The 144179-nt window shown below is 39.4% G+C and overlaps 1 protein-coding gene across 1 annotated transcript; it reads left to right on the top strand.

The window, feature by feature from the left end:
* Positions 1 to 32548: 32548 nt before the first annotated feature.
* Positions 32549 to 85407, top strand: TTLL7 (tubulin tyrosine ligase like 7). The gene is made up of 21 exons (XM_075710528.1): positions 32549 to 32573; positions 32728 to 32856; positions 33732 to 33853; positions 34562 to 34629; positions 39736 to 39894; positions 41033 to 41249; positions 43857 to 44021; positions 44841 to 44999; positions 56426 to 56520; positions 57230 to 57377; positions 57459 to 57532; positions 60877 to 61012; positions 61827 to 61913; positions 65817 to 66012; positions 67069 to 67349; positions 68663 to 68719; positions 70250 to 70384; positions 72148 to 72228; positions 77734 to 77894; positions 81670 to 81843; positions 85287 to 85407. The coding sequence occupies exons 1-21, from the start codon at positions 32549 to 32551 to the stop codon at positions 85405 to 85407; spliced, it is 2790 nt and encodes a 929-aa protein (XP_075566643.1).
* Positions 85408 to 144179: the final 58772 nt, after the last annotated feature.

The following is a 144179-nucleotide window of genomic DNA, read 5'->3' as shown; positions in this document are numbered from 1 at the left end:
GAAATACTAAGAGTTGTGCACACACGAGTAATTGAAGGTGATACATGTCCCGTTCGCTCTCACGGTTATTATTTCTTCTGCACACACCATCTTTTTCTGCAAGTATCCTTTGTTCTTGAGAAAACAGTTATCCGAGGCAGAGCTGTCAGCAACATGCGCGTTGTTCATGGTTCAGACCCCTGGTGCTTGCAGTCAAATTAACACAGGCTTTCGCTTAATGTTCAGCTTCTCCCATCTGCTTTATTTGTGGTGTTATTCCCTGCTTGTGATTTCAAGCTCTGCGTGCTTTTCTGCCTCTTAATATCTTTGTCTTATGCTATTTTGAGCTCTTGGTCGTATCTAAGGTGGCAGAGCACTGTCCAGTCCAACACTTACTCAAGTACCAGTTTCTTGGCAGATTCTGAATTGCCTCATCTGGAGTCTGCTTCTCCCAGGAGTCTATTTCTGTATTAACTTGCTCCCCTTTCTGTTGAAAACCAGTGGCTTTTTAGCATTGGAAGGTTTTTTTTCAATCTACAACTCTTCATTAGATCTTACCCTAAGGCAGGCTAACTCCATACTTTATCGTAACACCTGTAACAGATAAAATGGTCTCCCCAATCTTATAAACTACAAAATACCTTAAAACCTTCAGGTTCAAAGCATATAACTTTCATATGCTTCATTTTTATTTAGAATGCAATACTCCTCATTTTTTTGTAACAACTTCATGAATATCCTCCTTTGCTTGGATTGTTGAAAACTGTAAAATACGCTAAATGCATCAGGACTTGCCATTTTCAGAAGAAAAACCTCCTTCTTGTTGACTTGCTTTTAAATAACACTTAGTGCTTCCAGATGTACATTGAAGCGTTCTTGCCTTCTTTTCCAGTAGTTTCTGGTATTTCCAGAGTTTGAGCTTTTAAATGCTCCAATTTCTGCTCGGTGTCTTTCTTTGATTTCTTTTTATTGCTAGTGCCATGAATGAGGAGTCATTGCAGGCTCAGAGGATTACAGTAGATGTTCTTTAATCATGTGTGTCAGCAGTGCCTTCTCCTCACACTTACAAGCCAGAAAGCTAAACCTCTGAAGGAACATTTACACCAGTAACCTTTCATTATGAGAAATAATAAGCAAAGAAAATGATAGTATTATATTCTTAGATGTGAACCTGTTGGAAATAAAATCCATGCAAGAAACAAACAGTAGAAGCCACTTTGCATCTGAAAGAAAAAAAAAAAAAAAGCAGCCAAGAAACCAACTTAGAAAGTTTATTTAATATTTGTAGATCTATTTTTGGTTTGTGTTTGACTGACAAAGCTAGAAGGAGAAACATCTACGGTGCTAGCCAAGAAGAACACATTAATCCTCAGCAACACAAAGAAGAAGTGGCTATTTCAAGTGGTTGTAATGCAAATGTCAATGTAAAAGCTTTTCCCTCTCAACTCCAGAATCTGAGAAGCCATTGGCAGAATGTGCTTTGGTATTAATAGATGTTCTGTATATTTGATAGATGCATGACTGATCCACCAAGAGAGAGAAATGGAATGTTTTCAAGCATTTTTTTTTATCGCATGAAACAGAGATCTTTGGCTTCTACTTGCATTTAGTCCAAGCCGGATTTTCTTTAAACACAGTTTCACATCTGAAACGTTGAGCTCATTTTCTAATAATAGTTGAAATAAATATAGTGCCTCCAGTGAAACTTTTATGTTTTTTAAATCCATGTTAAAAGATGGTAACCATGTGAAATACAGTTTTTTCACAGGAATGTGAAAGGGCTTTTAAACTGGTATTAGGTATTACCGTTTTAATCATCACATTTACATGAAAGAACCCCATTCATTCAATTTTATGCAAAGGGCAGATCCATTCCCAAGTAATATATTAACCAATAAACGTCTACATATAAAAATTACCCTCAAGCATTTCTCATTTCCAATGCTGTAATTCCTTTCAAATAATTTCTGGTAAAGACAATCAATCAAGGTCTCTAACAGAGGGTGTATAGAAGTCTGACCGTGTTAGGGATAATGTCTGCACTTATTGATGTTATGTCCAGGTGCAACATTTTAACTCAGAGGTGATGGGATTTTTTGTGTAGATTGCTTGAGACAGCTGCTTTTTTGTCCTTTGGTATCTCTCCTCAGAAATATTCTTTTCTGACTACTTTATTTTTATCACAATGAAAATTATCCTCTGATTTAACCATTATTTGATTTTGTTCCCCCTAGTTTTACTTCTTCATATTGCTAAAATTAAAAAAAAAAAAAAAGAGTTCACAAAGCTAATGAAATTCAGCAGCACACTTTGGTGGTGTTTAGCATCCCTTGCTTCACCCAAATAATTGGGACATTAGATCTTAGGGTTGAACATAAAGATGCAGGCATGTCTAAATCAGCTGGAGCCCTACCTGGTCATTACTGAAAAGACAAACCACAGCTGAGATTTCTAATTCCCTGAGCACACACACACAGAGGCAAAGGCCATAAAAGCCTTTGCTGAGGAGAAAAGTATTTTTGTGAAGTTTTGACTGAAATCCTGCTTTCTTCATGCTCAGTCGAAGATTTGCCATCAGTGACATCAGGATGTTATCTGCAATGCTGGGCCTGGGTTGGTTTTCTACTTTTGCAGCTGTTACTTCTCATAAAGAAAATACTTTGCTTACATATTCTCTTTCATTTCTGCCATAACATTCCATCAATTTATTGCAGAGACAAGAGTATAATTAGCCATATCCATTCCCTCAAGGTTAGCATAGGACGATATACTGAATGGGCACAAAAGACGTGTTAGAAATGGTTCTCCTGGGTAAATAATTTATTCCTATAATTTCTTAGGAATGATAAATGCAGGTTACGTTGTTCTCCTTCAGTTAAAAGGACTTTTCCTATGGAGGGCAGGGGAGGGATATTTCCTTTGTAGCCGCTACCTGTTTGAAGGGGCAGCTAAGTGTTTTGTATAATGATCCTTAAACATGCAAATATTAATAATACAATCAATGCCAATATGTCATTTACGCAGTGCTTTTTCATCCGTATGTCTCAGGGTGAGACAGACAGATGAAGTCAGAGGCTTCTGAAGGTTTCAGTGCTGTTGGAGAGCAGCAGTCCCATGGCAGCTGGGATTTCAAGGGAGGACAGAGGAGAAAGGCTGGAGGAGATATGGGGTGAGCAGCAGAACCCCTCGGGGAGGGCAGCTTCACCCTGCTGTGGAGAGGAGAGCATGGTAACTGGAAAAGGAACGAAATAGTGCAGGACAGAAGAGTGTTTGAAAATGGTAAAGGGAGAGGAAAACAAAGCCAGAAGAATTGGAGCACATACATGTGCAGAGAAAGGAAAACCGATAAAGTCATTATGGAAGACAACTTGTAGAACTTGCCTCATTCAACAGGAAAACATGAATATGGTCCTCTAAGATAGAAAATAGTAGAGGAGGTAACCTATTTCATTTGGAGAGAAAAAGTGCTACTTATGACTAGGAGAGCCTGTGATTTTGTTACAATCTTGGCAACGCACATGCGGTCCAGGTTCATCCCTGCCTGTGTGTCTGCTCCATGTGTGGAGCTCTCTGCTCACTCCCTGATGGCTCTGAGTCGAATAATTTGCAGACCTCTGGTCTGGACACCATCTTTTAATATATGTTTGGACAGCTGCATCACAACGGGCTCCTAATTTTGAATGGGGTCTCTGTTTTCTACCATATTTGAAATAATAACTCATAATCACTCAATAACGTCATCACTGTTGCTTCTTGGATATAAAAACCCCATGAGATCATAAGGAAATGTAAATTATGTTAATATTATCTATTATATTCACAAAAATTGCAATCCATAGTCTGAACCAAAACAAAAAATCATCACGTCTATGTAAAGTATAATTGTAGCAGTCTTTTGTTTCTTTGCTACAACAAGTAGCTGTGAAGAATTTGAAGGGTCCTCCTACCCCAGGCTGTGCGTTTCTCCATAAGCCGGGCACGCTGCAAAGTTCCTTTCCTTTTTGTGGTTTTGGAGACTGCAGCACAGAGAGGACAGGCCCCTTTAAATCCCTCTGGTTTATCTGGTTGTTTAGGACAACCCCTGAAAATATCAGTGGAACAACATGTGGTCTTCAAAAAGCTGGGGATCTTGAGGAAAAACTAGGTTGCTTTGGAAGGGACAGATCCTGTGGATCCGTAGCTGTATGAGGAGACAGATGCTTTTGCAGAGACTTATTTTGCGCATTTCTTTTGGAGTGGTTCATGCTTTTATGGTCTGTTTTAATTTGTGATATATGGCAAAAATAAACATGTTTTCTGGCAGCAGATTTTTTTCTTGTTTTCTATATTGCTTTCTGTTGTGACATAAATATTTACTGATTAAATATGTATATATAATGAAAGAAGAATATGAGAAAGAAGACTTTGACTATACAAAAGTGACAACTCTGCTTATAATTTTATTTTGATAGTGTGTTTTTATTGTGCCTTTTGAAGTGATAGCTTTAGAAAGGTGAAAAGCCTATTAGAAAGCTAATTAAAAATACTGGGGAAATTCAGATAAGGGTGAAAATGTTACCTGTTGCAATATGAGTTGCCAATTAGATATGATAAATAGAGGCGTTAAATATTGGCTAGCTGAGAAATATTTCAAAGCTTGTTCTTACTGATACAAAACAGCAGGTTCTTTCTTATACACAATTCTGAAGAATTAAAAACCCAACAATCTGGCAGTTCTGCGTCCCTGATATTTCAAGTTAATGACAAGTTAACTCTGACCTCCATTTATGTCCGTAATATTTAAAATTAAAATCTCAGTTTAGTTCTTGTTATCATTGTAGCTCTGTAACTTGTACTCAGTATTAAAATATCCCTCTTAAACTTTAGCTATGAAAAATCTCATGGCACAATGTCGTATTATTTCATGTATAAAACCTGTGGTTTTGTGATTAAATCATGACAAAAGTCTAAAGGAGTAACTTTATTAGACTAACTGGATCTCACAAATGAATATTAAGTTATTTGGAACTTTTGTCTGAATCCTGTGAATGTCACTCTTCCGTTCATTTTTCTGAGAGAGAAAAAGGAATTTAAAGCAATTCTTGTTTATGTAATCCAAATTCATACCATCTTAAGTTTTATACAGTCTTTCAAATGAGAGCAAAGTAACCAGAATATATAACTGAGTCAAAGCAGGGAAAAATGCAGAACAATTAAATTGAACATGAATTTAAATCTTGCATAACTGTAGATGGAACTTGGAATGGTAAAATCTCGTCCAGTCTTCATGAACCAGCTGATTCCGGTGCACTTTTTATAAAATGCGAACTTGTACTGAGTCATTTCTCTTCTACCAACTTCATTGCAATAGACTTTTAGTCCAACATAGGGGCGGGATGGGACTTGGAGAGAAGCAAACCCATAATCTGCCACTGTCTGCTCTGGGTCGTCAGCTGAAAAACTTTTATTTTTAAACTGAAGCATGGTGCTTTAAAGAAACGAGGGTTATTATCAGGCTATCCTTTCTACATTTGCATCCTACTCATTACCTTGAAGAGGAATAAACCAGCTTTCAAGACATGAGCTATTTTTTGCATTGGAAATCCACATAAACTCAGTGAGATCATTTCATAGCATGCTATTCCACAAGTCCTTGCTCCACACGTTTCAGTTTTATAATCTCTGTTGATAGTTCCTGTTGGTGAATGCTACACAATAAAGACAAAATTTCAATCTCTAAAAATAATAGGACAAGAGCAAATAGACATTATTTGGCCTATAGAAAATATTACCTATGTTTGGGTATTCTTAGTTCTCCTGTGAGTTAGCCCCTATATTGTTTATCTTTTCTAGAACCAGAAGTTCCTGTTGCAAATAGCAAGCAAGATTTGATTGAAAGGGTTGGGTAGATGGAACTCTATTGCTGAACAGGGAAATTACTTCCCCAGTCAGAATTAAATCTCACATACCTATCCAGACAAATATTGTTCATATGAGACATATAGTGAAAAAGTTCCTTGTGAAAGACAACACAAACCAAAAAATCCTACAATCTGTACTACAGAATTTCAAAGGAAAGATACTCATATTCCACATTCCTCTGAATCCTGCTATTATCAGGGTACTGAGGGCACTAATAAGCCTTCATGGCCCTGACCAGCCTCACCTGGAGCCCCCCCACACCTGGGCTCAGGAGCTCTATTTAAGTTCAGCCCCGAGTCCTCAGTTTGTGTTGGAGTTATGCTGATCTCCTGTGTAGTCATAGCCTGGCTCTAGCCCTGGCCCCTGTTGGTTCCCCAGCCCATGGGATGGTTTCCCATTTCTGACAGCCCTGCCTCATCACTATGGGTCTGGCAATTGCTGGACCTTATCCTTGCTTATGGACTGACCTTGGACCTGCCTCATCTCCATGATGCTGCCTTATCGTATGGGCTCTTGGTTGGGTCTGTCTACCATCTCCAGGTCTGCCTGGCTTGGGTACCGTGGGGCTGGTCCCTGTGGCTGTGCGATCTCTCTTGGCTCATATTCTCTTAGCGAGCAGCCCTGCTCTTGCTGCCTCCTGGCACTTTGCACCTTTGTAATATAAATCTGAACTTGTAAAGGCTCATTTAATTTGCAGAAGACTCAGACTGCTGCCCAGATCCAGTGAGTACTTCCGTTCAATGCCTTTCTGTGCTCTGTACTTCTTGCATGCAGCGCTGTCCCATCTAACTGGATACTGATCCTGCATTCCTTATTGCTGTATGGCACAAACTCAGATTTGGTAGGATTTACTACATGTTGTAAAAAAGGCTACTATAATTCTAGACTTAAGTATTCCTATAAATGCTAATGGTTAGACCTTGTCCCTGCTACAACAGCTTCCACTTTCTCTCGGCAGAAATATCTTGCCACTTCTGTCACTCTCATGTCCTCTGCTGCAACATCCCCATTTGAGTGGGTGAGAAGTGGTGTGTGCTGACTCCATGCTGCCCACCTTGCCAGGCTAGCAGGCACTCCAGGAAACTGAATTGCAGTGTAGAAGCACCTGAGCATCTGACTCTATGTATAAGCGAGTCAGCCCTGATGGATCTGAATTCAGTACACGTAGTGAGATGGTTTTGCATTTTGCAGCCTAGTGCATCTTGTAGTACTGGTATTAGGAAGCTTCTTCCACTGTTAATGAAATTTCTCTATCTCGCTGCCCTCGGAGAAGGCAGTATTGATTCTATTGTCACTTCACTACATTGGTTTCTCTCAAACACCTACATAGTAATGAAATGACTATGAATATGGAAATATTTTATCAGTGTATCACAAGGTACAGATACATCTAACATGCCTTAGTAAATAAGGCTGTAAGTATTATTTGTAATTTATATGTGAAAAAATGAAGCATGTATACTAGAAAAAAAAATTTAAGGATTCTATAGTCCTGTCATTGTCATGAAAAAGTGTTTGTCACCATTGCAAAATTAATTTACAGTTGTATAAAAGAAAAATGCTTTCCCCAACAACCCCAAAACTGTTATCTATGCAGCTAGAAACTGCTTTGAGGTACAATGGTAGGCCCAAATAAAAGAGGTTCTTGTATCACCTAGGATTTTTTGAGAAACTTGTGTGTAGAAACAGCGAGGAACTAACATATTTCAGTGTTTTAATGGTACATATTAATGAAATCCAAGCTTCGGATAAATATTCTGCATACAGTTTTAATCTAAGTAAAGATCAACTCTTCAGTAGTCCTTTTCATATGAAAAATATTGTATTTCTGTAGTATGAAGTTCTCTGTAGTTTTAGCTAATGTAAAGACTCGCATCTAAAACTAAGATTTCAGAAACAGATTTGCTAGTTAACTCTACTGTAGGAATACTCTGCAGAACACAAATTCTGAAGATATTGTATGAAAAAAATTGATTTTAAAATATATTTATTAAGAAACATCACAAGGCTGTAAGTTAATGCATCTTAAATGTGTTAAATGTTGTAAGACAGTCTATGACATCTAATCTATTGAGCACACAAATAGAATCTGGGAGGACTTGTGCACTTTGTTCTGCCAGGGACTCCAGAGGTCATGTTCCAAGCAGTGTACAAAGTGTGAAGTAAATTAGATGAATGCTGAAAACAGATTTTTCTCAACCTTGTACATATTTCAGATCATTATCTCCTGTGTGTCTTTTGACAGTGTACTTATCTGATAGGCACAAATTCATGGCTGCCATGGCATTGAACCAACAGCATTGGAATAAATTTGAATCTGTATCCATTTCCTTAATGGAGATGTATAATATTTACCTGATACGAATGTTGTGAGAGTAGTTCTTGGACTGTATTGTTAAGTGAATAAAAGTGTTTTGCTTATGACAAATGTATATTAACCTATCTAAACAAATTCTAATATTATATGCAAAAATTCTTTTTCTCCCAGCCCAAGTTTAAATTAACAAAGCATCAAGAGACCCTAATAATGAAAATAAGTGCAGACTTTTTCTCTGTCAGTTGAATCAACATCTTGAAAACACTGAGAGCTTCTTTAGGTCATGTAGCTTAGATACCAATTACCTTCCTCAAAAATGGTTATGGTGATACTCATAAATATAACACACAATAGTTGTCACATTGTGATACATCAAAATAATGAATTGATCACTTCAGACTTATTTTAATAAACCTGTATGAAACAATTTTCAGTCACACTTGGTAAGGTGTGGAGTGAACAGATGCTGAGAACTTTTATACTATGAAAGAACACATTAACTACATGAGAAACAGCACAACTTCGCTGGGGCAGAAATCTCTCTCATTCCCATTTTTCTTCCTAGCGATTCCTGACCATATTGCTTAAATAGTGGTTTAATTCCTATGTCCAACTGCAAAGGAGGAACTGCTCACACCCTGCTACCTGGGCCTGCAAGCCAGCAATAGCATAGGTAGCCTCAGTAACACTGTATGTATATATTCACAAATTGGAATAAGATCATGAAAATTGTTTTAATTTCGTGGCTGACCACATCAACTTAGCTGACCAGCAGATATAAATTTCCACTTCCCTTCCACTTATGCCTCATTTGATCTTACAGCATTCATACAGTGGATTTTTTTTTTTTTTTTTAACTGGCTTGATGGCTGCTCAACAAAAAGAAATGCCTCTCCAATGTGCTGAAGTTCTGGGACTCCCTTTTTCTTAAACAGAGGCAGACAACAGATGGGAACTTGAAGAGATTATTTGAAAAAGAGCCTCCGAGCTTTGATTACTAAACAGATAAAGATGCTCTGAAGTGATATTTTTCTGTAGTTAAAAATAGAAGTGCTCATGTCTTAAAGCTGTTCAAAACCAAGCCTGAACCAAAGGGGCCCCATTAGGCTTGAGTGTAATTGACTGTGGTCTATGGATACCCTTGGTGTTACGGTATCTGCTTACATCAGTACTGAGTTTCACCCAGAGCGTGTTTGGAGTGATGATGACTATGAAAAGTTATTGTCTATGAAACGCTACCTTGTGTCAGCATCACACTGCTACAGCTTGTAAAGTCACATTGATCTGTATCATAAAAGATGTTTACAGCAGCAATGAACTCAATCAAGCACATGTTTGCTGATATATAGAAAAATAACAAGCCATCTTGCTGGGCATTTGATTTCCAGGAGATAATCCCAGACAGTACTCCGAAGATTAGAGAGCTAGGAGATAAGAAGCTGTGACAGGCTGGCTGGCAGTATCTGCCTGAAACACCATCCCCTATTAGCAGGTGTTGGCGCTGCTGGGAAGTTGTTGCATGGGTTTTGCTAACGCACTGAGCAGATGGCTTATTATAAAAGAAATGGGTGTTGCTCTTTGAAGGAAAAAAAAAAAAATGGTTGGGCTGAGAAGTCTTGTAGCGAGAATCCTGGGGGAAAATAAAGTATAGGGAGGGAACTCGAGCTGAACCTTGTTTCTTCATTAGTAATGTTTTCTAGTCAGTCGCTAGGAAATGGGTGATTTTTGACTGCACAGACTATGGTTGGATGTAGTTTTATAGCAAGTGGGAAAACACACCTGTTTGGAAAAGCATTAATTAACTCCTTTGTAAATATATTCCAAGATGAGTGTCATGCAAATGGAAGAAAACGCACTTGGAATAGCCAAGTTTCATATTATACAGCTACATGCTGGTCCTGTTTCAAAGCTTTTGAACTTCATGATTGTTACTTTTAATGGTTTGAAACTCTGCCTTTTTGGTATTCCCTAGGACTAACAGTTGCATGAAGATACAACCTATTTCAAAAGCAAAGGCAAAATGCAACTTCAAGTTTTTTGGACTGTATCAGACTGTGCATCCTACTGCACCTCCGTAAGCTGATGGTTGAGTGGATGGCAGAAATAGGTTTGCATTTTGTGACTTTGAACAAAACCCATCATTCTTTAGAAATTTAATTATCCTTTTTGTAATTTGAAGAAATTCTATTTACTGACATTGAGATGGATTACATATATGCAGCATTACAGTGCTCATAATTATTCAGGGAGTATGTTACTAATAACAGGAAAGTTGCTCAAATAAATAATCAACCTTTCTCTGAAAGATAGGATTGATCTGATTGCCCCCATCGTTCTTCTACTATAACAATTAAAAGTTGTAAAGGTACCCAGGATCCCTGGATGGAAAAACAGGAAAGAAGTAAGAAAATTCATAGAAATACATAGATTTCTGAGAAAGCATTCCTCCTGATCTCTAGTTTTCTGTTTTGCCTATGTTTGTTTATTTGTGAAATTCATAAGATGATCTTCATGCCATAAAACGTATTTTTATTGCTAGTTCTATTCACAATAATTATCTAGGCACATCTGTTGTCTCAAGTGCAACAATGTTCAGTATTTAAACTAGCTCAACATTAAAAATAAGACTCTATTTAATGCTCTTAATCAGGCATCTGTGTATTTAATACCCTGTTTTGGTTTCTTACTAAATTTTGTTAGCTCTAACATTTCCACATGGAGGTAGCGAGTACCATCTACTTTCAGAGTGATTCAGAATGCAGATCACTTTAAAAAAGGTAAATCTGATCTGCTTCTGGGAAACAACAACTACAAGCTCATTCTGGAAGAGATTAATGCCTCCCACCTCGCAGGAATGGAGATGAGAAAAAGCATTTGTGCTGTCAGGCTCTGGTCTTTGCTGGGAGGCTGCGTCAGAAGTTGTGATTTCCCAGCTGAGACCCGCATCTGTTCGTACCAGCCCTCCTCTGGAAAGGGGAAGCATTCGCTGCACCTTGGAAGGGAGGCTGTTGGAAAAAGCCTCCCAGGAGCAGAGCCGGGCACAGTCGCATTGCCAAACTCCAGGTTTGCCTGCAAAGTATAAAGCAACAGCTGGGTACAGCCTCCCATCATAAAGTTTATTTTGTGATTTGCTGCTCTGCCCACTATATAATGTAATTTGCTCAGCAGAGAGGTGCCCCTCAGACTTTGGGGTGTAGAGACCTGATTTAGGGCACAGAATGTGGACATAGAAAGCAGGCAGGATCTGCTGTAGGCCCGAAGCAAGCTTTGACCCGGAGATAACATGTAATGCATGTAAACCTTGTAAATGGTTTCATCTGCAGCCGGTGGCAGCATTCCAAATGACTAACGGAAAGAAGATCAAACCTTTCCTTATGAGCATCCTGTAACACAGCTTTCTCACAGCTGTGAGAAAAATAAAGAATGCTTACATGGGGACAAGCTTAGAACCCATTGCCTCTGCTTTAGCATGGGATTTCTTTCATTAAAATTTAGTTCTGTTCCTACAAACACTTACCTACACAAACAAGCATGTGAATTTCCAAGAGATGACATGTTTGTGGGCAGAACTTACACCTCTGCTTCTTTTTTTGACAAGCCTAACAAAGGTTTGAGCGGTAAATAAACGATAATTTCTGAGTATCAGTAAAAACCACAACATAAACTGTAATCAAACCCAATGAAAAATACCGCATCTGTAAAAAGTAAGAAATTCTTCACCTTTGCAAGCTACAGATCCATACCACACATGAGAAAACAGTCTGACATCTCTCTAGCGTTCCCTAAAGTTTTTTTTTCATGTGGCTTTCTGTCTTTAACAATCATTCCAGTATTTGCAAGAAGCCCACAATGTGTTCCTATTAAAGTATCAGCTTACCTTGCAAGATGTTAAAGTAGAACAAAAACCATAATGCTGATCAAGTTGCAACTAAATTTTCAACCAACTTGCTTCGCATCATTTAACATTGTCAACTTTCTCTGTTCCAGCTCTTTCTGACCAAGAAAAAGAAAACTTTAAGCCTACTGAATATATTTATTTCTAAATACCTTCAAAAGGTAGTTGTAAAGATTCTCACGGAGGGGCTATTTTAGTCAAGAGATTGTGCAGAAAAGGTTAGAGTGAAGTTGATTTTAAAGGTATGTGGTAGTGAGGAATGTGTGATGTAAGAATTGTAATAGTATGAATAAAGTAAGTTAATGAATTGATAAAACAGAAGAAAACCCAAATGTTAGCAACCAGAGTAAGTCAATAAAAGATTACGGCTAGTTCTACAGCAAACATAAATCATAATGCCATGGCGATTTCCACTGCTTGTGAATCTGGCTCCTGACCTTGATAAGCAAAGAGGATACTACATAATCTATTGAGATAATGGATTAAATGTCAGTTGGGCTTTTCTTTAGTCTTTTCAAAAAAGATGGGGGTTTTCTTTGAAATTTTTTTATTCGGTAACATTCTTTAAAAGCTTTATTTGACAAATGTTTCTCCACGCTTTTAACCTTTAATGCACCTATTTGATTTGGTCCCGGTGCCTTACGCCAGGATGCAAAGTATTTCAGCAGAAGGCTGAAATGGCTCTGTCAGCGCGGCAAGCAGCTCTTAGGCACGCAGGAGGAAAAACGGGTTGCAAGACCAAATGGGAAGGGGAAAAAAGGGTCTGAAAACGTGTGTAAATCAGCACAGACCCCCAGACCGCAGCGGGGGAGGATCTTAGAGGTACTTTCCAATCTTAATGATTCCTAGTTTTTACTTTCGTTATAAATGTTCCAGCCACCAAGCCAGGAAACATGAAATTGCTGCTCTGCCCTTAATTGCTTTAGTGGCGGGCTTGGCAATGTTAGGCTAACGGTTGGGCTGGACGATCTGAAAGGCCTTTGCCGACCCCAAGGGTTCTGTGAAGCGGCTGTCTGTCCGCAAACCACCGCGGGCAGCTGCGGGGGCCGCGCTGCCGCCGTGCCGCAGGCCCGCCCGGGGCGGCTGCCCGCACCTCAGGGCCCTGACGGCTCCCGGCTGCCAGGCCGGGGGGGCCGCCCGACGGGGCCTGCGCCCCGGCCCGCCCGCGGCAGCCCTCCGCAGGGGCCGCCGGGCACTTCCCCGGCAGCCGGGGCCGGCCCCGGGGGCGGCGCGGCCCTGAGGGGCGAAGGGAGGCGGCCGCGCCCGGCCGTGACGGGCAGAGCCCCCACGCCCCAGGGCGGCCGCGGGCCGGCCGTTGCTAGGTCCGCCGCCGGCGTCCTCGGGCAGGCGGACGGCGCGGGCCGCTCCCACCGCCAGCGGGGAGGGGGAGACCGGGGGCTCGGCGGCGCTGGCCCCCGCCCCCGGCGCCGCCTGCCCCGCTCCGCGGCCGCCGCCCGCCGCTCCCCGGGCGCCCTCCCGGCACGTACCTGCGTGGGAGGGCCGCTCCGCCTCGCCCCGCCTGCGCCGGCCGCCGGCGGTGCCCCCTCGCGGGGAATGGTTTCTCCCAGCTCCCCGCCGTAACCTCCCGCTCCTCCTCCCGCGAGTCCCCGGCTCGGCAGGCGCCGGCTCGGATGCTGCCGCCCGGGAGGAGCGGAGCGGAGCGGAGCGGAGCGCTCGGGGGCCGCCCGCCCCCCGCCCGCCAGGTAACGCTGAGGGAGCGGCGGGGCGCTCGCCCTCTCCGCCCCCGCGCTTCGCCTCCCCTCGGCCGGGGACAGGCGGCTGCTCGCCCGCGGGGAGAGGCGGCGGAGCGGCTGCCCGCGGTGATTCAGCATCGCCGGGAAGGGCGGCCCTGCCCCAGCCTGCGGGCTGGCGAGCGCCGGCTGAGCGGGCGGCCGGGGGCCGCGGGTCCCGCCCGGAGCCGTGCCGGAGCGGGGGTCTGCGCCGGCTCGGGGCGATGCCGCGGGGCGGGAGGGCGGGGAAGGGCCGGGAAGGGCCGCGCCAGCCCCGGCGGCTTCTCGGGTGCCCGGCCCGGGGGCGTGCGGGCTGCGGGGAAGCGCTGCCCGCAGAGCCGGCGCCGGGCGGTGCGGTGGGGGGCCCCGGGCGGTGGGGGACCCCCGGCGGAGTCGGCCCCGGGCGGTGCGGGGCCCCCGGGCGGAGCCGGCCCCCGGCCCCGGGCAGAGCCGGCCCCCGCTCCCGCCGCCCTGAGCGTTGGGAGGGGAGGATAACCGCGTGCGTGTCGCAGTCTGAGGAATAAGGAACAAGGAGGTGTTTCAGGATTAAAGACACTAATTCCCCTTCTCCCCCCACCCCCCCCCCCCCCCCGGCAATTTTGCATGCCCACTCCATCATCTGTGCAGGTCGTATCGCCTGCACGGCCGGGCTTTTCGGAGCCGGTTAAGCTTAAAATGCGATCGTCCGGCAGTGGTGCCCGGCGGAGGCTAAAATGTAGAACAAGTTAAATCTCCGGAGACGCAAGTCGAGTGTCTTCCTGTGCTTTCTGCGCTTAGCTGACCGGCCATAATCTGTGGGATCTTTTTGAATTTCTGCTGTTGAAGCCACACGGAATTGTAAGCAAAAGGGAAAAGCAATTGGTGCTGGAATTTGGACGTACTGCTGAACTCTGTGACACTGAGTTAAGGTCTCAACACTGATCGCTTTTGTGCCTTCCTTAGGTATTTGCGGTTGGAGTACCAAAATCAGGTATCACTCCTTCTCAAAAAAACCACTAAACCAACCAAGCAAGCAACCCCCCGCCCCAGTTCAGTATACTTTTCTGCCTAAGTCCTTCATTAATTTAATGTACCAGGGTGTTAGTACCTACCTAATAATACTCGGAGAAATCCTGCCGGTTGTTTTCACAATTGAAAGACTAGAAGCACTTTTCTGTGTGGGAATTGGTTGTCCCCCAAATTCTACAGAGTATCTCAAAATATACAGTGACTTGGCATCGGTAGAAGCTTGTGCCCGTTTTAAGTAGTAGGATGTAGTTTTTAATAGAAATACGATATGTGTCAATACTACTTTGAAGAAAAAAATGACAGAAGCAGTTGTTATGCCAAGGGTTTTCCTACATGTTAAGTATAATGTCTACACTGATATATGGAAGTGTTATTTCTGAACCAGATTCTCTGAAGACAAATGTTACAAAGTTTCAGAAAATGACATGAGCTATTTCATGCAGAATATAGAATTTTTTTCATCAGGAAAGAATGTGTTTTTACCTGTAGGTATTGGCAGTATTATGCAAGAAAGTCTAGAACAATGGTTGTCAATTTTTTATTTTTTTATTTTTTAGAAAAACACCCCCTTTCTCTATTTCTGATGGTTTGGATACATTCCACATACTTCCGAAGGGATCTGCCCACCAATTTGGGAGTGTTAGAAGAAGCCAGGAGATCAAGCCTGTCAGCAGTTATTAGGTAATTATTCCAGTAATCTAGCAATCATTTTAGTAATCTGAGACTCAGGTTTGCAATCAAATGAGGGTTTGTTCCTGTGCTCTTCCAAAGCTGACAGTGTTAAATTGGCAACGTAGATTAAGTTGTGGACGAGTCTGAAGAACCAGGAGATGAATTGGTCAACAAGCAGTCAGACACTAAACCATCTTGCAATCTTTTGTAGAGTTAGGATTTTTTTCCAAGATCTTTATAATACTATATGTTAATGATGAAAGCCATAAATAAATTTTTGAAGGTGAAATGTGGCAGGCTAATGCTGACTGCCGAATGTGCTTGCTCTGAATTGTCAGCATTAAGAAAGACTTAAATATGATTTCTTGATTTGAATCTACATCTGTGGATATTTATTACAAGTTTTAAAAATCTCTGTAGGATACATATGGCAAATGAGTAATTTCTTGAACTTCCGCATTTTCTCATGCTCTGGGGTTTTTTTTTTTCTTTTTTTCTTCCCTATGTTTTAACGTTGTATTAAGGAATATTTTTGAATTTAATACATACTTGCAGATGTCTCATACAAATTGAGAACACATTATTAATTTAAGGATGGAAATCCATAGAAAACCAAGAAAATTGAAATGAAATCTTAACATCTGAACTAGGGAAATTGATAAAATTTCCCAAGCTACCTTGTATCCACTTTTTTAAAGCTTCTGTCTTGTCTTAAAAAATGAGCATGACAACATGTTACAAGATAGTTTTTTGATATGTGAGTCACTAAAGGTTTTTGGTTTTGTGCTGTAAGTTCATCAGTGTAAAGAGAGCTTATTGCAATCGCCAATTCTTATTTCTCATATCTGTAAGTTTCTGCAAACCTTCAGAAAATTTTGAGTGTTATTACTGCCTTGAAGTGTTGTGACTTTTGGGCCAATCCTAAATCATAAAGACACTGAATTGTATCGATAGGCTTTGTATCAGTCCCTGAAGAAAAAGATGAATGCTTGTCAGTCTTCTACCTTTTTGATGAGGTATTTCCATCATCTGGAGTTGACACAGTGACTCTATAATGATCTGAGGGGGGAGGGAATAGTCGTATTTTCCTCAAAGAAGGCTAGAGTCTGTATGAGGATAGTGGGAGGTCATTTTATTCGTGTACAATTTTGACAGATTTGTACAAACTGTCAAAAGTTAAGAAAATCCATTGCAAGTACCACAGCATATGTATTGGGGGATTTTAGCTGGATTTTGGTTTTCCCTTGTGAACTTTAGAATATTTAGCCTCAGATTCACTTTTATTTTCTACACACCTAGGAAATTAATTGGAGCCATTTGACTTCCAGCAGTAGGATTCAAATGGCCCTTATTAAGCATGAGGAAGCTCTTTAGAGCTTCCATTAATGCCCTGCCAGAACGGTACTTTGCGACTACTCCTTTTGCAGACATTACAAGCTTCCTTTAAAGTTTACTGGAACCAATGAGCCTTTTTAACATTAATATTTAAAATACTAATGTATTTTAAATTTAGAATGGAATTCGCTAGTGTCTACTACACTGATGGGTAAGAGAATCATCTGTAGTGGTGAATGGATATGGGAGAAAAAAACACTGTGACATACTGAAGCGGTCAACCTTTGAATCTGTTGGGTACTAGAGCAAATCTTCCTGTTCCACAGTAGCACCCCTCCTGGAGCCAGAAGCTTTTTCAGACCAGGAGGTTCTGTAGGCTCTCGATCTACCGGATACCCTTCTTCCTGGTGGTGGATGCAGGAACCTACAGGTTCTGTAGGGGTTAAAGTCTTAGCTTTTTTGCTTGTTCCCAATGTTCTTCCTCGCCTTCTCTTTTAAATGTTCATACACCTGTGCAAAACAGTTTTAAAATACTACCACATTAATTTATACTCATTTATCGATGTTTTTGCTCTTGCCTTGAATTCCATACACCAGGAAACAAGCTTTAACATAACAGAATAAATTTTGGGGTTTGTGATTTAAAGGACTAAATAAAGCAGGCATAACAGTTCTCGCCTTCAGTGTCAGTTTTAATCTGAATAGGGGTCTCCAAAATGAAGACCAATGTATATAGTTGTAATATTTCTTTTCCCAACATTAAAAATATAAGTTCAAACAGTTTAAAATGTTAAAAATGTAGGTATTCGTTTAAAAAATATCTTTGCTTCAAAGGCAATATCTAAGAATATAATCATATTTTTTTTGATGAGCATTCATCTTTGGGGACACAGAAACAGTACTGCCTTATGGAGAGCCCAAATCAACAACAACAATGAAAGAACTACAAAAGAAAACAACATTCAGATTTAGGACCCACTTCTCACTTTCCTTTGTGTGGAGCAAGTGGCATGCCAATTCCCACTTACGCTTATGTTTGGTTTTGGAAGGATATCAGATTGAAGTCTAATGTGCACCACAGCTCAAATGCGCCTTAGATGGCTGCATTACTGTTAATTGATAGAACAACTGACTGCCTAGAAGGATGGAAGTGCTTTATGCTGCAGTTCAGAAGCCCCTTCTGGCCAGCAGTAGGAACAGAGTACTAACAGTCACTCTTAAGAAAGAAAGGCTCAATCCACTTTTCATATATAATAAATGCTGCAGAAAGAATTGAGTGGGGCGTGGGCTTCACAGTTAGACACAGTGAAGTGTTGACAAGTTTATTTTCATCCTTGCTTAGTAGCAAAATGCTAAATATATTCTTCTTTGGTTACATTAAAGTATGTTTCCTTCCAACTTTGTCCTTGGGTTGACATGTGTTTGTTTTATTTTTAGCGCTTGAAAACCAGCACAGTAGTGTACCTATAGGGTGCAGTGGAAGCATTGGAGTATAGCATGAAAAAATGAAATCAGATGCTTAATACTGAATTCGCGCAGGTGAAGAGGCAAAGATCTCGATACTGTTTATGAAGGCAAAAAAGAGTGGACTGACAGGGCAGAAGACTGTGAAATTTGATGGGGAAATTGCTCTTATTTGTTCCCTCAGAGTGGCCTTTTCTTGGAAGCCTGCGTTTTCTTTGCTTTTGTGAGTGGTTGGCATGTGTTTAGTGCTCATTGAACATTAAATTTCTGTGAATTTGTTTTATCCTTCCAAGCTTATCTCGGTGGGGTGGGGGGTGGGAGAAATGTGCTAAAACACTTTATATGAATTATTGATGGAAGAGATCTGAAAGATGTGCAATTTATTCACCCAGGAAAAAACATCCTTTTTTATTACATTTTATTTCATGTGGCTTTTTAGAGGGATATAATATTATCCTAACTTTTTATCTTTATGACAACCTGAAGTCTTTGAAAGACTATAAATTACTAGTGAGCATTAACAATTAGGCATTAATTTGAATAAAAGATTTTTTGCTTAAAAATGAACAAGAGTGATGTAAGAACATGACTTTGGTACATTTTGTACCATTTTAAAAATGAAAGCATTTTCTGAAAAGAATGCGTCTGAGGATGGAGAGGATGTATTCAGCAAGTAAGATGAAGCATTACTGCATGACAAGACAGGAATCAGTGCTGTTTTGGACTGCTGCAAGATCTTTAGTAGAGTTGGGAATCCTGTAGGATATTGACCCAGAGCAGCATCCACAAGTGAAAAATAAAAGATAAGTGAGGGAACAATACAGAGTTAGATTTGAAATGCTGGACACCAGTTGAGAAATGATGCAGTTAATGACTCCAAGCAGTCGCTTAAAAAAGCCTATATATTACTTTCCTCTATTGCCTCTAGGTATGAAGAGAAGGACGTTGTGGCCTTTCTGCCAAAAGCAACACTCAGGAATACAAACACATATAGGAAGCAAGTCTTTGATATTTTCTGAGAAAATGAAATAAAACTTATGAGAAATGAAAATAAAAAAGGAAGATATATTCCTGTGAGGTGTTTGGGAATGTTGGATGTAAAGAGTCAGCACACCATTTAGTTTCATTGATAAAGAAGAAATACCTCCCTGTCAGTTGTGGGACATGCATGCATAATGCTGTTCCAGCTGTTTGGGGATAATGGATTAATGGTCCAGTTGGGGCTGATTCTCTGCAACAGCTGGATGTGAGAAAATTGGAGCCAAGACAGTATGAGGAGCCACAGGGAAAAGTTGTCTGTGGGAAGGGGCTTCAGGAGAGATGTCCAGATTCCACTACCAATTCTGTGCTTCCACAGGAAATTGTGTCTCAGTTGGTTGCACTGAGTTTCCTTCTATAATTTTCCACTGTTTCAAAGTCCTTGAATTCATCTCTTCTTCAGTTTTCGAAGATGTACAAGTCCAATCATGGCCCAAGTAGAGGCCTTAATCCTTGGTGGGTTGGTTTTTTGTTTGTTTGTTTGGTCAGTTTTTGTTTATTTTACGTAGATTGAGCTTTTCATGCTGAGCAACTTGGATGGGATTCATCTCACCAATGTTTATACATCTACAATCCAGACACCTGCAGGTGCCTGCACTGGCTATATGTAGGCTGTCTGGGCAGGCAGTCCAGAGAAACCAGCTCAAAATCTACATTGTAGGGGTCTACATTTATACAGATGAATCCACTGTTGTGCCTTTATATTTGAGGAACAAATGTGCTTGCAATGTCATCTGTGGGATTTCATCATAGTGTTTTTCCCTACTGATTTGTGTGAAAGGGAGGACCAGACTTCTTATGAACTGGGGAAAATGGCAACAAACTGTGGCAGAGCTATTGAATTCTTAGAGCTTTATTTCTTTGTACTCATGGTGCAAATAGGCACATTTATTTGATTTTCTATTTCACTTGAATGGGCAAGCAAGAGAGACATTCTTTGTGGTTCGGAGAGAACGTCTACTTTCACAATTTGTAAACTAAGGGGAGAGGAAGCAAGAGGAAATGTCATTTATGTGTATTGTAGCCTTTGCGCATTCTCCTCCTAGCTTCATTCTATCTGTATGTGATTCCTGAAGCATTGCAGCTGGTAGGACTACAGCCACTTTATGTGAATATATCCTTCTCCATCTTGCTAGAATCTGGCTCTCCACCATACTTTGTCTTTGTAGGACAGGTGTGACAGTAGCGCTGCAGTCGGTCTTGTCTGGCACATGCAATGGGCCTGATTGCTGTAAAACTGATACAAAAGAATGGAGTGCAGTTGATTTTTCCAGAGTTTTCTCTTTTTTTTGTGTGTGTGTGAGGAGGAATAACAGATTCAAACAAAAGAATTTTCCAAACCTTTTATTGTCAGGTGGCCAGGGTGGTCCACAGTCCACCCTTATTAAAATGTACTGAGCTGTCAGATCAGACCGATCTTTTCTTAATGAAAAAGAAAAATAATATGACAAAGTATCCTGTAAAATGATGTCAGAAAACAATTTCTTATTGGTATAAACTGACATGGTAAAAGAAAACAACCAAATTTAAGAAATGTGAATAGTTTCAGAGTACTACAGAAAGAATTATCACAGGAAAGGAAGCAACATTTCTCTTTCCAGCACTTCGCTTAAGATTTTATTTGGTTTAAAAATTGCTCTGTGAGGTTGTAATCCTGGCCTCACGGAAGCCAAATAGGTTTGATTTCAAAACCCGAATCTCATTGGTCCAAGGCTGAAAGAGAATGATAACCATTTTTCTTACAGCAATTTATGAACTATTCATCTTCTTTAGCTTACTTCTCTGCTACTATTTTATGTTATTGTGGGCTTGACCTCTTACTTCTACATTTGGAGAAATCAGTGTTCTGTTTACAGAGCCTCATGTCTCTGGTATAACTCCTTCCCAGTCACTGAGTCATTTTCTGTTTTTAGATTTTACTTCTCTTTAGCTTATTGTTACGACTAAATCCTACTGACTTTCTTCCCACAGCTCTTGTCACGCTCTAAGTGGGAAATAGTGCATTCTTTTCTTATAACGTATCATGCCTTTCTCTTTTCACCCAAAACACGGGGAGAAAATACCTAGAAAGGGTTAAGAAAGAGATCTAAAAAGTGCTAGGGATAGGCTAAATGGGAAGGAGCTGCTGTTGCAGCATGTCTTTCCCTGGTGTACCAGTGCTGCCTGAAACTGTATCAGCTGTTAATTATTCATAGAAAAATCTGTTTCCAGAGGGCTGACTCTTCAGATAGTTTCAGCAATGCAACACTAACGGTAAGTGATTTCATTTTGCTACTTCTACTGCAGAATTATTTTAAATCTGTTTCCATATCAGTGGGAGGTCCTGGTATGACTGTTTGTTCTGCAGTATGTAATCTTGTTGGTTAAATCTATGATAAATAAACATTTTGCACTCTTATCACTAGTTTGTATGCAGAAGAATTTGGTATATCATCCTGCCACATGCTGCTGCTGAGTGTTGTTTTTTGTGGTTTTTTTTTTTTTTTTTTTTTTGCTATTGCTCTTTATTGCAGACTATGTTAATTGAAATACATTACCTTCAGTTTGAATGCTTATGCATTCTGTCCGCCACATGTATTTTGGAGTGAGTTCTTTTTCCAGGATTCTTCTGCCTTTTTGCTGTTTTTATGTTCTTTCTCATCCATCCTTGAGCTTGCAGTTTATCTTTCCTTATAGGAAAGAGAACTAGATTCAGGAGCATCTTCTGAAATCTTGATCCATTAGCTAGACAAAATATGCTTCAGGAGAACAGCATGAAGCTTTTCCTGTGGTGATATATCTATATATCACCTGCACAGTAATCCCTGTTTCTGACCCTGTGCATCCTACATGAGTTATGAAATATGAAGCACTGCTTCTACACGGCCAAGCAGTTCTGAAAGTGATACGTGAAGCTTATAATCGTTGAGAAAGAGAGAAATTCAGAGGCAACTCAGTTGTTTTTAGCTGTAATCTTTACTGAGCTGAAGGTTTGATTTAAATGGACTGTAGTTTTGACGTGGGTGAGATGTGGGTTGGTCTTGTTACCAAATGAGCCTGTGCCTTAATTATGTTCCTGAATGGTGCCACTGGCAGGGCAGTTCTGGAACTGAAACACTATGATATAATTCCACAAAAGTCAATAGAAATGTCTATATTTACTTCACTGGGCTACAGAAAAGATCCTGTTACATATGGCTTGATCTCATTTACACTATAGACTTGAGACAAATTTTGTACTTAATGTACATTTCTTCCGAATGATTTCCTGGAGCAATCAAAGGAGCATAAAAAATTGGGAAGAAGTTTCATATTTGTGAAATAATATTCAGACTCCTGGATCAATAATGAACTATGAATCCCAGCTTATTCTCAGTTTCTTTCTGTTTGGATTATCAATGGTTGTCTTCATTCTTGTTTGTACTAACACTTTGCATTAAACATTTACTGAAAGGTTTATTCTTCTGGTTAATAGGTGTGTTGTAACTTTTTCGTACCTTTGTATTTATAAATGCATTTGGCTCAGTTTGGTGCATTTCTTTTTTCCTTATCTGTGGTCATCAGGTAAATGTAATACTCCCTGGCTACAAAAAAAATATGAAGTGTGTGATATGCCTGAGAGTCAGAAGCACGAAACATTAAACATTATAATTTTCAGGCTAAGATAATATGATGATTAAAAAAAGAGTGTGTGGATCAGTTCTCAGTCATGTTTTATTTTGGGTGCTGGTGGTGTGTGTTGCTATAATGTAATAAGAAATTCATGTATTTGTTTCTTTTGAATATATGAAAACCAGTTAACTTTGCAGCCAGCATGTATTTGACTGTGTAAGTTTGTGCCTTTCTGCTTCATTAAGAATGCACCTTTAAAAAATATAAGGTTAAAGCAGTGAAAAATCAAATTGAGCCCTGCTAAATGAATTGAATATCCCAGTGCTGTAGCCTCTGGCTGAGGACTTTTATTTCAGTACATTTCTCAAGTGTAGCTCTTAACCAAACCCACAATGAGTTTAAAAAAAAAAAAAAAAAAAAAAAGAAGCAAACACACACTCCAGAGCCAATTGCTTTTAAGTGTTGCTTTTTGGGAGCTGACCGAGATGGATGAGGACAGGGCTAACTGTGATATTGTTCCAAACTTGGAACTGTGCTGCTGCTGTGATTAAAGTCATGAAGGCAAATAGGCATGCTTAGGGCAGTTATCTCCTCAGATTTTGGAGTTATTTTAAACTGCATTAAAAGCTATGATGGGGTTGTCAGTATGGTCTCTGTACCTCAGAGGCAATGTGTGATTACTCAATAGATAAACTGTTCAGTACCACAGGGTTGCATCAGTAATGCTGTACTCGTCATTCAGAAGGTACATTATTCTCATCCTCTGAGTACAAGCATATCCCGGAAAATTACTTTTTGGTAGGCTATTCTCATGCTTTGTTCTTTTAAACAAATATTAAAGCTAGTGTGTGTGAAGTCTGATGCACTTCATTTTTCTTTCTTGTTTTGCGCATTCAAAGTATTCAATTTAGGGTCAATATTTAAGGCATGCTATTCTTCTAGGCTTTCTGACTACATGCTGTATTTCTCTACAGATGAGTAGTATATACACAAAAATATTCCTATAGTAGGATACTGGAGTCTCATCTCATTACTGATGAGGATAGTGACTCTATTTAGATCCCCTACAATGGATAAAAATAGCATGACGCGGAGGGTTTGGACCCAATCCAGCCTTGTAAAGGAATTTTTATAAATTGGGTCAATTCCAGTTAGAGACGTTTCTGAGGACTCGCATCCTTTTGAAACTGCTGATTTTCTCCTGTTGTCATTTGCAAAAATATTTTCAAATCAGTGGTACCCCATTGAGCCCCAAATACTAAGCTGTGGGGAGGAAAGTATATTTTTGTCGAAATGTTTTGTAGCTGCTGGAGTTTCTGGCTGGCTTTATCAGCTGTTTGTAAAATATTACTAGCACTGAGTGTTGGTTGCAGTAGTCTTAGTGATACTGTAGGCCAACCGTGAGTATTTCTGGCTGTCATTTATTCTTTACAGAGTAGAAGTATATGGCACAGTCATTAAAATATTAAAGGTTTACCAATTCTCATTACAAGCATGCGAGTATTCCCAGCGGAGCTGAGCAATGGAAGTGTCAGTATAATATGATAAACAATTTGGTGATCATGTATGACCAACTTTCTTGTACTTTCATGGTCAAGAAGACTTTGAATAGATGTTTGTTGTGAGTGCACTTGGTAGCTTATTCAGGGCCTGATTTTTGTTTAATGTTTTCACATCAGGTGCTGAAACTGCAGGCTGGCGTCTGCCAATTTATATTTCGGGCTGCTGTGGGAGCGTCATCCTTCTTGCTAAACTAGAAAACATTGTTATGTGGCAGCACGTGAGTTAGGATGATGTAATCCTCAATCAGTTGTCATGGGTCATGTGTGATGACTGCAGTCTGCATCTAGAGATGCTGAATTAGATCTGTGGATGGTAGGCCTATAAAATATGAGATGTAGTAGGGCATACTTCATGTGGGGCTAAGGTGTGGCTCTTGCAATTCACAGACAGCTGTAGAAATGATTTTAACTGTATTTCTGCTCTTGTATCCCTGAACTTGAGGCTCTTTTCACACCAAGCCAATGCCACCAACTTGAAGCAAGGGAGGGAGAATTTGATGTGAGGGGGAACCTTCTAAAGATATCTTTTTTCTTTTTTTTTTTTTCCCCCAAGATCCTTAGTAAATCTTCCCCCAAGGGCTATTTGCAACATAAGGAATGACTGCAAATATATCAGCTTCATTAAATGATTCGTGCTTTTTCTGTTCTACTAAGACAACTATGCTGATGTATGTAAAATGTTAAATTGTCCTATCTTGTAGATCCCTAAGATCTCTAGCTCATGCTAGAGAAATAAATCTTTTGAGAAGTGAATGATAGAAAAAGAAAGGAGTAGTTTAATTCCCGCAGTGATTAGCGTGTGGTGTACACAATTTAAAACACCGTGATACGTGTTGGTGTATGTTGACATGCTGTAATGAAGAGCATGGATGGTGCATTGCAAAGTCAAAAGCAGAGCAGAGATGTTACCGCAGGTCCCACAACTCAGTTCCTCTCCCAACTCTCTCGTTTACCCTTTCCCCTACCAAAACCACACTGTTAATGCCAGACTTCAATATTGCTGTTACACAAAATCATCACTGCACATAATCATCTCTCTTTCTCTCATTAGCGGCCACGGCTGTCTCACCACAAAGCACTGGCCCTTGCTGCGCGGCAGTCTGGCAGTCGGCACGGCTTCCTGCACTCACGGTGCTCAAGACAAATCGAGCAAGGGTCCTTCAGCTGTTTGTTTTAAAGGGAACGCTTCATTTGAGGTGACAGGGGCCCAGCCCTCCTATGGGTGGTAGGTCTCGTGCCACTCCAGCTGTCCCTTGCAGAACGGATGTGGCCAATGCACTCTAACGTAGTGTATGTTTCTAGGCTGAGAATGCCTAGATCACTCCAACGCCGTTTTAAATGAAGGTGGAATGATTGTTGGTGTTGCTGAGCTAGGTAGTTACAATAAATAGAGATGGGTTCCCATTCAGCAGTGTTCAGTGGAACTTAGTGTGATCAAGGCCTAGGAATCCTTTCTCTTCTGGAGTTAGTGAAATGCTGTCCTGCTGACAGATTTATGGTGTTATCAACACTTACTGAAGTGCTGAACGGTGCTACGAGACCTATGCGTAGTCTAAGCTTTTTGCTGACAGAGAGCAGAACATTAAAGCTGATATTTTTTTAGCAGTGAGTGATGTAGAGATATATTTTCTGAAATTAAGATTTTGCTGTATAAAAACATGGTTGCACTTTGGGTTGTTTGGGCTATTTTGTCAATATTTTTCCTTGCAATTATGAAATGCTAAATGATGTTTATTAAAAGTTCCCTGCATTTTATTTATGAATTACTGACTTGTAAGTCATACAGGTTCTTTTCACTTGCCTTGCCAGTTAATATATTTCCTATGTTTACTGAACAAGGAAAAGGTGCAAGTATTGTCCTTTTTATTGTAGTCTTCTAATTCTGTCTCGCTTTCTTTGACGGCCCTCTCTTTCAATATTCAGAACATAACTATGAAACTCTATACTACTCAATTTGCTAACAGTCTGAAGTATGTTATCACATTAGAAAGGGCTTTTGAAGGGTGAGAATGAGCCAACAGATAGTCGCATTGTGTGCTCTGCTATGAAAGACACTTTGGAGGTCATTTTTTAAAGAGAAAATCGATCTTCAGCTTTGAAAGCTTTGACATTGATTTAAATTTGGCCAAGGATTTGAAGTTTCCTTTTGGAAAATGGGTGAACCGCAAAAAGAAGCAATATTGCTTCAAGATGACACTGAAAAGAAAAAAACTGTTTCTGTGCCCTATTCTGATCTCTGTATATTGTGAGTAGGAAGTGATTAATTCCTGTGAAACACTTATGCTGTGACACTTCCACCGCCTTAACAGCTTCTAATACATTTCCTGTTTTCTGAATCAGAGATATATACTTACCATTTCATAGACCTCTTGTGATAATAAATAATGAAAAACCCCAACCCAAAGCTGTGAAGTGCAAAGTCGGGAAAGACCAAAAGAAGATCTCCCATGAGCTGAGACTGCAAAGTTCCCAAGGTTCTGTGCCAACGCACGTGACTGAGCCTCGGAGCTGGGAAGGGTTGTCTTCTGACCAGACCCCAGCCATTTCAGATAACACACTTTTTACGTTCTCCAGCAAAAGATACACGTTCACAGCTGTGATGCAGGCTCTGTTTTGCATTGTGTTTTGAAGGTAGGCTGGAAGGGTCAGGATAGTTTATGCTTTCATTATTACTAAATAGGTGTTGTCAAATTATGCTTATTATGTAGGCTGTGTTGCAGAAGGCTAAGGCTGATTTTAGGGCCTTTACTGATCGGGGTCTCTAATGGGAGACAGCAGGTTAAACTCACACTAAAGGAACTGTAACGCACAGATTCAGAGGTAGAGTGCTGTTACCATAGCTTGGTTTGGTCGTTTTGGTAGTTTGTTTGGTAGTTCAGAGAAATTTTGGAAGTTTTAGAAACGCTGTCCATTTGGATAAACTACTTCAGAGGATTGTTCTACAGAACTGCATGATTCAAAAAAGTTTTAAGTTGTGTAAATCGTGCTGTTTGTATTCTTGTGTAGCTTGTAGCTGTCCATTTAGCAAATCAAACACCTGAGAACTCTGTACATTCACTTTATCTGAAAGAACTGCTGAATAAACATCTCATCTCATTTGATGGTGAGAGTGAAGGCTGTTGAAATTAATAGATTTCCTTTGACTTCAGAATATTTTGAACCAAACCCTAATGTGTATGCATTTTCAAGCCAGCTGACAGATAGCCTTTTAAAAACAAGCTTATCACTTTGATATTTTGAGCCTCAAAATGAGGATTGCTTTTTGCATCTAGAATTCCTCTGTAGGAGTGAGAACTTGCCACCAAATTGATTTTTTATCATGTTACAATGAAACTGCTCAGCTGTGCTTGGTTGTAGCAGGAACACTTCAACATACGTTTTGTCAAGATACATTAAAAAAAAATAGTGAAAGGGCATGACGCTTTTAATTCTGCAGTTTAATTACTGCAAATTGTTATTACCTTGCTGTTTGAGGGCGGTAGTGAAGAAGGCGTTTTTCTCTATTTTAATTTCTGTTAATGTCTCAACCTCATTTTGAATCTGCATTTTATGGCTTAATTCCAGATCATCAGTAGACCATAGTTTTGTATAACTGTAATAAATAGCTGACCCCTCACTGTGGTGCATCCAGAGTTTCACACCCTAAGATCTAAGGGAGCAAACACCTTAATTATTTAGGTCAGACTGAAGAAAACAGAACTCAGATGTTTGCTAGGTCAGTGTTCTGAAGACTATTTTCACTTCTTTTTCACGTTTCTGTGAAATTTTTGTTATTTTAATTTTCTGGCTAATTGGGGAGTGGGGATTGCAGTGCTGTGATGTTGTCCTTCCACCCCTATGGTCATCAGCCAAGTTCTGTAAAGATATCTTCGGTGCGTCTCCGTTTCGGAGTGAAAGCTCCTTATGTCAGGAGCTTTGTGGATTTCTTCCCAGCTACCGTGCATTTCCAGACACTTTTGACAGCACTGGGTAAATTGCATTAATGGGCTCAGAGGAAAGGAGTCTGCTAGTTTTAAAATCTATTCTAAAATATTCCACCGTTGGTGAGTGTTTACTTGTCTGTACCCAAAGAATGCAGGAAATTAAAATAAAACTGACAATCTAGTTTTGTAGCATTTCACTGAGGTAAATATGAAGACACTTAAGAAATGTTAGTTGTCTTTGAGAGGTCTTGTCGTATGTGCCGTGGCTTAAGCTCTGAAGTCACGTTTTCAGTTGATATATGTAAAGTGAAGCACATGCATAGCCTATGGAGCTTTTCAAACCGGTCAGCAGTAGTGTCACAATAGCTAGAAGGAAGGAGGAGGTTCACATTAAAACCAGTGCATTGAGTGATACAGTGTTGTCTCTGCTTTGGGACATGGAGTATTTTGGTAGTAAATGAATCCACCATTCTTAACGCTTAAATCTATTAGATTAAATCTATTTTAAATGTGCATATGCAATCTAGTCTCTTTTTGTTAGGGTACACAGTAGTGGTTTCATAGTTACTGATATGATCCAAGTTAGCTTGAAGAATCTCATTGACTTGAGTGTTCCTTGGAATAGATTTTTGAGTTGCAGCACTTATTAAGTTTGAATTTGACTCCCCCTTCTCTATTTTGATCTGATTAATTCAACCTTTTTCTGGGATGCTTACTCTTTGGGAAAAAGAAGGGTCTGATGGCATGCAATTCCTATTTAGATATTAAAAATAACCTTTTCAGCTCCACACTGCATCAGGATGTAAAGTGAAGGATCATGAAAGGCAGAGGTCACTTGTGAGCAGTATAGAGGAAATAACTTAGGAAATAAGAAAGGGATTTGTTCAAAAATACTTTTACATAATCTAGGCCAGAAGAATATTTTTTAGGCAATTTACTAACTTCTTATGATACATTTAATTTGTGTAACAGAAAAAAAATACTCTTAATTTTTTTCTTTTCTACAACATATTACACCTTTTTATCACAGAAACATGGATAATTCCATTAACTATGAAACCACTTCTTCCTACTGTCCCCTGCTCCTCACCCAGGCACCCTCAAGCCTTGCTCAGACTGTTCCCTTTGGGGGACTCAAGCATCTGCTTTGGTTCCTGGCTGTGTGCAGCACTTTTCTCTCCAGTAAGGGCACCCTACCTCTGCTGTCCCTGGAGGAAAAAAGCTCTTTTTTTTTTTTTCCTTCCCCTTTTTCTTCCATCTCTTTCTAGGACAGGATTGTGTGCAGTGTATCTCTCTTGCTGGCTCGCTCACACTTTTGCCAGGCAACAGTAAAGATAACATCTCATCTTTCTTTTCCCCCTAGAACATTTTATTCAAAGTGCTTGTTTGTATAAGAACATGCTAACCTGATAAAGATGCATTCATTTCTTCTTCACAAGTCTTTCTCCATGTATAGGTTAACCATTTTTGTCTAGCCACCCTTGAATCAGTATGAGTGAGCAACAAACCTTCAATTTGTGTGTATCACGATTTCAGGAGGGAAATGGTACGTACAGCAGGAACTGCGATCCTTTTCTGAGTGTGAATTCAGAGGTTCCTGATAGCTGACTTATCAAGGTTAAGCAAGCTCTGTCAGTCCCAGTTTGGAAATAGAATACTTTCTTCCATGTGATTAAAAGCAATCTCTTCAAAAGGTCTTTCAGGTAGGTTACTGGAGACATATGCCTCTACGCTGCTGTAGCTGAATGCAGGTTATAGGTTATGCTTATTTTATAAGTCAAAACTTGTCACAGTTATAAGAACTGACCTGGAATTTGATGCGTTCGTAACCCGACGATGCTGCTGCCGTGGCTGCTGCATGGCCCGGTGGGCCCTGCAATAAGCTTTGCCCTGCAAACTGGCGATTCCGTCGGGGCGGCAGAGGCTGCCTGCAAGGCGGTCTGCGCTGCGGGTCTTTTCCCTTCAGCGTGCCTGGGACAGCTGGGCTCTGACTGGGACGAGGGCTGGGCGGTAATAACAAATCAAGAGATGTGAGCTAGAAAAAGGTGCCCGGGGAGGACCTGGGTCAGAGAATGAAGCACCTCTGGGATGATTTCTGCTGTACGGAAGTCGTAAAGAGGAGAGATGTGTGGGAGCTCGTGGCTGCCAGGGCCTGTGAAGTTGCAGCGTTGCAGCTTGGTGCTCTGTCCGTGCACGCCCCTCTCCTTCCAGCTCCCTGGGCTCAGCGACAGCCCTTCATCCGCTGCTCTCGGAGAGGTATTCCTGCCTCTCCCACGCGACCCGTTCCCCCAGGTAGAGAACTGCTTATCTAAGGGGTAGTCTGAGGAACAGTTGCACTTTACTTGGGAGAATTGCAGCTTCCTCAGTAGCCTGGTCCTGTCCCCCTGTACTCGGCGCTGGTGAGGCCGCACCTGGAATACTGTGTCCAGTTTTGGGCCCCTCAATACAAGAAAGACATTGAGGTGCTGGAGCGTGTCCAGAGACGGGCAACAAGGCTGGTGAAGGGTCTGGAGAACAAGTCTTATGAGGAGCGGCTGAGGGAACTGGGGTTGTTTAGCCTGGAGAAGAGGAGGCTGAGGGGAGACCTTATCACTCTCTACAACTACCTGAAAGGAGGTTGTAGTGAGGTGGGTGTTGGGCTCTTCTCCCAAGTAGCTAGCGATAGGACGAGAGGAAATGGGCTCAAGGTGCGCCAGGGGAGGTTTAGGCTGGAAATTAGGAAAAATTTCTTTACGGAAAGGGTGGTCAAGCATTGGAACAGGCTGCCCAGAGAGGTGGTGGAGTCCCCATCCCTGGAAGTGTTCAAAAGACGGGTAGATGTGGCACTTCGGGATATGGTTTAGTCTAGTCTACCCTTGATTGGTTTAGGTGGGCTTGGTAGTGTCGGTTAATGGTTGGACTGGATGATCTTAAAGGTCTTTTCCAACCTAGACGATTCTATGATTCTATGATTCTAGGTTTTCTTGCTGCAGAATTGGAATTTCTCGTGGTACTGCGCTGGGGACATACAAAGCACGGAGGTGTAAGCAGGAGCAAGTCTGCTGCTCCTGTGGCTTAGCCTACAGCTCACAGCTGGAGCTCTGGGTGATGCGTTCCCCCAGATGGTGTACCTCTCATCTGTCGCTTGACATGGTGGGAGGAGAAGCTGAGGCTGTCCAATTTCCTTGGACACTTTCCTTTGGGAAGGAGATGGTTCCAGTAGGAACAAAGGACCGGACCTCATTCTATGTAAAATATTTTGGAAAACTACTTATGTGCTTAAGCTGGACCTAAAAAACTTTTTAATATGTGGGATTTTCACGTGTCGTAGTGTATTCATAGAGAAAAAAAATTGAAATTTTGCATCAATGTAGACATGAAAAATAGCATTTTATGGAAATAATTACTCATTTTAGAAACTGACAATTTAGATATTTGCCAACCCAGAGTGTCTTTGAAATTATGTCCATTGTGTCATGAAGTGGTCATGAAACTGCAGCCATGTGTTATTATTGGACAATTGCTTTAAAAGATGTTGAAAAATGAAAAAGTGGAAAAAGATTATTAAGGTGATTTCAGTTATTTCCCATTTGGTACCTGAAAACACATAATACAGTGTGTCTGATTTAAAATCTTTAATTAAAATATGGTTTAAAATTGCTATAAATTCAGAGAGCTTTGTGGAGATAGAAGTTTGTAGTATTGATTGAATTCAGTGTTACCTATTTTCATGTCCAAGATCTCCCATACACAAATGAAAACAAAAAAATGAGGTAGTATAATCTCATTTTGAAAATTAATACTGCAAAATTATTTTTCCCAGAAACAAAACAGTTGAATCGTAATGAACAAAGTTTGGTATTTACAATAACTGGATCAATCTTTTAAAATAAGCATTACTTTTGACTTGTTATTAAAAGCATTTCCATATTTAGTTTTGTGCTGTTTATATTTTTTCAGGATTTCTCTATAACAGAGTTTTTCTTACCTTTTTTTTAACACAGGTATCTATCCATTCCAGAAGTAATATTTGCTGCAACCAGAGACTGAAATGGTATGACTGGAGCTTTAAATATTTGGCTTTAACAGCTCCATCATTTTCTGAGAACTTGGAACGGAATTTGGGCTCTGCTTCTGCACTATCCTAGGTTATAATGCCATCCTTGCCTAATGAGGGAGGTATGTTAGTCTTGAATTTTTAATATAGCCTATTAATTATTCAGTATGCTTGTACCGCTAAGTTGTAATGAAGTAAATGTTTGTATTTTTCGTTCATTTGTATACGTTATTTGAGATATAAAGATGATGATAGTTACGACATTATTTTTCAAAGATAACCATGGAACTGCTCCTCTGACTTTGAGTTCGGAGCTACCCTACCAAAGCACAATTAAAAGAAAAGTCAGAAAGAAGAAGAATGGAGTCATCACTGCAAATGTCGCTGGCACAAAATATGAAATTGGTAGGAAGCTACATATTTTGTTTTCATCTTAAGAGCCATTGGTGCGAGTGAGTTACTAACTAATGGGGTGAATTAATGGACTTTGTATCAATTTTGTAAGAAAACTTTGGGTTTTCTTTTTTTGTAGCATTGAGTTGATAGCTTTGAATGCTGTGCATCTATTACTCAGGGAAGGGCCTTTCAATGCAAAAAAATAAATAATCAAGAAAGCTGTGGAAAAAACCTCTAATTATGAATTACATATGTGTTTGGAAGTTTACTTAAAGCCTTGAAAGATGAACAGTGTAAATTTAATGTTAAATACTCTAATTACTATATAGAGGTTTCTCAGTCTACTCATGTATTGTATTTTGATGCTTGGGACTACTTCAGAAAAATTTTTCCGCCTAGAACCTGAGTTATGCTTGGCACATAATCAGTCTTTTCTCTTTTTTTATGTTAAAATAATGTATGCATTTGCTTTTGTAACTACTGTACCTTGACTAAAGAGGCATTCTTGTCCACTGTCTGCAGTGACGCTTATAGTCATCACTGTTTTAAAATTAACATATGTGATAGCCAAGATTAAGTCTAAAAGCCGTGCAAGTGGACTTCTACTAGATGATTGTGGAATGCCCTGAAGCTCTTTACAGTTCCCATCAGTGGTTGTGTTCTGATTCCAGCCGCGGTACGAGGTGCTGTAACGTTATAATGACAGGTTTGCAATAGACTGATGGAAATATTGCAAGATAAATAATAGTTTGCATGCTAACATTGTTCTCAGACAAAGGGTTGAATATTGGAAGTGTTTGAAATCTTAACTGTTTTTTTAAATTTTGAAAATGAATCTATTTTAGAGATTCAAAATATTCCTTAAGTATGTGATTTCTCTGTAGTACGTGTAGTAATACGAGAAATGGGATTTGTGAAAACACGTGATGAAGATGAAACAGCTAATCTTATATGGAGTGATTCTGCTGTGCAACAAGAAAAGATTGCTGAGCTTCGGAACTATCAGGTAGAGTGGTAGTTAGGATTTCTGACATGGTTCGGTAAAGCGCTTCACTCTGAAGCATTCAGTAATGTGTCACTTCTGGTAAGTTACATCCATATGAAGAGAAAAAAAAAAAAAAAACACCCCCAAAATGCCACCAACCAGATTGCAATAAGGCTATACCACTACATATTTTAAAATCCTATTTTCTTTTCCAGTGTTATTTGTTCATACCACTTGGAATCTGGTGTTTAAATATTTGGGGCTGTTCTTTTATGCTTTTGTCTGACAGTTGGGTGTTGTGAATGATCAGAGTTTGAAAGAAGATGCAAAACATCATTTATAAGTTGCTCATAAGCTTTTAAAGCAGTAAGTTAACAAGCAGAGCACTCTCCACACTTTCTGTGAATAAAGAATTCCTTTTTTTACCATTACTTTGTGATAGCATTCTTTGTTCCTAGATAGCTTTATGAATAAGAGCATGATAGTCTCCTTTCATGTCTGAAATGAAATCAGTGGGCATACTCATGTTTGTGGAGGAGAATACAGCTTACAGTAGCTTTAGTATTGCTAAGGATACGTAGTATAATGTAAGATATTATCTTAAATAATTTATATGCAACACTAATTACGTTTGCCTGAGCATGCAGTTGAATGTTCTAAATAATTGTATTAGGTATGCCAGGAAAACCAAAAAGTACCAAGTAACTTTCTTTATTTCTCTTTCCTCAGAGAATCAACCACTTCCCAGGAATGGGAGAGATCTGCAGAAAGGATTTTCTGGCAAGAAACATGACTAAGTAATCTTTCTTTTAATATTGAGAAGTTTTTCAGCCATAGTATTTAATGTATTTCAGTACTGAACTATTGCTCATAAGGTTTGTTTATTTTTACGAAGAGGCTATGAGAAGACCAATAATAATTTCCAAAATTCCTTAATAAGTTTGGCTTTGTTCCTGGATCTGTAGCATCGGAGTGGGCTACTGTTTCTCTCCAGTTGACTTCAGTGGAAAATGATGTGGGTTCAGTTCTCTGTATATGCATTGCAAAATGTAGGAGAGCCTTAATTTATTGTATAATACACTTAATACGTAATACACCCAGCACATATTCTGTAATGTTGGAAAAGAAAAAATAACTAGTATGTGTATGGATATTATTTATTTAAATAATTAATAACTATATTTGTGTGTGTATCAAATCTAAAAAATGTGAAGCATCTTACTGTTTATATAAGAAATAAGTCAGAGAGGTGCATTTGTCTAATTATAAATTCTCCTCACTTTAGTGGAATAACTGGGTTCTGAGGAATTATCCTAGCTGAGAATCTGTGAGTAAGACCTGTAAGAAAACAATGCTAAATAATGATTCAACAGCCTGGTAATAAGGAAAAGTTTAGGGATAAATGTGCATGAATATTTTGATTCTTGTAATCTAAATTAGTTTAAAGAGCAATTTATTGATAGAGTTAATATTTTGGCCCCCAATGTTACCTACGCTGCATTTTCTGTTAGCAGAACAGAATTTGTTTTCATGTATTAATGTAATTAATGTGCTATCTCCTCTCTCTGTCTGTCTCTATTTCCTTTTCTGTTTTGTAACTACAACACATAGCGTGTAGAATGTATGCAACTACTATAATGCAAATATTACGTGCATTGCTATGGTGTCTACCTGTCCTGTGCGTGTGCCAGAACTCCTTTGTGTCAATGCATGCTACTCAAGCCCTTTTCACTGCCCCTTCCAGGCTTAAACTCTAAGTAAAAACATAGCGATAGCACACAGAGGCAAACAGCTATTTGGAGAGGTCCTGGAAACAGTGGAACAACATTGGTGAGCTCGGTAGGCAGTGGTATCCCTGTGTATTGCTACAGTTCTGTGATTTAAAAAAAATGTGCAAAATGGACAAAAGGCTCTTGTTATCACGCACACATTGTTTCCAAATACAGCCTGATTATACCTCTCTCAACCTACTGAATTTTGAGTTTGAAACACAGTTTAAAGGTACTCAATGCACAGATTGCACACGTTCTAGATAAGATGGGAATAATTTCTCTGCTACAATAACTCTGGGTCAAACATATCTATGTTGTGACTTCACTTAGTATCAGTAGGTGTAGCAGGGTTTTAATCAGTGTGTTTTTTGCAGTGCTAGCCTCACAATTCAATACATAATATTCATAATTTATAAAAGTCAAAATGATATCCCTTGAGACTGCTTCTGAAACAGACATATGTATGGAAAATCACAAGTCAGTTGTGATACATGGTTGGGCAGGCTCTTGGCTGTAGAGTGGAGGGCTTTGTTCCATACAGCTGCTGTTCTGATTTACAATTTATTTGAACAGGATGGTGCAGAAACACTAATTCCATCCTCTTGCTTTTCTGCTGCATGCAGTCTTTTCTATTCCTGATACTGACTTGTACAGAATAGCTGTGGGTTTTGTACCATTGAGAGTTCATGAAAAAACTGCTGAGAACTGGTGGAGAGTAGGGTCTTTGTTTTCTTTTACCTTTGTTATTATACTGATCTCACCCTTCCATTTTATGCAAGCTGTTGGGAACGGAGCGAAAGAACAGACCTACCGTACTCTGAGAGGCAAATGCCATTCAGGAAGTATTGCACTTCAGGAATTCCCCTTACAGCCAATATCTAGGCACCCTGGATCACAGGACAATGTGGTTTTCACATGCAGAAGTGTGGAAGGGAGCGGTGTAATATGTAGCATGTGTAATATGAAAGAAGACAGCGCAGCACAGAAAGTGTAGGGATGCAGAGTAACGGAACAGATAGAAGTGGGAATGTAATTGAGAACAAAAGGAGGCATGAGAATCATTTTCAAGGGGAATAATCAGAACACAGAAAAGAAAAAACATAGAGGCGCCATTGTAGGGCCAACTAGATCTTAATTTCTGTAAACGGTCTCTTAGATGAGATCTCCTCATGTGAAGGATAAGTGTGGTTACAGAATGAATACACTAAGTGGGGGAGAAGGTGTACGGGATGAATGGGAAGGGGAACAGACCCATGTATGAGATGGTCTTTTTTGCAACACCTTTGTTGTTTACAGTTAAAAGGTTTGTGAACTGATCGTGGACCAAGAATCGTTCTCATCCGTATGTACCCACTAACCTCCTTTCATACCTGAAAAGTCAGAGGATCTTGAAACCTAGGCAGCGGAACCTGCGGTATTAGACTGACAAGTCACGTCTTTAGTTACCTACCTTTGGTTCAGTGCTGATTCTTTTGCACGGAAAGCACTCTGAGAAACAAGAGCACAGTCTGACCACATCCATGAGCTAAAATAGCACTCAGAAGAACAATAACTTGCTGTTTAATTCTCAGGCCTCCTGGTAAGGACTGCAAGGCTAAAGAATAGAGCAGCACAGCTGAAGTGGTTACCCACAGTCGTGGGGAGCAGATGTGCTGGAAAATAGGGCTATTGTAATGGAATAGGTCTTGATTCCGCAAAGTACTTGATGATGTTCCTAGGCCATTTCTGAATAGGGCCAAGCGGGAAAGAACAGAGCTGAATTCTTTTGTTGAAAGTTTTAGTGAGCACCAGAATTTGTAAACAATGGTCAAGTATTCTGCTTCCTATTATTAAGTGTTTGTAGTCTACCCAGTTATGCATAAGGTAGAGGAAAGGCATATAGAACTGATGTACTTGCAGTCACAAAATATTATTATATGTAGAATACCGTGAAGCTGTATTCATTGAGTAGGGAGTATGTGTATTGAAACTAGTGAGTAAGTTAAATGGCAAGTCTCTATCATGTAACACTTCAGGATGCATGTGATACATAATTTGGAGAGGGATAGAAACTAACACAGGAATTGCTTTTTGCGTAAGAATAGGATAATTTCTGCATAGATAAGCTATTCAGTTAGCAAGGTGAAAACATTTGTAAATATGTAGCAGATGGAGAGTAGTTTAAAAATATGCATGAATCATGAACTGTAGTATCTATTTATGGTTTTGAAAACTTTTTTTGTGAATATTTGGCGGCTTTCATCAAACCAGATTTGTAAAAATAATAGGTACAATGAAGCTGCAGAATCGCTGAACCCCGTGCAGTACTTCAGGACTACTATAGCTATTGTGGTTTCTGCTGAGTGTTTGTTGGGTAGTTGGCTAAACAATTTGGTAACAGTGTATCTATTATACCAGTAGGGCTTGGCTACAGTCCTAGCCTTACAGATGTGGCTGGCAGCTCTGGTTTTTTCCATTAGTATTTGAGCCACTTAAAGAAAAAGTGGCTTACGCTGCATCAGGAGTATTATGTAGGCTCACAGTAGAAATGAAAAATTGAAATGATATTGTCTCTTCTACATTTAAGTTATCCTGATACTGTTAGTTTCCATTACAAAAGTAGAAGTATGCCTAAATCTGTAATTAATTAAAAAGTATTAAAAGTCATCATAGGGCCATTTTTTTAAAAATCAAAGTTGGGGAACTTTCTATGCCAGTTAATTTCCTTTTAAACAACCAGTCACTTTCTGTTGGTCTGATATTTGTGTCTTAGATGTGTCCACCCTGTGTTACAGACTAGTTTTGAGTTACCCGAACTAATTTCATGTAAGGTTATGTATGAAGTTTCAGGTATTCTGAGTACCTGAAACAAGCTAGCTGCACCAGTATTTAACTCAGCAAAGACTAAATTTATTCTGCTGGGAACAACGGTGTACTAGTCTGTGTAGTACCACCAAGTCCACATTGCTCCTGTAAGTTGGCTGTTAACCAGCATTAAAGCTACTTTGTTTAAAGCTAACCCATATGTATCTAGCCCGCACTGCCAGCCTGGTGTGGGTGTATCCTTCCTGTCTGCCAGATGCAGAGCTTTGGGTCATGGAAACTTCTACTAACTGAATTCTCTATGACTTTTCTGTTTGTCTTTTCTGCATTCAGACAACAGAGCTATAAAATGAGATATGCTCACTGCTTCAGCTGCCACAGCTATTAAAGCAGGGAGATCCGGACCTTGCTGCATCCTTTAACCAGATTCAATTTCAGAGATTGTTCCCTACGATGTCTTAGCCTTATTTTTGTTTTTGTTCTTCTATTCCCCCTCCTTGTCTTGTTTTGCATTTCTTTGCTTCCTTTTGACTAAATAAGGTGCTCAGGGAATCTCAATCACAATACGCTGGTACCAAACACAAATCCAAGCTTCTGTGTTTTGCCCTATATTGGAGGTGCATGAGCAGTTGCTTGGCCTGTGTCAATGTATATTTACTATAATTCCTTACTTTTGAAATTCCTTCAAAAGACTAGAAAGAAATAAAAACCTCTTCTTAAATTGCTTCCATTTTAATTTTAAATTCAGTCCTCTTTATTAATATTTTTTGCACCCATGAAGAAACTCCAGATATCCCAGGTCCTCTTTTTGGGTGTGTTGATCCTCATACATCCCCATACATAGCAATATGAAACTTGCCAAATATCCCCACCCCTCCCAAGGAAAAAAAATTAAAAAAAAAGAAAGAGAAATGCAGGAATCCAGGAGTCTATTAGGTAGGAAAAGAACTATAATCACATGGTCTGTTGTAAGTTTAATATTTCTAAGAAGAGAAGTAGCATTAAATCATCTGAGTAACTGAACAAAAACTATAACAGGAGTGAGATGGATGCCAAGAAATGAGATGGATGCCACTAACATAATAAGCAAACATGACATGATAGCAAGCAAAAATGCACAAGATAGTCTGTTTTTGTTGTTCTTAAAGTATGCATCTGACTATGCTATAGAGCTCTAACTGTTCTTAAACAATTGCAGAGGTTTGCTTTCGTATTGCAGCAATTTGCTAAAAAAATTTCCTTGTCAAATTATTGTAAATGCTTTTTAATTCTGAGGATTGATACATCAAAGTAGTTAAAAGATTTTAACTCAGTTACACTTTTTTGCAGAATGATCAAGAGTCAGCCTCAGGAGTATAGTTTTATTCCTCGAACATGGATCTTCCCTGCAGAATACACACAGTTTCAGAACTATGTAAAAGAACTGAAAAAGAAACGTAGACAGAAAACTTTCATAGTCAAACCAGCTAATGGTGCAATGGGACATGGGTAAGTTGCGTATTAACTTCAGCCTTCTTACCCATTAAGGGTGAAATCCAGTGCTACTTACAACATTAACAGAAGCTGTGTATTAGTAAGAAATTTGTAGTTAAAGTTCTATGATCAGTATAAGACAGTTCATGTATTGGACAAGCAGAAACAGCTAAAATATAAAGCTAAATGGAAGTGGTATTTTAATGTTGTTCTGAATATTGATATTTCAATTTTAGCTTTTACTGGTTTTAATATTAGTTTGGATTATACAGTATAGTAAACCTCTTAGTTATTAAAAATATATCAGAATTACTGTACAAGTAAAGATCCCAAACTTTTCTATTTCCTTATTTTTCAGTCCTCTTGATAAGGGCAAAGATAAGCTGAAGGGAAAGGTAGCAGCACATTTCAGAGAAATGCCTGGAAAGTACTTCAGCATATTAGGTGTATGCAGCATTGGAACACCAAAATGTATCATAAATAATAGAGGGTAAGGTTGAGGCAACAAAGCTATGGGAATTCAGGGTTAATAGTGATACACTGAAAAATATTAGCTGTTACAGTTATTTAAAAGTCTGTGTAGTTAGGGACTGCCAGTTTATAGTCTGTATATAAACCATTTTTCATTCTGATCTGGGGAAACTGGCCTACAGAAATACTGAGCTTAATCTATGCCATCCTTAGTTGTACTGATCTGTGTCCAACATCATCACTGAGTCAGGTTAGCACTGAAAGTTCTTTGCAACCTGTATCTCGGGCAGAAGTTGTGAGAAAGAAAGACTGGAAGCCTGTTCTTCTTGCTGCTTGGAGAGGAATAATCACAAAAGCTGGAGACTGGTTGTTCTGCCAAAGAATTTCTAAGTATAGAGGGAACCCATTATTACAAATTGTTGAATTAAAGGAAACAGAAAGTTATTTTGAAATGGCTCATTGCCTTTTTTCATCCAGTGAAGCACCATAAAGGACAGGAAACCAAAAGCCATGTAAGTGAATGGCACTTTTTCTCTACCCTACAAATCAGATATGTAAGTCTCTTTCTCCAGGTAGACTTCAGCCTGACTACCTGGCTGGGTGACCATGAAAATCTATTTCGAAGAGTAATGTCAAAGTTCCATGTTTTTAAAATAACTTTTTTTTTTTTTTTTTTTACCAGGATCTCTTTAATAAGAAATGGAGAAAAGTTACAAGCTCAGGATCACTTGATTGTTCAGGAATATCTTGACAAACCATTTCTTATGGAAGGCTACAAGTTTGATTTACGCGTGTATATTCTAGTAACCTCCTGTGATCCATTAAAAGTATTTTTATATCATGATGGACTGGTGAGAATGGGCACGGAAAAGTATCATCCCCCCAGTGACTCAAATTTGGTAAGCTGGCGTTCATTCCGATTTATTGCTTATGCATGTAGAATTTTACCTGTGTAGTGTTTGGAGGAGGTAAAATAAAATAAATTCTGGCATGAGATTTAATTTGGTATTCATCTGGCTGAATTTTTGTACTGTCATTGAAGAGAAAAAACTAGAGTGAAAGAGATTTAACTCATGCTTTTCTATCAAAATCACAAGTATAGCCATATTATTGCTTACGTATAAAAATTTTATACAACTTGCATGTGCGTATGCTAAAGAGTTTAAATAATTCCTAAAAGAAAGCAAAAGATGCCAATTATTGGCATTCACCCCAGGAAGAATGAAGTGAAGAAAGTCACTTCAAGAACAGTTGCATTGCTTTTACATTTATCTGAGACTGAGTTTGGGGTGGGGTGGAGGGGAGGATCTCTTGCTAGATCATTGTTTAACGTCCCTGAAGTTTAGAGCTTCTGCTGAGGATCCTGCAATGTTTCAGCCATTGTGTTGGGAACCTATGCAGAAAACAGAAAACCAGCGATATAAAGACCAGTGCATGAGAGTGGTCACTGCAGTCCCTGAACGTGCGGGGATCTGCTGCTGGTGCTGTTTGTCAGTGACTGCTTCGGCAGGGGAGGGAGTATGCACTTGACAGCTTTAGGATGAAACAGCAGGGCTGCCTATAAACTTGCAGAGAACCAAGAAATGGTAAGGGACATGCAAAAGTTTTTGGACACTTCAATCGTCCTGTTTGCTGCATTTTAATCCTCCTGTTCCTCTCCTGTTGAGAGGTGTAACCCCTCTCTTCTGGCACAGACCAAAATGCAGATGTCTGTTAAGAAAGATTTGAAGCATTCGGAGGCAGCAATAGATTTGAATTTCTTATACCTCACTCTCTACTCCGTTGCCACTGCATCTTTCCTTTTCCATACCGTATACTTTTAGAGCTGCTTCAGTGTCATGATGCCATAGACAACACATGGAGAGCCTTTTTCCCTACTTATTGTTGCTTAAAATTGTGACTGTGTCTTAGTGCTCCTTTGAAGAATGCAGGTATAATTTGGAGCCCAGTGCAAATGGTATATTTGGAAGAGTTCCAATATGATATTTGGAATAGTTTGCTTTTGATATTTCTTATTGCAACTAATCTCAGCATTAGCAGCACTGAAATATGCTCTGAGCGGATAAACGGAACAGGCAGTTGTTTCTGTGTTCTCACAACTGTTCATGTTGTAGTTTGTCTATAGGATGAAATAACCTGGCTTATCACTAATGACATTGTTCTTTGGATGACATTGTTGCACAGTGACATGGTTCCAGATAACTTCAGACTAACGAGTAGTTCAGATGTTTAACAAATCTAACAAATTCTAAAAACACTTCAATTTTTTTTTGTAGTCTGAAAAATAATTGCTTTTGTCTGAAATAATTTGAATTTAATGGAAAGATGACATTTATAACTACTCAAAACCAATAGGTTTCAGAATGATTCTCAAAGCAGTAACTGGAAGCCATGGGAGAAATTCATTACTTGTCGTGCTAATACAATATATTGTTAACTAGCCTGCAGTTAAGTTGATTTGGTTTTGTTAATTTCCAAACAAATTTGTAAATTTATTAATTTGTTTTTTTAAACATAAGTAAGTGCAGTAAGATAAATGACAACAGAAGCCTTGTGTTATCTGTTGGCTATCTTATCAAAAAGGAATTGGAACAGAAGACCTGTGGTCAGCTTAGAATATCAACTACACTCGGGTAAGGAATCAAACATGGCAGAGAACTGTCACTGTGTTGAGGACAGTCATCGTGGTAGTGTAGGTGGCAAGCTGAATTAGTATCTGTACTGGGAGATAATGTAAACATGTAAATCATGATTTCTAAATTGGCCTCAGAAAGTTAATATCATGTTTTTAAATGCACCTGATAACATGAATCTGTTGTTGGTGACATTTTGCTCCATAAAGGAGCTGTAGCAGTCACTCATTTATGTCGTGTATCTTGAAATTTACCTCCCTCTGATGTATGGCTACCAGCCAGTCAAAAATGAGCAAATTTGGCAGATATCAACATGGCATATGAGTTTATATGTAAAAGATATTTTAAAGTATCACTATCATGAGAACATTTCTCATAAATAAACTACAGTGAAAACTGAAATGTGGGATTGTCTCTGAAACAGATGCCAGAGTGTTTTTTAGCACTTTTAGAGTAGCACTTCAGAATACCATCATTATTGTTTGCTTCTTGTGGAATGTAATCATTCTGTAAGTTATGGTAATTGCTCTTCACTTTTTTAGGTAGTTGTTTACATACAGACCTGTAAAAATGGCAGATATATTGCCTAACCAGATGTTGAGTGGTAGATCGGTTGATTGCAACTGGCTTAAATATGAGCACAGGTTTTGTTATAAGGAGGCTAGAACATTCAGTAGATGAAATCTCCAAGAATCAGAAACACTAAATCTGCACATCGTGTTATTTGCAAATATGAACTGTTTTGACTATGTCATTATTGATTTAACATACTTCTTTTTTTCCTCTAAGTATTTTGAATTAACCATTCTAGAGTTGTATTTAAGGGGTTTTTTTTTAATGTCTTTTCTCTTTTTTTTTTTTTTTTTTTTTTAGAGTCAATTGTATATGCATCTGACTAACTACTCTGTCAATAAACATAATGAACACTTTGAACGGGACGAAACAGAAGACAAAGGAAGCAAACGCTCCATAAAATGGTTTACTGAGTTTCTAGAAACAAATAATCTTGATGTCTCCAAATTCTGGAGTGATATTTCAGTAAGATAAAACTAATATGCTTTTCTTTATTTTGTGTATGTATATTCTTATAAAATTAATTGTTTCTGCCATCGCTTTACTGGAATCCAGAATGATTTTTGAAAGTTTATTAATCTGAATTCTCAGCAATGCATGCCACAAAGGACATACTATAGATGATGATTATGGTTTTTAAAAGGTTAAATTCAGTTTGATTATAAATTTAATGTTAAACTTTTTCTGAGGGACAAAAGCCCTTTCAAACAGTTATTCACATAAGTAATATGATACAAAGGAACCATCCCATTTAAATTCTTGGAGAGTTTTCTGGAGTGTAAAGTGAGTTTTATGTGTGAATGTTTACAAAACTGTAGTCAGTGTTGCATATATCGGTGGCCCAGAACCTGCGCCATTGAAGCCAGCAGTTATGTTACAGGTGTCTTTAGGTGAGGAATAGGCCTACGATTGTTAGAGCTTAGGCATCATCTGTATGTATGTTTCTGAGAATACTTATTGAAAATTCTGTTGCAAAATGAAATGGGTGAAGATTGGCTATACTATACTTTGTTCCCAATATACCTTTAGCATTTGTTATTACATATCTAAAAGTACATAGGTACTATGGAAAGTATAACAATATACACCAGAGCTATATTAAAAAAAAGTATCTGTTACTCCATAGGAATAGTTTATTTATTAAAGACCATTTATTTGGTATTTAAAATCTGTTTTTAGTAGGTACTTTGATGAAATTTAGAAGGTTAAAGTATGAAACACGTTAGTTCAATATATACTGGTGTCTTCTCTCCTGATGAATTTTTCTGAAAAAAATCCCTACAGGAGTTAGTAGTGAAGACTCTGATAGTTGCAGAGCCACATGTTCTTCATGCTTATCGCATGTGCAGGCCAGGGCAAGCACCAGGAAGTGACAGTGTCTGCTTTGAAGTCCTGGGATTTGATATTCTGCTGGACAGAAAACTAAAACCGTGGCTCCTAGAGGTAAACCTCTTTAAACAAATGTAAAGTACGTTTTTAAGAGTAAAGTTAACTAAGCCCCAGCTGAATCCGTGTCTGTGTAAGAACACTTCCAAAGAAAATCTGTGCATTGCAGGAGGTACTGCTGTTGAGTACATAGATGGTGCTTTTCTGCAGCATCCATATGGAAGCACTGCCTTGCAGTGATCTTTGGAGACTTGGATAAAGGTAATTGTCTTCCTGGAGGAATGTTGCATATCAGATGTTTTTGAAAGTTTTAATGAGAAATGCAATGTTAATCCAGTTGTTACTGTAGCTGAAGGATCTTGTTTAGAGTGATTGGGTGCTGCATAGATTTCCTTCATGCGTATGGCTCTGTGTCTGGCTCTGGCAACTTTGGTGAATGTATGATCTTCTTAATTTTGTTTTTTTTTGGGATATGTGTTCTTTTCCTCTCCTGTGGTTTTTAAAAGCACCCACATAAACAGAGGAAACTAATTCAGTATACATGAAATGCTGTCAAACAGTTGACGTGAATGGACTGGAAGAAATGTTTCTCCTCTGACATGTTACTGGTACAGTTAAGCTTAAGTGGTGCTTGAACACATTTTCAACCAAGAATGTTTGAGTTTTGTCTATTGTGTCTCTTTAGTTACAATATTAATAAGATATGCATAGAGCTCACCTGTCTTTTTTCAGAGTGTCTCACATCATTGTGTTAACTGGTTGGGAGGTTGTACAGCTGGAGGAAAAAGGCAAAATGTATTAAAAATCTGTCTATTGACAATAAATCATGAATATGATTTGGCTACTGATGAGCAAAATGTACACAATTACTTTACTGAATTATAACCTTGTTCTCAGGCCATTAATACTGTCAACAGTTTTGTCGTGCTTGTTTCCTTTAGGGGTTCAGTATAATTTTAATTAGAAAAATACAAATGCCTTCACTGTTGCCATGCAGACGTAGGCATATTTGCTGGCTTTGACATGCTAGCCAAAAGCCAAAGTACATGACACGAACTGGTCTGTACTGCATTGACATCTTCTCTTTTTGTTGAGCAAAGCCTACTAACCCTTTGATTTAGCTCTACACTTCCAGATTATCTCCTATAGGCTGCCTGTAGCTTGCGTATAAGTGTATGTAGTTTCAGTAGAGACTGAAGTTGGTCTGTATATGCATTTCATCCAGCCTTGTAGCAAATGGTGACAGACCTACGAGAGATGGTGAATCAACCTGTGTAGTAAATCTGCTCTGAAGGACTCCCTTCTATCTCCATGGATGTTTACAGGCAGTATGGAGATTTTAGGGGGTTTGATTCACTGTTTATGATAATGGGTCTTGGAGGAGAATCATACTATCCCAGACACCTTGTTTGTGAGGGAGGGATCTTGTAAAGTAGTAAATGCTGCTCTGGTATTTTAGGTTGCTGGAGAATACTTCAGGACTTGGAGTTGTGTAGCTGGTTATTATTTTTTTAAATACAGAAGTGTAATTATTTCCTTTTCTGCTTTTGGTGATGCAGGTATCCTTCAACTTATTTTGCCAGACATTGAACTAAATGAACAGAAATTTCAAACTTTGAAACTTAGTAATTTAGTTTCTGTACTCATCGACTGAATTTTACTGTGCTTGTTCATGGTTTTTGCAGCACTCTCAGACCAAACACACAATATGTATATGTATACACACTGTATGTATACTATATGTAGTGTAGTAAAGATCAAATATGCAGTGTATATATATATACACACACTATACGTATGTACTCTGTGTGTGTATGTGTATATGTATGTCTATATATAATTATTTTTTTTTCCTAAACCAGTTCTGGCTTCTTCCCTAGCTTTCCACTTTTATCTCTTTCCACCATTTCCCGCTTGCCAAACCCCCCTTAGGGGAGTGAATCATTCTTTCTAACAGTGGTAACAAGTACTAATCGCAAGGCTCTGAATGTTCCCGGTGTTATGGGAAAATTGCCAAAATAGGATTAGGATGGTAAATCTAGTTTCATATTTCCATAGCTCATGTAGCTTTTCTGTTATAAAGATAGCTTAATAAACTATTATAAGAAATAAATTGTGCAACATTATAATGACTCTGCTTTCCCGAGATGACTTTTGTTTATATTGCCCTGATGCGATGTAGCTCTCCTGCTCTTTGATGCTACTGAACTTCCGGAACCTTCTACCGAAATGAAGGCTGTGGGAAATGCGTGATTGCCATCTTGTGGCACCAAATGTTTCTGGCAAGCATCTGTGCAGTCCTAGCAGCCTCCATCCTTTCTGAGTAGCAACAACTACCGAGATCCCCCTTCGGTTCCCAGAAAATCCGGTTTTACTCTTTTGGACCAAAATTTCCAAGCTAGGTTACTTTATCTACATAGGAGAATCATACAGTTGAAGTTCTTGGATGGACTCCAGCCTCGTTCAACCTCACTGTATCCCGTTGGGGTCACAAAGTTGTGATCTTTGGAGAAAAAGATCACATTTTAAAAACTGCCTCAAGTGCAGGGTACCCAACTTCCCTTGTGATTTACGTGGGTGAGAGAAACTCACCTTATATACAGATCCACAAATTATATACAGATCCGCAAATCTGTTATTTAGTGTAACTGAACTAGCAAAATCTGTTCAAAATTTTGTTATCCGTCCACTTAAAAGGACTTTGGACATCTTAGGCCAAAGTATCAATAATAAAGTGATTAAAGCTCACATAAAGCTTTCTGGTATCTACTCCTTTCTCTTGTGTTATGCTTACCCTGCCTATGCCCCTGGAGATCCAAAGGGCAACAAGGGGCAGGAGAGGTCTACTTCTCCAAAAAAAAGATGGGTAGGTGGTTATAGCAAGTTGCCCGTGTTGTGTTCTTCACCAGGAAGAACACACTTGATGGTGAAGGTTTCTTTCTGGGCTCTTAGCTTCACTTAGGGTTGCTTTTGTTCATTTGCTACCACTTTCCAATTACTGGCTGTTCATTCACTGGCCAGCAATTTTGCATTGTCTCCAAGTTTTACCGTAAGTGGTTTGTTTTACATGTCCTGGATTCTGCTCCGTGTTCTCTTTGTTATCCCTAAACCCACTGTTATCTAGTTCACAAGGTTGGATTCCTGTAGTGAGTGCTACTTGGCCACTGTGATCGGTGTATATCTCAGTGTCTCTGGATTTTCAAGGCCTTCGCTATCATCATTTGCTTGTACTTTTGGGGCCCCTCATACAATCCTGGTTTTGCCAACAATTTTCAAGATGTGCCTTCCTGATAAAATCACTGATGTTATATTAACACAACCTAGTCGTGTATATCCTGGTTCTTGAGTTGTTGAACTCTAAATAATCGTCTCTCAGCTCTCAATAATGGTCTCTCAGCAGACAGGTACATATACAGTGCTTTGGTGACCAGTTACCGTGAACGCCTATTGTGCCAGTAGCACTGGTACGTTACCAAGATTGCTTTACAACACTGCTGTCTTACAGATTAGTCAGCAACTATATTTTGTGTCTGGAAACAAAGGATAGCCACATGAAAAATAAGGGACAGTACTTTCTTTAAAAGGATATTCTAAGGGAAAAGCAATTTTCTTAACACAGTGTTTTTGCCCAAGACTTCTCAAGCTTTCTCACCCATGATCACATTTGACAAAGCAAGACACTTTGTTCCATATAGCCAGTATTTAGCCCCTTACATGAGTAAAATTATGTGCAGATATCAAACAGCTGAATATATGGGGTAGTGGTACTTGCATTTCTTCTACTACTTAGACTACAGCCATGAGGAAATACATTTCAAATGTATCTCATTGCATTGCATTGGCACTTGAATTCTTTCTGTGATACCATTTTTCATAAAGTTGCTGTATAAATGGAATCTTTTTTGTCTGAGATCAAGTTCTGCATCTCAATCAGCAACATGGCTTGTGGAAAATTACCAACCTTCAGCAGAATAAAACAGCTTCAGTCACACCTTATCTCTCTCAAAATGTTGAGCGTGAGTCAACAATGTGTACTTACAGTGATGTTGGCTAACTGGACCTGCAGGTTGATAGCAATGAACTGTTTGGCACCTGTGAGGCCACATCTGGAATATTTTGTCCATTTTATCCCCCAGAGTAAGGGAGAGACATTGACAAACCTGAGTGAGTTCAGCAGAAAGGTGCTTAGGGGGCCGGAGCACATGCTGTGTGAGGAGGAGCTGGGTGAACTGGGTTTGCTTCACCTGGAAAGAGAGGGCTTTGTGGGATCTAACTGCAGACCTGAAGTGGGCTTTGAGAGAAGACAGAGTCAGGCTGTTCTCAGAGATGCACAGTTAAATGGCTGGAAAAATTCAGGAATAGTGCATAGGGGCCTGATGTGGAAAGGTTGCTTGAATGAAGAAAAAGAGAGCAAGAGAAACAAATACCTAGAAAAACTTTCTGTGTGATCTTTTGGGATTTCTGTTACTGTTTTGAAATAGGGAAATATAGCTCTTGATGCTCTGATAAATGCACATAGATGACTATGCAAAGCAAATGGGCTGCAAATTACTTGTCAAGGGGAAAAAGCTTAAACTTTTCTTCATACAAAGAACTTCAGGTGAGATTCTCATCGGAAAAGTAACTGAACTGGCATTGTGGGCACCCAGATTTGTTATGCCCCAGTAGTTTCCACAGAGATATAAGACCATTTGGGTTTTACTGTGAGGCTGGCCATTGTTCCTTTATAATTTAGAACTGTGAAAAAAAAAAATACTCTGCCAGCTGCATATTGTGTCAGCTTTCCACAGAGCACATGAATTGTATTCAAATGGTGGATGGAGAACATTTTGAGTAATTTTGTCAGGTACAGACAATCCCCTGCAATATTCAGATTGCTCTTAACGTTCACAAAAATTAAGGGGATTTAAAAGCATTCTGTTTGAAGGGAAGTGTGCACCTTACATGATCAGGCACAGCTCTGGACTGACATTTCAAGAGTATGTGTATTTATTATACAAATATCTACTGGGGAAAACACGATGTTTTCTTTTCTCTGAACAGAACAGAAACTCAAAGTATTCTGTTTTCTGGCATGTTTCAAAATACATAACAATGTTGTAAATCAAGTTTCAGCTTATTTAAAATAAGTAGAGAACCCGAGGGTTAACGTTGTTTCTTATTGAATCACAGTCCGGCAATCTCTGATGTCAGGGTGAGCAGCCTGCACTGTTACTCTGTTGAGAAGAAGGGCTCACTTCTCACTTCAGTGTCTCGCTTAAGTTATATGAAGTCCAAATAAGAATAGTATGAAAAGTAATACTACAATAGTTACATTATTGTGTAAAGTAGAATTGTTAACATTATGTCCAGAAATGAGTAGTTAATAACTTTAACAAAGGAATTCTGAGCTTTGTGAATATAGATTTTAAGCGTGGGAAATTCCCATTCTTCTACTCCTAAGAGTCTGTAAAAACGTAATGAAACCTGAAAATACATCTGTATGAAAGCATCAGATTTTTCAAATATTCATTGATTTAACTAACATTTTCTTAAAACCTCTGTTGCAGCTTATTGTAAGTTTGAAAAGGAACAGTTTATTTTCTTTGTAGGTTTGCAACAGAGAGCACCTGTTTTGCTCATATTCTTCAGTAAAAACTGTATGTGTTCCACAAAGTGTATCAGTCAGTGAGGCCGTGTTAACAGAGGAGCAGCGCGTAGGCATTAACGATCAGTTAGGTGAGCATAGAGCACCATTAATGCTGCCCTCCCATGGTCTTCAGCAAGGTCAGCATTTCAATTATGTGATGAGTGTATATATGCATTTGTATAAAAGAAAAGCTGTAAAAGCTCAGTTACCCCTTAACCCAAGAGTTTAGCAATATTTAGAACCTCTCCAGTTACTGTTAGGAAGAGCAACTGATGAGACTACTCATCTAGCTCTTTGGTTCTTTCCTTTCCTTCTTTTTAATGTTATTTATTTATAACAAAGACGACTTCCTTCCAGTATTTTTTGTGCCCAAGCAGCCTCTCTCTGTTGCCTTGGAGAGCCACTTTGGAGGCTCTTTCTCCTGCTGTCTGTTGGCTTTTTCCTCTCTCTGATGCTTGTACATGGCTTCTCTTTGCTCTCAAATGGTAGCAGTAAATCCACCAAGCACACATGGCTTTAACTGGCTCAGTATTTGCCTTCAGTAGTACCTCCTACTCTTCCCACTTTTCCAGTGAATAAAGAGTGAAAAAGACTGCAGTTTGATTTAACATATAATTTGGTGTTACTGTGGGCAGTTGCCCAAAGAGCTGGTCTAGCAACTTGCCTCTATGTGGTGGTCCTGTCTATTGGATGAGATGTTTCTGGTTGCTGTTTGGATGAACGTCTCATTTACCATTGCAAGCAAACCATAATTTTACACTAAATACGCCTGCAGAACTTCCTTACACAGGGACTTCACAACGCTTGGGCTGGCGCAGGGAAGGGGAAGTGACAGGAAGGCAGGACTAAGAGAGAGGCGGCACCAGTCCTTTCTGGCAGCCTGCAGTCACACTGGACTGGGTTAAACGTGAAGCTGCACCTGTATGAGGCAGCTCTGTGGTGCTTAAACCGATCAACGTACTGGCTGCAAGATCTCTGCCTTCCTCCTGGCCTTGTTGAAGGTGTGCTCCCTGCCCCCTTCCCTGTGGTGGCACCAGTGCTTGCAAGATTCCTTCCTGAGATGATCAAGGACCAATGAAGAATAATTTTTGATAAGGTTAGTCTTCATGTGGATCATTGGGATCACCTTCCTCACTCTCTGTGAACCCCAGTGCCAAGACAATGAAGTAGTATGCAGAGTATGGCAGCTTGGATTTGTATTAGTTTGAACTGCCATGGAAAAACAGCCTTCTGCTTAAGCTAAGAAAAAGGGGGTTAGCACTCTCACGATTTGTGAAGTTCAGAAATGAGTGATTAGAATGAACTGCATGATTGTCTCTAATCAAAGATCTGCTCAATGATAGCCACTAACAGCATTCTGTGTAATAGGATTTTTATGGCTTATAAATTTCTTTTGCTTTTGAATTCTGTTGTTAGCGATCTCAATCACTTTAATAAAGAATGAGATCCCTTCCAAAACATTCATGCTGTCCTACAGATTGAACAGAGATTAAATCCCTGTTACTGAAAGGATGTAATATTTTATTAAATTGATTTTAGGTTTATAAAGTCATTCATGTAATCTCTCTTTATATTTGAAAGGTCTTTTCAATAGGTGTGTATGACAGATAGTGGAAAATTTCTCTTCCTACTCCATACCAATAGTCTGCAGCAGTGGGAGGTGAGAATATGCTTCTTGACTGTTTTGGTCAGGAGGTGAAATGCCAGGCTGAAATTTATCCCACATCTTGGTGAAGAAGAAAATGGTCTATCTTATGCATTTACAGAGTTTAATTTTTGAAAAATTGGAATCCTTTGCAAATGTAACTGTGGATGGGAGCCTTCACAGGAGGTGCTTCAACTTATGCTGCTTTATTTAAGCATTACAGAGATGAGGTCCTCATAATTACAAGTATGTAATTATGAAATACACTGAGCTACACAACTGCTGTGCTTACAAGCAGTTTGATTAATTGTATGTGCTATATTCAATGCAATTTTAATTGTGAAACCAACATTGAAGATTTCAATTGGAGGAACTAAAAACTTATGCGGACAATTCAGTTCTATAGCTATTGAAAAGTCATAGAAAGTAAAGAAGCTAAATTATCATCACCAGTAAAGCAGATGTTTGTGAGATAAAACTGTGATACTGTAAAAATAATAGATGTGAGAAATGTTATGTCCAGGCGTCTATATAGAGGAATACTGTATTTTTTTTATTAAGCAGGTTTTCTTTTCTGTGCATTCCTGTATACAACAGATTAGAACATTTGAAGTTTTGAAGAAAGTTCATCCAAAGAAACCTAATGCATGATACTGCCATAGCTCCAGAATTAGTGTTATAAAATCCATCATGAGTAGATTCAACCAGATAGCTGCTAGTTTAAGAGTGGTGCTGATCATGGAAAGTATTCAGCTAGATCAAACATGTAGGTATTTTATTCCTTTGGGTGAGATCCCAGGTAGTCTATAATATGAAGACACTGTTAAGGAGAAAGGCATTAGTTAGCTCTGAGAACAAGTGAGTGGAGCCTTGAAAAGGTATTGTGTGGTGAGACTGTAAAATGTTATGGTAGCCAGTTTAGTTGTGCTCTTTGCAGGGAGCATATTATCTGTATGCTCTGGAGATTAGATTATCTGCTGCTTGGGTTTTTTCCTAGCACTAAAGAGGGTTTTTCTGCTCTAAAAATGTTATTTGTGGATTAAACCCTTTGTTTTGTGACTTAATTATGATTTTTTGCAGATTTATGTCAAGAGTATGGGTGGTTTTACACATCAGAGGCTTATGCAGTGGGTTCAGGTTATGAAATTTTGGGTAGCAATGCTGGATGAAGATATTCCCCATTTTTATACCTCTCATAACTCCATCTATGCTTAGTGGTAAGCAAACTTTTTAGCTGACATTTAAGGTCAGCTGTCAAGACCGCCTCTTGAATTTTCTGTTGTGAGAAGGGAGGTGCATGGAACAGATGAAGAGGATTAAAGAGAAAAGTCTTGTTAGGGAAGCATCCCTGCACGTCGTCATACTGAATCAAGAGGTAGTTAAAGTATACACATAGACAGATAGTATGGGAACAGCTAATGAACTTTAAATTCACACCTGCTTTCTATGTATTAACTTTCTGATGTACCCAGTTGCTCAGATTTTATTTGCACTGGGCCTGCATCTACTGCTACCAGAAACATTGCACCAAGCCAAGTTTGCAATAGCTAACCAGAACCGGATCACTGTTTTCACTGCCCCTCTGGTTACTCTTCAGGATTGAGGTCACAGTAGGATTGGGATCTCAAACATTACTCATGAGTGCCTTGTCAAAAAAATTGAGGATGCAGATGATACAGCAGTGCTCCAGTTTTAACTATGAATGCTGTAGCTTTTCAGCCTCTTAAAATGACTACATTAAAGTGTCAGAAACCTTAGAGTGGAATGATTGTGTAATGTCTCATAACAGCATTTTGCTTCGTAATAGCATTTCAAATGCCTTCTTACATCTTTCCTACCCCCGCTTTAATTTTCTGCTTAATAAACACAGTCAGTATGGTTTTGTTTGTTCAGAAGTGCCAGATGTAGATTTTTGGCAAAATTCACCCTGTAAGGGAGAAACTGTTATTTAAATTATTTTACACTTTTCATAGTGTTAATTCTCACTGGTGCTTGTGTAACTAATGCATACTTATACTAGGAAGTACCTAAACCAGATATAAATACAAGTGTGCACTTTTGTATGCTCTCAAGTTGGATGCTTAAATGCCGTGTAAACATGTGTCTGTGCATCTCTAGGAATTCAGTATTGGACCAACGTAGTATTTTACATGTTCCAAATAAGTCCTTGTATCTAACTAACTACAGTCTCACTGGATTTAAGGATTCCGTGCACATAAAAAATTAGAAATTAATTTGTTGAAAGTTTTAATAAATAGATTTCTGTCTGTTCGCCTATTTGTAATGCATGCAAAAACATTATTTCAAAGTAGAATATTGTTAGTTGCTACATGTTCATATGTAGCATGTAAAAAAATTCAATACATGGTACAGACTATAATTTTGTTCAATAGCTAACATTTCTCCTGAATAAGGAGTTGGGGCTTGATTTTATGTCTCTGTTTTCAGGCAAGTGAGCTTTTAGCGTACTTAGGTATTTGCTGGACTGAAGCCTAAGGCTCCATATTAGGTCTTCATGCATAGGTTTTTGAACATATATAAATCCTTCCTGGATTAGACAATATGATATCTCAAAATCAGAAGATCTCCAATTTATTTCAGTTATTAGCTGTATTTAATCAATACAGCTCTAGTTAAAGTGTTTTCTTTAAACTTCATGTTAAAAATGCGATGCAGTGTCTCTGTGGTCTTGTCAACTGCCGGTATTCTCTAATGAAACGTTGGAGAACTGGGTTTTAATCCTTGCTTGCTTAGCTGAAAGTGGAATATTCACATTTAAAAAAAAAAAAAGTCAATAAATGTTTGTACTATCACAGCATAGAAAAAAAAATTAGCCTTTGTGATGTGATAGGGGATGAACAGGTCAGTCTAAGGAGGTTGGTCAATTAAATATTTGGATGAAAGTCTTCCAAAAAAGAGTATGTGTACACTTTTTCGCTATTTCTGCTGAATCTTTGTGATTTTTTCTTTCAACATCAGATCTCATTGCTCACTTTGCCAGCCTGTCTGCAAAACCAGCAAACAAGCTGATTCTCAAAGCCAAGCGGCACCCTTTGGCTATAAGCATAAGTGATGGGGCAGCCGAGACACAGCAACAGGACAGTTGGTGGCTCACCAGCTAGAATCGTTCTTTGTCCCACAACTGTAGAGGCTCTGTGATGCCCTAATGTACCAAAGGTGTGAAAACAATTTTAAGGAACAGCTTTTGCCCTCTGCTTTGGACATACTAACAGTCTGTGTATCCCGCTTCTTATTTGCATGGGGCACAAGGTATTCGTTTGCACTTCTGAAGCTGTTTAGTCCCTTCTGTAACCAGCGCTGCTCGTTCACTATCAAGGTGGGGCTCCTGCCTCTCAGCACCCACTGCTCACGTATAAATTTTTATACCAGCCTGGAAGGTGTTCCCAGAAATGTTGATGCAGCTACTTTGTTATCCCTCCTCAAAGCTTCCCAAAGGCCGATGTTCTTCTGCAGGGGCTCCAAAGCTTGGCAGTGGTTATATGGTGGTTGGTTGAGACTCCTGGCTGTTGACCGTGTGATTTGGTCTCACTGATTCCCAGTTCCATTTCCCTCTATATTTATGGTAACATTTCTAATCTCTTATCTTGTACTTAGCTTACAAGCTTTTTGTAACTGAGACTGTTAATTATTTTATGTTTTCACACTATGTATTGATTTAATAACTTAGATCTGTAGGTGTTGCTGTAAAGTGTATCTGAATAGTTATTTAAATATACTTGAGAAGACCTTGAATTAGAGCCTCTTTATGTCCTTAGGTAGTTGTTACTTTCTAGAGAAGTATTCAAAGTTGCTTTCAGATGGGGAGCTAGGAAAGAGTTTAACTCTTCCTGTGCTGGACTATCATAGCACATAGTTTCTTAAAACGTGTTTAACGGCACTTTGCATGGTAAATTTTCTGGTTGCAGCAATCAAGAATAGATTAGACTGGATTTACAGTGCCAGTACTTGAATGGTGTCATTGGAAGTGTCTGGATAACTTAGTGGCTGAAAGGTACATCTCCTGGCTCCCAGTATCTGTGATACTCAGTGCTCTATTTTTTTAAAAATACAAATGGAAGTGAGCTTCTCCATATGGATTCTCTTAATCTCTGCTATATGTGAAAGAATGGTTTCTCCAAAGCCTGTTACAATAGATGTGTTCCCAGTGAAGGTGAACATTCCTGAGTCTTCTGTATCTCGTTTTTTCAGATTAATCGTGCCCCAAGCTTTGGAACTGATCAAAAAATAGACTATGATGTAAAAAAAGGTGTTCTGCTAAATGCATTAAAGCTTCTCAACATACGGTAAACTTGTCCTCTTTTCTTCAGTCTAGCTCTCTTTCTGTTGCTTTGTTTTGGGTTTTTTTTTGTGTTTTTTGTTGTTGTTGGTTTTTTTTTAAATTTAAACTGGACTAGGAGAAAATGAAGACCTTATTTTTCCACCTTCATATTTCCAAAATGTAAATGTTTCCCTTCCTGTCAGTTTTGCTATTGAAATTAACCCAAATTTAATTTTTCTTCTTGCTCATGTGCTTGCAAAAAATGAGTGGTAATAGTAACTTTAGTACTTTTTTTTCTTTTTTTTTTTTTTTTTTTTAAAATGATTTCTCAAACAGGTCTCAAAGTGGGGATATGAGTGCAGTTATGGGCATGTGGCCACACAGGAAATTTGCTTTGGCCATAGTTTCACATACAGTCAAAAGCCATACCCCTCTATAGGAAAACTTTGTAGTTGGGATATGTTGGAGAAAATCTACACTTCAGGAAAATAGATACAACCATGTTTATACATTAAATTATAGTACAGAGTCATTACAGTACACCCTGAAGTGTGAAAATATTGTAGCCATAAAAAATAATATTTTAAAAAATTCTTAATGAGTGTTTCAATTCTAATTTTATATCATAAACCGCACATGACTGTCTGAAAAACACAGATGGCATGCTTGAGATGAAAGTGCATCTCATATCAGCTGCATTAGATTGACATATCTTAATATCATCTGTGTTTCAGGACAAGTGATAAAAGGAGAAATTTAGCTCAGCAGAAGGCTGAGGCTCAAAAAAGACTGTATGGTCATGGTTCAATGAAAAAACTGTTGCCAGGTTCCTCAGACTGGGAGAAGCAGCGCCACACACTGGAAAGGAGAAAAGAAGAACTGGTAGGAAGGAAAAAATGTGCTGTTTCTTGCCCATGGCTTATGCTTTCTTTGTTTTAATTGTCTTATTTTCTTGATTTGTAGAAGGAAAGACTTGCACAAGTACGTAAACAGATTTCCAAAGAGGAGCATGAAAACAGACACATGGGGAACTACAGGTAACAATTTTTGACTTTACTAGTAGGAAGTATTAAATGCATTCTTTAGGAATAATGGAAACAAGTATTTGTGGTAGAGGACAATTTTCTGCCAAAAACGTGTAGGCTTTTATAGAAAATATATACTTGTACACCACGTAGTAATTTTTTTTTTTCAGATAGTTCTTTTTTGGATTCCAAATTTCTGCATTCACTTAGGAATTTATATGACATGAATCACTCTAGTTGTTTGTGCAAGACGTTTGCTTGAAAGACATGATTGTTCACATTCAGTGTACCAAGAACCATGACTGTCATTATGGACCTGTTCTATAATCACATATGATGATTCTTATCTCGGCGGGGGAGGGAGGGGCAATATAGGGGTGTGAGTATTGCCCTATAAAAAAATCAAATCTCAGTATTCCCCTACAAAAAAAAAGCAAATCTCAATGTTATCTATGAGGCTTGCCATAAGTTCAGAAACTTTATTGGTGCTTCCATCATTTTTGATAGAATGGCATTTGAAATACTGTATTTGTGTTTCTGCACTTTGATTTTGGATCTTAGTAGGCTTAAACGTAAGTATCTTCAGGTTCCTTGGTAAAATATGTTCAAAAGAAAGTTTTAACTTGTTGGTTACAATAGGCATTGGCCAGAAAACAAGATTTTTGTTTTATGATGTTTTTATTATTATTATTTCTTGATATTTGCTTCAATAAGAAGTGAAAACAAGGCCTGTGAATATTTGGCAAAAGAGAGTGCAGTACGGCTAGGAAGAGGTCAAAATCATAAAGAGAATGGGAGATATAAAGAGAATGTCCCTTTATGACATTGATCCAGGATGTAGGAGGTCTGGGTTCCCATCTTTTATTCTGTACTAGTCAGAATGCCTTTACTGCTGCTCTTCATGTCTGCTTTTCTGAGCAGATGTTCTATAAGTCCCAGTAAAGTTCTCATTTAAACAGATAGATGTTTCTGTGAAATTTTCATTTTTGACAAATTAACATTTTGCTTACCAAGAGTCTTTCTTTGTAACATTCCCAGCTTTAATTACATCCTTTCTTGACATATGTGGAGCTGAACTAGTACATCAACAAAACCCAACAGTGAAGCAGTTATCTTCATGCTACTTAGACTGTAAGAAAGAGAAACATCATGATGCTGCAATACCTTTTGCTTTTTTGATAACTTTAAAGTCTAACTGTTTAACTGATCACACTGTAGGTTGCTTATTCAGTTCTTGACTGAAAATGAGTCAAATGTTCTCTTTATTTAGCTTTTTGGTTAATGTAAATCAATAAAAATAAAAAAAAAATTTTTCCTCAGGAAAAAGTGAAGTGTCATTTCATGAGGAATGTGCACATGTAAAAGGGCAGAACAGCTGTGTGTTTTCTTATTACCATGTGTTTGCAAAAAGGCTGAAGAGTCAGCAGAGCCTGAGAAGTAAAGGAATCTTGGCTAGAGATGCAGAGGAATTTTGTCTGAGCATTATGCAGTATTTTCCCCTTGTGATGTTCTCTTGCAGAGCAGGACTAGCTTCTGTCACGCATTGCCACAGAATCATGGAAATTTGGTGTGCTAGTAGTGCTGCATGGATTAATATTGCTTTCTGCATAAAAACCCAGAGAAACCTCAATCAACCTCAGCAGGCTTTGATTTAATCCGTGTATGTCCTCCTTGTTGCGACCTTCCAGTACTTAAAGGGGGCCTACAGGAAAGATGGGGAGAATCTTTTTAGCAAGGCCTGTTGTGACAGGACAAGGAGCAATGGATTTAAACTAAAGAAGAATAGATTTAGACTAGACATTAGAAAGAATTTTTTTACACTGAGGGTGGTCAAGCACTGGCACAGGTTGCCCAGAGAGGCGGTGGAGGCCCCATCCCTGGCAACATCCCAGGCCAGGCTGGACGGGGCTCTGAGCACCCTGGGCTGGTTAAAGCTGTCCCTGCTCGCTGCAGGGGCTGGGCTGGATGGCCTCTAAAGGTCCCTTCCAACCCAAAGCATTCTATGATTCTATGTCAGTTCAGCCGTTGGCTTAGTCAAGTGTCTGTCTGCAAGCACAACCAGCCCGCTGATTCCAGTAGGAGTCCTGGGGTGGTCAAAGTAGGAGCCATGCTTTCAAGTGTTTGTGAATTCATGAGGAACTGGAAGGGGTGTATATGACTTTGAAGTGGCCTTTAGCTGCAGTGTATTTCTACATGTATTAAAATGAATATCCTTTCTTTAAAGTATTGTTCTATGGCACTTTTTCAGTGGTAGAATCAACACCGTTAAAAAGTGCTGACTGCAACTAGATTAGAGCTCCTACAGGTATTTTATGCAAACTGGAACCATCTTCAGTCTGCTGTAGAACTGCTCTGAGTCTAACAGGGTCATAACCATCCTTTTTTCATTGCAACAAAGTCATCATGAAAGATACCTTTTCAAGGAGGAAAAGACTGAAAAGGAAGAAGGAGAAAGAACCTTGTAAAAAGTTCACAAAAGATCCACAAAAACAGAGAAGTCGCATAATGCCAGTTACTATATAAATGGTACCTATGCTTTGCACAGTGCAAGCAGAATTAACTTATGGATTATTCTTTACAATACGTTAGAAATTAATCTTCCACCTTCATCATTTCTGGCTGTGTTTCAGGCATTCATGATAAATGGATTGGAGTGGTTTTCTTCAAAGCCCATTGTTGCTTGATGAGCATGAATAAATCACCAAGTCCTGCTTCTCATATTGTCATAATCTCCTTACCTGTGATTTTAGAGAATAATGGCACAGCTGCTGTAACGGAAAATCAGAGTCACCCTGTACCTTTGTGTACCAGAAAATTTTTTTTCTTATAGTATCTATTTCTTCCTGTTCATTATTTTGGAGGATTTAGCATTCAAGTGCAGTACATATTCAATCTTTAATTTACATCATGCCCATTAACTCAAAGAATTGTTCAGATTTTCACTGTTTTTTGTCCTTTTATTGCTAATACAAATTATTTTGTGGCTCTGAATTTTACGTGCAATATTTTGTTAATATTTCATGAATCATTCATACCTGCATGCATCACTCACACCCACTGAAGTTTCAGAGTACTGCAAAAATGAGTTTTGGTATATCTCTGGAATGACCTGCATGGTATTTCTTTTGACTGGCTAATTGCTGGTTTAAACATGAATGTGTTCACTGAGCTAAAATTAGATTTAGAGAGCGACGTTCAGAGTATACGTTTTATGATATGATATTATATAATTATTATAGGTGGGATGCATATGCATTATAGAAGAGACTGTGAATTAGCTGCGTTACTTTTGTTCCTAGTGTGATAAGTAGCTCAGCTTCTATCTTAAACTCAACTTTTTTTTTTCCCTATTTTAGGCGAATTTACCCTCCTGATGATAAGACGTTACTTGAAAAGTATGAGAGCTTGTTGGCCGCTGCTTTCCAGACGTTTCTTGCTGGGAGAGCAGCTTCACTTCAGCGGGAAATGAATAACCCTTTAAAAAGAATGAAGGTACTGAAGCACAAGAAGTATTGGCTTTAGGAGTTACTTCGCTTCGAATTCATGACCTTGTGGATTAGTTTCACGATAATCATGTGTGATGGCTAATAAATAGCATTTGATAATGTTTCCATCATTTTATTATTATTCTTTGTGCAGCTTGTGGGCCAGATCCTTGAATCTGGATGAACTGCAGTGGACCCAGGGTGGAGACAGGCTAGATGGCTTTAAGCTACTTTACCATTTCCCTGATCCTCAGCCTTACCCCTGGCCAAACCAGAGGTTGGCAGAAACTGCTTTTGAGCTGGTAATTGCCTCCTTCTTCCTCCAGTAATGTCCCCAGCCTATTCATCCACTTGTATGGACTGGAATGACAGATAGCATAAAACCAGCTCCACTACTTTAAGGCATCCAAAAACTCTGCCTGATTGCTTACTTACGTAGTCAGAGATAAACAGTGGGAAAATGGCTACATTTAAAATAATGAACAAACGTGATTTAATTTGAAATCTGAGAAATAATTTCCCATCTTTGTAGTTGGCATCATCCCGCGGTTTTACAGGAATCCTTGTTCAACCCTTTCTTCAGACTTTTATCTTTAATAAATGTTAAGACTTGATTTTAACTTTCAATTTCATGTTGATTGCAAGCAGAGATGCATGCATCAGAAGAAATACTTCTATATCCTCCTGAGGAGGGATTCATAGTCTTGTTTCAGGAATTAGTAATCAAAGTAATTTCAAATTCCTACCAGTTGGTGCTTGAACTTTGGAAGGATAGGATATGTCCTGCTTTGAATTAATTGTAGCAAAAATCCCATTTCTAGGAGGAGGATATTTTGGATCTTCTGGAGCAATGTGAAATAGATGATGAAAAACTAATGGGAAAATGCACCAGGCAGCGAGGACCTAAGGTATTTGACTTTTAGATACCCATTCTTTATTTCACTCTGTAGAGAAGTAATCTGAGAATCTTAGTGAGGAATTTAATTAGCTGATTCTGGTGGAAGTTTTCTTCCCCAGACTGCCATTAGCTTGGTTTTTTTTTTTTTTTAAGTATGAAGAGAAGCATAACTACCATTTGTCCAACTAAATCCCATTAAAATTTTAACTGGATATGAGATCCTTCTTTTCTTCTCTAAACTATTTTGAGGAATTGTCGTGCATGGCAACAACTGTTGTACAAGAGATTGCTTGATTTCAGTGTGTGAAATGATTTTTATATCTATAGGCTATCTCAAAAGAATGCTTTCATCTTTAATCGATTAGTGCCACTAAGGAATTTTGAGATCATGGGATAAGAGGCACTATGAAAGCTTAAAGGATTAATTATGATTATGATGTATCTGTAGCTTGCTTACTTGCGACAAGAGTTGTACAGTGTATCTTGGAGCCTGTTTCATATCCAAAATCTGCTTTTAAAGTGAATGTATATTATTTTTAGCTTAATGCTTTCTGGTTGTGTGCGTAGTTCATGCAAGTCTTTGCCTTAAACACACTGCATATCTCTGTAAGCCAGTAAAGATAAATAGTTTGGGCTTGGCTAAAATAAATACGTTTCTTATATTGTGCAAACATTTTAGGTCAAATCTGCTTAGAAGTGTCTACAGTTATGTTCCTGAGCTCTGATGGATTTGTGGATGGATGCATGTAAATTTTTTTTAGTGTTTTACGTTTCTGAGAACATGGTGTACGAATCTGGGAATTTCTGTACAAAATGAATACTGACAATTGTCCTGAGCTTGCAGGGGTACTTCATATATGTGCAAGAACCCAAAGAGCTACATCTTATTACAGGCGTGCATACTGGAAAGAGGATCTGCATACCCAATCTGGTATTAAGACAGATTTGCAGGAGCCTCATTACTTTTTTTTTTTTTGTGAGCTAGTGCTTTAACAGTGGTGGATTAATTTAAAGAAGAGAAAAAAAAAATCCAGTCCACCCTGGCAACATGCTCAACCCACATTCTTCAGGGATTCTTTTTCTTGAGGTTTTGTTTTCAGTTCTTTAACATAGGGTCACTTAATTCAAGTTCAACATCTCAGTCACACTTTTCCTTTCTCCAGAAGCCCTCAGAGAGCATCTATCTGGTTCACTGTATGCACACAGACTTGATCTATACCACCTCTACACTGGCTGCATGCAAGCCATTCCCCAGCTGGAGGCCATAAACATTTACTAGGGTACTGAGCCCAAATTGAGAAACCTCTCTTGATTAGTTTTAAGATGAAGTCTGATCAAGTTATGAGAAAGACTATATGAAATGGTCTTCTTTTATAGCAGACAAATGGATTTCGTAGCTTACAAGCTGCTCTACCAGTACAATATTGTTTGCACTTACAGGAGAAAGAAAAAATTGCCTATGACCAAAATTCCCACTTTTTTTTTTCCCCCCATAAAATCAATGGCATCAAAAGGGAAGGCTGTAAACATCATCTTCCTGTAATCATAAAATCCTACAAATAAAGATCCATTAGCGTATGAAAAAAGTAATATATGCAAGATCTGATAGACAAAACAGACCTGAAGGAACAGTACTATTCATGTCATGTTACCCAACATGAAAGGTTCTTTCAGAAGGTCATAAAGTCCTGTCCTCCCTTCAAAGTCCATGGCTGGCCTGCTGGCAGAAGCTGCTGTTAGGAAGTCAGATGGTCTGCCTTGGGCGTACTCCCTTCCTTGGAAAAAGGAACAATCAGGGCTCAGGAAACTATACAGAACGGCTGGGATTGTTAGGAGAGAGATGTTTTTCTCCTCATCCTCCTCCATATATAAAAACATACATACACAGATATACGTAAACATATATATGTCTCTGAGGGGTAGAGGGGGGGGTGTGTATAAATAAGCTTTGCATGTAACAACCATTCCGCATTTGCTAGGAGTTTCAGTCTTATTTTTATTTGAACGTGATCAGGAGCTCAGAGCGGAAAACAAGTCAAGAACTTCCCAGAATGAAGGCATTTTTGCCTGCAATTAAAATATTTCTGAATTCTACTTAGATTGAGAAATACATTCGGGAACTGTCTGCTTCATTTGTAGCCTCTAGAGGGCACCTTATCCTTACAGACTGTAGGGTTCACTCGTGTTTATTACATTACACCTGTTTGTGCAGGAAAAAGAGCTAAGGAAATAAAATAACCGATATTTTATAGGAAATGAGCAATTACTTTTATTTTTATTCTTCTGATATAAAATCAGATGAGTTTAATCAAAGAAAAATGAGGTTAGCGTAAGGGGAAAATCAAGGTGATTAGAATTGCTAAGCAATCAAATATCTCTTATTTTAAGAGGTCAGTTTAAACCTAGATCTCGCTATTACTTGTCATCATTGATTTTTGTAATTTCTTTGACCTTTCTTTTTATTCTTCTTCGTTATTTGATGCGAAGTCTCGCTCAGGATGTTCTTATTGTTTAGTGTAGAATGTGTGAGGAACATGCATATGGTAAGTGGGAATGACATTTACCTTAAAGCCTCTGTGAGTTTTGATTGAAAATGTTTATTATACTGTGTGTAACTCATCAGGAATGCCTGATCAATGTATCTCCATGATGCACAGCATTTCATGAGTAGGACAGCTATTTTTGAGAAAGCAGTAAGTGTTGAGGCACCTTAATTAGTCCTTTTGGCAGGCAGATAGATATCAAAATATTCCTTGTGTAATCTGAACAATTGCCAGGGCTCTCCTCAATGGAATATGCTTCTTCAACTCTTCCTTATCTGGTCTAACAGCTTGGGCTTGCATAAACATACTGTCGCTTTTTAGTTAGTGGCAGAAATCTCTTTCCTTCCTTGGCTGGAATAGAAGTTTAGGTAGAATATGTTTAGTTATAAAGTGTATCTTGCAGGAACAGTATCTCTGGGGCTTTGTTCTGTTGCCCTTCACAATAAATCTTAGTGTATTGCATTATGCTAAGATAATAGGGCAATTTAAATTCATCCTGAGAGTTCTTCTATTTCACTCTGCCCCAAAATATGTTCAGAAATTATGATATTAATTTTTTTTAAATCTGAGTTTTAATTGCAGTCCATTAGATGACTAGGAAGATGAGGCCATCACCATAGCTTCTTATAGCTGAGAGTTACTGGAAAGAAAGAAAATGTGTAGGGAAAAAAAGTGACCACATGAGCCTTCTTAGGATAATAGATATAATGGAGGATATTGCATTTTTCTTGTCTGCCTGATGGTATGTGGAAGAAGAAAAATTTTCATTTGTGTGCTTGCATCAGTTTCTCTGTCTCCTACTTTTTGCTTTTTGTCTTGCAGTATCCTTGGTAATAGCACAAGATTAATTACCATATGGGACACCAAATACACCTAGTATAGCTTGCTATATTCTTCTAGTTTCTGCTTTCTGCAGGATGTGGATTAATCACTTTCTCTTTCAGAAGTGTACCAGCCAAAGTTCCCTGATGTATTTCTTTACTTCACATTGATCATTCTTAAGCTATAGCTTCAGTTATTGCAAATATCAGTGAAGGATTGAAACTGATTGTAAATAGTATTCTGTGTCACTTGATTTATGATTTCAAACTATAATTCAATATGTCTGCTAGTGTAAATCATACTTGAAATAAAATGATTTTTTTTCCCCTTACTATGTTATGCTGCTCTTCATGTGAGAAGGATTAGGATTACTGTGTAGTGAATTTAATGAAATATTTAAGCATTTATTTTGAAATTAAGGACAAACTTCCAGTCTAATTTGGGAGGGTTTAAATATGAACAAATGAACCTGCCTGAATCAGGGATGTAGTGTGATAGCGAAGTGTTCTTTTGGGATTATGAAGAAATTTTTTTTTTTTTTGCTTTAGCCTTTGTGTTCAATGCCAGAAAGTACACAGCCCTTAAGAAAACTTAAGAACTACAATAGTGATAGTAGCTGCGATAGCGGTAGCAGTGTGTCAGAATCGGGAGAAGAAACTGAAAAGGAAGATCACAATGAAAAAAAAGAGAAAAAAGTTTCATATGATCTTGAAGAAAACAAATACAAATCTTTGGAACGATCAGGTAAGTTAAATGATCACTTTTCCAAGTAAGTCTGGCATTCACGATGAATTATATAAAATGCTTCAGTGTCTTAGAATGTATCAACTTTTGTAACTCAGGGTTAAACACTGGTTGGCTTGTTTCATCATCTTTAAAATCTTTTCTAAAGCAATGAAAACTAATTTAAAAAAAAGGCAAAAATAAATATTCTTTTGCCAAGAATGCTAAAGAGAAAAATACACCTGGGCTACACTTGGAAATGGTGTGAATGTTCCTCTTTGCTCTTAGATTTTTTTTTTTTTTTTTGAGCAGATTGTTATTTTTTTTCCCTGTAAAAGGTAGTCTTATTAACCTTGAATTTGCTGGAATATAGAAAGGATAAAGAGATGTATCTGGAGACGTACAGAAGGTAATATATTCCAGATGAGATCCCTGCACAGGTTTTTTTTGTGATTGTTTTCTTGCTTGCTGCTGCAGAGCATTAGTGTGAGTGTGTTCTGTTAAACATGGTAGATATAGCATGTTATTTTTTGTTTTAGTGGTGTATTGTCTCAAAGAATTTCATCATGTAATTGCACACACATAACGCTGCTTCTAAAATTTTATTTTTCATAGCAGCATCCTTTATTTAGCAGAAGACTGAATTAAAAAACTGTACAGCTATGCAGCAGCAGATGAGGGAACCAGATCTACAAATATGGGCTCCATCAACCAAATTTTCTCTCCTGCTTCCGTATTCTTACAGTCAGGAGGCCACGCATAGTAGCCACATACTTTTTGACCTATAGGGCTTATGCACTCTGTCATAAATCTGGGGCATGCTATAGAGGATTGTAGTCTACCTGATTAAAGCTGACTATGAGGAAGAAATAAATGTTTTTTATAGGGTATGTAAATTATGTATTATTAGAGGATCTGATGTGACTGACTGCTACATATATAGTTGTTAGTCAACATACATTATAGTACAACATATGTACACACATGTTGGTCATATATGTTGTTGGTTACAAAGACTGAACAATGGGTGTTAAAGGAATAATAAGTAATTGCATCATTCATTTAATTTGTCTGCAGGTAGAATGAACTGGAAGCCTTCGATTAAAAATATAAAATCTCCATCACATTCATCCCCCACATCATCCACAGGTCCAATAAGGCGTTCTGTAAGCTGCCCTCGTTCAATATCAATACTGACTATGCAGTCACAAGCAGCTGAGCAACGACCCTTTTCAGCCAAAGCATCTCTGCAAATCCAGCGTGCATCTTCAGTGAATAGGTCTCATTCTTTGAATCGCAGCCCATCTTCGGCCAGAGTCTCTCAGACACCCAGCTTGGGAACTATGCACTCTTCAGGGGTGAGTTACCACAGGAGCTGCATTCAGAATGTGTTCCATTTCTCTAAAACTCAATAAATACATTACTAATTTTTAAAATGTCAGAAAACTAGGTACTATAGTCAGTGCTATTTTGACAGAAACTCAGGAATATAAGATCTCTAGACCTGCATATGACTTAACAGTGAGCGCTAGCTGTGATGTTTCAGTGTTTCTGGTGCAGCAATACAGATGTCACGTTTTGTGAGAATGGAAATTCTAGAGTTTTTGTGACTGGGAAACCTGCTCTCCTAAATAGTTTTTTAAAGATGGAAAGAATTTTTACCTCTCCTAAAAAGTTTCTGTGATTTGTTTGGGGACTGCAGGTTCTGAAACAAGGATGTACCTACCTACAAAATCTTTACAGTAACAAAAATACATCAATATTTCAAAACCAGTGTATACTCCAACGGTAAATGTATTGTACCAGAATAAAACATTAGTAAGACTTTCTATAGGTGTCCATTGTAGAAGAAGGTGTAATTAATTTTCAACCTACTGTACTTAATTTGCATATAGTATACCACTGCAGTAGAGCTCTACTTCCAAAGTGAACGATTTAAAATTTATAGATAGTTCTTGTTGTCTTTAGGATTTGGCACTGCAATAACTGTCTCAGAAGCCGTCTTTGTTTTTAAAGTGAAGATAAAACTTACTTCATTTTGAAGCCTGTCCCTGAGACAGAAAAGCATTTAGACTCAGGTGGTCTAACTGGATAATTAATAGAATAAATAGATCAGATTAAATACTTCTAGCTATTTAGGATTTCTGTGGTTAGTTGTAATTTCACAATATGATTCTGAACCATACACTTTTTCCTTTTGTGACCAGACTGTCATCCTCTTTGGTACCTCCTTCACAACCCAGGCATTTCTTCTGTGTTTGCGTGGTGGACCACATATCCACTTATCCCTAGGCAGCGTTGGCTGGGATCGGTCCCCAGCCTCGTTCCGTATTGTACTGGGTGTTGGTGCCAGTGCATTTCCATTCATGCTTTGATGCCTGACCTGTATATTTCATCACCCAAATGATTAATCTGGAAATGGGGCAAAACAAATTGGCACTTTTAACCCATATTTGGAGCCTTTCTCTATTGTGGTGAGCTTTGATTGTGAGAAATGCTTTTGTAATGCTAATTAACTTGCTTCATAGTATTTACTATCTCTAATCATAATTTTTATCCAGTAGAACACTCATTGTCTGTTTTGCCTGTGAGGCTTTGTCTAAATGATGAAAAAGGATCCTGTGCTGACATCTTGTGAAGTACTCCTTAACATGGTTTTCCATCTTTAAAGTCAGCTAATAGAATTGGAAAGACATTTAGATTGTGTCTTCACCACAATGTGTTAAAGGTATTTTTTATCACATTAGCTATCTCAAGTTTAAAAAGTACCCTTTTATCATCAAGATGTACTCTGAGAGTTTAATGAGACAGGGCTAATATAGATTTTTCCGTTCACATTAACTCCATATCAAATACAAATTACAGAAAGATTAAAAACATTCTCTTACCATCTGACATTAAAAATGGGCTACTCACTTAAATTAACATTAGTAAGAAACCATACTCCCTCTTTCATTGTGAAAGCTCCACCACAGAAATGATCTTGATATGCAGAACAATTATGTTGGGTGATAGAGCTTAGGTCATGCTTCTTAAAATAATGTGAATAAAATTACTTACAGAATGGAACTACTCAGAATTTAGGACTGTATTGTGAATGGAACTCTGTTCATAATTATTTTTGCAACTAAGAATAATATACTATATATTACTGCTAGAGTAAAATTAAAATTGATAAATTCTAACTCACTAAGAAGAAACCATTTATGCGTGATAAAGTATTAGTTTATCTATCCTTTGGGCAAGAAAAGAGCAGTATATTGCCATTTTTGGAGGCTGCTGAGATCCAAATATACTAAAGGTATGGAAACTAAGTTTAGAATGAGCCATTTACAGTTGGGAATTACAGGCACATTATTATAGTGGTTATAAACAAAAGTGGATTTGGAAATATTTGCTATCTTATTTCAGCCACATTATTATATATCATATAGAAAAATATTGTTATGCTTGAAAATATTTGTCACTTACTTAAGCAAAAATATCCTTAAGTAAGCATTGTAGTTCTTACAAAATACAAAGATTTATAAATGCCTACAAATTTTGCATTTCACTCTTGAAAAGACATAAAATCAAGCCCAGTTAATATTGCAAATGCAAAAGTAAAGAAAGAGAATCAGAAATAATTCTAACTAGTGTCTAAGATTCAAAGAAAACCCCAACCCCCTCCAGAGATGGTCTTATGCAGACGCTGTAGGGGTTCAAGTTGGTGTTGGTATAAAAAGCACTGATATTTTAAGTAGAATGCTGGGCAATCGAAGACACTGTCAGAACCCCCACTGACCAGAGTAGGAGCAAAGTGTTCTTACTTTTTAGTGCTTCCTGAATTCTTGGCACAATGACGTATAATTGGCAGTTTCTGTTCAATTGTTGCAGTGAAGAACTGAAAGGAAGTTTTTATGACTAGTAATTTCTTTTCATTACGGTGAATTTAAATTCAAAGCCTGTTATCTAAATTTCAAATTTATATTTTAAATGGTGGGCATCATAAATATCAAATATGTATTTGTTTATTCTGTTTTAAACTTACATTTGAACTGTTTTTCTTGAATTTCTTGACAACTGTAAGTAATGGTGATGCATTAGTGTACAAGGCGTATGTGTGTATATCAGTTATGTATTAGGTATTATGTCTATCCACTTCAATAATAAATTTTATGTCACCCTATTTAGAATTTATTTTTGTCATGGAAACATCTTTCTTATGTGATCTAATGACACGCCTGAAGTTTTTCCTCTGCTTCATATTGGTTTTTAGAGTGAGTCCTTGCTGCAACAGAAAACAAAAGAGCAAGAAGTTGCTTTGACAAAAGAGACTCTTCTCATTATCAATGACATGAGAATGAAGTTCCCGGGTAAAACAGATGAAGAATCAGAATTAATTATAGAAGATGTAAGTATCTATAAATAAGAAAGAAGAATTACAGGCTAGACACTGTTTAGGCCACTAAAATGAAGAAAAGTAGAAAGCTCAATTTATGATTCATGAGCTCCTGTGGCCTTAAAACTTCCATAACTCAGGACAATTCAAAAGATTTCAAAAGCTTGGAGCTTTGCATACTTTCTGACCTTAAAAGAGCAGCGATGAAAACATTCCTATGTCTTTATAAAATATATGAGAGACAATCAGGAAGGTTAGGAAAATTCAGTTTTTCATTGTGGAGAAAGTTCAAACTTTTAAGTAAGCTAAAAAGAATGTTACAATTCATTAACAGTTTATATTTCATCTGATATTGTTAGTACAGATCCTGACATGTTTAACTTGCTCTTGAATAGGCATACTAGAGAACTCCGAATGGTATGCTGCAAGGCAAACTGGAAGTTTGCTCGTCATAAAGAACACCAGTCTCACTCTTTTTGGCTTGTCTAGTTTGCCAGCTTACCCTTTCTTATACATCCAACATTGTCCTGAGCCTCATCATGTGGTATCAAAGACTTGTGAAACAATGCCCGATCTAAAGGGCAATTAAAAAGCAACACCTAACATTCAGATATATAAGCAGAAAATACATGGTATCTAAATCCCTTTTAAATATCTAGTGGAAAGAAACTAACATCAGCTTGGAAAAGAAAAAAAAAAAAAAAGGTAGAAGTTCAGTCTAGTAGAGATATGGAGGGATCTAGTAGTTTAAATTAACACCTGTATTCTGAGGTAGTAAGCACAGTCCACAGTGTGTTAAAATTCATCTAATTCATTATCCGGTCGGAAATGTCCTTTGCTCTGTGAGCTTTCAAAATGTTGATTGCACCTCTAGTAATCTGTGCAACAACATCACAGTGGAAAGGAATTCTCCTATAATGATGTCTGATTTGGGTGATTCTGGAAGATAGCATTCATAACTAGCATATTTAGTTTCTCATCTTAGAATCAGAAATAAAATGCTTCATGGAATTTTCTCCTTCAGACATGTGGGAGTGTGTGTGCACTTACGTACGTATGGGAGTGTGTGTGTATGCACTCCATCTAGTGGTGCTTTCTCATAGAACGTTAGGGTGGTTATAAATGCACTTTCTTATTGAAGAATTCTTTTATAAATTTGGCCTTAAGCGGTTTCTGATGGGAAACAATATTTCATCATGGGAGGAAACAAGTAGTGGTATATTAGTTGGCAGCAAGGCAGACCTTGTCATAGGTCTGGAATAGAATAGAAAGATAAAATACCAAAACAAAAATAAAAATGTATGTTCACAGTTCAAGCTATTTTGGTAGCACTTAGACATCATAAAAGGAGAGTATTGCAGTTCATATATGATCATCTACAGAAAGGATGTTTTCAAGGTATGTCTAATGTCCTATATGCAGCAAAAACCCCTTGCTATTTAAATAGATTAACAGTTATGCATTGTTGAACTTATTGCTGTGTTCAAGGAATCCAAGCTGAGTCAGTCAAGACAAGTTTCTACCTGCTTTGTAGTGTATGACTGTCAGAATCAGGTGGAAGAGAGGGTGGGATTAAACTGAAAGATTGCACACGTCTTTGCAAACGTTCCCCGACACAAATTTGCAAATATTTTTCTGTTTCTTTTAGAGAAAAGTTCTTTTCACAGAGCTCTTTTAGATGCTCACACTTTTTAGCATTAGGAATGCTCATGAATGAAATGCCACATTTCAGTTGGTTTTATGTGTCTGTCTTTTGTGTTTTGCGATGACTACAGATTATGGATAATTGGAAGTATCATAAAACAAAAGTGGCATCCTATTGGTTAGTAAAACTGGATTCTGTAAAGCAACGAAAGGTAAGTGACGTATTTCATTTTCTGAAGATCATCTGAAGTAGATGCATAGCAGTATTTCTGCTGGTGTTTAGCAGTAGCTGGGAGTGTCTTGAGATGCTAAAATACTGGCTATTAATACTAACATATGTATGAATTAATTCCATTGCAAGAAATTATGTTGCTCCGTATTTAGACAAGCATAATCATCCTGTAATAATTTCAAAAACAATTTATTAAAAAATTAGTCTGCTGAAAGAAGAACAAACAAATAAATTAGTGCTTGCATACCTAATTTTTAGCAAACATTCTTACAAGTGTATCGATTCAGCAGATTTGATTGATAAGGGATAAACCAGTCAGCAGTTTCAGACCAGGCATATTAAAACTCCATTAGAGTTAGCGATATTGCATTGAGCCTTTGACCCACAGTATTACAACAGATCGTGCTGAATAAAAAATAGACCTGCCAAGCAAAGATTACTGACACTGTTATAATGTTCAACTAACTGGTTTAGTCTTGCAAAAGACTAATTATATTTGTTTATCATTCTCTCTTCACTCATCTGCTATCTAGGAGCTACTGTTGTGCATAGCATCTAAAGAGTTTTTAATCTGTTTAAAACCTGAGATACGGTAGCATGTCAGTCAAATCTGTATGTCACATGTCAGTCAAAATCATCTTCCCAGTGTAGTATTTATTTTCCTTAATGTAGCAGAAATTATATCTATTATTAATACTTTGGTGCCCCTAAAGCAGTATTTTTGGTCTTTCTCTGCCTCAGTCACTGGCACATTATGTGCATTAGCATATTAGTTCCAGGCATTTAATCTCTGTGTGTCTCAGTTTCGCAATCTATTTTTATAGACCATAAGAGAAAGTAACTTAATCAAAATGCTGCATACATGATAAATATTATAATTCGAAAAGGTTGGTAGATTGTTATAGAAGAATGGAAGAACGATTTCAGATCCTCATCTCAAATTACTTTTTATAAAATCAGCAGTATGATCCTCAGTCTTTCAAATTATATTTTATCGAATATTGCATTAAATGCTTGTATTTTCATACTGGACAGAGGAAACATGTCCATTTAATGTGACTTCATATGATAGAAATATATTTAACTATTCAAGTTAAGTTCAGATATTAAATGGAATATGTGTCCACACCGCTTTCTAAAACTAAATTAATCGTGACAAACTGAAGGAGAACTTGGAAATGTGGGAGGCTATAACTTAATCAAAATTCTTCTCAACCCATGTCAAATGGCAGCACAGATCTGTAATTTAGCAGAGTTATTTATCGTGCCATTGACAGGAATCAGTAGAGCAACCAGCTTCATTGGCTGAAATTGTGTTATTTTTGTTTGATACCTACAGCTGTTCTGCTGAATAGTCCTTTGCTTAAAATGATCTCTCACTTCTTTTTGATCACAGGAAAGAGTGCTGTAATCCCAATATGCATGCACGTAGATGTTTCCTATTGTGGGCATATGGCAGTTGCAGCCTTTTGCCCAAAACCAGAGAGAGTCTTAGTGGGGGGTTGTAGAAAATGGCGATACGGAGGAGAAGCTGCTGGGAGGGATGGAGGGAGGGAGGGATAGATACTTACACACATAGGTAACAGGGCCCAGAATTCACACTGCTGCTGCAACGGAGATCTCATTTTGCCAGCAGGAGTCTTTAGGATAGTTGGAACTGGTGGGGGATGTGTTGCTAGAGTTACTTTCTTTAACCTGTGATGCCACAAGTGTGGAAAGAAGTCACTGGGTTGGGCCCATCGTTGCAACTGAGACACAGGGCTTTCACACAAGACTGGTTAAAGTGTCTTTTTCAACCCTTCCCCACAGGTCATTCCTCAAAACTATGGGAAGGAATTGCCACAGGGAGAGGGATAAATCTGCTGTTTGAGGGGCTGAGGCTGTTTGCTACACATTCTTCAATTGCCCTTCCTAAGCTTCTTTTGGCCATCTGGCTTAACTTACCTGTGTCTGTCTGGGGTTTGGGGTGGTTTTGGGGTTTTTTTTTTTTTTTTACTTTCTTTTCAATCTAGTCAGAATTTTCTCCGTTAAGCGTTATTTCAGAAAGCCTACAATAAAGGGTGGTTCTGTCCTTTATTTGACTGACAGTCATGTAAAACCGAGGGCAGATGTACAAAGTCAGGATGATACAGGTTGATATGCCAGGTCATTATTAGCAAAAACTGCACAACCAGAAATGTGGATTTCTTTGCTCTTCTTGTGAAGACATCTTTTACAACTCAGGAGACACTTAATTCCTGAAGCACTAGTGGGCCCTTCATCTTTGCTTTCACTGGAAATTATTTCCTTTTTTTTTTTTTTAAAACTGCTTTTAACCTCAATCCCTTCAAGCAATCAGATAGTTATTCTTAGAAGGGTAGTTTATAAAAATGGATTAACTTTGACAATGACATTGCAGCCGAGGACTGCCAAATGTGTAAGCTTTCGCTGATTTGAAAGAAGTATGTTTTATATTCCAATGAGGTGGGTAAAGAAGTGAGCTCGAGGTGGAGAATATTTATGCAAGTAAGGAATCTGTCTCAAAGGTATCTTCTGCAGCTTTGTGAAATACAAACCAGAAACTCAGTCCCCTTCACTATACTTACTGGGAAGTTCTAAAACATGAGAGGAAAATACCTGGGCAATGTACTAGATTTCACAATATTAATCTCTGACAGGTATATTTTCTTAAGAATTATTCAATATGATGTAGAAAAATGAAACTCCTGCTCATATTCTTGGTGTCTAATATTCCAGCATTACAGCAGAGGTACAGGAGGCATTTAGAGGCAAGTTGAGAGTAAACTGATGAAATCGATACATGCTAAAATGAAATTTAGTCTCCCAAGACTTCTAGGAAAAAGAGACTTTTCTATGGAAGGAGTTGTGACTGCTTTGCATTACATCACTTTACCTAATTTCTTTAAAAGTGTTTTGATGGTTACCAGAGGGTCTGTACATCTTGTTTTGAATACGCTCTTTCATAACATCTTGTTCTGTTACACCTAGATAATTGGTTATGTTAAAGTAAATGATGTAAATTAAAGTAAACAGAAAGATGAAGGCAAACTAGGGAAATTAACTTAGAAAAATGGGGATGCAGGTTTCATGAAGTTCCAGCTCTTGTGCAATGCTTTGTCTCTTTTCTTAAATGGATGATTGAGGCCATGTTTGCAAATTAAGAACAATTAACTGGAACATTTTCCCCTCTGGTGTATTGGCCATATCAACACAGTAAAAACAGCAAGAAAGTTTTTTTTCCAGCGTACCTGGCAGTCTGCAGCTTGCTCTAAGATGGCAAGGTTCAGTCCTTAGCTTTCTTCAACTCCAGGTGCCAAAGTAAAAGCAAATGCTGCACAATTGGCATCATAGTTCTTAGTACACGTCTTTTGGACTGGTGAGAAAAACTGTATGGGGTGGAATTGTTCTGTGTTACCCAGGGAGATAAATTGCTATTAGTCAGTGTAACATTGCAAAGAAATGTATGGTCAATCCTGTATGTAATTTAGGGACTGAATTGGTTCAAATGGATGGATACAATCACAGCTACTGGCCGTCTGTGTGGGAAAGCCTTAGGTGAGACTCAAGGAAAAGGCTGCTTGAGAGGCATGAAGAGAGTAGGCTAACGCTGCTGAGGGAATGTCTGAAAATCTGGACCCATTCCACAAGTGCGGGGCAGTCCAGAACCTGCGTTTAGCTCCTGTAGTCAGTGAACAACATCACCATCCTTAGGTTCTAATTTACTCTTTCTATCTCAATTTTTGGGAGGAAGAGACCACAGGTGTGGTTTTCGTGTGTTAGGCACCTGCATTCGTAAAGATTCCCAACAGAGAGGACAGCATTGTATTCACGTTGGGTGCATATGTGCATGGAATTAGTGCAAGACCTATGCATGCAGACTAATCCTAGGTCTTCAAAAAAGAGCATAAATAACATGTAAATGACACATTTCATCAAGGTTGTCGTTATTTGCCATCTATAGACTTTCTGCCCATTAAGCATTTCTTTTTACTGCACAGCTCCATTGTGCTATTGCAAGCATTTTATTTATTTGTGCTTTGTTTCCTTTATCATGTCTAATCAGACTATTTACAAACAAGAGTTTGTTATGCAGGACCAAAAAAATCAAAGTTCTACACCATGCTTCCATACTTTACTGTTTTACTAAATCCCCTCCACCTTTTGAGAGTCAGGTGTTTAACCACGTGAATCAGTTTGTCATGCACAGCTGAAAGTTTCCTGGGCAAGTATTGTACCTTCTAAATCTGAGAATTTGCAACATCCTGTACCAAACAGGTGAAAACCTCCATCGGTTCACCACCCACTTGAGTCTGACAGGATTTTTGGAAGATGCTGTTTTGTGAAAGAGACAGTAAGGGTGTCTCCTTTACAGGAAATCACGTTGACTTTTTTGTTAATAGGTTACATGCACCATAGACTTTTTTTTTAGGACAGATTTGACACTGTTCAGAGTGCCAGTGTGGGGACTAAATACTACTTTGGTCACAAAACTGTTCCCTGTTGTACTAATAGTATCTAATCAGACAGAAGCCAAGGCACTCTGGAGCCTGTTTCTCTCCAGTGATTGTGGAGGGAACTTAGAGGCCTGACTTAGGAGAACGTACAGATGTTTAAAAGCAGATGAATCCCACCTTCCATGTCCAAATTCAGTAGGATGTGCAAAGGTGCATCAAAGAGGAGTCTGATGAGTTGGATGCTGAGTTGCATGCGCAACTGCCTCTAAATGTGTGCGCGTGCACTGAGTAGCTAAGACTTACTGGGTAAAACTCTCAGTGCTATACTGAATGCAGTTTAGCGTTTTGTTCACCCATATCTTTACACGCTTGCATTTAAATGTAGTCCGTATATATATATATAAAAAAAATAAATCCATTGCGTTTCTATAAACATTGCTGTTTTACATATGTTGCTGGTTATTTTCTTTCTTACTGATTTCACTACACTGTTTCCTGCATGAAAGGTAAACTAAAATGGTTTGATCTAAGGTAACACTGAGATTCAACAGACATTAAACCAAAAGCAGCTTGTAGCTTTTCAGGACATTTTAGTTCTTTATAAAATAGATGGTATTTTAAAAGGGAGGAGTAAAAGAAGAGATAATCTTCAAGTATATAATATTTGGGTTGTGAATGATGTTGCTTCTAGTCTGTAATTGTGTCCATTTTGTTTCTTTTTAAACTCTTTCTGTCATTTAAACAAGCTAGTATTGAACAGACTGACAAAAGTAGAAATGGGCTTTTGTGTAATAAAAATAAAATATTTTGATTTGGTTTTGCAAAATGTTGTCGACAGAAAAAGCATATCATAGAAGTTTGCTGATGAATGCACAGAAATGAAACATAGACATCTGTGGGAACTTATAGCTATGCAGTCATCTGTGCGTGTTTGTGTGTGTGTGTGCGCGCGCGCAGTGAATCAGCGAACAGTTGGTTTTAGGTTTTGCAATATGCCTTTGCTTTGATTTGCCTGGAATACTCTATCCTAGGTTTTGGATATAGTCAAGACAAGTGTTCGTACAGTTCTACAGCGTGTCTGGAAGGCTCCAGACATTGAAAATTTACATCTGTACCGTCTCTTTAACCGTGTGTTTAGTCGCTTGCTTTGGAGCCATGGTCAAGGTCTATGGAACTGTTTCTGTAATTCAGGGTAAGCCTATTTTTCTTATCCTAGTCTTCTTCATAACTTCACAATTACAATCACCGCTGGCATACTTTGTTTCTCATTTTCGTTCAAGAGAATGCTGTAATACATTGAGCTTGTTTTAAAACCATCTAAAGATACAGTATAATTAGAAATCTAATAATCTAGGCCAACCATTTCAGTAACGGAATCAGACATTTAGAAATTTATTTACAAATATAATAGTGTAAGGAAAAAATCAAATTTTCCAAATATCTGAGCTTTAGGTCAACTCTTTCATTGGGTGGTGCACAATTTTGAGGCCAGACCACTGCAAGTGTCAAATGTGGGCTTACCATCAACAGAAATCATTGCCATATCTATTTGAGCTCAAGATTTACAAGGAAAGAATGCAGTCATTTGTCATATGTTGAGAATACGTGTAATGCACTTGTTAATGGTTTCCCAACAAAATGGATGACAAGAAGAAGAGGGTATGCATCTGAGAGTATGCAAAAGGTCATCGGTTTTTTGGGCTCTTTTACCATTGTCTTCTCCTTGATGGAGGCATGTTGTTGTGCAAGCTGTTAGGAGTCTTCACTTTTTTTTTCACTGAGACAGACCATGGGAACATGCAGATGTCAGCCTTAACATTTGCTAGAGGTGGGTATTGGGAATGCAGCACACTCCAAAAGTTCAAGTAGGGAGAGAAAAGGTTTCTGTGTTTCCAATCTGAAGCTTTTTCTTTTTTTTTAATAATCCTCAGCAGCTGCAGGGTCCCTTCTTCATGCCAACAGAGGTGTGTGAAGTCTTGAGTCCAAGCTCAATTTTTTATTGTCATAAATATAATAAATACCTTCCCTTTCAATAATGCTGTTATTATTTTGAATTTTATTTCTAGTGTGCAAATCTTCTAATATGCATGAAAATGTTCATTTTGGATTTTTTTCCTCTATAAAAAATGGTTTTTGTTTAAAACCTTTGAACAACTCTGCTGCTCACTTGGCTTGGGAGAAGAGTTCAATGAAGAGTAGGATTTCTCATCTAGCAATAATTTCATTCATGTAGAACAGGACTCTGCTGACTCCAAAGTGGAGCAAAATTCTTTGAGAAAGGTCCAATTCCTTGTAAGAGGAGTTGCTGTGTAAAAGATTCTAAAAATACTGTAAAAGTAATATACAACTATCCAGTATGTGTAGGGATCACTCTGCATGTAATATACTTAATACAGAATGCACAGAAGAAAACGGAAAGGCTGTTTGTACCTTCCCACTATGTTGTTTATGCAATTACAAGCATCCTTCTTGCCATGTAATACACAACAGACAACTCATGACAGCACCTCTGTAGCAGAGAGGCCAACTGCTCATCACTCTTCCTTAGAGTTCATTGTGGCATTTTAAAGACCAGATTGGAACAAACATAGCGCATGTGTAGAATTTGGGGAAACATGTTGGGAATGTGCTACTTCGGAAACAACATAAGTATATGAAAATATACTCAGTATAGTACTTTGACTATTCATAAGATAGTTGTCTTGGGAGAAGGACAGAGCTAATGGCCTTAAGGTTTCCTCATGCTGCTTAGATCTCTGCTAGGCATATGCTGTTTTAGCAAAAAGAATGACCAAAGAAACAAAGAATACCTCAGTGAAATAACTGTGATGTAGATGGTTTCATAAAGCTACATTTGTTTTACCGTATAATAAACAATTAAAATTAATAAAGAGAAAACTGGTAGAACCAGTTGACTTCAGATGGTTATAAAAAGAATAACCCATAATTAACAATATTGCACAATCAAGCATAATACTCTTTTTTGGATCTGGTGAGGACTCCATGATTTCTTACTAACGTACGGAGGCTAAAGTTACAGCAGAACAAATTAAGCTTCCTTAGGTAACAGTACTCTGATCCCTGCTGACTGCAGTATAATGGAGTATGAAGTGAGTCTGTGTAGCACATGGAGGAGGTTGCACTGGCACATTTATATGAAAGCTCATTAAACTTCACGTATATATTTCCAAATCTCAATCTTTGTTATTAGGGTAACTGTATACCACTATGTTCATAATCGGCCATAGTTATAGCAGGCCACATATTATTCTTCACTGATAAAATACCTCATAACTGTAGGAAAGTGATCACAGACCTCAAAGCCCAGAACTTAAGGAATTTATCAGGAGAGTTTCTTCCACAAGATTTTGGAGATTTATGGATTGAATTAGAATATAATTATGTGTAGCACTGTGAATCTGTTGAATGAATGTAATACTTAGAACTTCATCTTGGTGCTTTCTACCAACCATCACATGACTTCACGAGGAAAGAATGAAGACAATAGATTCATTTCCATGTGAAAATACATGTGGAAAGTTCCCAGACAGGAAACAATATTGAGAAAAATATATTAAAGAAAATAGTAGCTCTTCAAGTGGTAGAATCATTCTGTTTATGAAATGAAACAATTTTGATGCCTTATAAACAATATTCTTAAACAATTCATTATATGGATAATAATTAACAAGAAATGCTTGCATCACTTGCAAATTATGTGTGCAGTGGAAATTCTGTGAGACTGAACAGTTTCAGCTGGAACATATTATCTACACTGAGGAGCCAGGCTGAAAAATCAGTTAGCAATCCATACAGCTTATCTTTTAGTCATTAATGCTCATAATTCCATCCTAATATGGCGTAATTTAAAAAATCTCACTAGGCAGAAGTAAGCTTGCTCGTTCTTTGATGTTGTTTTAAGGACAAACTTCCTACACCAGGGATGTGAAATCTGCTGCTGATCTCAGTGGACAAGGCTAAATCACCTTGGATGTTATGTTGAAGCCAGATGCAGCAAATTTTCCTCACTCTTTGAAGTGCTTCTTTCATAAACAAACAAAAACCCTCAAGCTTACAAACCATCTGTGCTACTGGATAATGTTTTGACCGAAAAAAAGTCTTCACAGGGACCATGTTGCCTTTAAAACGGATGCAATGGTCTGTAATCCGGTCAGAATTTTGCACAAAGAGAAGTGTTGAGGTGTATGCAAAGAACTACTGTCATCTTCTGTGGTAAAACATACCTGGTTTACATTGGTATGGTAGGGTTTGGGGTTTTTTTTGGAAAGAGAAATGGCTTATTAAGAAAACAAAAGCATGATGGTCTGCATTTCAGAAAGGAATGCTTCTGTAGATACACTTTGCAAGTTGCACTTAATTGTAGATTGACCAGATGGAATAATAAGTAGTATTTGAATGACTGAACTGAGAAAATCTCCTCATATGAATATTTGGATAAGGAAGCAGAGCACATACTAATCTCTTGTAAATTAATTTCATATTTGTTTCTTAGTATCTTGTACTTAAATTAGAAGAAGAATATTATTATATTTAGAAATAATTTATTATTTTCATTAATTCCTTTAATATCACATCACATTTGCATTCAGGTGGTAGCCTGTTAAAAATAGTGGGTTTTGTTATTCCTGTTGTAAGACACATATACAATTATGTGACAGTAAATCTTTATGTGCTAAACCTAAGTAATGGCCCTATAAATGCTTTAGGGAACAAACCAAGTGAAAAACGGCTGTGAACATTTCACATATGAGGATTAACTTCTTAATTTGTGTTTTGGACTCAGCATCTGCCAGCATTTGTGTTAAATAGTATAGACCTTTCCTGTAAACAGGCAAGGTCATGCTTTTTGTCTTGTTCCTCTACTGTTAATTCTGCTATAAAGCAGTAAAGCTCTCGGATTGCAATTTGTGACAGAAAAGCTGAAGTCGTGTCTTTTTCCATAACAGGAACTCGTGGGAAACCATATTCAGTAAAAGCACAGAAGTGGTGACTCCTGAGCAACTCCAGTGTTGCCAACGAATAGTACAGCTTTGTAAACACTGCCTGCTGGTGGTTTACAAATATTCATCGGATTCAAGAGGATCCCCAACTGGGATTAGCCCCCACTGGGATGATACAAGGTATACATTTCATATTCTCTTCCAAAATTAGAAGTATAAAGGATAATATTGGAACACGTTTCAGTCTATGTTGCTACCACTACACTTTAAGCCTAATTCACTGTGTATTTAAAAAAGCAAACCCCAAAAGGCAAAACTCCTAACATCTCCCTGGATCCTGAGTTTGCGTTATTCTAATCTCTCTAGCCCACTCACGGAGTGCTACTAAAAGACGACTAGATATACGCATCTTGTGTGAAACTACGCTTATTGAAGTCTTGGTTGCCTACTGCCCATGTAGCTGCAGCAAAGCCTTTCCATAAAGTGAACTGAAAATTTCCTTTCTTCCCCTTCTCAGATCCCTCAAAGTCACTGATTCCAGATTTGCATTCCTAGAGGTATCCTAACATGTGTGATACTTCTGGCTTCACATTCGCAGTGGGATGCTATAGGGGCACAGCTCCAGCCAAGAGTCAGGTAAGTGCCATCTGATTTACTGTATTGCACAGTTTTGCAAAGTTGATTTCCAAAACCTACAGATTGAAAGTTTTATTATTTCATCTTACAGAGCATAAATATATTTTCAAACCTTGCAAAACAGCATCATATAGTAAAAAAATTATTTGGCACTTACCTGATTCTCCGTGGGCTGGTTTAGTTCTCCAACCAGATACAATAGGGATTATAATATTGTCAGTATAGGGATTACTGAAAATGCTCCAAGTGTGGGAGTCGACGATCTGCAATTTAACAGGCGTAGGTGGAGAATTAAATGTAAGTTTCAAATTACTTAAGTTCCATGCTGTATCTGTAATGGCAATTTGAATTATTATGTATATAAACTTACAAATTCTTTGTTTATATAAAACATCATACAGACATTATTTCATAGAAGGGCTTTATGAGTTAAATATTACATGAAAAGCAAGCTTTTGATATATTATCTGTTAAACTTATTTTATGACTTAATTGCTTACTTGCTATATCTCAGACTAGTTATTTGATACACTGAACCCATTTGTTATTGTCCTGTGGATCTTAAGGCACTCTAACATAATTTAAAACCAACCAGGAACTGAATTTGTTTGGTCACAGCAAAAGCAGAAGTATGTGAGCCACAAAACAAATCATGTTTGATATTAACATCTACTGAGCTATAGCAGGAGTATGGTAAAGTCATGTGGATTAGCTAAGACTAGAAAATCTTCAGCCTTGAAGTTTTTATTGCTTTTACTGTTAATACTACAGAAAATTTTTCATCATGACCAACCACAAACTATTCAACCTGATAGGATTACTCTAATGTACTGCAGCTAACAGGCTTGCATTTGGAAAGCAATGAAGGGGATGGTCCAATAGAACTCGCTCATCTCCAGTTTCTGTGTTTCTTTGGATGCTGAATGGAAGTTGATTCATAGATTTCACAGGCTAGAGGAATCTAAGCCCTCTCTATCCTAACTATCAGCATGTCTTCCGCAATGGGGTGTCATGACAACTCTGATTGATTAAAGTTACAGTTTTTGTATTAATCTCCACAAATGTTACATCTATACCATGGATACAGCAATATGCTAGTTAACCATGATATTCTGAATTTGTGAAATGAAAGAGCCGTATGGAAATAAATACTCTTGCCCATTATGCCCCACAATTGCAAGGTAATGAACTATTTTTCTAGAAATGGGAGAACCACAATACTATTTCACTTTTCATCTAGGTTTCTGTTTTTAAATGATATAAGAGTCTGCACTACTAATAATAGTTTTCTTGACTCTGTAAAATTGTGTGAAGCACAAGAAGAGATCAGAGTGAAATTTAATAAATGTACAAGAAGTCAAGACTTTATGAAATCTAATTTGAAGAACTTTGTTTTTTCTGAGCACAAACCAATTTTTTTGTTTTGTTTGTGTTTATGAAACAAATGTTTGTGAAGCTAAAGCTTTCAAGGATTACAAATAGATACCTCTTTAGCTGGGAAAATTTATTTATACAGGGAGAGAGAAAAAGATAATGAAAGCAGCCACAGAGTTCTTTTCTCACTTTTCAGATTTGTTCTCAGTCCCATCTCCTAACTGTAAATCCACTATATGTCATGAAGAGAATGAATAGGAGTATTAATGTAAATGTGTATTAATGTCATTTTTTTCCTCACAAATAAGTGTAAAGAAAACAATAGGAGAGAAAAAATCTCTTTAAAATAATAGCTAAAATTAAACTGTGTAAAAAGTCAGACTTTTTGATAAATTCACCTGTGTCACAGAATTAAAAAAAAAATGCCATCTACTGTTAGATCCTTACAGCTTGCTAACTAATCTGATCTATTACATGGCATGTTCTCTGGGAAGCATTAGAGTTTTTTACTGTATCGTCAAGCAAAGGCAGGACTCAGTCTGGTGACATAATGAACTGTCAAGCTCACCACCAACCCATACCAAATCAGACTTTAATTTTTTGTGAAATGTTTTAAAAAAATATATCGGTGATAATATTTTTATCGTAATAGCTTTTCTCAAAGCTTAAACAAACCAAATGTGTACACTTTCTTATATAGATCGTCTCCCATTGACAGTGTGATGCTGTTTCTATCTGTGTAATTAGTAGGATCAGTCTTTTAACTTATTCATCATTAATCAATATGATTCACTAGAATGGTGCAACAATTTTTGAGCAATAATTCATACAATGTGTTGTGTCAATTCATCCTAACATTGACATGTTTCATTATGAAACTCTGATATAGTGCGGATGTTATTTTTGCACAGTTACTGTGCTCATCTAATGACTTCTGCAATTAACTATTAGGAAATGATAACATGAAAAGATTTAAGAATGAATATTAGGCGTATGATAAATTGTTGTTTGTAGTATTACATAAAATACAGGCAATATAGTTGCCTGAATTGAAAAGGTAAATAGTCACTGATGTGACTTACTAGGCTGTAGCATCATTTCTTGCTTTACTAGACTAGTGATGATAGCACGTCTATTTTTAGAGAATTAGAGCTGGAAACCAAAGCGGAAAATTTCTGGTTTTTCCCTATTCAGCTTTTTACAACTTAACTTTCTATAAGCTGGTTAACATCAATTGCAGTTTTTACCCAGTTTAAATTGAATAAATAGTACTATAATAATAGAGAATGATGGGCGAAGTATTGATTTTTGGTAGTAGTGTTACGCAGGATGCCATTGTTTTATTTATCTGCTTGCTTTAAACATAAAGGACTGGAAACATGTTTGCTCCTCATACAACATCTTGAAATTTTGCTAAGGGTTTCTCTGACATTAGATCCATTTCCCGAGTTAGCTAGTGCCTAATGCCCTCTATGTTTTAGAAATAGTATTTGTTGTACATAATTTCTTGCATACAAGGATTTTAAGGTATGGCGCATGAACAAATAACTCTTCTGCTCTTGAATGTCACTTTGCCTGTAAATTCTGCTATATTTTTTTCATATCCTTTCTAGGTATTTATTGCCAGGACCTTCACTGTTCATCATGAAATCATCCTTGTCCAACCTTAGCTGCAGTTCCTCTGGAATGCCTCGCCCTAACATTTTGTTCACACACAGATACAGTCACTTGTGAAGCAAAAGGAAAGTTCCTGCTCTTTGTATATAATGGCACTCCATTTTTTTTTCAAATTAAAATTTGTGATGAAGCTAAATATAAGCACTGTTATATATTTACTACCATATTAAGATAACGTTTAGCTGAAAACCTACTGTATAAGCATAGCTCTTCTGGAAACGTAATAAACCTTGTTAAGTTGTTTACACACACATGTGAATGTGTAGATCTTGCTAGGTTTATAAGTAATTCCTTCCTACTAGAAATGTTATTTTTGCTGCAGAATATATGAAATGGAATTGATCTTGAAGATCCTATTACAGTGTTACATTATTTTGTAAGTACGATACTTTGACCTGAATATTATTTATTGTAAAGTATATTATTTATTGTCTCAAATGTAACTGATCCTTTAACAAGGAAGATGATTAAAAAAATGTAGTAGAACAGTAAAACTGCAACAGTCATCGAAAATAATCTGATCATTTCTTGGGCATGTTTAAACTAATCCCCAAAACTCTGTATGCCAAACCTAAAGCATACATCTTATTATTTCTCCTCTGAAATGACAAGATCTCTTTAATGCTGCTGTTTTTCTTAAAGGACATGGTGTAGTATCTTTTAGCCAAAGTGAAGGCATCTAGTACACAAACAGTAAAAATATCACTTTAGGCATTCAGTTTCTAATTGGGTTCTTGTAATAAAACAGAAGCCAATGTTTGTTGCCAGATTTTCATTCACATTACCTGTGTCCTGTGCCTTTAGGTTTCCTTGGGGAGCAAGCAGTCATCTCCAACTCGCACAAGCCTGCATAGTGCATAGATTTTCTGTTTTATGGCACAAGTGGTAAAGCAGACATTTTTAGGAAATACTGCAGCTATAATGTATTATTTCAACCTTAAACTAATTGGTTTGTTGTAGTTTTTAGCATACAATCCAGTACCTACTGTAGAATGTATCCTTGCAATGGACAGTATTTTCTAGATTGCTGACACCTTTAAATGTTGGAAATCTAATTCATTAGAAAGCTCTCATTCAGATTCAGCTTCCTGGGCCTGGCTGAAGGGCACAAAAAGAAAATGAGCCAGAGCAGGAGCCTACCATTAACAGGACTTGTAACCTGAAAACATCATTCAGGTTTTGCTACATACACCCTTTCATCCCGCTCAGCATTGTGCCATATGAGCCTTATTCATTATAGAGATAATTAGTAAAAAAATCAGTTAATCTACATTTAAAAATGAATTAAGTTTTTTAACTGAGTAAGGAACAGAGTAGTTATTATTTACCAAAGACTTGTTTACTTACCAATCATGTAGCCCTGAAACATGTTTGTAAATTATCAATATATTTCAGGTATACTTAAACAAATAATTTGGGGGCTAATTATCCTCAGGAGCAAGTATGTTAGAGGTTTTTTGATATCCAGAGATTTAAGAGAAATTTAAGAGACTTAAGAGATTTGAGACTGAAGTTGTCTGGAAATGATTTTTTTTAAAATTTTAGTCATAGCATATATAAAACTGGGAATTTGGGTGAGATTTTTGATGCCTGTGCTGTAGTGCCTCAGCTCTAGAACTGGAGGATATATGATAATGAGACTGTTTGTAAACGATTCAAAACACCTCTTGAGATTCGCCAGAGATAAGCAGTCTTCTGGTGTGGAAAAGTCTTTTCCATTTTTGTGGTAATACCAGTTTAGTAATATAGTATGTTCACATTAATTGTATATCTCTTTTGGTCCATACAGTGACTACTGATAAAGCATACTATGGTTATCTGTAAGACCTAATAAAAACTGTAAATTCTCTCTTCTTGGGGGAGGTTTCCATTGTATTCTGCTTTTGGCCATAAGGATAAAACCAGCTTCCAGCTTAGCTTGCCAGACTCAAACAGAGCCTTAGGATACTAGGTTCACATGCCCTTTTTTTTCCTTTTTTTCTTCTAACTGCGTTATGATCTCTGTTCTCGGAAGCCAGTGCTGGGACAGGTCAACCTGTATAGAATACTCTGCCAGCAGAACAAGCGCTGCTAACCATACCTGTGCGCTGTGGACAGATTTAGGAAAGAAATACCTTTAGCCTGTACAGAAGTGGATCGGATGGTTGGTTTACGTCTGACGTTACTTAATATATTCATATTTCTCATAACCTTTCCTAAAGTGGTACTGTGTTCCTAATAATGTGTGAATCAATACTTTCAATAAATATAATGCTACGCTTTCCTGCCAGCTCCTCGGAACAAACGCGTATGTGGTCTGCGGGTGAATTATGGGCTGCACCTACAGTCCGACTCCAGATAGTGCCGTAGGTGGAAGCGTTTACTCCTTTCCTTCTGCGAAACAGCAGCGTTTCCTTCGTGATCAGATAAGTGGTCCTAGTAAATGAGCCTTTAAACAGTAATTAGTTCTGGCCTTGGGCTCTCGCAAGCACCGCTGCGGCTGAACCTTCAGCCTGATGACCAGCAGATCTGCTGACCCCTCCACCATCAAACCTTTGCTCGGGAAGCAGCTAATTAATCAAACGTGGAGGTGAGACCAACCTCCTGAATGCCTTTCATGGTACAACAGGATCTCAAGTGTATTTCCAAGTTGTATGAGAGTTGTAATCAGAAGGAAAAGAACAGAGATAATCTTTTTACTGTAGGTTGATCTTTACCCATTTAAGACACGAATAAAAGGAGGTAATGCATTGTGTAATGGCGTATGATAATCTTTGTAACTGAAAAAGAACCCCTCTAATACAGAAATAAGATGCTTGGTAGCTTTAACGTAGGAGCTGTGTGTTTTTAGGCTGACAAAAGCCTGTGGGTGCCTCTTGGAGCATCCCTGGGGACACGGGGCGGGAGCGCCAGTGCAGCTCCTGCCTGGCCCTGGCCCTGCCCCTGGAAGCTGCACCCCTGGAAGCCGCACCCCAAACCCCACCCCAGCAGCAAGAGCCTGTAGGGGCGTGAGGTTGGCTTCCTCCTGACACCCGTGAGAAAAACTGGGGAGTCGTTAGATTCCCTCGCTAAGTTTTGTTAATAATGACTCTCTAGAAACCCACTGACGTCTGGTCAAAAATATTGCCCTTCGCTGGAGATTTGTATTTTCCGTTGCACTGTTATTGCAATTATTTTGTCTGGAGCTGACTGGGAGCGCAGGCGGTGGCGTCCCGCCAGCCTGGCGTCGCCGGGCCCCTCGCTGCTGCCCGGTGCCGGGAGCGGGGCTCGACGGCCGGGCTCGGGCGCTCCCCTGCGCCCCGCGGGGCGGCAGCGCCGGTGAGGCGGGGCTCCGGGGCGCTTCGGTCACGCTGGCGTGGTGGCAACTCCTTACCGCAGCTCCTTGGGTAGCACGAAAGCGCAAGGCGCAGGGCTGCGGGTAACTAATCGCCGTAAAAGATGCCTGTCCCCCACGTCTGCTGCCTTGACGTGAACTCATGTTGACAACGGTGCAGTTATGGCAAGCTCGTGTGTTGAGTAGATGTTCAGGAGGAGCCTGCTCCGGAGTGACCATCGCAACGTGGATGCTGGTTCGCTGCTTCATGCTCCAGTTCTCGTACCGCGCTAGCGCGCGGGCAGGATGGGCAGCTGTAGGGATGGGCTCAGAAACGCCGATTATGAAACCTTACAAAGACTTCACGCTTTATTTGTGGCGTGAAACAGCTGTGAGAGCACGGCCTGATGGCATCTGCTCTTCTAGTCATTCCTGGAGAAGAATCCCTGCTGAAGTCTGCAGGAGCTGTGTTCGCTGGCGCTGTGAAACGGGCTTCCAGGGCTGGCCAGACAGGGTGCGGCTTGCCACAGCGGGATGCTGCAGGTCTAAATCTGTACCTTGCCTGCGTAAATCTGTACCTTGCCCTGTTCTCAACGCGGCCGGACTTGTTCTATGCCTGGGGACATGGAGTTTTCTGCTAAAAGAAAGTGCTTCTCTGGCTCTTGGTGACAAGCTTGGGAGTCCAAATACAAAATCTGAAGAGCAAGGAAAATACTTTTTGGAAAGCACTGTTTTGCTGAAGTAATGTTAAAGGCAACATTACTTAAAATACCTCATCAGGATACCTGTTTGGTAGACCTCAGCCTTGGGTTAATGTCCTGTCTAGAAAGGAATGTCTTGTCCTGGTTAGGGGAAATTCAGTCTCTAGTTGTTGATTGTCTGTACAGGAGAGTAAGCAAATTAATCAGCTTTTAAAATGACATCTGAATGGTTCCGTACCTGGGCTAAGAGTTCTAGAACAAATTCGCTTTTAAATATAAAACCATAAGTTTATACAGTTTTTGACTTTTCCTGTATATTCAAGTGAACAGACTGAATTGCATTGACAGTTATAACATCTAATTTAGGTGTTAGCAAATGTGAGTATTTGCAAGTTAGTTTTGCATGCAGTGTTAAAACAGTTAACTCGAAGCTGTTGCATTTATTCCCATTTTCAGGAGAAAATAATTTGCTGTTAAATGGCATACGTATTGGAAAATCTTTCACTCCACTATTTGCTAAAAACATTTGTAATTTTTTCTATATGTGGTAAAATTCCCATGCATTAGTTGTTGCTCTGCATCCATGTTCTTTGTTCTCTGCCAGCCACCTCTGTGCAGTTCCCTACATTGCTGAAATCGCTTGTTAATGTAGCAGAGTCTTTGTTGGTGTGTAAATACCTGTAGCGCTTCAGGACTCTTAAGGAAGTCGGGGATAATTTTACCATTTACGTATATGGAACAGGAGGAACATGCTTGTGGGGGAGCAGGACGGACACATTTTTGGTGGTTTTTTTTTAATATATCCTCATTTCTTCTTTTAAAACAAAAGGCAACGTTTAGTTAGTAAGGAGAATTGAACTTAGAACTGTCCTCCGTGCACCACAGATGTTATTACTCATACTATAATACAGTTACAATATAAATATATATTATAAATATATATAATATAAACCTGCTGTGTATGGCCTGTAAACGCTCTCTGAACAGGTCTGCCTGCTCTTAGCTCCACAGAGCCGAGTGGAGCCTGCACCCGGCTGAAATGGATGCTGACACGGATGCCCGGAATGGCTCGGTACGCCGTGCCAGCTCAGGTGGCTGCACAGCGGGTGGGCACCCTCTGCGCCTGCTGCTGTCAGGAGGTAGCAGCAGCATCGCCAGGGGTAGAAGAGTGCAGGGAAGTGACCCAGACCTGCCTCTCCTGCTGCCCCCTCGTCGAACCGCGGCTCACGGCTGCTGTCACACGGTTTGCCGAGCGTCGTCAGGCAGCGTGCGCTGCAGCGGGGCTTGGCAGCGTGGGCAGGTCGCTCGCTGCAAAGCGCTGGCTTTGAAGGCTGAGGGTGTGTCCTGGTTTCGGCTGGGATAGAGTTAATTTTCTTCCTTGTAGCAGGCATAGTTCTGTGTTTTGGATTTAGGATGAGAAGAATGCTGATAACACACTGATGTTTTAGTTGTTGCTAAGTACTGCTTATGCCAGTCAAGGACTTTTCAGCTTCTCATGCTCTGCCAGGCGCACAAGAAGCTGGGAGGGGGCACAGCCAGAATAGCTGATCCAAACTGGCCAAAGGGCTATTCCATACCATATGGCGTCATGCTCAGTATAGAAACTGGGGGGGGTTGGCCGAGGAGCAGCGATCGCTGCTTGGGAACTGTCTGGGTATCGGTCGGCGGGTGGTGAGCAATTGCATTGTGCATCACTTGCTTTGTATATTATTATTGTTATTATCATTATTATATTATTATAATTACTATTTTGCTTTACTTCAATTATTAAACTGTTCTTATCTCACCCCAGGAGTGTCTCTCACTCTTACTCCTCCGATTCTCTCCCCCATCCCATCGGGGCAGGGGCAGTGAGTGAGCGGCTGCCTGGTGCTGAGCTGCTGGCTGGGGCTAAACCACGACAGGGTGGCAGTCATGAAGTAGCGTGGAGCCCAAAAAGGCCGTGAGAAGTCAAGACGAGTGGTGAGAAAACGCATTATCCTGGAGTAGGTTTTGCATTAAAGGTTTTCCGTGTGCCCATCTTTGTGGCAATTATTCACTCTGTTACAGCAGAAGAAAAGACTTTTTAATTTAATGCTATGTATGATTTGTAACTGAGTGGCACAGTGTCATCGGACCACCTATGGCATTATACCCACTCAGCTGTTCCTGCCACAATTCCTCCAATCCACTGTCTCTCTAAGCAGCTTCTCAGAAGGACATGGAGGACCCTATTTTCTAAATTGAAGCTTTCCATTTCAAGATAAAAAGTCACGCAATACCTGTATTGCAAACTTCTATGTAGCGCACAGATTTCTTGATCTGACTCAGGTGTCGGAAGCACTCTGGTTGTCATTGCACAAGAGGGATGGGATTAATTTCCTTTGCAAAGAGAAACACAGCTCTGAGTGACACACGAGCGGACTCAGCAATACCCGCGATGGTGCCTGGCGGGAGGACAGCCAGAGATGAGAACTCGGTGCGTGCTGCCAGCAGCGTGCATCTGCGCCCCGAGCAGCGCTCGCACGTGGGCGCCGGCTGAAGCCGCTTCCGCGCAGCTCTGACGTTGCTTGCTCTGCTAGAGACTTGCCGGCCACACGCAGCTGCAGGGCTCCTTAGTACAAGTGTGCGTTCGGTAAAATAACCGATACGCAATATCCCTTACAAAGGTGGTAAATTAGCCAAACTAAACATTGTCAGTGAGAAGTAGGGGAAATTTGTCCTGCGCAGAGATCTGTACTTCCTCTGGTACCTAATGGGTTAGGGGGCATTGTGCAGCATAGACATATTTTTGGATCGTGTGGATAAATAGCAATCTCGGAGATGTGTCAGGCTTGGAAGAGCTGGACTTTTTTCCAGCCCAGCGACCCTTTTCCATTCAGCCCGGCGAGGTGATGGCGGGCGTTCTGCTGAGTAAGGTCATCGGGCGCGCAGCCTCTTCCCTCCCCGTGCAGGGTTTGTGCTGTTCATGGGAGTGAGCGTTTTTCCCACAATCATGTAGGAATCGAGCCATCTGATTTCTTTTATTCTGATTCAGAGAATGAATAAAATAGCTGCATCAAAATGACACAGTACGAGACAAATATGCTATAGGGCGGTTTAAGTTTAGTGACGTTGTTGGTTGCTTTGGCGTTTAATACGCTATGCAGCCAGAAGCTTACTGGCTTGGTGAAAAATAAGTTCCTTTGGCACTTAAAATAATTTCTACCAGCATTGGCAAGCTGGACCCGACAGCATCTTTCCAATCTTTAATTTACTTCATTTGTGGGGTGATTTGCCAGATTAATGGGCACGATTGCCTACAGCTGGGCGTGGGTTATACTCGGGGTGCGCTAACCTTCACCACGTCGCGTGCCAAGCAGAGAGTTTGTGCGTACCTTTGGTTTCGTCTGTAGTGGTTTCAGAGCGTGTGTTCCTCTCCTGTCACCGCATCCTCTGGTTTTGTGTTGAAACAGGGGACGTGAACCAGAGCCAGCTCCCTAACTTCCTTCAGCCGTGGCGTGCCTTTTGACATACCGAGAAGGTAAATGCTTTGCTCCACAGGTGTGCCACCGAGTAGGACAGTACCGGTCACAGCTGGTGGATAACGGGAACACAGGTAGCAAGAGAATTTTTGGGGAAAAGCAGTGTACAGTGCAGTAGTTTTATACTCACCGCCTTACAGGCTGCTGGTACCTTGCTCGCGCGCATCATTAGAGCTGTCAGAGACGTGCGCTGTTTGCTGGGCAGAGGAAGGCGCCGCTAACGCAGACCCTTCTTTCTGAACTGTGAAAGTTTGCAGTTCTTCTTCCCTTCCTTCCCCCCGCCCCCAGCCTGCTCAGGTGGAGGAAACAGTAAGCATTGTATGTCTTAGAACTTCCAAATGTTAACAAATCCGGGCTTGAGGAAAAAGCTTTAATAGCGGTACGATCATCTAACGTGAATCGCTGTTCAAACTACCCCAGTATATGTTCTTAACTGTGTTGGAATACAAATATTTTTATAGAAAATGTGTTTGATTTGCTCAAACACTATCCAAAGAACATACTTTGGAACATCTCTGCATCTTCTTCCAAGTACACAAATACATGTATTATTAGTGATAATAGAAAACCTACTTAGGATTAGAAAGCTGGAGTAATTGGATGCCTGCTCTTACTGGAGAACCACCCATGTTTGGAAGAAGCTTGGCTCTCAGATGAGCTTTTGGAATGATGAGATCTATTTCACAGTAATTTTTTTCTGCTGTACAGACTGCAACAACACAGTGGGGATAGCTTTACTGGCTATTACAGTCAAGTCAAGTAAATAAAATTGGTATACACTTTTCTTTTAGTTGGCTGCTGTATAACCTGTTCTACAATTTAGGAGGACAATTGTATATCTCTTTTTCGTATCAACAATGATAACAACATCCAGTAATGCTAATATGCATATTGTCCTGTCAGCATTTTTGTTATTTAGGAATTTGTATCTCACCTGAGTTGCAGTTTAGCTTGCAGAGTCTCAGCAGGAAGTATACCACTGTACTGTAATTATTTAATCAACAATAAATTGTACTTTACTGTCCTGTGCCGTTGTGCTTTACTCTTTTTAAAGAAAACATCGTGTCTTTCAGAAGCAACTTTGCTTTCATTGCACATCTACTGGTGAGCCATCACTCTTCTTCAATGTAGTGTAGTAATTGGAGTCTAGCAATGCTCGCTGCTTGTGTCCGTACCCTATCAAATTTAATACCAAGTTTTGTTATTCTGTGGGGAGAAATGGTTTCACAGGTTGGTTGTGTTGGTCTTGGACTACTGCGAGTGGAGATTATTCCTAGTTCTGGGAACCGTATGGGGCAATCCGAAGGCGCCTGAGCCATACGACAAAGCACCGAGGTGCCGCGGATTGCGCGCCGCCGTACTGCCTCCGCGGTGCTCTGCCTCGCCTCCGGTCCTCGGCTGCCGCCAGCAACGTCACCAGCTGCCCTGCCCAGGGAAGCCAGCTGCTCCAGCAGCAAAGGCACTGACAGCAGAGCCTGCGTCAGGGAGGGTTTGTCATCCGCAGGAAGTCCCTTCCTCCTATCCCTCTAATGCTAGGCTTCGCTTGTGTTTTGGTTCTGTAATCCTGCATGGGCACGCTTATAAAAAATAATTCTCCCTTCTGAGAAGGGAGGGCTGTCTCAGCCTGCAGGATCCGCTTGTTCAAAACATCAGCGAAATAATCCATTTCCAACCTCGAGCCCTTCAGCACAAAGGACTAAGGTTTTGTGGTGCCATGGCAATAAAGGAATTACTTCGGCACTACTGATGATGATTTTTCTTAACTGTTATTATTGTTACCATTTTCTGCAAAATCGCTGGGGAAGGGAGGGAGATTTTTCCTAACTTAACTTTTTCTTGTTGCCAAGGTCGAGTGAGAGAGCAGTCTAGAAATAATTACCCCAGTCTTTTTGTACTGGTATTTATTGGTTACCAGGAAAAAATTCTTCTGGAAGCTTTAATCCCGTGGACGCTCTTTCTTTTTAATCAAATGGTGCAAATGACCCTACCCCTACTTAACTGAGGAGCAATTCTTACGACAACAGTAGTTTTCTACAAATTAATACCAAGTTAGTAGCTATCTACATATTTTTAAAAACCTTATGTTATCTTAGCAGGTGGAATATAAGGGCCAGCAGCATTCGTGCAATCAGATATTGCCAGACAGTAGTTCGAGAAGCATTCCTCTACAGGAGCTAGGAGACAACCAGGCATGCACCGAGCCCTTCGGGGCTGCTGCCTCTGCCCTCGCAGGTGACGGAGGGCGAAGGCAGCGCTGCTCCGCAGCCGCCCCGCTGGCCCTCCCCGGGGCTGCGGGAGGCCGAGCGCGCCACGCTCGGTCAAGCTGCTGAGCGGCTGGGCCTGGGCAGCAGGAGTGAATGGGTTTAAGCGATCAAAAAAAACCCCAAAAAACCCGTATGCTTTAAATCGAGTTCAGTCAGGCTGCACTGGGTTGCAATATTTCTCGGGCTGAGTAGTTGCTAATATGAGGGCTTCTTTTCGAAGGACAGTGAGTGGCGCTTAGTAAAAAAATACTTTCAGGATCAAGCCTGTAATTGTCACATACAAAAATACAAATCAAATGTGGCATCCTTAAGTTTATTCCTTTTTAAAAGCGGTGTGCTTTTCCTACGTATTTTGAGTTGTGTGGTATCACATGAAAATTACATTTTTAGTGTCTTTTTATAATGCAACATAACATATTAGCGTCACTCAGGAGTCCGAAATGTCACTAACATGTAACTTGTGTGAACTAAGTGTGTCGCAGATAAGCTGGGGATGAACTTGCAAACCTAATTCATGTAATCTTAGCGATATGGGAAACTTGCAGTTGTTTGGAAAAGAAAAAGGCAGATTAACAGAGGTAAAAGCCAAGTATTTTCTAATTACTGCTCTAGTTAAGGCAGAAAACCCCAAACTCTTCTCAGGCTCCCCCCAAAGGAGTTCTCTAGTTTAAACCAGTAATTGCAATTAAGAACATCAAGTAAAAGAATTATATAATGCTGCTCCATTTTGCTATTAAAAGCTTAAACTTTTTCTCCATTAAAATTGAAAGAGGGAAACAAAATCCAAAAAGGATTTAATTAACTAGTAAACTTGAGTGTTTATCAACTGTAAAAATGATTTGATTTCCGTAGCAATAGGTTATAAGTCAACTTGCAGATTTTAAAGATCAAAGTTAAAATAATTACAAAACCAGTGACTGGCTATTTATTTATTTATATTTTTAATTGAATTTTTAAAGCGGAGTATTTCAGGATATTTTTTTCCCTATTTACTATGGGTTATTGGGATTTCGTATTTAACCTTGCATTTATTCTGTAAGCTGTAAATTAAAAGGCTAAATAATCTGTGTGACCCTTAGTAAAACCTCAGCGGTGGAAAGCCGCTCTCAGATATATCAGCTGTGCCGAGGGGCTGTAACCAGCAAATTTCTGCCTTCTGTTCATGTTTGGGCTCAACTGTAACTGCAATTGTTTCAGTCAAGGTGTAGTTCAGATCAGCAGCAGCGTATTAACCGCCCCGAGCTGAGAAGGGTCATGGGTGTAACGGGCTGCGTCCCGCCAGCTGCAGAGAGCTCCAGCCTGAAAGAGCGAACGGAGCCTTAATTTTCCCTCCCCCTTGGTCCCCAGGCCGCGGCAGCTTCTCTCCCGCTCTCGAGAGCTGGCTTGCAGGGTGGCAGAAATGGAAGAGGGGTGGGATGCTGAGCTGTACGGGTGGTCCTTCCAGGGGATCAAGAGACAGTTAATAGTGTTGAGTAGAAAATTGAAAATCGCCTTGCAGTTTGTCGGGGCTGGTTTCCAGAGAGATGCAGCAGTGGCTGATACTCTGCGGAACAAGCGATTTTCCAAACTTGGGGTGGGATGCGTAGACGTCACTGTGACTCGTCCCATGTTAGCAAGCATTAGACCTAAACTTGCGTTGCGTTTGAAAGATCAAGCTCTCACATGTTGCAGTGCAGTTTGAAAAACGTCTTTGTGTTGTAGTTGATCTCACAAGTGACAAGCCTGTGTCTGAGGGTAGCAGAAAGCTAAAAATGCTTGTTCTGCAATTAGGCTGTGGGATTCGCGTACTTTTCCTTTAGAGCAGCACTGTCTTCTGCCTGTCTCAAAGTGATTGCGCAACCCCTGTCGAGGCGCAGGCGGGCGGTATTCAAGTGAGGAACCAAGTAGTATGGCTGCATAGCAACTTGCAAGAGCACCCAGTGCAAGCGTACGAGCAGCGAGCGGAGCTACCACGCGCTTCAGCTGTCATCGGCAAGGTTTGCCCTTGCGCTGAGCCCGTGCATCTCCCCCTTGGTTCTTGCCCTGAGGCGCTCTCAAGAGGCAGCGATCTGATACTAGGGTTGAGTGCAATGTTTGCTCTGTGCGTTCTGCTATCCGAGACGTGGTCCTACAGCTGCGTCCTCGTGGACAGAGTTCTGAAACCGCTCGCAGGAGGAGGGGGCCGAGAAGAGCTGCAGCGGACCGTTCCTCGGCGTCCTCCCGCAACTCTTCACATCTCTTCATTTGGGGCCACTTTCAAGTTTCGTGTTAGCTGTGCTTGTTTGATATCTGATTCAAATGTGAATTGTCAGTAATTGATTTTGTTATTTGTATTTAATGCGGGTAATGCTTCAAATAACCAATAGTTAGATCTTTTTTAAAATTGTTCTTTGCACTGTGACAATTTCTCTTTCTCTGCATTCCTAGTGATCATCTTTTGTCTTCTATAATGTTATAACCTCGGTTTTTCGTATCATCAGATTTTCATTGTGGTGCTCTTGATATCAGACCGGTTCCATTATTGCAGCTTATCCGATATACTTTCCCTGAAATACGCTGTTGTTTTGATTTTGTAGTATGTTGCAAAGATACGCATAGTGCAGTTAGTTGAAACAGCTGAATTACTGCTCCAGAGGCGTGGGGCAATTTATGAATTCCTCAGTTTACGTTTTCACCACTCATGACTTTGGCAGAATTGTTTGACTAAAGTATGGCTCCATTAATCTTTCTTCAGTGCTTATACGTAATAATTAGTTTAAAATTTCACTCGTCAGGATAGCTGCATTAAGTACACATCTTCTAGTTACTCCCGGGGCAGCAGCTGTAGTGGGAACAGTAATCAAAAGGCACGGTCACAACAGTTCTCCTGCTATTACTCTGTTCCGTGTACGGATGCAGAATTTAGCTACACAATTTCCCTCCCAGGTTTCTAGGCAAGTTTTAAAGATGCTCAGAAGCTCTCGTCTGATTTAACTCTCTCATCTCCTGCTGTGATTTCCACTGATTTAGAGATTAAGTGGGTACCTCTGGATCATGCAGGACAAATAGCTTTTTGAAAGATAGTAAAAAATGAGATTTTTCTAAATATCGGTAAGTTTTTCAGTAGCTACTTTTTTGTATGATTATGGAAAATCTATGTTTTTCTTTATTTGTTGCTCACAGAAAAAGGGCAAAGCTTTCAAACCGTGGTGGCTAAAATCATATGCCAAAACCATATTAATACATCTCAGTGAAAGAAAAAGGATTTGAAGGTGTTAAGCATTTCATTTTGCACCACTGAAATCCAAGAGAACTGTAAGTGTTCTCCTATGTTAATAAGGAATAATTCTCACCTCTTTTTACATACGTAGGTTTGAATGTTTTATTTTAGGTGCTTATTTTAAGAAGATTGTCCTTTGTTGATGAGGCTTATTCGCAAAAATAACTGGAGAATAAGTATTTGCCCTCCTTTAGTACTTGTAAGCCTATGCGTACCCTAAGGATTAATCTCTTTAATTTAGATTATTTGCCCCGAATGAGAAATAGCCTGAAGGTTACTTGGCCCTGTGTAACTACCACATGGAATTGGTTATAAACATTATTACTGCAGTTCTGTGCAGCCCAGGTGGAAAGGACAGGGATTATTATTAAACATTTTTATAGCACAACAGATGTACATGCAAACCGTCTAACACAGAGGAGACAAAATAGGACAACAGCTGAGGAAAACAAGGATATAGAGGTACCGGTGGTGAGAAGGTGTCAGGTAAGGCAGAACTGAAGCCAGGTGGTTTGCGAGAGCAGGGAGGCCCACCGAGGGCGAGAGGCACGAGGGCGCACGGAGCGGGAAGGGCTGCGCCAGGGCGCCGTGCTCGGTCGCTTCTGCACGAACAGTGCTGGGGTTCCCTCAGTGAGCTGGAGCATGAAGTGAATGCATCGGCTTGTTTCAATTCTCATATCCTGTTTCTTCTGCCGCTGCGCACAAGTAACCGTATGTACGCTGAAATCGTCGGTGAACGCTTTACTGTTTGCTGGGCTTTGCTGTTCCTGCCTTAACCTCAAGAGCAGTAAAGTACGGCTGCCATGGCCGTATGAAAGAGCCAAAGCAACTCATCATAATCGTCTTTCCAAAATTATTCTTCCCTTCCAACATACATGTTTTTGACGAATATTTTTGTGCATGTAGATATGATTTTGACCACTTTGGCAAAGTAGCCGGTAGCATATAAGCCTGCTGAAGGAGCTAGGACAAAAGCAGCTAACATTTTGCATCATTAGCCATTTCATAGCTGAAATAATGATGAAAAAATAATCAGCTTTTTCAAAGTATTTAAAATCAGAAGCTCAGGGCTATTTGTAAGATCACTTTTGGAATTAGAGTTGAATAAATATGTTTTTAAGGGCTGGAATTGTTGCGCAGAGAAATTGGTGTCAGTACTGCACATTCACCAAAAGAGAGCAACATAGGCACGCTGTACGTGCTTTAGGCAAGTGGCCATTTTACACCGTAAGCAGGAACATATTGTCCTCTGGTTTAGAGTCTATATTTTACCTGCCTCTGAATGTGATGGATGTGGTGCAATTATTAGTTAGGTTTACAGCTATTGATGATGTATGTTTTATGGATCATATTTTTGTCTTTCAGATGTTTATGTACAATATGTTTCCTCATTCATTATGATTGCATTTAGGATACATGTTTATACATTTGCCGAAACATTGCTGCTTTTTTTCAAAAAAGTTAGAAACTTTTTTCAACGGCAGACTTCGCATTCGTGAATTTTCTTTGGCTAAAGTCATTAAAATGTACTTAACTTTTTTAGTTTCCTTAAATGCTTTGGCATGATATCAGCCATATTTTGATTGACTTGGGAAAAACGCTTGTAAGCCTAGAAATGTGCATTTTTTTTAGCATTAATGATTATCACCATCCTGAGTGTGTAGAGACTGTTTTATTTTACCTTCATTCTGCTGAATACTCCTTTTAGCCCCAAAGCTAATAAATGCACTCAGTTATTTAAGTAAGCATGTAGAAGTTCCTTGAAGTCTCTTTCCTAAAATATTATGTCCATCTTAAGTTAGTAACTCTGATTTTTTTTTTCAGCAAAACTTAGAATCATAGAACAGCCTAGGTTGGAAGGGACCTTGAAAGATCATCTGGTCCACCCAGTCCACTTGAGATAAGCGATGCTCAAAATAAAAGAACAAGGGATGTGTAATGCACAAGGTTGTTTTCAGACAACAAGTACTTACCTGCAGTGTCCAAAACCTACCTGTCGCGTTTCTCATAACTTGGATTTGGGATTGGTTATTAACAAGTCGGTTGTTTACGTTGTCTATGTATTACTATACCTTGTGGCCCTTAGCTGGCATAAAGGTGTTGGGGGCATGGTCTTGCGACCTCATTTAGAGCAGTGCTAGATCCTGTCCTAGGATCTGTGTGGGCTGAAGCAAGGGTAGCTCTTACTGCAGCAGGCATGGGGAAGGGGGGGGGGGGTGAGCCCCAAACTCTGTCCCGTGCCAGGCTGAAAAGGGCAGTTTTCTCCTCCCTCTTGTACGCAGGAGGGAACAAATGGTTTGACTCCTTTCTCCTTGTTGTATTTCCTGTGTAGTCCAGAGGTTGAAAGAAAACAGATCCAAGTTTGTTGCAGCTATTTTCCTGCTCAGCCAGTAGAAACTAAGCGCTGTACACTTTCCAGTTGTTTCTAATGTCCCAATAATAGACATTTCTTTAGCACAGTAACACTGACTGCACGCAGTAGGCCTGCGTTTGGGAGGATGTGCTGTGAACGGGGGCCCTCGGGCGGTGGCGGTGCCGGAGGTCCCATGTGCAGCTTGTGCCAGTGGCCATGCACGGCTCAACAGCACGGATGCCCTCAGGCGAGTCCCGAACTCTGCAAAGACGCCTGAAAAGACCCTGTAGTCCAAATGGGCTTTGCTAGGACTTGCTTAAGGGGGTCCAACAAAACGTCAGCTGAATGACATCTTCAGGCCCATGGAAGGATGGAGGGGGTCAGGGAGCAGGAAAACAGGAAAAACAAGGATGCTGAAGAATTGCTGTAGCAAAAGCAGCATCGCATCGTGTTTATTAGGAATGTGGGTGATGCATAGTAACAGAAACACGAGCTGTATGTAAAATAGGAGTGAGTTTGAATCGAAATGCGGCCAGAGGCAACACAAACGATAGTGTGTTTTTAATAGTTAGAAACCTCACATGAAAGGCTTGCTGGAGCCAGGAAGTGCTAAGTGCGTGCGCGTCGCTGAAAAGAAAATTATGCTCTTCTACAGCCTGAATTTTTGAATGTCTGTGCCGCTATTTACTTCTATTTAAAAATAAAAAATAGTTAATTTCAGAGTTCAGTATTCTGTGGAAGTTCCCTGCAAAGAACAAAAGGGTAGCTCGGGTAGATGCTTGGTGTGGGAGTGAGAGTCTGTTGGGCTCTGGAGAGCGAAGCAAAGATACAGCAAGATTTGGCTGCGCCTGAGGCTTTGAGCCTCTGTTTGTTTGTTGTGGTGTGTCTGTTGGAACAAGGAGCTCTTCATCTGAGACCTCCGTGCACAGAGAGTGACCCTGTGTGTGCCAGGCAGGCTCTGCCCCTGAAGAGCCACTCTCACATCTCTCTGCCAGCTGCGCATAAGCGTCGGATTGAACCTGTTTTTCACTCCCGCTAGAAGACGTGTCTGCATAAGCTGCCCAAAGTCTAAATGTAGGGATGGCATGTAAATAAGACAAAATGTGTATATATTTGCAGATCTACATGCATGGACACACATGAATTTTGCTTAAAATATTTAGATCCAGAATTCTGGAAGAATAGATTGTTCAATAAAAATATGTTTTTCTGACTGCTAGCCAAGACATCATCCTTTTCCCAAATACTTTCAGACTAAATAAGCATTTGAAAGAAGCGTAGACTAATAACTCTGAGGCTGCTGAAGTGTTTGGGACTTAGGACTCTGGAAGTTTCACATCTGAGATTGAAATAGAGCATTTCTGAAACTCCTGTTTCAAAAGTGTGGGCTCTTGCAAAATAACCTTTGGCTGGTTTTATGCAGAGTGAGGGTACGCTGATTCTGTCCAAATGAGAGGTGTTTAGCACAGTTTAAAAAGCTGAATTCAGAAAGGCTGCTGGAGGACCTTATGGATCACTTAGACTGAACTCGCTTTCCTAATGCTGACTCCCAATATGCGACAAGAGCGTTCCCTCTTTCTGAATTAATGAGATTCATCATGGGTTATACAGCCAGGCTAGGGAACCCAGCTGAGGAAGGAGCATTTGCACTAGAGGCATCTAAATGAGAGACCCTCATGGATTTCCGAATCTGCATTTCTGTACATAGCTCTAGATTAAAAAAGGATAATTCCTAGAAATTATTTTTTGTGAAAAATGTTGAATTGTTAAACTGACCGTTCTTTTGACTCACTATAGTACTTGTCTGTTAATGTACACAATCAATCAGGAATGGTATTTTAACTATTCAGTTGTGTAAACTTATCAGTGTGAATTAAACTCACTTCAGTGTGAATGCCAGTGGTACACACAGAGACAAAATATGACTCAAGGTTTCCAGACAAAGTTTGTACAATTCCTGTGAACAAAAGGTGCTTCTCCTGTACTAACAAGTTATGTGTTGTTCGATATAATCTGTGATGTTGTTATTGAACCATTCTTATTTAGAGCACAGTCTGTAATCTGCATGACTGTTGCTGCTCTGTTCTTTTATTAGTAGAAACTTTCCGCTCGCGGTGCTCTGGTTTGCAGGAACGCAAAGAGTGAAACAGTGAAACTACCAGTCCTAGACAAAAAGTTTTGGGAAGTTTTGGTGAAATGAGTTTGTGTGGCTGAGAACATGCTGCCTTTAGGTTCCCACTCACTGAAAGCAGGGGAAACTTCAAAAATGGAGGGCTACTGTGTAGGTGGGATGACGTTTCTGAAGTGGCAAGCAAATGAGTGTGTCTATGCCGAGAGCTCCATGGGCTCAGGAACTGCCCTAACATGCACTCCAGCTGCACAGGACTTTCTTGCTTTAGACTGCACCCTTTGAGAGTAGCGGGCTAGTGCTCGAGACTGGAGCCCTGTTTCTTCAAACTGTGATAATGGCAAAATAAAAAAACAGTTAGGGTTGATCCCTGAGCATGGAATACTTTTCATGGTCATACTGTGCTCCGGTGAAGGCCAGGTTTGGGAAAAATTGTGTGTGTGCGCGCGTGTGTGTGTATACACATGCAAGTTTATTAAAAAAAAAATAAATCTGCCATCTATTTCCCCATATTTTGCCCATATTTATTAGTGAATAAAAGCTATAGTGCTGTTCTAGATCTCTGCTGATTTTTAGTCTCTCTCTTTCTAGTTTCCATCTATTGACAACTATTTTCTGCTCATCTGTCTATGCAAAGCAGAGCCTAAAATGCTTTGTGCAGCTGGTAGTGGAATTTCTGGCAAAGGTAGATTTCAGCTGCTAAGGCAGAGAAATTATTGGAACGGGAGAAACTTCGAGTTCAGCTCTTGCTGTGTTTGCTTCTGTGATTTGTTTGTGTAACACAGTGCTGCAGCTCTTACCACCTAAACAGCCCTGCATCATCTGGTCCCCTGCTGTAAGGGCGAGATGTCTAAAAGAGCACAGCAGGGGCATGAGAATTGCAGAACTTGAAGATCAGAATTGACCAATACAGAACTTACAATAATTGCTTAAATCTGTAGTAACCAACTGGTGGTGGATGATGGCTTCACACTTCTGCTTCTCCTAATAATTTTAATGAAGCTGCAGCTTTCCAGCCATGTATGATGTGAATTTGGAGACTGGTGGTTGCCCTGCAGTGCCCTCAGCAGCAGGATGCGGGCACTGCTGCCACGCCGCTGACAAGATGTGTTACCGACACAAAGCCTGTGAGCAGTAGGATGATATTAGGTATTTTTCATGAAATTATTTTGGCTTTTGTTTTATACAGAAAAGCCTCCTAAGATCAGCAGTCATTTAAAATGCTTTTAAGCATATAACTGCAATATAACATGAACTACCATTTCATATTTCTTTGCTATTCTTTGCGTGCTGTTGGTGATTCCTGGCTCTGGAAATTATAGCTAAGTTAGGCCAACCTACAAATCCTGATATTTTTGCATAATCTCTGTTGTGAACAGTAAAAGCATGTGTATTCTGCTAATCCATATTCAGATACAAGCCTGCAGCCAGAGCGCTAAATATAACTTGTTTTTAGGCCAGGAAAAATAAGTTATCATTTTTTTCCCATGAAAACACACTTTGAAGCAACTGAAATATTGCCTATTTTGTGTGTTTTTGTTTTTAAAACTATTTTTAAATATTCCACAGCAGGCATTCTACCCACAGAAAACAGCAGGAGAGTTTTCTTACATAATAATCTGACAGATGTGTCATGGTATCTAATCCCTTAAACCTCCAAAGCCCTCTGATAGTGGATGTATTAACAGGCCAGATTGAAAAGCATGCTGCTCTTTTATTGAGTCTTTGCCTTCAGTGCCCATTCCACACTCGATCGCTTTATTTTGCTAAAGCAGAGTACGTGATGACTTGAAGTCAAGAGAAAAAAACCTGTACCTCAGAAAACAGAATTAAAAGTACCATTAAAATAATTAATGCCAAGTGAAAACACCATTTAAAAGCTGCATTTACACCTGGATCTTCTCATTCAAATCTTTTCTCCGTGCTTTCTCTGAGATTCTATCAAGAAGTAAATCAATAATAATTACACACACAAAATGACCGGCAGACTTGCAACTGAACCATCAAGATTTTCACATTCCTTAACTATGCAACCATGTAATCACATTACTGTAACTCTTGTACTCTTTCGTCTCAGGCCTCTCCGTGCCTTCGAGCACCGTGTCTGAGCGCACCGTAGGCCACTCAAAGTCGGGGACTCTGCCTTCTACTTGCCTGGGTAAGCACCTGGCGTTCTTTTTAAAATAACAAAGTCATTAGAATAGTCTTTGCCTCTTAGCTCATTTTAGCCTTTTCTTTTTCAGAGCAGTTATAGCTCTAATAATCCAAATGTCAGAGGGAAAATGAATTCAGAGGATCAGGGTTTCAGTTAATCACGTTAAATAAGTTCCCCTGATAGATACAGCAGCGCACAACCTTATTTCAGCTAGCAGGAATTTTGGATAACTGAGGTTCAGGTAATCAACATCGCAATACACGTGACTACTGCGTCCTTTGCCATAAATTTGTGTTCCACGTAATTTAAAAAAAACGTATCATGTACTGTTACGGGGGAGTTGGATCTGAACTTCTATCCAAACTTAAAGGAAGCAAAGGTTTAGAAAGAAAAGCTGACTGACTTGGGATTTTTGACATTTGCAAAAGTGCGATGTGGTGTTAAATGTGTAGATGAAAAACGGTGCTTTAAAATGCATGAGAACACCTAGAATTTCTTTCAAAAATGTTGTTAATGTTTGTTTTGATAAAATCATAGCTTTCTAGTTTTTATAATCCTTATTACTTTTAGTAAGGCAATTATTTAGGGCTTTTTCTTTGAAATGTGAGCTGACTTGAGATATCTCACCTGATGAGGTTATCAAAGATTTGTGAAATGACACTCTGGGACTGAGAAACTAATCATCTCTTCTTTGATGACGCAAACCAGTCTGTCTTTTTCATGAATGCAGCAGCTAACCTTGGCTTTACACATGGTCAGTTCCTACATTTTCTTTGCAGCTTTAAAAAAAAGCATTTTTCAACAGACTAATCCTGTAATGCAGTGATTTCTTTTTCAGTGAGGATTTCTCAGTGATTTTTAGTTCTGTTCAGGCTAAGGTTCTTTGTATACCAGCTGTATACACATAAAATGTAAGATAAAAACAAAAGAAGACAGACAAGAAATGAAGATTATGCACAAAGACTTCCAGGTTAAAGTGGTTCTGCCAGCCTAGCAAATGTGAAATACAAGGTTAAAAAAAAGGTCTTTGTTATTTAAGTGGCCCGTGTTGCATTACGACAAGAGCTTTTCTTCGTGTAGATTACAGTGCTGTCCCAGGATGGCCTTCGTTCATTGTACATCCCTCCTTACCAGGTCAGGCTTCCTCTGTACTTCCTCTGTTTTTCTTGTGGAGAATTGATAATTTTCAAATTGCCACCTCTCTAGTTTTTATTTTTTAATTTTTAAAATTTTATTACTGTGTGTATATTGAAGGCAGCTTGATGCCTCAAATTAACATTTTAATGCTTGGGCTTAATACTACAGTGTCCTATAGCATGTGTTTTCCTCCTGTACTGATGAGATTGGATAGTGGATTTCAGACCCTCATCCCAACTTTCGCAGACGCTGTTTGGGAATGGAAATCAGCGATACGGTGTAAGAGTTGCAGCCCAGGCAAATCTGAGAGCACCTTGCTTGATGTGACTGTTCAGGGCTATAAAAGATGGGAGAAGAAGAAAAAGTTGTTCTCTTCCTTTCAGGCTGGCTCAAGCAAGGGAGACCTGTTGGTTGGTGTGATGTTGATTTTACTCTCTGTTGAATAATAAGGGTTTTTAGAAGCAGGGGTTTATCTTTTCATGGAACCGTTTCATTCCAGAATTCATGGTTTGTTCTGTACACCTGTCCTTTTGGTACTGTCCTAATCCCTCTGAAATAAAATAGCTCTTACTGGGGAGTAGAGTGGAGAACTGTTGCAAAACCTGTGTTGTATGTTCTTTGGCAGTTACTTTGGTTTTATATTTAACCTAGTTGATGTGCCCTCAAGCCTGATACTTTTTCTTTTTCCATTGCTGGCAACACTCTACTGGTTAAGTTAACCACTTAAGGGAACACTGTAGGCTTCAGCCCTGCAGTACATGACAAGGTGAGGGGTCTGCTCAATTCTGCTCTCTTTCTAAAATCACAGATACACCTTCTACTCATAAAATACGCTAACAGAAAGGAAGAGGCTGCGATTAAAGTGCTTTGGTTTTTGGAGGCTCAGTCTTTCTTCGTGACTTTTGAATGATAACTTGGGCTCAGATTCTCAAATGTACTTGAACAACCATGCAAGCCCTTGGGCATTTGATTTGCCTTTTAAGTGGCAGTGACGTTTTTGAAATCATCCAGCTCTTGCTACCTCCACCAGTTGTGAACACCTTGTAGCCAGCCATTTGTTTGAAGCCTTCACTTGAAGCCGGACGATGGGTGAAGCTGAATCGCAGAGGCACCTTCTGAGCTGCCAGCAGCTGAACGCTGCTCATGCACAAAGCAGCTGAAACCAAGAGCAGAGAAGCTATGGCGTGCTGAGATCTTCTGATCAGAACGCTTGCCCAGAGTGAGAAAAATTCTGGGTTTGTTTTTTTACTTTGGAGTATGAATTTAAATTTGGATAATATCCTAGATACTGAGCTGTAGATAAAGGGTCTTTTCTCATTATGAATATTACTTATATCAAGCAGAGGCATTTCAACAAACCCCTCATACTTACCAGTATTTTGGTGGAGTGGGGTTTGATTCGTGCTTCACCTTGATGGTTTGAATGCTCATTCAAGCTTGTGAGGTATTTAGATTTTTTTGTTTGTTTTAGGAGTAGGGTTTTTTTTTGTATAAAGCAGCAGTGGGCTTTTGCAGGTGGAGAAATGGAGCTTAGCTCTATATTTTAGCAGGCGGTTAACAGGTAACTGTCTGTGGACTGGATCAGTCACTCGGGCACCTGGGCCTGGCCTCCTTCCCCCGTGTCTCACCTCTCGCTGCTGGGAGCTTCCCACCGGCGCCGGTGTTGCACTGAGCACCCGGCGCGTGGTGGGTGGGAGTTGCGCAGCCCAGCACTAGCTGCGCGAGCTGCTCTTGTGGGTCAAGCCCTTCAGTTCTCTGCACCTCTCCGCTCCACTTGTAAAACTGAAGGTAGCAACAGCCTTCGTCATGTCAGCGCTGCGTGGTGAAGATTAGGTCTTTAGATACTGCAGTGTGCTGCTAGGGACCACGCACACGTTTCAGCCGAGTGTGAAATGGCTTCGCTAAGCCAGCTGCAGAGGTGCACTAAACTGGCAAATTTCTACCTAACTTAGTTTTGGTTTAATCTGCTGTTTCTATTTGGATCTTTATTCAAAACCAGCTGGTTTTGCTTGATGAATGCCCAGCTTTTGCAACTGGCCTGCATTTCATGAAACATGATTCTAAAAGACCTTCACTGTTCAACGTCTACTGTCAGATTGTTTCTGTCTAAATACATAGTTGCTTGGGAAAGGTGTTATTAAATGAATAATTATATTTTTCCCTTTGTAATTATCACATGACAATTTCTTACATTCCTCTCTTAATTTTGATGTACATTTTGATGTAGTTTATGTAACACATAATATCTTACCTCCGTGACTGAGTTTCAATTGTGGAAAAAAAATCAAGACTTGATTTTTTAAATTTTTTTTTTCCAGATCCTGGGTCCTGATTTTTTCACTCTGCTAGTCATATTTACATCAAATGTGTTCAGCTTGCAAATAGGAAAAAGAGAGACAGAGTGATTGCAATTGAGTACTGTTTATATTTTTGTGAACCGTTTGCTGTGTTGTTGAAGCTCTACATTTAAAAAAAAACACCAAACAATAAACCAGTTCCCTGATTCTAGAATCCTGTTACAGCACTTCCAGATGTTACCACATGCAATATTTTACAACAAAGCTAAGCCTTGTGTTTCATTACTTTGGATACTGAAGGGGACTTCAAGAAGGAGACATAAACCAAAGATTTCCAGAAGAGAGAAAAGCTGAAGGACATGAGGATGGGCAGGCAGTGCCTTCAGACAATGTATCATCCTGTTCCCCTGCAAATGGGGCAAGAAACACCTTTAGGGAACATTTAGGGAAATTACAGGCAAGAGGTACATAGGCTGCTTCTCTGCCTTAAATCTATATTCTACTGGATATATAACCACTTTTGTTTTAAAGAACCATTGCAGGTTTACTGCATTTATTTATTAGCAAAAAGGTTACAATCACTGAGAAACTGTTGAAATGTGCCATGGCCCATCTGTCCCCAATTAGATTCACTGTTATCTTTCTACATCCAAAATTTAGATGCCTGGAAATCATGCAGTCAGCTGGCTGGTTATAAAATGTTGTGGGAGAGCGTACATACAATTTGTTACATTGAAACTCTGTTTTTTTACAGATGAACTAATTGTTCCAATGGCCAAAAAGGGACACTTGAGACCAGACATTGGAGCAGCTATCTAGAAGAGGAAGAGATATAGTCCTGCTCTAATAAATAGTTATTTAAAAGAGGTATTTTAACCTAACTTGATTTAAAAAAATAAAGAGCGTTCCTAATCTAGAGCTGTGGATTCCTCAAAGTACGTAGAGTTAGGTGGCCTGTTGGTAGGAAGGGTGTGCAGCAGGAAAAGCCTGGCTCCAGGGGAGAAGAAGTGCAACAGCCAGGTGTATCATTCTGAACTGGCAATTTTGCACAATTTCTGTGGGATGTTCTTTGTGTGCCATCACCGGCAGTAAAGATTCATCAGGCCAACTTCTGATATTGCTTGCATCTCTGAAGAGCCCATGGGCTTGTGCAGGTGTAATGGGTTGGAAATTAGTGAAATTAGTCAATAATTCCACTGGCAGTTCAGAGGGAGGAGTAAAACTCACAATCCTGTGCAGTTGGCCAAGGTGATTACCTGCACAGGGCTAGCGGGAGTAAGAGTAGGAAAAAATATCTGTCTGAATAGACAGTTCTGCAAATGAAGCTCTTGGTTAAAACTAGTATTAGCTCAAGACCACTTCTAGTGAAGTATTAATCAGGAAAACTACAGATACTAGGTTCAGTTTTGCTATGTGACTCTTGTTTGTTGCTTAGTTGTCATGTAGATAGCCTGTTGTTCACTGGGAAGGCACAGCGTGACAGCTGTCAGTGATATCTACTTCTGTTAAAAAAGAAAAAACCCATTGCATCTTGTGTCGAATGTGGGACTTGCTTACGATACTGTGGAGGGGCTGTTGGAAGATGCGTTGTGGCTTGAAATCAGAACGGATCAGAAGTATCAGAAACTGGGTAGTATGGAAACTTCCATACTGCGGATGAGTTACAGAGGTTCCTGGCTTTGTGGAGAGGGGGTTTTCTGTTGCTGTTGTTCTGCTTGGTGACTGAGGCATGTTCACAGAGACCACAAACAGCGGGTGCTGCTATTTTAACTGTTGTCGCAGAATCACGGAGAAGTTGGGGTAGGCAGGGACCTCTGGAGATCACCTGGTGCAACCCTCCTGCTCAGCGCAGGGTCAGCTAGAGCAGGTTGTTCAGAGCTGTGTCCTGCTGGGTTTTGAACATCTCCAAGGACGGAGACGCTGCAGTCTTTCTAGGCAATGTGTTCCAGCGTTCAATTGCCCAGACAGGAAAAAAGGGTTGTTCTTATGCTTAAATGAAATTTCTTGTATTTGTTATGGCCAAATCCTGTACAGTCTGGGTAAATAAACCCCATGGTTACAACACTGACAGTCTTTAACAACCTTTCCTCCCTCCCCTACTCTCCCAGCACTCATCCATAGCAATGATTGCAAGTAGTACAGCACAGGGAGATTTAAAGGTAGTATTTTGTTGTGAAAAAGGCCTCACTAAGAAGAACTGGACTTGATTTTAATACCGAAAACCAATATTGATAAGTGTGTACTATTCAAGCCTGACTACTGCTGCAGATCTTTGCTGGCAGTCTCCTGTGCAGGGAAGGTCAGAAAGAACACGGGTTCCTAACCAGGCAGAGCTGAAGCTCGAGAGTGGCATTAATTTAATTACATAAGGATAAAGTGGCTCTAGTCCCCATTTTGGGATGTTTAATGTGAGAGATGTAAATCGCTTCAGCACAGTAACTGTGTTGAAATGAATGGAGCAGACATAGCTTCCAATATTGGATGGTTTCCTGTCCTATCATTAGCAGTCAGAGTTGTTTTCAAATTTCGGGTTACAATGAAGTTGCTTCCAGCATTTGGATGCTCAAATGCTAGTAGTTTCTGAAGGTGGCTATGGTCTCCACATACGTTTTTCCACCGTGGTTCATCTGGCATACAATTGCAGCTGCTGCTTTACAGTTTATTCCAAGAGTTGTCATTTTTTTTTTTCCTTCTGAAGCTCTGTTCTGACAATGTTCCCTCTCTCACAGTTCACATGGAGAAAACTTGTTGCAGGATCAGGGTCTGAATTGGGACCAGTGGTCTGCGCTTATTAACAAAAATGCTTAGGGAGTGCAGATAGGTTAATTGAAGTTAGTTGTGTGTGACCAGGTTGGTTTGTCTTTAATCTCTTATGTTTATATTTTATATGCATGAAGACAATTAATCCTCTTAACTGCTGTAGACTTTGAATGCTTAGTAAATAAGTGGCCTCTTTAATTCATGCTATGGTGTTTGCCTGTTTAAGCCAAAATAAAAGTAAAGAGCTACACTGGGCCTTGAGGGAATGTTCCTCAGTGTAGTGAGAGGTTCTATTATGTAGAAGGCTTAAGAGTCTTCCCAGCTCATTATTTTTATAGTACTGTCTGCTTTGCTCTAAGACAATGCTCTTTTTTTAGCATCAACAATTTTGAGATCAGAGAGCACTTCCTGAGTCAAGGCAAATTGAGCAAGATATTTCAGCACTTGACAATCAAAGATGCACTTCTCATGCATGCAGGTTAACACCGCTTTCTCTTTTTTTTTTTTTTTTATGGAAACCCAAAAAGGTATTCCTCTCAAGTGAAGGGCTTGTTATCTTCGCAGTGTGTACAGTAAAATAATAGTCCAGAGCTTATTTCTTCGCAGCGAATCATGAAGTGCTTTACAGAGTGTATATCTAGGGATTACTCACTGGCCAACCGACCAAAATACTGATATTCTGTACCAATAAATCTGTATAGCTGTTTTAATGAGATGTGAAGAATATCTTCTTCACTTTTAATTGCGTCTTGAATTTTGTTCAGGTAGCATGTTAACGCTTATTCCACTCAATGCCATGTTAGTGACAGTTAACAAACACAGCCTTGTTTATACCAGGTTTCAGATCATACCCATGTTTCTCAAATCACTGCTCAAGTGCTGGTTTACTGTGGCCTGTGTGGTGAATAGATTAGGAGTGATAAGATGGAGGGGAAGAATCCGACATTTAGAAATAATTTTTCATACATGAGGTATGATGGAGAAAGGGGTTGTTTTCTCATTGATAATGAAATCTAAATTCAGACGAGTTTCACAATAAATATTTTGCCAGGCTGCAAATGTGCTCGGTATTATGCCAGCCAGCAGCTGGGCACAGCTGAGAGCCGTTAGTGCCTCAGCTAGGCTTTTTCTGTAGGTGTCACACTCACTCACTGTCTCAGCTTGATGCTGCATAGCTGTGCTCTGAAGTTCTCAGATCAGATCACATTTACTTGTACAGGTACTTGTGTTCATGCGTAATTTGTTATTAAATTCAGTCACATTTAATAATTTGGGGGAACTAATGATCTATTTTAAGTACAGTCTGTATTTTTGAATAACTTTTCTTTGAGGTTCTTAATTTTTTAACGCAACTTTTAAGGTCAGTGGTCCGACTGCGTAAATTATTAAATACTTCTGAATTTTTTATAACTTTCCCCAGCAATGCAGACTGGATTTTCCCTTCTCTTCACAGTTCCTGGATGTGCAGTATGGAGGGTGATACTGTACATCCTTTGTTTTTTGCTTCAGATCATAGCTGTTAATGTGAAATCCAAGCTTTCACTTTACTAATTGTAGTAGGAACATAGAGAATATTTTGCTCCCTCCCAATAGAATTGACCTGCTTCTTTACCCTCTATGAGATTGAACAGCAAGTATCACGTTCATCCCCTGGTTTGGGCTTCCTCTGTAGTGGAGCTGAGGTACAGCTGTGGATCAGTTCTCAAGGCAAGGGCCGGCGCTACCCCAGAACAGCACTGGCGCAGCCAAATTTGACGGTCTGCGTTTTGCCGACTCTGAACCTGAAGATCCTGTCCTAGGACAGACTTCGCCCCTCTGAAAGGGTGGAGCAACGCAATGCTGCTCATTTTAGCAGGGTAACAGTACAGGGAAAAATTTTGCAAGGCAGGAAGAAGTCAACTTGAGATCCATTTGTGAATTAATCCAAAGAAATATGCAGCCATATGGAGATTTTGCTGCTAGCAAGTAGAGAGACACACCTGTAGGGTACCTCTCAGATTGCTTTAGATTTCCGTAGTGATCACATTTATTTTTGTCTTTTGGAGATTCCTGTTTGGAGATCCTTATCTTCTGTAGGTGACCCCGACTGTTTTACTTCAGCATCTATGTGATGCCTCTGGGCTGTGAATTGCCTGGAGAAGTCGTCCCCCTCATCCTGACCCTCCTCTCCAAGAGTCCCATAAAGGCTGTGAACAAGTCACACCGCAGCCCCACGAGTGACATGGAGTGCCACGGAACTGAGCTTCCTGGGCTGGCTGCACAATTTACAGTCTATATTACTTTCCTCTTCATAATTCTTGAGTGGAAGAGATTAGCATCTGTGGGTGCTGGCAGCTTCTTTTTTTTTTTTTTTTTATTTATTGGAGAGCGCAGTGCTGCTTATCGTTCCTTTACCACCTCCACAGAGGGTAAATGGATTTACCTGGTAACAGCATATTGCAATGGACAAACAGGATATTGATTATTTGCGGAGGATCTAAACACACTGCCAGTCACTTGCTGTAGTAATGAAACTTGTAAGTCACAATGAGCTAAAATTTTCCCTGTGCAAAATTTTCAACTGGACTAGTTTATGCTCACAGGAATTGAGAACTATCCCTTCTGGTACTTTAGTGTCTGTTTCCTTGCGTGGATTGGAAATGTTTGTCTTTAAAGCAGTAACTCTGCTAGATAAACTATAGCTTTAGTAACAGTTGTCTAAATTCAGAGGCTCGTTTCACTTTCCCACGAGCACATGTCTGGAACAGTTCAAATAGTTCTCAGTTGGAGACCACCGTTAGAGCATTTGGTGTCTGCTTCCCCCCCAGTGGGTCTATTTTAACATTGTGCCTACATCATCCCGTAGCCAAAAAGTAAAAATGCAGTTGAATAATTGCAAGCATTTAAATTCAAATGTGAATTCAAATCTTTGCAACCATGACATCATTTTTGTTTGGGTCAGCCTTTGGATGCTTGCTGCCCTTATTAATAACATCAGTGCAATGGCTTCCTATCAATGACAGTCACGTCAGCTGCTTACCCAACAGCTGTAAAAGAAGCTATAAAGCAAAAATACCATTCACTAGATTTTTGAAAAACAAAAATTACCCCCTCACCAGGAAAAATTTGCCAGACTCTCTAGACCAAGCACTTTCTTCCCTGACTTGTCTAAATGCAGAAATTTTGGTGATATAAATATTCTATCTTTCCTGTGGCACTCTATGAGTGAAGGAAATGTGACCATTTTTGTTCTGTGATCCATTTTAGCCATCTTAACACCTTGTTTGCTCTTTTCCTGAGGAAAAAAGGGAAGGAAAGAATATCTGTTTCTTTTACTTCAAAGTGCTGGAGGCATCGGGGATTCTCTTCCTCTATCCTTTTAATTCTAGCATTATCGAGGCATTTTGTATACTTAAATTTTTTGAGTTCCATTCTTGCTGTAAGGAATACTTTCAAGTAGTGCCTGGATATACCTTATGATTGCAAAATCACAATTCTGTATGTAAGAAATCTTAGGGAAAGAAACAGAAATTAAGAACGACTTAAAATGCAGAGAATACATACCAAAATAAATGAGTCTGTGCATGGGATGTTGCTCATGCACAAACTCTACAACAGGTACATACCAACAGATGCCACAATCTTCAAAACAGCAATTCAAATACAAAACAGGGACTTCCTTTTCATTTTGCTTGTCTGTTAGCAAGAAGCTTAATTTTATCCTGATGGAATCGGGCAACATGTAACGTTTTCTGATGCTGCTGGGTATGCGTGCAGACTGAAGTGACCACCCATTATGTGTTGTGTAATGCCTAGTCTTCTCAAGCATCTCTGCCTTTTCAGGCTGAGCTACCTTGTGCTGTTGCTGATCCAATGCGAGCTATGAATGTTCAGCATTTCTGGAAATCAGACGCAGATTGTCTCAAGTTGGGTGCCCCAAATCTTCAGAAAATGCTGCTAATTAGGCATTTTGCTGGAGGGTGCTCTCTGAAACCACCATGAGATAGGGTTACTGTGATTGAAGTCCCTTCTACTTTGGCGTCTAATTTCAAAACGAGTGACAATAAACACAGTGCCTGATCAAAAGACATGCAAAGCATGGGGTCCCCTCCTGCTGCATATTTATATGTTGCAATGTGTTATAAATACATTTAACTCAGTAGAAACCATTGTAGTTTATATAAATCAGCTGTTATTGAGGAGCTAGCCAGTTCATTAGTGTGTGTGCTTCTGCATATGTGCCGGGCTGCTGGAGGCAGAGAATTTCTGGAGTGTCAGCCCTGTGCTGGTCCTCTTGAATCTTTTTCCATTCAAAGGTATCAGCAGTTAATTACTGAAAGCTATGCAATAGGTTTTGCAAATAAAATACCCCAATCTTTGTCTGTTAAAAATACCTTTAAATCTGTTACAACAAAAGTAGAGAAATAGATATGAAACATGGGAGACCTGGGGAACACATCTCTACCTTTCAGAAATAGATGGTCCCTCCTTTTAATGTCTTTTTGGACATTTTGTGTCGATGTTGAAGGAGAAAGCTTTGTCTTTGTGGCTTTATCTAAATCAACATGCCTATGTCAGGAGAAAATAGGACCCAGTGATTTGTATGTGTTTTTACCTTGTAGATAAATATTATCACATTGTGAGAGGAGGACTGTGAGGCTTTATTTGCCCTCCTTGGCATTAGGACCACTGCCATGATGTGGAACAGAGAAAGTTCTCCATGGGCTGAGTAAAATATCCGTATATGGCGCCGTTTTATTTGAGCTGTGTAAGAGACAGAATTGTACTGTTGGAACTAGCTATGCATTTTAATTCTCTTGCATCCTTGTATGTCTGTGAGAACAAAATTGGGAAAGTCTAGAACATATAAGCCAACTATATATATATAAAAAATATGATTTCATCTGTCACCTACTATATAGTAATGTGTTATAGTCCAGCAGAAGCACTGACCAAATATGTCTCTAACATTAGCGGGCTTCCTGGAAGGGGGAAAAAAAAGGCAAGAATACATATGTAATTTTCCAAATACAGAAATATCCCTTTTCTTTTGAATGTGTTAGTTTCTCCTATGTATAGCAATTTATTTGTCCAAGACAAACCAATACTTTTTTCTTTTTGTGAAGTTAAATGTTAATGGTGGAAAAATACCTGTCAAAATGGAGAAGTTACCTCTTTGGGGGGACGGTGGTGAGGGGAAGGAGTGCTCTTTCTCACCATCTGTTTTCCCTAGGAGGTGGCCCATGTGGAAAATTTCATGTGTAACTGTGAATTCAACTGCTAATGAGCCACTGGGGGCGGTCCTGGGGTAGGCATAGTAAGTCTTACCAGTCTCCTGCTCGTTGTGCTTTATGGACATTAATGTCTGCAATATTCCATGAGTTGATGAAATGCTGTTATGCAAGTATTAGTCCCTTTTATGTATTGGCAACAGAGCCTAGAAACAAAATTATTTTCTCACGGTCATAGGGAAAATCACTGCTGGAACTTGCCGTAACTCTTAGGGAAACCTGTTTGCCTGTCCTGCATTCACAGATGCATCAAGATGATCCTTCTGAGTGTTTTCTCAGCGTATCTGCGTGGTGTAACACTAGCTTACTGCATGTGCAACACACTGCACCTCTGCAGTAAGCTGCTCTGGCAACCGTCTGGAGAACTCTGAAAAGAAGCAACCACCGAACAAGGCTCTCCAGCACATACTTAACTGCAAGGCCCTTGGGCCTTTGTTTTCGGCGGGACTGTTGTCCTGTTTAAAATAGCTTACAGATCTAAAGCACCTTGTTGAAGCAAGGTATAGTCGTAGGCAAGAAACTCTAAAAATCCAGCTTTAACAAAGCTGCCATAAAGAGGTTTGCACCTCTGCAGAAGTACAGAGCCAGAGGGCAGCTGCTACCTCTGTGCCTCATTATCAAGAGTTGTGTGTTGGCTCGGGAGGTAGCACGGATCTGCTAAACCAGAGAATCTGTAGACATACGTAATTATCAGCTTCCACTGAGCCCTGATTTGGACACCTGGTTCCCTTTCTAGCTGGAGACCTAGCATGTTGATAATAGCTGCTCGTTTTACAGAACAGAAGTGAAGCCTGGAGGAGCAAAAATAGTTCCTAATGGTAATATTTGTGAAAGTCCGGTGGAATGTGGACGAGAGCTGTTGCGATCACAGAAAACATGGTGGGATATTATTTGTGGGAAAATGCGAGCAGCTCACATTTTTTTCTTGTTTACTGACTCAGATAAATTAGATTAATCTGATGAAATGGTTAAATTGGTGCAGCTCAAAGTATTTAAGTTTATGAAAGTGTTTACTCCCTGCTCATTTTGTTTAGTTACACTCACTAGAAGATAACCAGATTGACCTAAACTGCATATATCTAGTAATTTTCAACTGGTTTTGTCCATGGGCCTTGTTTATTTAAAGTCCCTGCTGCACTGTTCTTAATAATTTTATGTATGCCATGATCTCAAAAAAAGATTAGCGGACTCTGTTGGGTATGATAAAGAGAATATTTTTGTTCAGAAGTATGCGATGAGACGCGTTGTGTAGAGAATGTTTTCTCATGTTAGGCAGCTGCCTAGTGGATTAAATTCTGTTGCTGAGCCTTGATCAGATGTTTTCGGTGTCAAGCTGAAGGGTTGGTGGCATCACTGCTCACTGAATAAGTAAATCCTAAAGTGTTTAATGCAACCCTGAAATAGCAGTTGGGGACAGTGATAGTTTAAATGTAGGTAGGATGGGGAAAAGGACCCTGAGCAGGAGGAAGTTTTGACAGCAAAGACTGTGCCAAGGAGCAGTGTGCTTTGTTTATATATTCCCTTTTTGTTATAGATTTCTCATCCTCAGCAGATGAAAGGAAGTTGTGTTTTCTCTCTGTTTTAAACCAAGTGATACTATATGAAGAAACTTCTTACCCACACACTGATTTAATGAATCTGTAATTTTAGGCTTGTCTATTTGGAGAGAAGGGATTTTCCAATGTTTCCTGAGGAGACTTTCTGAAAAGCAATAACTATAATATTAAAAACCTCTAAGTCACCTTTTTCTCCTCACAGGAAATAACACAGCTTTCCTTGCATCTCTAGCAGTATTTAATTATACCCAAATTCTTACAGAATGACAAATGGCAGGCTGTCTCAGTGGTAGAAGATTCGAATTTTTAGATGTGAAATGCGGATTATGTGGGCCCTGGATTATCTGGGCTTTGCCTGTGCATTGGAGCTCTGTCAGATTTTTCCACTCTCCTTTGTACTGTAGAAGACACTAAAAGAAACGCTGCAAAGAGATGTGAAGTTAGCACCGTGTCTATAACCTTTGTTATGTGCTCCTGACCATGACACCTCGGCCTGATTTATTGTCTGACACTGGACAACTCCAGTCCTCCACAGGGGGAGTGTGCTGGGTGGAAAGTGGTGGTAGACACAGTTTTATTTACAGAAAGCTTCCTTATTCTTTCTGTTCTTTTTCCTGCCTTGGTGACTGCATGCTGAACCTTCTTCGTGATGGAAAGATCTTTGTGTCTCGTTGGTCTGGATTTCTTTTTGGACATCCCAAAGTCAAGAGTCCTTTTTGCAAATAGCTGCCAAAGAAAGGAAGATTTGCTGAACAGAGAAGGGTTAGAGGCAGATTATTGCCACAATAGAAAGTTGTTTGCAACTTGGGTCCGCAGTTCTGAGCTTTGCAGGTATTGTCTCAGCATGGCACCAAAAAAATCGCAAGGCATCACCTCTTCGGAGAGTTAATGGTTTGGATCTGACAATGATCTACTTTATCCCTCACAGCAAGCCCTGGAGAGCAGCACTGGAGCTCTAGCTCACGCTTTCTGTGCAGCAACCCACAAGTCCTGGTGGCCCAGAACAGTTGTACCAGAGCTCGCTGTGTCATAGAGGACATCTCGTCACAGGAGTGACCCGTCCTGCATAGCAAGGCAAAATAAACTGTTTGGGGCCATTCTGCAGCAGAGAATGCCCCCTAAATTAGCTCCCTCTGAGAGGTTTGGTTAGTTTGTGCTGAGGGACTGCATGTCTTGGGTGAAGCCTAGACATGCTGCAGGGGCTCAGCATCAGCTTTTAGCTTCTGCCCCTCATTTTCGGCTGAGGAGGGGCGGGAGGCCGGGTAGGGCTCGCAGGGTAGACCTGCTGTCCCGCCGGTTCCTCTTACCCGCCACCTCCTCGCTCGAGCAATGCACCTTCGCAGTGCTGCCGCCAACGAGTGCCCCCCTCCCCACATCGCGACTTTTGCCTGAGAAGAAGCAATTTGAGGTTAACGTGACGGGTGTTTTCCCCTGGAAGTCACCGTCGCCTCGCCCTTGCGGTGCTGGGCCGCGGCGGGGAGCGCTGGTGCCGACAGGGGGCGCTACGAAACCGCGCGAATGTCTCCGGCCTTGGGGTTATTTTTTTTTTTTTCTTTTTTAAACCCCCTTTGCTTATCGGTTTCACTCGGCGAATTCAACCGCTCGGTTTCGAAATGGAAGCATTTCAGCACCGTCTAACCTCCCCTCAGCTGAAACTGGCAGTGCCTCACCGCTGGGCAAGCACCAGGGCCGGCTCGGTGGGTGCCTTTTTTAGTCATCGTTTGGGCGGGGGGAGGGGGGGGGGGCGGGGGAAAAAAAAAAAAATAAAAATCACCACCCCATTAAAGCACTTCTTTTTGTTGTAACTGCTGGTAAATGTGAATGCCTGCACAGATTGGGGCTGACTGAAACTCTAATCATGATCCTGGAAGAATATTTTTGATGGATTTTCAACAGCCCCAGAGTTCCTGTCAGCATCACTGTGTGGCTCTTTAGAGTTCTTTCCTTTAATGGGTCCCCGGACCCATGAAAACATTCAGGTCAGTTTAGTACCTGAGTCTTCCCAAGTAATTAGCAGGTAGAATTACCTTGGTAGCAGTCAGTGTTTTCTGCTGTAATCCGTCCGCAGAAGCTGCAGCAGAGTAATTGCTATCTCTGGCGGCCCTGCAAACATGTCTAATTTAATGCGTCAATAGGGATTTTTCCTCTCTGTTTTTTCATTCCCAGTGCCAGGCTGTGAATTTTCCTTTCAGAAGGCCAGACTCAAAGTGAGATGGATATATCGAAGATGTGGATTTCAAGGCAATGTTTTTCCCAGCAGCTGTAAATGTGTAAAAGCATTCAGAGCTCGTTCTCCTCTCCACATGACTTTTCAACAGGTTAAATAAATGTATGTAGCAGACAGATACTCAACTACGTGATCCACAGTTACTGGAGCAGATAAATGCTAAGCTGACCGTGGTGTCTCCTCGCCAGCCGTGCTGCGTTTCAGTCCTCCTAGCTTCTTTGGGAATGTTCTGGTGTTCTCTGATGCTGAGTCGATGATATCAACTACTGGTGAGACACATGTAGGTTTTTAGTCTCCCCTCAGTAAACACTTGCCAGTAGTGAAGGAACAGATGGGCTCGGATCTGCTCCGAGATCAGATGTGGAGTGAGGGTATTTACAGGATACTCCACAGGCGGGTTTTCCACCAGCAGGTTCTCTGTCGTGGCCGGCTCCCTGCGTGCTTCTGCGGTTGTGTTGAGGAGCAATGCTGGGTCAGAGGGCTGCGGTTTTCTTAACTGCTTCATTTGTCTAAATACCACTTTCTTAAGTGTTACGCTGGGAGGGCTGTGAGTTTTTGTTCTGTATTGAAAAAAACAAGGTCCTATTCTGCATGAGGGAAAGCATATATTCTAATGATAAAAGGAGTCGTTCCCAAAAGGCAGATAGAGAGATACACGCCTTATATATTCTCTACAGAACTAGAAACAGTCCTTTGAGTCTGTTCACATCACGCTGCGAGTCACTGATGTTTGCTATTTAGTTTTCAGTGAAGACCCCTGCATCTCAGTTGTAAAGGAAAAATAAAAATAAAATAAACTCATCGTGAACAAACCCATTGGGCATGTTTCTGAACAGTCCTGGATACACAACACACAATATTCTTAGTTATTAAAGGAGAAGATCCTTGAGAATCATAGTCACGTTTTGGCAGGGATTGTAAGCGTACAGAATAAAAACGATCCTTCCTGAGAGCACGAGCAAGTCCTGATCCTTGGGTGACCTAACTGGCATTGCTGAGCTGGAGGCAGCAGACCCATATTACATTAGCCACTTGATAGTATGATCTTCTCTTCCTTTCTATTTAAAAAAAAAATTATTTTTGAAAGAGTAATTAGCGTAGATTTGAAACGCTACAGGACTGTGGTGTGCGACTCAAGGTCTTGTTGTTTTCCTTTCCTTAATTTGTATTTCCCAACTTTAAAATGGAAACTTTGAAATTTAAAATACTGGTTCCAGTGGCTAGCACTCATGTATGTAAATACTGCAATTATGGTGTAAATGGATATCAAGATTAAATAACTGTGGTACTATAGTGAACATGAGCAAGCATAATTTTATTACTGAATTAAGACTGTAACTTCATACAAAACAAAACTAGACCTTATGTCAATTGAAAGATTCTACTGCTTTAAATAAAACCCAAATTGCTTGTCATCAATAGCTACACCTTTAATATTAGGAAAAAAAAATTGTATTCTGTATTTTGGGGCCTTAGATTTATGCAATATATTAATAATCATATAATCATAGAATTGTTTAGGTTGGAAAAGACCTTTAAGATCATCCAGTCCAACCATTAATCTACACTTCCAAGTCCAATGCTTCAATGTGGGTCTTTTCAGAAGGAAGACCTGTAAGTTTTATAGAGAACTCACTCCAAACTGCCTCTTTATTCAGTAGATTAAACATTGAGGTCCTTCTCTGGTTTAAATGGCAGTCAGAAAATCCACAGGTAATCCCTGTAACTTTTCATATAAATTCAATAACAAAAGAAAGTGTGCTACCAGTATCTCTATGACATAACTAAGCTTCCTTGCATAACTCAAACCATGATGGAGATTTTGACATGCTCAGTGGCAACCTGACAGATGTGTCATAATGTCTAATCCCAAAAGCCCCAAAGCTCTTTGAAAATGGGTGTTTCTGAAAGACCGGACTGGAAAACATGCTGGTTTTTATTAAGCTTTTTCTCTCAGTGCCTGTATTACTTACAGCGTCATCTTGTTGCCAGGCTGACTATACAGATATTCACTAACTAGGCTGGCAGTTCTGCTTTGTTAGCAAAGAGGTAAAATACATATAATTATTTATATTTAAGCTAGATATTTTATATACATTGTGTAAAAATGAAATTGTTTTTGCTTACAGTTTGAAAATATTGAAATTGCAAATTTATGGCTATTTTATCCCACATGGTCCTGTTCTGTACAGATGTACCTCTGCTGTGTCCCAGCCTCAATATTTCCGGTATTTAAAAAAAAAAAAAAAAACAAACCATTAATATGGATTTGTGATAAGTTCAGAAAGTATTCTGGAGCAGTATTTGAAATGCCAGTTGTAGGCAGGAAAATAAACTATGTGCATGAAAGTGATTTTGACAAAAAATGACCCCCAAATTTAAATGCAGACAGCGTCTCTAGTCCTGGGATTTGCCAGCGTATCTGTGGGCCAGACTTGTGGGAGACTGAAAGGAGGTTTCATTGCAGCATCACCATGTCCTATAGATTGTGCTCAGTGGCGTCTCCGTTATTTAGATGACATACACAGTTGGTAAAAAGAGAAAATTGGGCCAGTTTACATTCTGTTACAGAGCAGCTTCCTGGATGACAGAATAATTTCCAATCAAAGTGCCCTGGATTACTCCCTGCTGTGAGCTAATAGGGTGCTAATTAGCATATTTCATTTATTTACTTAACTGGGATAAAAACAATTGGGCACAGGTCCCATTTACAATGGTTTCCTGGGGAAGCTGCAAACTGCTGTAAGTGTAACCGTGCTGCATTAAAAAGATAAAAGCTCACATAAACATAACGTGCAGACAGAACACAAACTGGCATGGCTGTCCGATTGCCTCATACACTGAGAGCGGTTTAGAACATTAAATAAAGCTGTATTTCTGTTTCTTTCAAGTCTTTAAGTGGGCTAAATGAAATTAGGGCAGCATTTTTCCAGTCTTTGCAGGTCCGCTGGTGACAGTCTGAGCAAGTGCTGCGCTGTGGACAGCATCATGCTTTGCCTTGTGCTCTCTCTTGTGTTCACTATTGCCTTAATAGCTCATGACTGTTCACCGTGCTGAAGGCGTTTGCGAGTACTTGATTTCCCATGAAACATGGGTTGGGAATTGTTGTCCTGCAACTTTTTTCCAACTTTCTCTTGTGCATTCCCATGGTAGGGCACACCTGCCCAGCACCTTGTGCCATTCTTGGAGGTCTTTCTAGTTGCAGAAATGTTGAAAGTGCCCATTTAGAATCATAGAATCATAGAATGCTTTTGGGTTGGAAGGGACCTTGAGAGATCATCGAGCCCAACCCCCCTGCAGTAAGCAGGGATTGAACCTGTGAACTCACTCACAGCCTCCCCATGCTCCCAGTTTTCTGCATGTTGTAAAACAGAAAATTTCAAGCACCCAACTTAGTTGCTCATCTGGGGAAATTTTGAATGTATTTTCTATGAGTTTGTAAAGGATGAGGCAGGAATGAAAACTCTTCTTCTGCTTTGTTGAACAAAGGTCTCTTTCCAAACTGTTTGACATTTTAAAACACATCTTTGCATTTTTATATCTTAAGCAAGAGTTTTACTTAGGATGAAATTCCTTATCCATTTTGATTCACAATCTGCTTAGTTATGAAAATCTGGATTTGCCCTAAGGCACTAGAATATCTCTCTGCATCTGGGAGGCAAGTTCATTAAATGAAATGGAGAGATTTTGAGACCAGGAGACGTGGGGTCTGTTTCTGCCCCCTTTACATCTTACTGTGTGACGTTGAGTAATGTGCCTTTCCCTTCTTCAGCTACCTTATCCGTAAACTGGAGACAATAACACTTTATTCTGCCCTTCTTGACATGCTTTAATATTCTCAATTCAAAGATGCTTTTTGGCAAAGATGCGCTAACCCCCAGCTCGCTCCCCCCATCCCAACCCTAGCTCACCATTTCAGTGCACAATAACCTCCTACCTGAGTATTGGTGTCATGAGCTACTTTTTATCATTTGTCTTGTTTCCAAATTCAACCCGTACTAGGGTTATCAGTCTTGTTGCAGTTGTTGTTCTGGTTTGTACGATCTGCCTTCCCTCCTCTCCAGCTAGCCTGGGAGGCCCTGCTCGTTCTTTTCTGTGGGAGAATTTTGCTTTTATTTTTCTGTGACTCAAAAAGCCCCTGAGCTGGAGAAGAGCAATTGTAGAGCATACGTTTCCTGTAGTGTACTGAGTGAAATGCCACTGTGGAAGAATATTGCCCTTCTGCATTTTCTGTGCTTGTAAAACACATTTAGAGCATCCAAGGATAACAGTTTCTAAGCAAATTAGAATAGAGATCTGAGCGCTGGAGGAGACAGTACGTTATTTCAGCCTGGTGAGACCTGTTCCCCAGGAGGTGTGGTTTTTTGTGTTGTTCTTGTTGAAGTTATCATATATCCCATAAAAGCATCCTCTCCACTGTTCAGTACCTGTCCTCTCTTTGGGTATTGAAATACTATTCATCTCTTCTGATGCAGTGATACATCCTGCAGAAATAAATATGGTTCCATTTTGGGGTTCTATGAGTAGACCTAATTGTTATGAGTCACATGCCAAAGGGAATTTAAACATGAAATGAAACAATCTTTGTTTTGTTTCCCCGACCCACCTGAACGTTGTGAAAAAGGGAGTGGAGGCACCCATTGAGGACTAGCCCCCAAATTTGAGCATATTCACTAGCCAATTCCATTGCTACAGTATACTGGCACAAATTCAGGAAAAAGTAAAACTAAGAAAAAATTCCCCAAGACTTGTGAATTCATGACCGCAGGCCCAGAAATGCAACTGTTGATCAGTGTGCAGAAGAAGCTTCTGGCCATGTTTCCAGGGCCATTTGAATTCCATCAGGGGCCAAAAATCTGGATGATAGTTCTGTATAATTTTAGTGTGTACCGTGTTGGAAAGCTCATCATTGGTGAGTGAACCAATTTTTCAGCAATCTTTGTCACAGCAGGCAAGACAGAAATTGATCTGTAATTTGTAATCATTACTTCTTTGCTTGAGATTAATCCTGGATCACCCACGGTGAAAAAAGATGCCTCCTAACCTCGGGAAGGACCATTCTCCATTCAGAAGGCCACTGAGGCTTGCTGTTCACAAAGCACGCTTTGTCTTGACCATCCTTCTTTTTTATGTCAGATGAACTTTTATCTATGTTCTGCTTTTCTCTACAAGACTGAATACTCCAGACATTTTACATAAAGCGATTTTCTCAATTCTTAGTATTGTGAAAGAGATTGGAGGGCGGGGGGAGAGCTTTGGAGTTTTCCTATTGATATATTTTTCAGAAGGGACAAAAAAAAGGTGCTATAATGCATGCAAGTAGATGTGGGCAGTGAATAGAAATAACCTTTATCAACATAGAAAGGCTCTACTTACTACCAGGTAGTTAATATGAAGAATTTGGGCTAAAGGATACTGTGATTCTCAAGATCTGAGTTGGCTTCTGAAAGCAAAGCATTGACAAAGCAACCCAGCTAGGTCGGCACTGAGCTATATATAGTGAAACCTGTGCATTGGAAGGCCTCTGATATTCAAAATGATTTCTTAACTGACCTCTTTAAGGTAGTACCAAGGTTTCTTATACAATGTTGTTCTTTTTTTTTCAGTTAAAAGCCCCTCCATTTGGTCACTGATTCCCCTCCTTCCCCCTCCACACCTGGCTTTCCTTACACTGACTAAAGAGAGCCCTGAGCTAGAGTTTGGTGTTCTGATGTAAAATGCTCTTCAGTTGATAGGGCTTCCAAATATTGAAAATATTGAAGGGCTTCCAAAGAAGAGAGAACAGGAAAAGAAAAAAAAAAAAAAAAAAAAGATAGATATGTGAATAGGTTGCAGGAATGGCTGTGGGATACCAGTGTTGAAAACAATAAATGTGGTCATAGTATTCATCGGGTGATGCATTTCCAGTAAGGACAGGTAGTATTAAAAGCATTCTACATTCTTGATCACCCCTATTCAAGAATGATAAATTCAGTGTAGGATGGGTGAGAGAAGTCTTCTGGAGTGCTTAGGGCATTGGAGAGCCTATTTTATGACAAACACCACAAAGGCAAAAGTTATGGAAGCTGAAGGGCAACGTTCAAATACCAACAAATAGATATGAATGGCCTGCAATTAAATCGGGAATGCAAGGTTTCTTACCATCAGTTACCATCGTCAGTGTATGCACATATCCGTACAGCGGTATAAAACATATGGCAGTATAACCATCAGTGAATAATCTAGGAGGTCCTTTCCAGTATATTTCCTATACTGATGTGTTCCTAAATAGCTGTGTTCATGTAATTTTTCTTGGATTGGGATAAAATGTCAGAATAATGTTTTGAGATCGCAGTTTTCAAAGAACGAGCACATGAATTAAAATACATATGTAACTTAAAACAAGCTTTAGGATTAGGAATCTTTGAATAGCATGTTTTGGTTAACTTTTCTCTTGATCTGTAAACACCAGAGTGACTGAGCCTACTATAAAGAAAGCAGCATGAAACAGTGGAAAAAATGTATGTAAATTACCGGTCATATCTTACTGACTACTCCCTTTATTTATTTGAGAAGTTAGAAGCATCTGTCTTGTACTTCAGATTTAAGATAATTCCAAAAAGGGGGCACTGGCATATTTTGATTTTTCTAATATAGCCATTGAACCCATTAATTTTAACTGAACTGTTGGAGTGTCACTGGAGGGCTGTAGCTTGATTGTAATTTTCATTTATGTTTGTGTTTGGTGGGGAATGTGTATACTTAACTGAACTGAGCTCCCTACAGAAGTTGGGGAAAACTCGGCATCTTTTTTTTACGTGTGTTAGAGATGTTCTTTGTCTAACTGGGATGTCTCTGGTTTGGAGACTTTCCAAGATGACCTTCATTTATCACTTGTGGTATGGTGTTCTGTTCTGGGTTTCTCACAGCCCTTCCTGATAGATCTGTTTTATTTGATTATGCACCAAGACAAGAGAGAGGAGAAATGTTTGGATATTTAGGAGGAAGATCTGTGGCTCTGACAAGAGCCAAACATTGGCCTTCCCTGTGTCCTGCTCCTCGCTCTGAATGAAGGGGTGCCCCTCACGAGGGACAGGGTAGGAGCGTGCTGAGTGGACTAATGCTGGTGGATACTTGGAGCACGGATTGGATGTGTTAGTACCCTCTGTCTCTGCTGCTTCTCTCTTTATGCTCCAGGAACACAACAGGGGTCCAGTAAAAAGGAAAGGAAATTGAGCAAAGAGTGTCTATTTTAGTCCCATTTCTCCAAATACTTCTGAAGTGTGGTGGTTTTGCATGCCAGTCCTTGCTGCCTGCTATGTTACACACCCTGACTTGGGGATGTGTAGTTGAGAGAAGCTGAAAAGCTCCTCCTGGCTCTAGGTAATTTATAATGTGAATAATTATATAGAAAAATTGGGGAAGGGGGGCACTGTGGCAGCAGGATGACTGCCCAGAAGAGACAATTGGACATTCATGAACTAATGAAGTTTGTCTGTTTCTGCTTCCATGCACACAAGGGATGTACTCAGATATATTTACTTAATTAATTTTTTGCTATTGTCTCATTTTCTGTGTTACTTTGTTGCCTGATCAATCTTCTTGTTATTTGAGCTTGCTCTTTTTCTTCTGCTGAAACTGATATGTGCATAAGCTGTAGCGAAGATAGTGGAATATTTGAGATTTCGCATCTGTGACTCATTCTACTGTGAACTGAATATATTATTGTCTTAGCCTCTTTACCCTTTAGAATGGCATTGAGATATATATATATTTTTTCCCTTAAATGAACAAATCCTGCCTCTGGTTAAAGAATGTTTGGGAAAAAAAATCCTGTGGCTTATTTTTTTGTATTTCAAAATTTGGTAATTTCAGTGAATTAGTGGTGGATGTTTTTCTGCATACATGCCCCTAAAAATCAAGTTCAGAACCCCACTTGATCTACTCCATAGCAACTTAATTCCTTTAAATCTCAAAAGAGAAAGAACAACAAAAGAAAAAGCAGTATAGATATAAAATAAATCTGCCAAATTTAAGTTTCAGTTTTGAAAAAGTATCCTCAGTCTGTATAGGTTTGTATTTTGTGTTGTCTGCAGGGCTACATTTCTTTTTCTCCATCAGGTGAGTCCTGTGTTAGCCTTTGTGGACTCGAGAAGAGGCTGTGTGACCTACTGGGGAGGCAGGAACCCCCTTCCCTGTCACTGAGCTTGGGCAAATCCATGTTGCTCTGCTTTCCATTCCTTGCTCTCTCCTGCTAATTCCACGTCGAGGTGTTCAAAACAAAACAGGGATTGTCTCTTACCCTTGGTCTGGAGAGGGCCTCTCCCAGTGCCGTCCTGTTCTCTATCAAAACTCCAGGTTGCTGCTGCTGAACAAACTCTAACTTTTTTGCTTGGCTTGTGGATGTTATTAACTAGGAATGCTTCAGGAATAAAATGTAATGCCAGTGTTGACAGCATGGGAATTGTGTAGTAGGTGCCACTTGTAAACAGTTTGTGCCGGAGACCCATTCACCTTGGTGGATACCAGCTTTTACTTTCGCATTGCTAGTTGGAGTGCTAAATGCTTGCTTGCTTAATGCAAAATGAGGTTTGTGTTTTTCCTTAATGCAGTAAATGACCATGACATACAAAATGCTAGCAGCTGACATTGTCATGACTTTGATACACAGAGACATTTTTATAACTCATACCTTCTATTAATAATGTTTTCCTCATAAGGTGATGATTCTCAGTTGTATACAAGGATGTATAGTAATGGCTGGTTTTTTTTATACTTTATCAGAAGTCTTCATTCATCTATCCTTTTGTAAATATATGAAGCTGTAGAGAGAAAAGCAAAGTCACAAAGAGAATTGTTAACTCAGACTTGATGTGCTTTGCCAAACAAAGGAAAAGTTCAAACTGCATTGTAGATATAGTGCAAATGAATTTCCTTGCAGCCATAGACACTCATCCATGGTCTAATAAAGACCATTCTAATTCTGTCCTTTCTTCAAGACTTTACAGCCCTCTCTGTCTGTCTGGGAATCCTTACCAGAATTGTAGCACACGGGGTAGGAACCTGGATCACCCTGGGAAGTTGCTCAGGATCTCAACGGGGCCCAAAAGCACCGCTGATCACAGGCCATTTTAAATAGCCTGCCAAAACCGTGTACTGGATTAAAGAACAAGGTTTTAAATAAGAACTCAAACGTTCCTCTTTATGTGAACTCTTCTTTTGAAAATCATCAGAAAATGAAGACAGTTACAATATGTTTGAAAGTGCTGGGGGAGGAAGAAAAAAGTGTTCACAAAGACTAATTGAAGCATAGAGATAGGTATCTTTCTGTATGTTTCATTTGTTATTTTTCACCACTTGTTTTATTAACATGCATCTCGAGTTACATGTTGCTTTAATCTCCTTGATTAAGACTTGCTGAAAGGGTCTGTCATTATTTATCGTCTGAGTGCCTCAGGTCCCACTTTTTGTTTTATATTAGCTGTGCCAACTACCTCTGATTTGAAAAGGCAACGCTGTAGTTTTAGTAAAGTTTAGTAGGACTAAGTCTCTTAAAAAAAAAAAAAAAAAAATCGAAACCAAAAAAACCCCAAAGCAACAACAAAAAAAAGACAAAATCAGCTGCACGAGTAAATATTAAGGCAGAAGACACCACTTTCCTACAACTGATATACAGTGAATATACTTTTGAACAGCTTTTCAGAGATGTTTTCCATGTTCTTTTCTTACCGCATGTTTGCTACGAGTATTACTTTGCTGATGAAATGCCTGTTTTTCTCTCCTTTAGTAAATACGTTTCTTCAAAGCTGAGGTACGTTGCCTCCTTAGCTGGAAAGAGTTAACTCAGCTTGCCAGCGCTTTGCTGCTGAGCCACATTTAAGTAGTTCATTGGGGCATTGTGACTGTAAATGAGATATAGCATCCTGACAACTGTTCATGATTTTTTTCATAAATAAATAAAACTGCATCAGAAGACATTCTACTTCTAAGGAATAGACAGTTAAAGATAGTGCCCCTCCCTCCCAAGTCCCTAGAAACAAATTCACAAGAGTTTACTATGATTTCAGCCCAAGAGGGTAAAATATGTTTTTAATGTAGGATTTTTTTCCCTGCCAGTGAGTTCAGGAAGATAATTAACAGGAGAATGAAATAAAGGTCCATTGTAAAGGTACCTAACTTGTCATTACCACATGCATGCTGTTCACAAAACACATGCTACTATTCCTGCTGTACTGTTGTCTTTGCTATTATAAGCTTGATTTTTATTTTTATTTTTTATTTTTTTTCCTAAATTGGCTTTTATATTCAGGAGTATATGTGGAACAATATAATTTAAAGAATATTTCTAACGTACAGTAGAAAAGTATTTGTATGCATGCAAATGCACCCTGGATCCCAAATTTAGCCATTAGATACCATATTTTTATTTTTCTTTGTGTGTGTGCATGAATTGGAGAGAGAGACTCCACTTATGAAAGACTCCAGTTATAATACCTATTGGTTAGGAAACATGAGATCTGCTTGGAGAATTGTAGCTAAAAATGCCATTTAAATACTCTGCTCTGTTAATGCTTCGGGTTAATAAAAACTGCTGTAAGAAAATATTTTAGGATACAGATATTTAGAGCAGTTGGATTACTTTTGACAACAGTGCAAGGAATCCATTCAAAGCTGATTTCCCCCTTTTGTTCACTGAGGACCTGCAGAATCTAAGATAAAAATGGCAGTTGTCCTCCGGGCACCCTGAGGCATGTCATTAAAATTGGAATTTGATCCTCTTTTCATGGTTACTTGGGACAATCAACCACAGCAAACCTGAAAACTCATCAGTTTTCAAAAATGTGACATGCCCTTGACTTTGTCAGTTTGGATTCAGTGTGCAAGACTTGAGTATTTCAAAATCCCTTTAGATGTCACTCTGTCTTCAAGGATACAAACATTGTGCCTTGTACTATATAAAAAATACAGCACTTCTAAGTATTTCTGAGCGCTTACCCTATTTATGACAAGGGATAAACTAAATTATAGTCATCAAAGTAAAATGCTTTATTAATTGAGAATTTTGAACACTGCTAATTGTAGTAAATAGAAGTGTATGGAGTCCAGTGCTTTTTAACTAGTAAAACAATTTCTAATGGAAAATTAGACTGTCTGAAGTAATCTGGAGCTTTCTAAAGCTGGGTGAAACTATCCATTCTACCTGGCTGTGGATTTCTATTTGATAACTGCAATTTTCAAAAATGTCTGGAAAATGGATGCAGCACAGCATCGTGCTGTTTGTTCCTCTGTTCCCGGCCTCTTACTGCTTTGAAGCGCCTTGCCTTCCACCCTTCCAGGCTCCCAGGTTTTAAGAATTTACACACATTTTCATATGTATTTTTATCAATAGCAGAATAATCACTTTTCCGTTCCCTGCAACTGGGCTGCCAGAAAATTGCATTTTGTCTCCGTGGCAGAGAAACCATGAGCTGGCCATTTTGCCATCACTGCAGTTTGCCATCGGGAGCTCAGTGATGCTTGATGTGATGGAAGCCATATGGCCTCCTCTCTCTGCTCTTCCTCTTGCCGCTCCCCTGAAAGCTGCAAGCGGAGAAGGACCAGCTGCTGACACCAAGGACAAACGGGGATTTTGTTCAAGAGAGGAACAATGATGGCGAGAGACCTTCGGCTGTACCTTCGCTTCCCCCCAAGACATTTTCCTTCCAGCTACCTCCTGTCCTTAGGCTTTCTGTAATATGCATATGCTCCTTCCTTCTGGGTTTTTTTTTTTTTTTTTTGTACATCTCATTTTACTTAGTCTGTAAACTAAAGTTCCTAGTTAATATGCAGATTATTTGTAACTGCAAATCAGTTCATTTAATAATTGGCATAAAAGTGTTACACATGGAGCAGCACAAAACTTGGCAGCACTAGGCAGGGGGAGGTTTCAGTGCCTAATCCCCACCAGGCACATGGGTTAAGGTGTTTACTTGTGCCATTTGTGTGGGAAGGAGAAACCTTGCCTGTTCATGTGGAAACTCCTAATTGCTTTCTTCGTTTTGACAGATTTATGGGTTACAGCAAAACATAATTGCAAGTAACATAACAAAGTAACACTCTCATGAGCACCTGTAGTGTTGCTGTTATAAATAGGACAACTAATGTACAGGGTTGATTATTGTAAGAGCACATTCATCTGAAGTTCTCAATTTTTCTCGCTGTGTGGGTTACTCTCTTGGTCTTCTGCTTCAGTTTGCAGGAGAATTCCTTCAGTCTTCAGCCCAGATGGGCAACATCTGTTGCCTCACTTTTTTCATCTGTTGTTCAATGCTGAAATAGTTGATAGGATGTGCTAGAGACAAGTGAGTACCTGGTAACCCGTAACTTCCCCTGCATTTCCACTCTTATGATTTAAATTAATCCCTGGGTTTTTGGAGAATGCTCTGGTTTGTAAAGTTGTCCTCTGCAGAAGGGTGTTGGACTTCATAAGACAGAATAAAATAGAATTGTGCCTCTGGCAGCTGAGGCAGTTACACATCTATATGCTCTACAATAGGCTGGGAAAAGCAGATCCTTGGATCTGCTGTGATGTCCATTTCGCTGGTGTGGCTGTTGAAGGGCTTCAGGTGGATTAATGAAGGAAGGAACCATGACCTAAGGTTGGAAGAGGTCATGGAGGTTGGTGTTTAGGACACCTCTGCTGTCTGCCTACTTCACGTACTGACTTTTGTGACAGTTGACAAATTATCCTATTTCTTTGAGCCTCGGTGTCCTTCTCCATAAATTGAAAATGTTCCTGCGTTTTACAAAAGACATTTCACTAGCAAAATGCTGTAGGAACACAGACTTTTCCAGGCACTGTAAAGCTCCTCAGATTAGTTACTCTGATGACATATAGTGAATATATATTACATCTGTTACATAGGAATATAGCGCATCAAGTAATTGATGAATAGCTAGTTGTATTGAGGAAATAACGAAAAAGAAAGGGAACCCACTCAAGAGAGGGAGCAGTTCTCTGATTTAGAGCTGCGCAGTTCTCTGGCTTCACCGTATGCTGCACTGGGAAAGCTTTGCAAACCTGGCTTTCATCTGGTCTGTTGCCTGCCCCCAAGATGCGGAGTGTTCTGCGCACTCACAGGCAGGTCTCCCACCATCTCGGTTGCTGCAGTAGCCTCAGTTTCTTCATGATCAGCTGAGAGACAGGCAGAAGGGATGTGACATCCTGGTTCAAGCTTTCTTAGGGATGAGGTAGTATTCTTTTTTGAAAAGAACTGGACAATGTCCACACTTGCCTTTATAGAACATTACAGGATTTTTTTCCAGAGTTCTGAGGTCAAGACCGTTGTGTCTACAGAGAATAAGAGTGAAATTTTGATAAGTCTGAGGCTGGGTGTGATGGTCTAATAGAAGGAATAGTAACAGTGTGCCTGATGACGGCACAAGTCAAAAATGACTTTGCTTGTGCCAAATTTTGGTGAGGCACGAGTCAGACCTGTGAACTTCGGTTTTCAAAATCCTTCCAAAACTTCTGCCAGCGGACTGGTGCCTGACAAGTTCCTTGCCTGTCTGTGTTAAATTGGAAAGCCTGTCTACAGGAGGTGTTCATAAGTAATGCAGGTGCAATGACAAAAATTGAAGAAAGATTTACTAGGAATTGGAAGGACGCCTGCAGGTGTGTAAATGCTTCCTGTGGAAGATGACTTCATGTTGGATTGGAGAGTAGCTATGCCAAGATGTCATCTTATGTTGATTTCTCCTTAAAATTTATAATCAAGTGCTGCTTGTTAGATTTTATGAGAGGAGGAATCTTCTTGGGGATTATTTGAGAATGCCTTCTTTTCTTTTTAATTTTTTTTTTTAAGTTGAGCATTATGATTGTGGATAAAATTTGAGAGGAAGGTGAGAGGAATGGAGGTTAATTAAACTTGTATTTTTGTACAAATGCTAGATTTTAATTGCCAAAGGTTATTTACATTTATACATTTGGATATTCCTAAAACAAAATCCATAAACTAATGAAAGTGTCATAAACTATGATCAAAAAATCCGATTTAAATAGAAGAAAACATGTAACTTATAAAGGATTTAAACATTCTACATTTTCTTAAACAGCAGCTGAGCAGTAGCACTGGGGAACCAAAAAGCAAATTGGCTGTCAAAGATGACTGGGGTGGGGTGGAAAGTGTGTGTGGGAAGCTATCGGTAATAATCACCTTTTAAATTAAAGGCTGATTTTTCAACAGAAAATGCACTTCTCTTCCCTGATTGCTTGCCTCATACAATCTTTTTGTTTTTCAAAATGTCACCCCTTGAGTTAATATTAGTATAGAGAATTTCAAATTTCATTAATTGTAAGGAAAATTTCTAGGTTGCAAAGGAATGCTTGAAAAAATGATGCTTAAAAGCGAAAAATGAACCTTGAAAAAAGTTCAAAACGAGACATTTCAAACAAGCTTTAGATACGTTATTTTTAAGTAGAAATTTTTAAAGTCAGCTCATCGTTAATTTTTCATAATTTTTTATTTATTTATAAATCTTTTGTTTACTAGTGCTAGTATTTAACATGTTAATTTTGGAAGGATTCGAATTTGTCACAATTTGTTAAAATTTGTTTTCATTAGATTAAAGTAAATGTGCAATAACTCCATTGACCTTGAATAAGGGGATGGCGAGTAGCCTCCCACTCACTCTATTTGCTCTGCTTGTTCCCCACTTACACTCTTTTACAGGACCAATTTGTCCTTTTTTTCGAACGTGTACATTTTTTCATTCTCATAGCTTTGTGCCATTGTGCTAAATACCTCATAAGAGGTAGAAAAAGTATATGCATGTTAGTATACTGAAAATTATATGTTTTATACAATACATTAAAAATCGAATTACGCTGGTATTGAAAATTGTCTATTGAAAATACAATACAAACTCTGAATAAATTCTGCTGTTGCAAATCATATATTTGGATTGCAGTTGCTGTGAAACTGAGCCCTTACAGATTCTTAAACTTTCCTCAGGATAATTTTAAAGCTTCACTCAGCCTAGGATTTTAGCTTAAATCTGTTAAACAGAAAGGTCTTAAGACTGTCTGTCAGAGTTTTCTGTAGACAGTAACATAAATACTGGGCTTACTCCAATGCTGGCCTCTCTGGAATCTGGGTACCTTGAGCAAGGTGCTTCAGAGCAAGATCTGAATCTAATATTAAAGATAAAATATTGATTGTTTAGATTTCTTGCTGAGAAAACTCATTAGCATTTTAATATCAGTGCTTGTGTGTTTTCATAGGACATTCTTTTAATTTATGTTTGGTCAATATGAAAAAGCTCTTCTTCTGAGCCTCAGAAATGCCTACCCTTAATTTTAAAGAGACATAGTTTTAGTTCTGTGACCTTTATCATAGCAACAGTGAAGAGTAAATCTCATTCAAAGCATTTAAAAACGATCAAACATAACCTGCAGAGTAGGTAGGATGGAGACTTGGCTCTCTTTATAATGCTTCTGATAGCAAAACCTTGCCTTTATCCCTTTGTTGTTAAAGAACGACATAAATGTGTTCTGATACCAGGCTAAATTGGGATTAATGCAAGTGGCCCTGCTCTGAAATCACTGCAAATGACATCCAAACCCGATGCATAAAAACGAGTGCTCCCTTTAAATTTTGGTGGAGCATTTTCTTCACATCCTAATGGCGCAAACATTTGGCTGTTGGAGTGACAGTAGTATGCAGCAAAGACAATGTTGGTAATACATGTTAATACTAGCTACATATGGATTTTTTTTGGTGTTTTTATCATGCTAAGCCTTGCTGTGATACATCTCAACAAATAGCACCGATTAATCATCGCTGGTATGCCTTGGTTTTGGTCCATTTACTTTTCTGACACCAGAAATGTAGACTTGAAGACATTTAATTATGAATATGTACTGAGGGATATTTTATTATTAGAATTGAAAAAGACCTTTTTTTTACAATAGAACATTTGTGAATTCAGAAGTCTTAGATGATGTTTGTTTTATCTACTGTATCCTATTTCCACCTTAGTTAAGGATTTTATGACAGAAGGGAAATAACTCAGTATCTTAGCTAAAAATGGTGTTGTAAGGCACATTATGTGAATGTGACAACTGGGTAATAAGGGGTTTGTAAACTTCGCAAAAATCTCCTCCTAGGTTCTTATCCATCCAGATTTTTTATGTCTTTAAGTACTTCATGATTAGTAAATAATAAATTCAATTTACTGAATAGAAGTTTTGTCACTTAGAAATACTGACTTGGAATATATATTTTTAATTGGCATCAATGGCACATTTCCCAGGGAGCATAACAAAATGGATCATTTAATAGATGCCCAATCTCTCCATCCATCTATCTATCAGCGCAGCACATGATGTTTTGACTTTAATATGGTAATTATCTCAGGCTGACTTCAGAGGAAGAAGCTGCCACCCACACAGCAGTGCTTAATTACTTTAGACTTCGGTTTGCCAAGAGAAAAATTGACTTTTTTTTGCACATTGCATGGAATTGAAATGATTTCATTGTCATTTTATTTGAAATGCAGCCTGACATCACCATGGCATCATGGGAAAGAGAATGCAAAATTTCTCTGAAATTCTTAAAATAGGCTGAAAGCTGCCTTATATTTTAATGGTTTTCTATGAAGCCTGTGTTCACATTCCTTGCATGTTAATGATGAGCTGCTTCAGCTTATGGGAGGATTTTTTTTCTGTGAATGCATTTCATTTGCAAGCCAATGAATGCAGGTTTTTTTAAAGTTGCCAAAACCTAGTACAAACTTTGGCATTTTAAGGGCAGGTGACTGTTCAAATTAATGTTTGCGCACTGTACAGTTTGAGAACATAACTAATAAGATGAAAGAGATAATGAATTAATGGCAGTGTGCAGGCAGCTTAGGAATCAAGTAAGTAATTTTTTTTTTGTCATTGACAATCACAGTTATTATCCTGAAATGAGATAAGAAAGTTGCGTATGTGTGTTTTCAGCAGCTGAAAGCTAAATTTAATATCTATGAAAATTAGTACAAAGTTTTACGTATCTGTTGTTAAACATGCTGCTAATTGATTTGCCACACCAATACTGGAGGCAACCTGCTTGAATTAAACACTGTAGACAGATTTTTTGTGCTCAGAAGAGGAGAACTTGATTCCCAGATGTCTTACCCTACGTCTGCGGAAGACAAAGGGCCATTTTGGGATTGATTTCAAAGGCTGCGTTGGATCTCTCGCAACCACAAACGCCAGCGGTGTTAAAATCCTAGAAGCCGGGGGGACAGGAGAGGCGACTGGGCAGACCGGTAGCCTGGGGCCCGTAGGGAAAAGTTCTTTGTTGCCAGGGTGGAAAGCGAAGGCTTGGGTCTGGGCTCTGATGCCTTCCAGTGCTCTCTGTGGGTGGACGGCGCTTTGCAGGGCTGCGAGTGATGCTGATGAGGTCTGAAAAATATTTAAAGCAATCGTTCTCTAACTACCCGGCACGCTGCTGGCTGTGAGCAGTTGTAGGTCTTGGCCAGTGTTTGGGCAGCGTATTCTATGCACATTTCGCCTGGCTGTGCATGCAGAACTGAGGCAGGAAAAAGCATGTGCGTTTATCTGTATCAAAATCTGTAATAAATCTTCACATGGTGAATGCTGCCAGTCTTGCCGTTATAATTTTACCCGCAACAAGAAAATTCAATATACTGTCTTCCCAAATGGCAAATAAATAATATCAAAAGTTTCCTTTTTAAGGTAAGATGTATCTTCTTTTTCGGTTTAGACGTCTATATAGTAAAGACCCACTGAAATTATTTTTCACTGTCACATACACTTTTCACAAGAGAAGAAAGCAGAGAAGCCTTTTGAAATAAATCTGGTGACACTAGAGAGTTTACAAATACTAGCATATTAATATACAGCTAAAATAATAATAAAAAACACCATGCTGCTAAAGATGTTTAGTATTATCCGCTCGCTGCGGGAGTTTATTAGAAACTCCAGCTTTCTTTTATTAAAATTTCAATTGGCTTGGTGAATGAGATCCTATGTTAGTGTCATAAAGTGAGAAGCCAGAAGGAGAGGATATTGGCATTTAAGTGCAGATTTCATTTTGAAATAGTGTATATTATACCAGAATATTACATATCACAAATATTACATATTAGTGGTGTTAGAAATAGTTGCACCGATTTCTATATTCATCAAATTATCGTTGTTTTCTGTGCCATCTGGTAGTTTATAGATGTCATTTTTAAATATATCCTAAGAGGTTTTTAATATAACTATAAATGGAAAGCAAAGACTGCATAGTTCTGTGAAGATTTTAAAAGATGGTTGGCACAGATGTTCTCCCAGAATTGGCTTCAGTGTCAAGGGGTGACTTTAAACCAAACGATGAGACTTTTCTGAACCATTATAGGGAGGTCATGGATTGAAATTTGACAATTGTATGTTTTTAGGTATGTGATTTAATAGTGATTTTATTTACGACCGCTCAGTGTTTTTTCAGCTACATTCTCACTTATGTAAACCAGCCATGTGACTGTGACAGCTTACCTCAACTGGAAATTGGGCCTTTTTTTTTTTTTCTTTTTGAACACTGATCACTGGGTCTCTGCTTAACTCTTCCTATTGCACTGAGCTTTCGTGGATAGTATTGTACAATGATGCTGTGAGCACTGACAAAAGTTTTTGCCGCATATTGGTCTCTGTATTTCCTGGCATCTTCAAAGAAGATGAGCTAGAAAAGAATAGATGACCAGGAAGTAGGCGGGGAAAATGGGTGGGGTGTGCTTATCGCTCCTCTTCAGCCTTCCCAGGGTTGTTGTCTTTTGTGCATGCTTACAGCGACTGACCCGTGTTGGTCCTGTCAAACATGCTGGGAGTGGCAGAGGGTGAATAGAGGTCCAGTGCCAAGCAGCTGAGACTGCAGGGTTAGTGAGGGAGGAACATGACTCTACTCTCCCTTTTCTCCGCAGTGATGAAAGGACTTGGGTGAAGAGGCGGCCAAAGCTTTATTCCACCCAAGATTCCGCAGCAGGACTGTAAGGTGGGGGTGATTTTTGAAACTGAGTGGGTTTGTGCGTATATATATGCACATATGCACAATATAGATACATCTATTTCAAGTCTCAGTTTTGTACCTTTGCTTTTCAAGAGCGTGTCTGGATTGCTGTTTAATTCTGAATCGGTATTTTTCCTTTTTTTTTTGGTTTCATGTAATATAACTTTGGTGGTCTCAGCACAGTGACATCTGGACATGTTGCAAAATGGTCATAAATTAGCCCACAGTCTTTCACATACTGGTGTAATTAAGATTTTTTTCTATTTTATTTTTAAAGGGATTCTTCTGTTCTGTTGTTTGTGATTGGATAATCAGTGTTTCATTACTGGGTGAATTGTTGCTTTAAAAGTTGATGGCACCAGCAACTCAATCCAGCTGGAACCCTCTATGACGGAAAAAAAAAAAAATATCTCTCACATCCCCCCATCTGGATTCTTCAAGATGCAGTGAGAAGTTTGCACTTCTGCAGCTGCAGTTCTTTCATGACAGGTTCTGTAAATTTTACACATGGCTGCCTGCTTGGAAAATATTTTCCAGATTTACATGTTTACAGCATTGACATGTGAAGCTGAAGAGCCTTCCTTCTCGATTATGGCACAAGTACTCACAGATTGCACACCAACTTTATAAAATCTGGAAATGGATCATTTACTACTTTCAAACAAATCAAAGTGCCCTTTGATCTTGACTCCAAGTTTCCTTAAGAGCAACAAATAAAAATAACTTTTTTGGTGTTTTTCCCTAAATATGGTCACTATTAATGTAACTGTTACATCTCTCTGGAAACTCAAGCAACACATTTAATCCATTTTTGTTTCAAAGTGTATGTCCTAGGAAGAGAAATACTAATTCAGCAAATATAGGCACCATTGAGAGCACTGTATGGCTGGTAAGTGCATCTGTAGAGGCTGTACGAACTCAGCAAGAGATACCCTGGTCCTTCCTCTATTCCATTCCCTCCTACTTGTGTGGTTTTGTTTTCACTAGTGTTATCACAAATTTGGAATAGCTTTGTTGGAGGAAAAAAGCCCTACAATGCAAACTCTATGGAAATCTGTAGTTACTTTGAGGCAAATTAATTTATCCTGTAAGCTTCAATTACATTTTTCTGATTCCTACATAACCACTAAACACTTTTAGTTGTTATAAACATTTTTAAACCAAGCATTAAAAATGTATGCTGTTAGAAGTGTGAAAAATCTGCAACAATTACAGAACACTTGAATTTTAAAACATTGCATTCAGGCAGTCATCATCCATGATGAGCTTCAAGTCACCATACCGCCTATAGTCACTATTTTCCTTGGCCCTTCATTTATTCTAACTTGAGTTATGTTTTACAATATCTTTTTGAATGTTATAAAAGTTTAAAAGGAAAAAATACAGCTTGCTGACAAAAGAAATACGCATCATTTATTAACACTGGTGGAAAAGATATTTTTATTTTTGTTAGACGCTGCTGTTTTTGCAAACACGTACTTCTGTCTCTTGCAGGCTAGCCTGACTGGAATCTGTGGTACAGTATCCTCAGTAATGTTAGTCACGGAGCTGCCTGAAATATTTTACCTTTATAACAGATAACTCTGCCACAAAGGACATTAAAAAGCCATTTTCTGTAGTAAAGATAGACTTTAGGAAGAAAAGGCTGGGCATCTCAAAACCAAGACCAGCTTTGGAGAAATGTGAAGTCACACGGGTTAGCAGAGCAAGTGTCAAATACCCCGTCGGCAAGGGAGGGGCGAGGCGTCCGTGGGCAGTCGGATCATTTTAGGACCTGCTTTCAGAGAACTGAGATCAGACAAGGTTTGAGCTGTGCCCTGCGTGGTCCGAGGCACCTTTTCCTTCAGTAATGTTTATTAAGATGGATAGGGGCTTCAAAAGGGTTTGTCTTGTTTGATTTGGGAAGCTCTGAAGGGAATACGGTGGCTTGGCTGCGGCTGCCTGAGAGGTGGGGCTGGGCTCTCCAGCCAGGCTCTGCCGGCAGCAGCCCCGGCGGGAGGCTTGGAGGGCTCCAGCGACCGGCAAGGGTCAGAGTGCGGAGCTCACCCTTTTCACGGATAAGACAGGCCACGGAAACAAGTTTCAGATGGACGCACAACATCTATCACTTCAGATCAGCTCCTTCTTGATAATTTTCTCACACATGTACACAAGCCACTTGCAAACAAGCAAATGCCTTAAAACGTTTGATGCTTCCCTTACAGGCTAAGGAGCATGAAAGATTTGACTAGAACCAGAACTGAGCCTGTGTCTTCCCTCCTTCTGCCCCCTTAATGGTTAAAAGAGTGCCCTCCCATGCTTAGTGGGGGAAGCTGTGCAAGTATGAGAACATAGCAAATCAGATGACTTTTGGACTCGTTTTTGCATGTAATTCAGGGTGATGAATGGCTAGGATAACCTAGAGGAGCAAGATGAGCTAATGAAAGAGTGATGTAAAACGCAAGTCAACTGTTTTTTAAAAAGTGGCATCATCACTGTAAACAAGAGAAATGAGAACTATCGCTTTGTGTGTAGTTATACAGTATCCTCATGATGGGCCGCAAGGCTGGTTAAAAAATGAACAAAGCGACAGGCTCGGAAAATGCGTGTCTGCTTTTCTTCAAGAAAAAAATCTGCTCTTCAACAGAGCTGTGATGCTCATAAAGCACTTAACGCTGATCTCTAAGTACAAAAAGCCACACTGTACATGCACTGTACTAGACTGTACACAAGCAAGGCAATGTTTCTGTGACTGTGACTTGCTTCTAGCTTGAATTTCTACCCAGTACTACTTCATCTCTACATAGCTTTCTGATACATGGATAATTTAATTTGAAAAGGACCTTTACTGTCTTCTCTATATCTGAAATAAACAGCCCTAACTGTAGTGCTTTAATCCAAAATTCAACAGTATACAGTTCGTAAAGATTTCTGTTACTTTATCAAGGTAAAATCCAAAATCTGTAGTATAGTTGCAAATGATGGTTATTTGAAACAGCTGCCATACAGCTTCCAAATCCTTTCCCCTGCTGCTTCAATATAGAATTTCTTTACCATTTTCCACAAAATAACTTTTTTTTACTCTTGTAGTAGAATTTCTGTAGTATTATACTCTTGTCTTGTTAATGCCTGAAAAAAAGAGCTGTTAATAAAACTCATAGTCTGTGGGCTTGTTTATTGCTAATTAATTTTTTTGGAGGGAAGACAATGGACTTTGTTAAGCTAATAGGCATTAATATGTTAAAGTTGCTTTTTGAGATTATGACTGCTTGTTTGCTCATAATTAGGATTAAACCTAAATGTAGCAGGTAGGGATTATGTGAATGGCAGTGCTGAGTGGAAAGAAAGAGAAGAGAGTATTTTATTTTTATCTCTGTATTCCATACCCCAGTAGTCATGGAGAAGGAAAGTTTGCAGCTCAAGTGCCCAGGGTTATCCCTGGGTTGGGATGGTGTGGGGAATATTAGCAACACTGTGTCTGCAGAGTTCTCCTGATCCTCCGGTCAGTCAGGCCTAAGGACAAAAATGGAAGTTATTTTCTAAAATCTGAAATTTAAAATATATGCTGCACTTCTGCACCCCTTCAAACACCTATGGTGTTCCTGACTTCTGCAGCTGGGCCCCACTGGAGGGAAGTGGGGAAAAGCTGTACTTTAGTAATGAATAGCTTACACTGAAAATTACCTTAGTGTCACAGTGTCAGCTACCAACCTCTTGCCTCCTCCTCCTTCCCAAGCTGGAGGAACCAGTCCTCCAGAGTGGCAGGGATAGTGGAGGAAAGGCAGCATCAGCTGTAGGATTTGGCATTCCTGGGCAGTCACCCTGGCTGCCCGCTTCTGATTAGTACGTGCACATTTTGCTCTTCTTTCCACTTGCTGAAGCAGTGAGTAGTATTTGGTCTACTAAACGGTTGTGACAGTATGTATGTGCTTTTCTAAGTTTTCATGCCTAACATGAAAATGTTTTATTAGATCTATTTCACTTAATTATTAGCTATGTTATACATTTTATCAAGCAGAGGTTGGAAATCTTTGTGTGCATCTATTTAAAATTTTAAATAAGCAGAACTTGCCCATCATTGTTTGTGTTCCCCGAGAACTAAATTTTCAGACATTAGGAACAGTCCCAAAGTTCTTCAGTGGTTTACTAAGATACTGGCAAAATAAGAAAGATTATATCTTTATGTAGAGCTTATACTGTTACTTAGCTTCATGCACGTGGGTAGTTTCTTTTACGTAACAGAAGTGTTAGTGTGTGCCATTATGCACAGGTGATTGCAGATCCGAAGGTATACTAGCTTTCTTTGCTAGTGCTTGTAAAAAAAAAAAAGCATTGCATTTGATTATTGTAATGTGGAAGCATCTTCCTAGTGGGGGGAGTTTCTGGTCATTGAAACCAGCACAGATCATACAGCCTTTATTTATTTATCGGTGGCAGGTCCAATACTTGCATGGCTGGGAAGAGTGAGAGAGACACGGCGGTAGTAGCTGTGCATGTATCATTTTGTAACTTGATGAGGACAATTTCAAATATCCTTTTCTTTTGTTCAGATAAAGCTAAGAGAAAGAGTGGTGTGATAGCTAAGAAAACAGAAACAGCTGATTTCATTCTGCTTTTTTTTTTTTCTTGGCATGATTTTTTTTCTTTTTTTAGAGACTTGAAACATAAAAAAGATCTCTGTATCCCAGTTTACCTCTCAGCAAAATGCCTGTTATAATACTTACTGTCCAGGGATGAACTTTATAGTAGATTTCAAAGGTCCTGAGATTAATGGATAGAAGGCAGTTGATAAATTAAATTGTCATCCAGATGTTTTCCCTTTCTGCTACTTTATCATGCTATAAAATTTTTTAATGACATATTTAATGCAACTGGTTGTTGTTTTTGTTGTTTCATCATTCACAAAATTTTTTTGGTTTCCTTGCTAAGTGTCTTGCCTCAGAGTGGTGAAGAATG

The sequence above is a fragment of the Pelecanus crispus genome, chromosome 5, assembly GCF_030463565.1.
Source record: "Pelecanus crispus isolate bPelCri1 chromosome 5, bPelCri1.pri, whole genome shotgun sequence".
Taxonomy (NCBI): domain Eukaryota; kingdom Metazoa; phylum Chordata; class Aves; order Pelecaniformes; family Pelecanidae; genus Pelecanus; species Pelecanus crispus.
Note: the sequence above shows the minus strand (reverse complement) of the source record. Positions and strands in the feature narration are given on the sequence as shown.

What these genes read in the sequence shown, in the direction of transcription:
- TTLL7 (XM_075710528.1), top strand. Translation starts at nt 32,549, where the DNA reads ATGCCATCCTTGCCTAATGAGGGAG. An exon ending in CCAGGCAGCGAGGACCTAAG is followed by an intron (nt 61,914 to 65,816) that starts GTATTTGACTTT and finishes TTTTTGCTTTAG; the next exon opens with CCTTTGTGTTCAATGCCAGA. An exon ending in ATTCTGTAAAGCAACGAAAG is followed by an intron (nt 72,229 to 77,733) that starts GTAAGTGACGTA and finishes ACTCTATCCTAG; the next exon opens with GTTTTGGATATAGTCAAGAC.